The sequence below is a fragment of the Copadichromis virginalis genome, linkage group LG7, assembly GCF_057382275.1.
Source record: "Copadichromis virginalis isolate Kocher_CV1m ecotype Utaka linkage group LG7, C_Virginalis_male_GT1.1, whole genome shotgun sequence".
Lineage (NCBI taxonomy): Eukaryota > Metazoa > Chordata > Actinopteri > Cichliformes > Cichlidae > Copadichromis > Copadichromis virginalis.
In genome coordinates, this window is record NC_140624.1 from 19,895,478 (window position 1) to 20,033,405 (window position 137,928).

Here is a 137,928-nt window from a genome sequence, read left to right on the forward strand (position 1 = left end):
GTATAAAAGCAGGACTTGATCCATGACAGTTTTCAGAAAAAAAAAACAGAAAAAAAGCCACAGCTTTGGATTCATATGCTTAAATCATTATAGAGTAAGACCCCTTACCACTGCAAGCGTGCTCTAATGAGAAATCTCTCCATGCTGCTTGCTTGCTGAGTGGTGTTGTTGGGAGGTTTGATGACAGACCCTTGTGTGAACAACTGTAGCTTCATCACCGTTACATCCTTGAGATTAAGCTGTATAAGCAGCAATGACCTCTTAGTAGAACCCAAACAAATGCAATGGCTTTTTAAAATCTATAAGAAAGGGCCCTTCTCACTTTTTATCATGATTGCCACAAACTTACTTCATTTCAGAACAAAGCTGGCATCCATAAATTGTAGGGTTGGTCGATTGGGCATGAGCTCTTGGAGAGCAAAGAATCTAAAATCTACATACTTATACTTAAGTGATGAGAAACAGTCACAGACTAATGAGCTCATATGTTATTGCAAATCCTTGGAGATCACAATTTCAGGAAGGTGAATATAGAAAGCCTATCCTGCAAAAAAAGAAGAGCCAAGCAACTGGACAGATTAATTTTTCTTAGGTTTATCTGTCAACTAAAGATAGATTAGTCTTTGTCATAAAGACAAGGCATTTCAAAAGCAGAGAATAGGAATCGTGCCATTATTGAGACTTAGGAGGTAATGAGCCAAATCTTGGCAGCACCACCATTAATCAGTTTGAGGAGGCTTCCCACTATAAAAGATAAACTGGTATGTAGCCATCTTCGACCAGACTCACAACAAACATGAATTGGACTAGATTTGTTCAGTCAGTGCCATCATTGCATAAATGTAGTAAAGACCAAGAGATTTGTTGATTTTCACTTCTCAAATGGCGTTTACTATTAGTCAGTTAAAATCTTAAGACATTATTTTAACATCCTTTATTTGATCCAAGAAACATTCCTTCAAAAGAGCCTTAAACAATTCAATTCATTTTTGTTCATATAGCACCAAATGACAACAACAATCACGTGAAGGTGCTTAATATTGTAAGGTAAAGACGATAATGATGATAATAACAGTGTTCCTTCCTTTGGTAAAGGAACTTGTTCTTGTAAATTTAAAATGTTTCTTTTCGGCTTCACTCTCAGCAGGTGCACGGTTTCCTGTTGTCCAGCTGTTTGGCCATGGTGTTCAAAATGGTGAGTGGTAGAGATTGCCAGCTCTACCCTCTTCCCACACTTGGTTCCTGTGCAACTGGGCAGAATGTGCTCTAGTCAAAGGTCTGTGTGTGGTCCATGGAGCTCCCACAGCAGCTCAGTGTTGCCCAAAAGAAAGCCAAAGCCAAATCCACAATCTATGTAAAATTGCAATAATATTTCTTCAAATCTGGAAAATCATATTTAGAAAAGTATACAAAAGGACCTCTAGCTCCCTGGTCACCCTGGTCTGGTCAGCTATCGTTGCTGAAGTCACATTTTTTGCGACTTGAAAACTTTTGACATGATACAGAGTCTAATGGAACTGAGAAAGAAAATAATAATAACAATAAATAATCTTTTCTTTTCTCTATATTTTTGAAGTAATAATGAATGCTAGGACAGAACGATAGAACAAAATGTCATGGCATTTTCTAAGCTTAAATACTTTGCCCCTATTGTCATGTCTCAAAGGACAGTGCAAAGCCTGCTTCTTTATCTTGTGCGTTCTCCAGCACACAGCGTGTCTGCTCTTAATTGTGGTAGGCGGAACATCAACAAGACTCATTCTATTCCTCATTTAATCCCACAGACACACCAGAAAACAGCTACAGTAGTTTCTGCAAGCTACATTTTCCACGGGAAACGGCCACAAGCCCAAAAAAGCAAAGCGCAGTGTCATCACCCAGGAATCCAAGAAATACCAGAAAGTCTGAGTTTTATTACAAAAATCATCTATGAGCACAAACAAATGTGGAGCACAAACATGCCTATTAATTGAGAAGGCAGATGGTCCTGTTGCGGGTGGGACGCAGTGAGCAGGGACTGTGGAAAACAAAGCATCCGCGGTGACCACGACCTTCCATTTCTGTCGCTCCAACTGGGAGACAGGGTCTGAGGTTGAAACCCACAAGAGTTGAACAGAATTTGCCAGTGTTGCCTCAGCAAGACACACAGACAGACCAATTCACAGGAACAAGTTGTATTGGGTTTCCGGGGGGACTGTTGTTTATCCACTTCATCATCAGTGTTGTGTTTTCGATTCTGTTTTTTTCCTTGATAGCTTTGGGCTTGAATTCACTTCCACTCTGACCTAAAATCCCCAGTGCAAAAGGAAAATTCACAAAATCAAGTTTTTAGTAGTAATATTGAAACAAGTAGACTCTGGAAGTGACAAGCAAAGCAATTATCAAAAGCTCATTTGTCTGTAGCCTTCCATAATTTGGGGAATTCCACTGGGTGCTTGATTTAGACAACACATATAAAATAGTTTTCTTTAGGGTGGGATCATACTGACGCATCCCAAGAAACAAAATTCCCCCTAAAGATGTCTTTTCTCCCAGACATAGTAACTGGATCCTCTGTTTAATAGTTTGCCGTAGCAGGGGACTGACAGAGTGGTTTCCATTCCGCTGGGCTGTAACCGATTGTCCCAGTGACCACAACAAAGGATAAAAAAGGAAGGAGGGTGAGTGGATAGAGAATAACTCAGGGCTTAGTGTGGACTTGAGAATCCTGAGATCAATGACTCAATGGCTTCCAGAGTCTCCTCCAGCTTTTAATCCTCAGCACAGTATCTGTAAGTCAAGGCTGCGTGATACAAGTATAGCATAATCATATGCACAGGATGTGGTGTCCTACCAGTCAATCTGGCATTTCAAAATGTTACACAAAGATGCGGGAATCAATGAAGCTTGACCTATTTAATTCATCCAGATATGAGTTTAAACCAAGGAAGAGACATCACCACAGTGGGCTACCAACAGTGCACTCCATATGTCAAATAAGTGGCATTCAGCCCTGCTTTGTGGGGTTGGGTGCTCACACGGGTGACTTTGAAGGCAACAGACAATTTATTTCAGTGTGTGTTGATGGAGCAGTGTTACCTTCGCAGACTTCCTCTCCAGACGTCCATGGGTAACCATTAACCAAGCCTACTTTCTGTGACCTTCTACCACTACAAGACATATTATGATGGACTTCCTCATCACTCTGAATTTACAAAGGGTGATAAAAAAAAAAAAATTACGACAATATTAATTATTGTTGGCAATTGTGTGCTACATTAAGCCACACAGAAAAGCTCCATGCCAGGGTGCCAGAGTCAAAGACACTCATTAATATCACAGATGACCTTTTTTTCCTTGTGGTTTCTGGAACTCTAAATCACTTGCCTAGTCATGCACAAAGTAAAGCAGAGCACTAAGTAGGCAGAGATGCAGTAATGTTAAAAGGAAAGCAGGCAAACACATTTTGACTGTCATCAAATTAAAAATACGCCTTTTGATGCCCTAAGTCCTTTTACCCACGATGGTGTCTTTGAACAATTGGATAATTAATTCTCTAAATCTCTCTTCTTAAAATCTGAGTGTATACAGAGACAGTGGTTTAGGAACAATGACATACAGATGTGCTCTGGAAGACTGAGCTTTGCTATTATAAACCCATAAATAGTATTTCTATCAAAACTTATTTTTTTCCCTCGCTCAGCTCCAGCACAAACAATTGTGGATTTTAAACTGTATGACAGCAGCTAATATATTCTTCCCTTCTCTTTTTCAGATTAATATTGTTTCAGAATGAGTTTGGCAGGAGGCTCATTATATTTAAATCTGTTTTACACTTTAGCATTATGATTATGGCAATTTGAAGTCTAGAGGTTTTAATACATTTTGTAAATAAGCGGTGACCCAAGTCATATAGATCAGGGGTGTCAAACCTAAGGCCTGCGGGCCAGAATCGGACTGCCAAAGACTCGAATCTGGCCCATTGGTCAACTTTAATAAATATGGGCATAAAGTTTGGACTTTTAAATGTATTTTCATAAGTTTTAAGGTTTTTCCTGCTCATTAAGACCTCCCCCATGGCCATTTATACTGCACTAAAGTAAATAAGAAATAGATATGCAGAACAGTTAAATGACAGAAAGTTCATGTTTTTTCACCAATTACTATAGAAATCCGTGTATTTTACAGAGTAACAAAACAAAAAAAGAAAGTACACATTCTGTCAGTTAACAAAAATGTTGTGTTTTATAATCACAGGACAGTCTAAACAATGAGCAAACAGAATCTTTTCTGTAATTTTACACATTTATTCCTTGTGTTAGTTTGGTGTATTAAAAGTGTTTTAGTGATAAAATAATGGCTATGGTTCTGATCATGGCAAGTGCGTCATAGTCAGAAGTATAAAGTGAATTCCCAGCCATTGCATACATGACACCTAAATGCAAAACATACAGTACGTATTGGTCTCAGATGAAAATGCAAAATTCCGCTGATAATTTCATATGTTTACAGAGTAAACCCTTCGTGTTTTATGTTCACTATCTGCTCACTGCTTAGAGACCCAGAGGCATCTGAGAAAGTGAGAAGTGTCCACTGAGGGGTGACAGTTGGGTGTATGTGCTTAGTCACAGACAAAACAAGACCTTAGCAGACACTGAAAACTCACAGCTCATTTTCAGATACAATGAAAGCTCAAACATTTGAGGTCTGAAGGCTCTGAGATCATGCTCATTAGTATATAGATATAGCCCTCAAAGGTCAAGCACATAGCTGAGCGCTGGAAAGTGAAGACAGCTATAGTTAATGATGTAAGTTTAATATGGGACTGGAATTCTTTTAAAATCCTTGTTTTGCATTGTATTCAGCAGAGCAATTGGCATAACATGTCTATTATGGTGCATTTTCTGAAAATACACAAGTTTCTATTAACCCTCTGTGTAAAATGTAAATAACAACAGAAATATTAACAGAACACAGTTATTTGCAAATATTATAAACCAGTATTTTATTCAAATAGAACATATGTGATAACATTTCAAATGTTTAAACTGAAACATTTTCTTTTTTTTAGTGAAAAGCATAATAAACATTTCTTTTAATTTGATGGCATCAACACATCTCAAAAAAGCTGTGACGGGACCAATAAAAGGCTTGAAAAGTAAGTGGTACCAAAAAGAGACAGCTAGAGGAACACTTTGCAACTCATTAGATTAATTAGAGTGATTGGGTATTACAAATTTCCCACGTCTTATCTTATCTTATCTTAAAACCATCTTAGACAGGCAGAGTTTCTCAGACTTAAAGGTTGGCAGAGGTTCACCAATCTGCAAAACTGTCTACAACAGTTTCTCAATTTTAGAATAATATCTGATCAATGAGAAATTATATCATCAAAAGATTCAGTCTCTGGCGGAATCTCTGTGTGCCAGAGACAAGGCCAAAACTCAATATTAGATGCCCGTGAGCTTTGAAAATCATTCCATGGGCTCAAGAACAATTCCAAAAATCCTTCTCTATCACAGTTCAGTGTGTTATCCATAAATGCAGGTTAAAGCTTTATCGCATAAAGAAAAAGCAATATGTGGACATAATCCAGAAACACAGCTGTCTGCCCTGGGCCAAAGCACATTTACAGCAGCCTGAGGCAAAATGAAAATTTCTTCTATGGTCGGGTGAATTGAAATTAGAAATTTTCTTTCAAAACATGAACGCCACACCCGCAAAACTAAAGAGAAGAGGAGCCACCCGCTGTCATTTTCAATTAAATTCAATTGTATTTGTATACAATGTTTAAATAAGTAACAAACAATTTGAATAAGCGCTATAGAATTTATAGTATAGAATCAAAACAACAGTTACACTTTTCACATTCAAGGCACTTTACAGTGGTCTGAAAAAGTATTGGTCCCCTTCCTGATTTCCTGTTTTTTGGTATGTTTGACACACTTAAATACTTCAAATCATTAAACAAATTTAAATATTAGCCAAAAATCACACAAGTGAACACAAAATGCAGTTTCTAAATGAAGGTGTTTATTATTAAGGAGAAAAAACCTACATGCCCATGTGTGAAAGAGTGATTGCCTTCTAAACCTAATAACTGGTTGGGCCACCCTTAACAGCAATAACTGCAATCAAGCATTTGTGATCACTGGCAATGAGTCTTTTACAGCACTGTGGGGGAATTTTGTCACACTCTTCTTTGCAGAATTGTTGTAATTTAGCCACATTGGAGGGAACACATCAGAGCATGACCCATCTTTTTTTTAAGGTCATGTCACAGCATCTCAATCAGATTCAGGTCAGGACTTTAACTAGGCCACTCCAAAGTCTTCATTTAGTTTTTCTTAAGTCTTTCAGAGGTGGACTTGCTCGTGTGTTTTGGATCATTGACCTAAAGCTGAAGCCAAGTGCAGCTTTAGGTCATGAACAGATGGCTGGAAATTCTCCTTCAGGATGTTTTGGTAGACAGCAGAATTCATGGTTCCATTTACCAGAGGTGTGGACTCGAGTCACATGACTTGGACTCGAGTCAGACTCGAGTCATTAATTTTATGACTTTAGACTTGACTTGAAAAAATGTTCTAAGACTTGTGACTTGACTTGGACTTTTACACCAATGACTTGGGACTTGAATTGGACTTGAACCGGTTTACTTGAAAAGACTTGATATTTTACCCCAAATATAAAATTTAACATGCATATTATATAGAGATTGAAAATGTGACGTCATTCAGGGGTAAAACCGCAAAGGATTCTGGGAACTCGTGGCAAGCGGTACTAGCGCACGCAGGCTTTCAATTAAAATCAGTTATACAGCGATAAAAAGAAACACAAAAATGTCAAGAAGCTGTTGTATTATTAACTGCAATAGCCGGTCGCATGACAGCCACGGGAAGCCGACGGGTAAAGAGATCGGTTGTTATCGGATTACGTCGTTGAAGAGAAATTGTTCGAGCCATGTTTCCGAAGTAACAAAGACGCGACGGATGGCCTGGATTGCAGCCATTCAAAGATCAAATATAACGTTCCAGAACACTCCAGCTCACAGGTTAGTCTGCTCCAAGCATTTACACGAAGGTCAGTCTGCTGTTGTAGTTAATGCGTCATTTTTCTTAATTGGTGATATAGGTTACAAGCAAGTCTGGCGCTGAACAGAAATTGTCGCGCTATGCTCCTTTATTTATTGTGTTTATTGTGCATAAATAGTGAATTGTCCTGACACAATATTGCGTTTCGCTTCTGTTATTATGGTACATTGACAAAAACATATACTTTTATTCACAGGATAAAACAGGTTTTTTGTATCACTAATTGCCCAGTACGATTACAGCATACAGTATTATTGTCACTGCTACATTTCTGTGATGCTACCAGAAATTATTTCCACTACTAATTAATTACCGTTGAGCTCAAAGGTTATATTAATAAACGGTTAATGAATGTGTATTTATGACGACAGTTTGTGAGACTGGTAAACTTATGATACGTACGATGGTCTTTCGTTCTACACGGTGCATTTCAAGGTCCTACACCCATCCGTCGGTAAACTGTACCTGCTTGTTGCAGTGACCTGAAGTTACTAAACTTCATGAGTGTGTGCACTCACTCCAAGAACCGTATGATTATAAATATGCATATAAATATGCTACGATGAGATAGCTGACTTCATCTAACTAGCAAATGTTGTCCAGGCTACGTTGGTGATGCAGTTCTTTTTAATGTGTATGATATTTTTGTCATGCGATTTTAAAGCCGGTCCTACAACCGCATCCAAGAATAACATGCAGCTTATCTCAGAACTGTCGGTGAAAATTATTCTTGGAGCTAGGTTTAATTGAGCTGCATTTTAAAGAGGTGCAATTTCACAATTTGTGTATATTTTCTAAGTTCACTATTTTGTCATGTGTTGAGAAAAACACAGATTTTAAAATTACATGGTCTAATATTTACATTTAGCATAACTGCAACATTATTTTTTTCGTTTTTTTTTTTAAAGACTCGAAAGGACTTGAAATTCAAAATTTCAGACTTGTGACTTTACTTGGACTTTTACACCAGTGACTTGAGACTCGACTCTGACTTGCCTGACATTACTTAAGACTTGACTTGAGACTTGAGGATAAAGACTTGAGACTTACTTGAGACTTGAGGATAAAGACTTGAGACTTACTTGAGACTTGCAAAACAATGACTTGGTCCCACCTCTGCCATTTACCACAGCAAGTCTTCCAGGTCCTGAAGCAGCAAAACAGCAGTGGTAGTGTGATGTACAGACCGTCACACTACCACCACTGTTGGTATTTTCTGAAATGCTGTGTTAGTTTTATGCCAGACATAACGGGACTTAAACCTTCAAAAAAGTTCTATTTTTGTCTCATCAATCCACATAATATTTTCCTAGATGTCTTGGGGATTATCAAGCTGTTGCTTTGGCAAATATGAGAAATGGCCTGCATTTGTATAGTGCTTTTCTAGTCCCTAAGGACCCCAAAGTGCTTCACACTACATTCAGTCATTCACACACTGGCGATGGCAAGCTACATTGTAGCCACAGCTGCCCACTGACAGAAGCGAGGCTGCCGGACACTGGCGCCACCGGGCCCTCTGACCACCACCAGTAGGCAAACATGGGGTTAGTATCTTGCCCAAGATATTTGGCATGCAGCCAGGAGGCAGCCTGGGATCAAACCACCGACCTTCTGATTAGTGGCTGACCTGCTCTGCCACCTGAGCTACAGCCACCCGAGAAGAGTACTGTTCTCCTTGAACACTCCTATTGATATCATTTTGCCCAGTCTCTTTCTTACTGTTGAATCACGAACCTCAGAACCTTAACTGAGACGTGTGAAGCCTGTGGCTCTTTAATATTGTTCTGGGTTCTTTTGTGACCTCCTGGATGAGTTGTCGATGTGCTCTTGGAGCAATTTTGGTAGGCTGGTCACTCCTGGGAAGCTTCACCACTGTTCCAAGTTTTCTTCATTTGTGTATAATGGCTCTCACCATGAATTAATGGAGTCCCAAAGCCTTAGACTGATAGAGGTCAAAGACTTTGTTTCTATGTTTTTTCTTTAGATTGTGGCATGATGTGTTGATGTGTTTTTGAGATCTTTAGCCTGCTTCACTTTGGCCGCAGGTTGTATTTAAGTAACTTCTTGACTCAACAGGTCTGCGGGTAATCAGGCCTGAGCGTGTTTTGTGAAACTGAACTCAGCTTTCCAAAAATGAGGTTAATCCCAGTTAATTCATGATCTAACAAGAGGGCTATTACTTTTTCACACAGGTCCAGGTAGGTTTGAATTACTTTTCACCCTTAATCAGTGAAATCATCATTGATTAATCATCACTGCATTTTGTATTTACTCAGGTTATTTTTGTCTAATATTAAAATTTGTTTGATGCTTGGTCTGTAACATGTCATTTGACAAATATGCAAAAATGCAAAATGTATATTGTAAGGCAAATACCCTACAATAATACAAAGAAAACTGAGTAAACCCCAACAATCAAACAACCCGCTATGAGTAAGCACTTTGGCAACAGTGGGAAGGAAAAACTCCCTTTTAACAGGAAGCAGAGGCAGAAGCAGGCTCAGGGAGGGGCGGCCATCTGCTGCGACCAGTTCAAAAGCCTATATCGCTGATGTGGTATGGGGTTTCACCAGATGAAAACAATGGGTCCCTCATACCATGAAATATACAACAAAGAAGACCCGGGAATTTTAAGCAGCTAGAATCCTCTATCAGGCACAAAATGGGACATTCCTCTCCCCAAAAATGTTTCTCAGTTTAAACATTTTATGTTTTTCAGTGTTTTTATTTACATTTCTCAACTTCTGTTAAACTGGGGTTGTAATCTTTAAGTTGTCATTGGATATTTAAACCTTACAATTAGAGTGTCATTACACAAAAAGCATATTGTTCACAATAAACAATGTACTTTTTGTGCTTATAAAGAGCATTTTATTCAAATGTTAAATTTTGCAACCGGTAGTAAAAGTTGTCTCAATACGTAACAAATAAAGGCCACATCAAACAAAACCATGTCTATACAGTCTAAGGTCAAGACTATCACACCAAGACTGTATGCGGTTGGATTGATTTTCCCTCTTTCCCTACGATATGCATCCACTTAAGCACTACGGACGTCACAGTGTGTTCTGAGCTGCTTGTAACAACAGAGAGAGTGCACACTGAATTTTCATGAGTACAGCCTTGGTCTATAGTCCCAAATGTGATTGATCTACTGTATAATCTGGCAATAGTTTGAGTTCAGTAGCGGTTATAAATGGTTACATTTACAATCTGTAATTTATGTAAGGGCACACATCTGTGCTTTGTGTTTTTCTTTTGGGTCAAGGTGGGGCCCCATTTATAATTGGTCAAATGTCTATCACATTAAAACTCAAAAGATTGAACTGATTTAAAGAGAAGTAAGTATATCACAAAAACAGTATAAAGTAGGTAATTTGCTGTGGAACCAGTCATTTATGATCCTATAGCTTTGTTTGTTTTTTAGTCATGTAAGACTCTCACAGTGGGTTTGTATAATGCAACACTCACAATCAATTTCACGTGGTATATATTTAGGAAAGATGGACATAGGTTTAAGTACACTATTTTTGTTTGACTTTTAGCTGAAAGATAGAAAAAAGATGCAGTTAGTTGGTTGTTTCTGACATTTTAATGCAAGGTGACATTTACTCAAGGATCTTTGTAGGATTCCCTGACTGTGCAGTGTTGTGTTGTATGTGTCTGCCATCTATTGGACTCACAAGAAACACCACTTGGCAAATTCATGTGACATATTTAGAAATAAGTTCTTATCAATAGAGGTAGATAACTGTAATTCATTTTTGGCTTTTGCATATTTAAAACTGTTACAGATAAAACTTGAGCTAAGTTTGGATTAAAATATGCATCAATTAAATACAGTTAATTTACAATTACATTACAGTTGTTATTAACTCATTATCTCTGTGAATAGAAAATGTTCTAAAGAGATGAACATCTGAGGGACGGGGGGGAAGCATAGCAAGTTGGTAGTGCCCACCTAAAAGAAACATTTTTGTGTTTATGGCAAAGAGGAACGGTGGTTTGTAAAATAGAGGAAAAAAATAAATACCCACAAATGTATTAAAAGAGCTCACTTATATCCTATAACATGTGTTGCGGTCAGAGCTGTTGTAGGACGCCAGGAAAAAGAGGGAGTGGGTGAGTGCAGGAGTCGGCTGAGCACGTGCCTGCAGAGGTCCTCTGGTCTCTGTCTGGGATCAGCCTGCCACACCAGCCCCTGGGCTAGACTGCCATCAGCCCCATACCCTGTCTTCTCTGAGCCAGACACCACCATGACCACTTGTATTGAGAGCTCTGACCGCCATTGTGCCACAGTAGAGTACACAAACAAACAGTGCAGACACACACCGGTCTGCTCTCCTGCCATTACGTCTACTCAAGCCCACTTGGTTTAGTCATACCGTAGGTCTCCATTGCAAGCAGCTCCTTCTTGGCTTGGGATGAAGAATTTGGCAGAAGATATTTGCTCATTTGTCCCCACACATGTATGTGGTTTGGTAACTTTGCTAGGGACTGCTGCCCCAGTCTTTCTTACAGTGGAGCTTCAGAGCAAGCCAGGCCTTTTCTGGGTAATGTCCTCCCACACAGTCTGACTATACAGCTTTTTGCTGTTCGTTTCCAGCTGTTTACATCCTTACAATGTGTGTGTGTGGTTTTTTGTGGATTTTGGTATGCACTATAGAAAAGCCGAACATGTGGACATCTATTATCATCTGTCATCACAGCAGTTCACATTGTTTCATCATTTACTTCCAGCTATTCCCACCTCTTCTCCAAATAAGGCCATACAAAAAAAAGTCAGGCTACTCACTTATATGTCATCCAGAAATAAAACAGTTACAATGCATGCATTAACCATTTGCTCAGAGTATAGCTTAACGTTGTGCACATGCACATGCACTCACATCCACAGGCACACTGCATTTCTTCTTTCTTTTCATGTTGACCACAAGATTAACCTGCTGCCCTCTATTTCCTCTGAAGAGGATTCCCCCTCCTCCCCTTCAGTAGAGCCTTAAAATCTATCACAGACTTTAGATCCTGATGTGCCCCATCCTCTGTTTTCTTTGAAGTCTTTAACTGGCCCTGGCCACATTGCAGTCTGATAGCTGGACTGTCGCTTACACATATTCAGCTTTTTTCTGTCTGAGATGAGCCTCTCACCCATCCCAACATCCTTAGTATTGTCTGAAGAGGGAATATCTGGTTTAAACATAATTTGTCAGGCACAATTAAAAATACAGTTACATGGGTTCAAGTGACTCTGGCCTTTAAGTGTTGCTATCACCTTGTTTCCTATTGTTACTTTGCCATGTAGGAAAATCTTACATTTCCCAACTTCTAAACTGCAAAAAGATCACAAGTACTGATATGTCTGAATGCTCAAAATCAACTTTAGTACTTGTAATGACGATGGCACTCTAGGCAAAATTATAAAGGATCACTAATGTGATAAAAATACATTTCACATATGCTTACATTTAAAATATTTCTTCACTATTCTGAGCCATCAGGATACAAGGTTTGAATTTTTTTGTTTTGTTAATTCCAGTTTTAGCTTGTAAATCCTGACATCTTTATACTGTTGTCAATTTCATCTCCATGTGTGAATTCTGCCTTATAATATATTTTATTTCAGTCTTTACATCTGTTTCTGAGATCTTAACATTTATGGATTACTTGTATTAAAACAGCCAGTAGTGAGCCTTTGAATGACATGAGCCCAAATAATATTTATACTACAGTTGGTATACTATTTTAAGGTAGTAAAGCAATTTGAAATTACTTTGCATTGCATACCTTGTTTTACATTAAAACTGTGTTGGGTATGTCAATGCCAAACATGATGAAGGATAGGAAAAAGGACTGAACCAAAGCTGTTAAAATAACAAACAATTTTGGTCTTCAAATGTTATCAGGAAAAAACAACAGATATAACAAATACTGTAACAAAAAAAATAATGTTTATTCCTTTAAAAAAGTTTGTGCACAGTAGGAAAGGAAAGGTAGGTGTTTTAAAAACAGAGGCTTAAACATCATGAAAAGAGTATGGCTGAATGTAATCCCCATATCCTTTAAGGGCCTCTCCAAATGCATGCACGTTCAATTAAAAAAGTCTTTTTAAAATATAAAGTTTCTTCATATTTGTGCACATAATGCTGAGCTTGTCATCAAAACAAAGTGTATTGCTCTTTTCAGAAGCAGCTAGGAGCATTTCATCTCAGCAACAGTCAAAAGCAATTCCATAGTCAACACATAACATTAAAACCTCAACACTGATATGTCCATTGATATAACAAAACCAATGTGTACAGTGTTGACAATGGATGTCTTATATTGTGATTGTTGGTAAAATCTTGACATTTTCAGAACCAAAACTCTGAGACAAACACATGGACGTTGACGATGTTATGGCCAGAGTCGCCCTGAATTGTCAGGTTGCGCATAGATAGCTTGAGTACTGTCATCGCTGGACCAATCAGAGGCTTCACCTGGCGAACAATACCTGGAAAAGACAAAGATGAATGAGAAAAAGTAGTATGGCTAAATGTGTAGATCCGTGCTAAGCAAGACTACTTGTTGTATCATGACATGTCTCAATAATCTCAATAAACAAAAAAAGAATTATTTTGTTCAGAAGCTTGAGAGTTGGTTAGCTTAAGGAACTACAATCAGTCAGAATAATTTTCCTCAAAGAAACTGTTGTCATTGTGGAGTCTTTTTGTCATTATTAATGTAGTTCTGTGTGTTTTAAATATGGTTTCTTTGTTCACCCTAGTGATATCTAGCTCTGGATAGTTTGGGTTTATAGTGTTGAGGATCAAAGTGTTTGCTCTTACCTCACTACAATTAAGGACAGTTTGTGATTGTATTTGTAATTTACCAGCAAAAGTGAAAAGACAGTAACATGTAGTCACAAGCTAGTCACAGCTTGCTTTAACTAGCCATTCTTCAGTCGTTAATTTCACATGTCTGATAGCTCTGTCAGTCTTGCATATCCTTAAATTATCTGTCTAGACAGGTTGCATAATAGCTTAGAACATATTTTTGAGTTTCAAGCTTATTTTCTTCCAACTTCAATAACTGAATTTGCAGCATACTATGGTTATACACATCTAGAGTCTTAGGACATGAAGTTTAATCAAAATTGAATTTATAAACTACTAATTTACAAAAACAGTTGTCTCAAGGATGCTTTATATTGTAAGATAAAGACCCTATAATATTATTATAGAGAAAACCCAACAATCAGACAATCCCCTATGAGCAAATACTTGGCAAGTGTAGGAAGGAGGAACTCCCTTTTAACAGGAAGAGACATGTGGTGGAACCATGATCAAGGAGGGCCAGCCATCTGTCATGACTTGTTCAGGGGTGAGGGTAGAACCTGAAAGCTGAGGGAAGTCCCTTAGCAGACTAAACCTTTAAGTTTCTAACCCATAGGTTTTTATCAAAAATCAAAGTCTTAAACCTAATTTAAAAGTACAGTTAACTCTGCTCACAACTGTGCAGCAATGCACAATTCGAACCACATCATCAAGTTCGCCAATGACACGACTGTGGTGGGTCTCATCAGCAAGAACAAGTCAGAATACAGAGAGGAGGTGCAACAGCTAATGGACTGGTGAAGAGTTGTCAAGAGCACCAAATTCCTTGGTGTCCACCTGGGGGAGAACCTCCCCTGGCCCCTCCCCTGGCCCCTCCATAACTAAGAAGGCCCAACAGCATCTCTATTTCCCACAGAAGCTGAGAAAAGCCCATCTCCCACCATCCATTCTCACCACCTTCTACAGAGGGACTATAGAGAGCATCCTGAGCACGCACACCTTCATACATCAAGTTGCTTTTTGCATACTTCTCAGACTTTTGCACATTTCTATTGCACTGTTGTGTCTGCACTGTCTTGTGTCTGTATCATTCTGTTCTGTATGGTGTTGCACTGTCTTTGTTTTGTTTTGTTTGCAATTTTTGCACATTGCACCTTAAGTACTCCGGTGCTTATTGTCTGTTATATGTCATATGTGGCACCATGGTTTGGAGGAACGTTATCTCATTTCACTGTGTACTGTACCACTGCACGTGGTTGGAATGACAATAAAGCCACTTGACTTGACTTGTGTCTTTCCCAAATGCAAACTGGAAGCTGGTTCCATGGGACACAGGGCGAACAGTTGAAAACTGCCTCCCATTCTACTCTTGGAAAGTCTAGGAAACATTAGTAAGCCAGCAGCCTGAAATTGAAGTGGTCTATTGGGATAGTATAATACTATGAGGTCTTTAAGGTAGGATCATTCAGGACTTTATATGTAACAAAAAGGATTTAACAGTAAGTCAGTGAAGAGAAGCTAATACAGTATGTGAGATGTATAATCTTTCCTTCTAGTAGTGCTCTCACTGGGGTACTTTGGATCTTTAAAATATCCTGATGATAAGGAATTACAATAGTCCTGCCTAGAAAGAGTAGTATTACAGCAGGATTTTCCAAATTTTAGCAAAACTGTGTAGACGAAAGGAGGCAGACCTAGATATTTGATTAATGTGTCATATCCTATACAAAAATGACTCCAAGATTCCTCACAGTAGTATAAAACTTTGTTAATTTGTCTGGATTTATAACTTTAAAACAACACAGGTTTTTATGTTTTTTAAAGGGACATGTACACAGGAAGCAATTCTGTGGTTCCCTGGTTATATAACCCTCTAATGTATAAGTCAATCAACTGTCATGTGTTAATCAATGATATTATTTGCTCTCACAGGTAGTGGGTTCAACTCCTTCCCTTCAAATTGAGAAAGTTTTAATTCAGGACTCACTCAGTTTGCATTGCCAGTGGTTAATTTTTTGTTGGGACTCGCAGTCAGAGAATATCATTAAGTATCTACTATCTGGGGCTCACCCCATCACTGCAAATCACTTCCTGTGTGATTAAGACATGTCTGCAGTTTAAATAATTGATTTGTGCCGTTTGACTTCATTAACAAAGATGACTATCATTTGAACGACACAAACTTTGTAGTATTTTTTTTATATCTGCTAAAGGTTTTATTTATTAAATGAAAACTATTGGACCCAGCACAAAACCTTGTGGAACTCCATGACTAGATTTCATTTGTGAAGAAGACTTTTTTATACAAAAAAATGGGAATCTATCAGATACAGTGGGGCAAAAAAGTATTTAGTCAGCCACCGATTGTGCAAGTTCCCCCACCTAAAATGATGACAGAGGTCAGTAATTTGCACCAGAGGTACACTTCAACTGTGAGAGACAGAATGTGAAAAAAAAATCCATGAATCCACATGGTAGGATTTGTAAAGAATTTATTTGTAAATCAGGGTGGAAAATAAGTATTTGGTCAATAACAAAAATACAACTCAATACTTTGTAACATAACCTTTGTTGGCAATAACAGAGCTCAAACGTTTACTATAGGTCTTTACCAGGTTTGCACACACAGTAGCTGGTATTTTGGCCCATTCCTCCATGCAGATCTTCTCGAGAGCAGTGATGTTTTGCGGCTGTCGCCGAGCAACACGGACTTTCAACTCCCGCCACAGATTTTCTATGGGGTTGAGGTCTGGAGACTGGCTAGGCCACTCCAGGACTTTCAAATGCTTCTTACGGAGCCACTCCTTTGTTGCCCGGGCGGTGTGTTTTGGATCATTGTCATGTTGGAAGACCCAGCCTCGTTTCATCTTCAAAGTTCTCACTGATGGAAGGAGGTTTTGGCTCAAAATCTCACGATACATGGCCCCATTCATTCTGTCCTTAACACGGATCAGTCGTCCTGTCCCCTTGGCAGAAAAACAGCCCCATAGCATGATGTTTCCACCCCCATGCTTCACAGTAGGTATGGTGTTCTTGGGATGCAACTCAGTATTCTTCTTCCTCCAAACACGACGAGTTGAGTTTATACCAAAAAGTTCTACTTTGGTTTCATCTGACCACATGACATTCTCCCAACCCTCTGCTGTATCATCCATGTGCTCTCTGGCAAACTTCAGACGGGCCTGGACATGCACTGGCTTCAGCAGCGGAACACGTCTGGCGCTGCGGGATTTGATTCCCTGCCGTTGTAGTGTGTTACTGATGGTGACCTTTGTTACTTTGGTCCCAGCTCTCTGCAGGTCATTCACCAGGTCCCCCCGTGTGGTTCTGGGATCTTTGCTCACCGTTCTCATGATCATTTTGACCCCACGGGATGAGATCTTGCGTGGAGCCCCAGATGGAGGGAGATTATCAGTGGTCTTGTATGTCTTCCATTTTCTGATGATTGCTCCCACAGTTGATTTTTTCACACCAAGCTGCTTGCCTATTGTAGATTCACTCTTCCCAGTCTGGTTCAGGTCTACAATACTTTTCCTGGTGTCCTTCGAAAGCTCTTTGGTCTTGGCCATGGCGGAGTTTGGAGTCTGACTGTTTGAGGCTGTGGACAGGTGTCTTTTATACAGATGATGAGTTCAAACAGGTGCCATTCATACAGGTAACGAGTGGGGGACAGAAAAGCTTCTTACAGAAGGCGTTACAGGTCTGTGAGAGCCAGAGATTTTCCTTGTTTGAGGTGACCAAATACTTATTTTCCACCCTGATTTACGAATAAATTCTTTACAAATCCTACCATGTGGATTCATGGATTTTTTTTTCACATTCTGTCTCTCACAGTTGAAGTGTACCTCTGGTGCAAATTACTGACCTCTGTCATCATTTTAAGTGGGGGAACTTGCACAATCGGTGGCTGACTAAATACTTTTTTGCCCCACTGTAAATATATTTCAAACCAGCCAGTGCATTTTCTACTAATGGTGTACACTATTCCCTGTAGTAAAATGTAGTAAAAAATTTCTGCCCACAGTCCAGTGTGCTAGATTGTTAACTTCCACGTCTAGGGTATACCTTATGTTTTACCATCCACTGACTGAGATCTATTGATCCATCCACAAAAAAGGGATGAATCAATAGATGTTTCTTCAGTAGGAAATATTTAACTGTTCATTAATCAGGCTTTTGAGCAACAGATTTGGGAGTTTTTTAGCTCTATTCTTCACTGTCTGTGCAATCAGGCCTGTCAACTCAAAACAAAAAGTCAAACTGAATATGCAGAGATTCTATGTTCTCTCCCTCCTTTTCTCTCACAATGCAACGATTAATAAATTATAAAGTGTATATGTGACTTGTTTTCTGTCTTGAGATTTTGGCCTAGATATTGACCAGCAAACCTATTAAAAACAGAGCATGTTAACTACCAGACACCGTGATGGTAATAGATGCTACTGTAGAAACAAATATGTATAGTTAAAGATCACTATAGCAAATGAAAAGTTCTGAATAACAAAGTAAAATGAGGCACAGTTCAAACCACCGCACGCAAAGCTAACATATCACAACTCTATCAAAACTATGTCATTGAGAATAGAGTGGAGGCTGGAAGTTGGGTCGATCTTTAAAGAACAGTGAAGTAATCATCAATGAATACTGAATAGCATTTATTGCTTAAAATGCGTTTCCCTACTTTTTTGGCATCAGCTGATCAATTTAGATGAGTTTCAAATAACCTTTGCTGTTAATGAGCCAAAGATCTGCCAATGAACAACCCCATAAACAGAAGACACAGTGATATCATGGTAAAACAGATGGAAGAATAAACATACTGCAACAGAGCATTACTGAATCCCCATGGAATTCATTGGGTGCTCTTTTTAAGTGAACATGCGATTAGAGGGGGGAAAAATGCCAGTGTTTACACAAGCTGTCAACAGACTTTTCTCTGCAGAGGGCTGGGGACATTTCAGCTCTGGCCTGTTTGAACAGCTATCGGTGGTATAGTCAGGCAGCACAATCACCACACTGTCCTCCTATCACACCTTCAGCCGCCCTCTTTCTTTTTCCCCATTTACTTCTGCTTCTCATACTCATCTGAGTCAGTAACATGTTAAAGCCTTTAGTAGGATGACTCAAGAGTTTAACTCAGCATGGATCAAAATGACAGATCACTGCCTAGATCACTATGAATTATGAGGCTCTTTCCTGTGGTACTTGTAAAAAAAAAAAAGGCAGTAAAATCCATTTGGTTGTCATTCACTACAGGGCAAATGATGATCCATTATGAGCCATGCACTGGGTCCTGTGGGACACTGGCATTGTATGATGGCCCCCCACTCACATATTCGCCTTTTTTTCCCTCCCTTCTCTTCCCTTCCTGAGGGGGGCTGGCGTTTGTGGCACCATCACTGTGGCCCACAAGGCTAAATGAGTCCCATGTGTTTGATGGAGGGGAGCAGTTGCAGTCACGCGATACAGCCATGGAGGCATTTCTCCAGGAATCGATCTTTAACTCTGGGAGGGGCAAGCTATAGGAACTTAGACTGGCGTCTCTCCTTCTCTCTGTCACTTTATTTTGCTCTCTTGTCCTTCTCCGAGCCAGGAATGTGGGCACACAACAGATTCCAGCAGATTCTGGTGATAAGCACTTGGAGAAGTGTGGAATGGGGCCCACTTCTACCAGGGTTGCCCCTTGTTTTGGTGTTTTGGGATTCTGTTGCGTAGTGACACTAAAGGGGCCCGGGTCTGAGATTTTATTGTTTCCAAACCATTAGCGTTGTCAGAGAGAACTAACCTTTTCTTAAACCTAACAACAGCTGCAATATTAAGAAAATAACTGACATGGAAAAAGAGATTGGATTTTGAGTCGGAAAATTATTTTCAGACATAAGCCAGCTGAGATGGCATGCAACGCCAGTGGAGTTAATCAGTGCAAAGGTTCATTCTTTGCTCATTTGCTTAAATCAAACGAGATCTGATCAAAAGCTTCCGTCCTGGGATGAGCAATCATGCAATGAAGATGAGTAAGTTGTTATGAGCACAATATGGACCACCGCAAGGACAGATGGGTTTAAGTCCACATTAAGGGCATTTTTAAAAAATGTTATTATTGCATTAATTGTGGCCTATATCTAATTACGGCTAAACACTTATAATCAGGGCCAGCTGAGGTTAAGTTTTCCATTAAAACTCCAGAGGAGGGTTTCCGTGAAAAGTAAAACAAAAAAAATCTTACCACATAAATAAATAACAAAAACACAGAGACTAAACTAAACTAAAATTTATTTAGGGCATCTAAACAAGGCTATGTGGTATGTGTGTCGGCCCCATTAGAGTTTTGTAAATTTGTTTGTGGTCTAATTAGCACATGCAGAGTGCAAAAGTGTGCTGTCCGGAATTTTTGCAATGGCTCGTCCAAATCCTTCAGTTTTCTCAGAGCATTTGAAAAGAAACATGAACCATGGTTCAGGGTTCCTCACTTCAGATTTTGGAATTTCTTTTAATCCTATATATGTTCATCTATATAAGATGTGCCACAGTTATCTTGCACACCTCATGTGAACTATTTTTTGTGAACCTTGAGGACAAGAAAGGGTCATTATGTCATTATACTGTGGGCTTAAGCGCCCAACTCTGCACGAAGTAGCGTGATACCATAGTCGTTTTACATGACCTCTCGGAAGCCTCAGCGAAATCCCAACATGATGACTTTGTGTTTCCGTGAGCTTCCCATCAAAAGCACAGTGGTATCCTCAGTGAAGGCAAAGCATCAGCTAACAGCTGGGCCTCAACGCACTCACAGCGAACCTGAGGTGAAACCACAACCACATACGCATCTTTAACATTTCTTCCAAGCTATAAGGCAAAGGGCCAACATCCACATAACAGGTTGACTTTGATTTGCTGCAATGCCACCTGAGATTCATATAAATAAAGACGGGAAGGTTTTCAAACCTCTACAGCTGACAGCATGCCCTGTGACTGGGTTGCAAAGTTGCAAAGTAATGCCGGAAAAGTTTGTGGTGTCTTTCCAATTCTTTGAAGTATCTGCCGCAGGGTGCAAAGGTGACCCCACTGGTTTTTAACAGCCACCATCACACTAAACCCTAACAGCTGTACAGTTTGTCCACTCCCCAGAAGCATCCCACCACACAATAAAGTAGCCTCCCATGAAGAAAACAGTCCTAAATAAACACATAGTAGTAGCAGAGACGCTGCCCCCAAAACAAAGTGAAGCAAATGCCAGGAGGCATTTGTCATCCTTCATGGCCACGAGGTCTGCAATATTGAAGGGTTACATGTAAACAGTACAATTTCGGGGTTTTCTGGTTTCTACAACTCAGCAAGGAAGTGTATGACAAAATCCAAAATGAACGGGTTTAACACCAGAGACAAATGAAAAGTATGCATTGGCTTCACCGCAGTATTGTATAATGACATGCTGGTTGTGGCGCTATGCATGCTCACTGCAGTGAAACCCCTGGAGAGCATCCAGGTGCTGTACAAAGTTCCAGTATACAAAGAGGGTACTGGAGGACATTCTTGAGCACCCTCACTGTAGTAACTGTGAGATCATCCGGATCTCTCACTGATGTACCAAGTGCATCTCTTACTGATTCACAGCTGCTGGCATTTGTATAAACAGAGCAAAGAGTGGTTTCTTTTTCAATAACTCTTTTTTACTGCCTGAAAGGTTTTCTCCATAAAAACTCGAAGGCAAGCCAAAGAAATTGCTAACTAGCTCCCTTGTTACCCCATTAGTAAAACAAGCAATTTCAGTTTTGATAACCCTTCAGTTTGGCTGAAATATAATACATTCAAATGTCCCGGCGCGGCAGGATAATCAACTGTACGAAGACAGCGTACAGACCCCTCAGGGTCTGACTTTGTATTTATCTTCTGACTGGTGCACTGATGGCTACTCAGGTCAGGCTGTCCAAACACAACTCTGACCACTCCAAAGAGGGAGTGGGACCCATGTATACCCCATCCATGTCTGTGTGGCTTGGTATTTTAAGGCCAATTAACAGTGATTCACTGTTGGACAGTGGCACGCATGGGCTGTGACATCACTGAAGTGGCCTTAGGGAACTGGTTGGTTCTTTTCTTGGACTTTCTGTTTTAGCAGTTGTGGGCCAGAGCAGCTGAGATGACATAACATGCACCATTATCTTTACCACAACCTTTGCACTACATTACAACTGACCTTTCAAAGCGAAAAACCATAGCTCAGGGGCATAAAATAGACTTGAATGTAGACTAAATGGATAAAAGCGTATGTGAGGAAAAACTGCCCTGTTTGCATTTTAAATCATTGCACTTTATTATGCATTAGAACTGAAGTATACAGCGTGTTCATGAGCTTTTAGCGCACTTTGCTATCTATCTGGGCAAGTCACATCATGAGCGTGGATTAAAAACAGGCATTAATTTTGGGAATTGAGTGGTTAACTAAACACAGTTGGTTTTTCTTAAAAACACAGTGCTGGAAAGCAAAGAGTAATGATGAGTGTAAATTAAATGGATCACCAAAGCACGGGAGATAAGTGTATCATAATGAATTATTGCGACAGTTTTATTGCGAGCAATGTGTACAATATGTGTTCACACCAGTGTCTTGGTAACTTGACTTACTGACTGGGTACGCAGAATGTCTGTGCGAGCTTGACATTGCTGCATCGCTATCTCTTCATCAGTACATTTGAATGCGGTGGACCACCCGAGCGGAGCGCTGTGTGTTTGATTGTGGGATTACTGTGTGGAGGAGAACGTGTTTTGATTAGCCATACTGTAATCTCCCGACAGGGATTCTTCGTGGGCTTGGCGCACTCTGGTGGGCCGTGTAAAGATCCAGCCAAATAACAGCCTCGCTCGAAGCAGAGCGGCGTGTTGTCTGCTTATCTCCACAGCTGTCCTCAGCTTCTCACCAGCAACAGCCACAAGCTAGAGCTGCAGGCTTCACTGGCTCAGAGGCGGTCATGTCTCACACAGAAGGTTCACATTCCGCCAGTCACTGTGGCCGGCAGCATCGAAGACCACGACTACCTGCACAGAGGCGCTTTGTCCATGGCTACCTCGCTTGCTGCCAACATCGTGCCAATGGGAGTGCGAAAGATATTTATCTCTGGACATCGTATAAACCACTAAGGCATATTTCCACCTGCCTTTCAAACTGGAATGGAATTTAGCCCCAGCGTCTCAAACTCACAGATTCTCTACATCATGGCTGTGATTCATAAACAAAGTCATTACGTAATCTGTTGCCATCCAGCAAGATAAACATCAATACTACACAATAAAATCTGTTTTTCCAACTTAAAAGAAGAAGAAATGCAGACAGCAATGATTAATGGCACATTAAAATCCTTCCATGACAAATAATTACTCATGAAGAGGAGTCATTTGAACAAATCCAAGGCATGACTAAATGTGTGGTGACTGGTTCATTCAATGGTTGGCTACTGATTGTGTTGTACATTGGATTTACACACAAGGATCCTGGTCAGGGGTTTGGCTGTGTCAACTGAAAGTGGAGATTGCATAGCATAAGAGCTGTGGCTGAATGTATAGTTACTTATAGTTAAAGCGGTCACATGAAGAGAAGCCTTCTCAGTAACAGTTAAAGTCAAAAGAACGCTTCCATGCTCTCTGAGCTGGCCTTGATACGTGGTGATAGAAAAAGCATGACCATTCTTGGATGATAGTTCGCTGGTAGACAATCAAACAAGGGAACTACCAGCATTTTATTAACACCTCAAACCACGCTCGTGCTTCCAGCTGAAGCCACCGAGCCAGTGTTTTTAAAAGCAGGATTCATCTACCCTCCCGCTGACTGCCAGAGTCAATCACCCCGTCATCAACCCGACTCAAACAACCTGCCCCTAATCAAAATCAATGACTGCTTCCAACACTTTTTGACGGGTGACAAATAAAACACTTTGGAGAATCTGGTGTTTGTCTACCTGAAGAGATGTTTCTTTGTGTGGTCGCTGTTGCGCTACTGCTGTGGTCATCCTGGGAATTTGTCCACGTCTGATTGGTTGTGATTATGTTTTCCAAGTGCTGAGGGATGTCTTTGTTTGCACAGATGCATCAGGGTTGTTATCCAGATGTGACAGAGCTGTTGAAGCCAGTGATGGATGACCGGGAACTATGAAAGAGCGGTGTGGTTCTTACATTGTGGTGTGTTCTCAGCCAGTGCTGTACATGTGCGTGTGTGTGCTTGCGCGTGTATGCGTCCGTGCATATGTCTATGGCTACACCGCATGCATGTGCGCGCTTTTAAAGTTGATGGGTTTTAAAATAGGGAGTGAAAGGGAAAAGAGCAGCAGCCAATCAGACCTTTTTAAGAATCACTTTTTTTCGAGTTAGCAACAGATTCTGTGGACTGCTAATTGCCTCTTTTGTCCCGTTCAATAACACAAAAAGTGGCCAAAAATAATGACCGAAGTCAGTTTCAGTTCACACACTTGTTCATTAGTGGAGCCTCAATGTCTGCTACTCTTCACATCCCACCAAGCTGTAATACCACTGTTGGAGACACACTGGAGATACTGGAAACTAAGCTTCCTTAAGTGACACGTCAGCTAGCCTCACAATGGTTATGCAACAGCTGCATCTGCAAGCCAAAGCACCAGCAGCACAACCCACTAAATAAAACCAAGAGGGCCTTCATCACACCATGGACACCACACTTCACAGCAAGTAATCAGTGACCAAAGGCTCCAGTGCGCAGGGCCTCAATTTGGATACGTGATGGGCAACTGGTGCTAACATGCAAGAGCTGCATCCAATAAGCATCCAATGGGTTTGGGAGAGAAGTGGCTCCTCACAAACAGGCCTTTCATGTGGTCGTCAGTTTAAGTGCTCTAATGCTCGGCGAGACACTGAGGCCTAGTGCAGGGAAATGGAACAATACATTTAACCACATGAAGCACAGCGCCCAGGATTACTTCTGCACATATTTTCTCTCTCCCGGCCTCTTTGACTGAACTGCAGTCTCTCGCTTTGTCTTTCTCTCCATACGCTTTTGCTCTCTTTGCTCTCCCTCGCGCAAACACACGCTGCCCCTGCAAATGAGCACCGCTATAAACAGGGAATTTCTCCTAAACCCTCTTTATACACATGCACACAGACGTGCACAGTGGATGACACATTACAAAACAGAGCTTATCGTTCATGTAGAATTACACCGTTGTGCATTCCAAGAAAAATACACCACTCGCAAGACAGTGCAATATAATTATAATTGGTTTTACAGGAATTTATGTGAGTTATTGCTGGTGATAAACTGGTTTTTTTTCTCTCCCATGTCTTTGGGTGTATTTGATAAGTACACATCTGTTTCTGCAAGTGCATGAAAGAGGAACACTTGCGTGCTCGCACCAGTCTGGCCTTAACCAGTGACAGCCACACACTCTCTCCTCCTCCTTCCCTCCCTTTAATTCTTTAAAGACAGATGTGCATACTGACAAGCCATCCCTTCATCCATCACTCGGAGAAGAAGAACAAGGAGAAAAGGAAGAAACTATACTTCATCTACCAACCCTGCCTGCATCTCAACACACCAACTAAACAAAAACACCTAAGCAGGTCCAACAATGTGTCATCTCAGGGCTGAGAACGCCCTCATCCTCCCTCAGCCAAGGCTCAGTTCTGCTCCTCTACAGACACCACCAGTAGCCTTGGGTCACCACCACACTAAAGTATACCAATGGCTTCTACCCAAACATCTGTTGTTGTTACACACCGCTGGAGATGGTATCTGCTGCTCCTACTTGAAACAGTGCAAATCCTTTTTTTTTTTGTGCATAGTGGCAGCTACTGACCAGGTAGTTATGATGAATTGCCTGTCAACAGCAATTAATCATGCACACATGCATACGAACACACAAATGTAGATTTATGCCCTCTATTCTTGCACGTTCAGGCCACCATAACTTATTGTGGAAAATAATGATCTTTGGGATAAGCATAGCCATGGATAAGTGAATTAAATGGTACTTTGCTTAACCACAAGACTGTGAAAACCGATGCCAAATATTTGGTCAGGCAGAAACAGGCCTTTGTCTGTCTCAGAGAGCCACTCAGAGGACAGCTCGCCGAGCACAGAGACACGAGGAGCCCCCGTGAAGACGATGACAGCTACATGATGCCACCACGCTGCAACGACCATAACAAGCTGCGTCAGATGTACTTATGTCAATACATTCATCGTGAATATATTTTTGTGCTGTTTTGTTCTTGCACTTTTTAAATGCACACATGTGCGTTTGATTTGTTGTAAAATAGATATATATATTTCAAAATGAGATGAGGTCAGAAAAACCACCTCCTTTGTCAAAAAGAAATTGCAATTTCCAGTCACAGAGACCATCGGGTGGTATGTGTTACACGTTAAAGTCACTCTTGTCTGAATGTGCTATTGGTTCACCCAGACAAGCAAAAAATACCCTGTACTCACCCACATACAGCCCATTCTCCACTCGCTTGATGATGTCGAAGGCGTTGTCCACGTTGCCCTCCAGGATGTCAAACTTGACATCGTAACTCCCGAAGTTATAGGACCCGTAGGCTGGCACTGTTGTTCTCAGGAAGACGATCTCTGATGAATTATTCAGGGAGAAGAAGTTAAGACAGTGGGATTGCTGTGCAAAGCCGGTCCCAACTGTTGTTTTTTCTGAATTTAATTTTTTTTTAAAGAAATACAATAAAGTGTGTGATGACAGTGCTTGTGTTCGTGATAGTCAGAGAAACCTTAAGGATTTTTAGCACTAGTTCTTTACACTCCAATTCAGGACATATGAGGAATGACAAGAAGTGACACTGAGAACGGCTGTGTCTGAAACACACACTGCATGACAGCCAAAAGATGCTTATCAGCTGTCGCAACCTGCAAATGATTACAGTTGTTACATATGTGGCAGCAGTTCTCTGGGGAAAGCCAGCTAAAACTGTCTTCCACTGAGGACTTCATGGAAAAGCTCATTTGGGTGTCAGAGGCAGCCGTACGGATTCTGGCAACTGTACAGAAAGCAGTTGATGGGAGCTCAGAGATTAAAGCAGATAAAATTAAGATAATAATAATAATAATAATAATAATAATAATAATAATAATAATAATAATAATAATAATAAGAAGAAGAAGAAGAAGAAGAAGAAGAAGAAGAAGAAGAAGAAGAAGAATGACACTGAAAAAAAGATGAGATTTGGAAAGAAAGATAAACATTTTTTAAACTTGGTGATGCTAAAGGAATTCTTCCAGTCCAGAAAAAAATTTATAGTCATGGTAAAAAGAAAAAGCACCTCTGACAGTTTAGTGTATCAAGACATAATATTAATTTTTTTTTAAATCATCTGGTTTAGAATAGGTGTTAAAATCATTCAAGAACAACATGATATGAACAAAAACACTTGACATATTAATCATTATATTCCATAAAAATTTATCCAAAATGCAGAAGCAGTGAAAAACTAAGGAATTAAGAGGGTATACATGTAAGTAGCAGCCACATGCTGTTAAATCAAATGTACTGCATGTGTTGTTGTTCATCTGAGGTTGGATTGAAAGACCTGCTAAGGTCTTTTTTTATTATTATTATGACCGAGGCAACTGTCTATCTGTGTGACATATATGAAACAGGAGAGGAGGAGGAAATGAAAGTCAGTAGAAGTAGAGTACATGTGTGTGAATGAGAGGGAGACAGGTGTAAAAGGGAACAGGCAAGGAGTGGAGATTGTGAAGGTAGATTTTAGGTGGAGTTTAAATGCCAATGCACAGTCCAACCCAATGCACAGTGCAGATGAGAGATGAAGAGAAGAGGGGAGGCATGGTGGAGACAAGTGTCAGGGGTAATTTTGTGACAGAAGAATAGCAGCAAAGATGAAAAGAATGGTTTACCAAATGATGTATATTTTGGTGATGGCGACTTTAACAAAAAGACAGGAGGCCAAACTGGATGTGGCAGGGCTGTAAATGCTAATGCGTTGGTAGTGAGCAGGGAGGACAGAATTAGAAATGAGTACATTAGAGAGACAGCTCGGGTTGAGCAGTTTGGAGACAGTTAAGAGGTTTGGACACATGCTGAATGAAAATAATAAGAAGATATGTATATAAAACAGCAGCCAACCGCTTAGCTTCAGAGACCACAAGATATCGGCACATTGAAAACCTTTTTCTTTAAATAGAAAAAACCCCTCTTGTGTTTAGTGCTTTATTTACTTGATTATGTACCTTTTGTGTGACTATTCAAATAGTCGTGTACCTACCCTCAGGCCTTGGTAGTTCTCTGAAAGTAGGCAGGGAAATGAAGGTGTGTGACACTGAGTGCGTGGGGTCCAGAACGCAGGCGATGTTATTGGGCTGACAGGACTTTACACAGCGAACAACTTCAGACCGTTCAAGCCTCGCCGCTCTGAAGAAGTGAACAAACATACTTACCCACCAAAAACAAAACAAAAAATAATTGGAAAAGAAAACATGCACAGCCTCTGACCTTTTAGTTTCTGCTTGCTTAAAGCTAACCACCTTAGAACAAATCAGGGCAGCGCGATGCTGTTGCACAAACACTATTTGAATGAGGCAGAAGGGGCACTGAATGTAGCGCTCGGCACAAGAAAACAATCAAATTCTTCAAATTCTATGTGGTTTGGAAGAATAATAAACCAACAATGGCTAAGGCTCATGCCACAGTCAAACTTTGTAGCTTGTGGAGACTTGTGCTGTCATTGATGTCTTTCTGATCCACTATTTCAAGCTGTGTGGGAAATGAATTACTACATTTACAGAATGATCCACAACCTGCTCAGGAAAATATTTGGATTTGCAGAGCATCCCCGGCTTCACATCAGATAATCTCTTGAGGAGGATTTATGGGGAAAGGGAGTGTTCTAAAAGACTCCTAAATTGTAAGCCACATGACTAGACAACTCCCCAGCCTCTCCCCAGGGCAGCTCTCATCCTATTATTTAGGGCTTTGTTTATTCCACAGACTAATCAGTGACAGGTCGGAGGGATTGGAGTGCCTCTACTGGCTCCTAAAGCTAACGCCACCTGAAACATCACTATTAACTACCTGTCTGCTACATAAGACAGCTTTTTTTAGAGAGGTTTCTAAGGCATTAGCAACCCCATAAATCAAGAGTTTGAAAACTTGTGATCATTTGGGAACTTTTGGAACAAAATAAAAGCCTTGATTATGACATTCAAGATGTTAAACTCAAGCTGAGCCTTGCTTGAGTTTAACAAAGGAGGCAAGTCAGTACACGGTTACACTGGGTTATGAAAACATCCATGTTGTCATGTATAAGTCCAGTTAATGTGCATGGCAGCCATATAGCCACACTGTGAGTCATGCCCGTGGATCTCTGGCGCTCCTCGGGGGACCTATCTGCTGCAGCTCAAAGCTCAAGCCCAAGCTTGGGTTGCAGGGCTCCTTTCATGGAGAGCGAGGAGAGAAGCCCCTGACAAAAAGTCAAGCCACCACTGGGTAGGGGCTTGTAATTAGCAATTAGCGGCGGGTCCAGGTTTTGCTCTGCTCTGGGCCAAACCCACAAAATGTTCTCCTAGTTTATAATACCACGTCCTGAGCTGCAGAAAGACCCAAGTGGGGCTCTAGAGGATGAGGTGAAAGCTGTTGGGGTAGAGAGTAAATTTATGAGAAGACAATGACCTAGAGTGAACTGCCCCCCCCCCCAACCCTAACCCTTTTACACTCAGATGGGCTCTTCAAAGCAGAGGCATCAGCTCAATGTAATTACAGTTCAGTGTAAAAACAAAAAAAACTTCTACGTCTTCATTTGTGAATATGTGTGCATTTATTTCATGCACACACACTTGGACACACATGAACATATGCGCGCCTTCTCCATGTCCCCATGCCTCACGTGGCCCAGCCCAGGAGAAAAAAACCCCAATATTCTCAGACCAGAAAGAAAAACAGACTTTTTTGGATGAAAGTCTTCTGGTCAAGTGTAGGGCCTTTTATTTTTTTGGTAATTATTATTTATAGTCAGCACATTGATAACGCCCCAACACAAACACTGCAGGGCATCATTCATTTTGTGCGCGGTGATGTTGCTGTACCGCAAATTGTTCAGACCACCGGCCAGAGCCCAGAGCCCCATAACTCAATGTCAAAAGGGGAGGAAAAAACTCCTGTACGCCACTAGACTCTTATTTTAAGGCTATCCCCAACAGGGACCAAGTGCATCCTTACTAGCCCAAACGTTCGGGACAGGAGGAACCTGAGAAATCTGCATTTACAGTTATTAAAAGCCACAGCCGCTCAGGCAGCACCCTCACAGCATGTCAAGCTATTTATAATCTCCGCTGGTGCACATTTCCCCTCTCCTTTCCCACTGCATCTCTTCTCATGTCACTTACTCAGCCTTCATTTGGAATTGTCTGTCTGTGTTGGGGTTTGCACCCGCAGTATGCAGTGGAAATCTGTGCAACGGGAGCTAAAGAGATGTGCACGAAAAAAATCACTGGTAATGGTAAGTGACATTTGGGAAGCAGGAGTAACAATGCAAAGTCTGGTGTCAGTCTGGCTTACTGGAATTTGAAGGAGTGGAGTCACTCTAAGTACTTTATATATTACGTGTAGTTAGTGACTGAAGGTTTTGCTGTTTGCGATTTTTAACAGGTTTTTTTAAGCCAATGTTAAAGACGAAAATACAGCCTGGTTTGCACATATGTTTGCAGATATAATGCAGGAAACCCTTTAAAAAAAAAACAAGAAAATTAACTTTAATGGCATCTAATAACATTAATAAATGCTGTTTAGCACTAAAATGTTTAAAATACTAAAACACTTTCTTGTAATTGAAGAACTTTTTTTTTAATGACAAAACAGAATATACGCAATGTTCTGAAACTACTGGAATAATAGTAATATGAAACTTTGTGAGGGGAAATCTTCATGCCTCCATCTGTGACTTAGCCTCACATTCCAACTGCTCCCTTTGCTGTATTTGATTAAACCCCACAAAGCACCATTATCAAACACTGGTTTTAACTTGAACATGTGTTATTTCTATTGCAGTTTTAATAGAAAACTGTTCATCCAGCACATAAACCATAAAATACTGCAAAATGTCAGACTTTATCATGCAACCATCATCAAATTACACTCAGTTGTCGGCAGACTTGGGTTGTTACCATTTTGAGAGTTACACTGACCTAGAACGCCACCTACAGTGGCTTCTTTGACAATGCCTCACCTAAAAAGATGCATTCTGTTGGTCCTAATATAAACTCCTGAATAATAATCCATGTTTTTTTGTTTAAAACAAAAGCTTTATTGTGTGTAATGCTATACAACTACAAATTGTGATTGTTTTTCCTTCTGATTAATGTATTTTACAGTGTCATTAAAAAAATAATGTGCCATGTTTAATGTGCATTTATTAGGAGACAGAGTAGTATTTGAGTTCATTCATTTAAAAAACTGTAGTAGAAAAAAGCCTCAATAGCAGACAAGATAAAGGGGACAGCGGTACCATAGTTTTGGACCAGCAGTAGCCCTGAAAGGCCTGCACTTGCCAGAAACTCATGAAAATTTGAATTATATTTTTACCTGTACATGCTCTAACTATACTTAACTTGTGTAATCATTAATATATAGCAGGCTATATTGCATCACCACCCTTTACTCTTGCATGCATTTTGCAATTTTTCTGATTTCTTAGTGAGATTAAGTTAATATGCCACATCCATTTTAAGGGGGTAAAAACTTGTGCAAACCTATGAATCCCTTTTGTTTATTCTAGTAGGGGATTATAAGGTACTCTGGGCTCCTCCTGGGTAACAAACACCAGCACTTTAGCCAGGTATGTAGTGATTGTGCCATAGCGGCGCAGCCTCAGTTCCAGAGACAGCTCAAAGTCCTCTGGCTTGTTGATGAGCTTTGCCACTGACATCACACCACCAGTGGGCATCTGCTCAGTTCTGAAGAAGCCGCCCTCGTTGCCAGCTGTGATAGCAATGTGGATGTCATCGCCAGGCACGGTGTGGGAGGGGCCCATGCGGAAGATGGTGGTGAAGATGGGGATGTTGGTGGGGAAGGTGAGGTAGTAGTAGGTTATTCTCAGGGGCATGGTCAGGCACTGGACAGACTCATTGCAAAGCAAGCGTTCGCATCGACTGCAAAAGAAAAAAAAGAGATCGGAGGCAGGACGGGACAAGACGGAACAAAACGGGCAAAAAGAGAGAAAGAGAAAGGGAGATCAGGTGAAAATTTCATTTGCCGTGCATGGCATGCAGAGAAAGGAATTATCACTTTCAGTTATAGTGCCCTCTTTAGGATCATGCAAAACGTTCTGTCACTGGGTGCCTCCAAACAAGGGTGTGGGTGTACACATTGTCATCGTCATGTGCGCCAAAATTAAACTGAAAAACACCCATGTGCATGTCATCACTCGGAAACAGCAAAACATGCTACAGCCAGATTCATACTGAAATCATTCCAGCATTGAGCATACTGGACATGCAGGGGCTCTGATCCATATACAAACCAGGAGTGCTTTAAAAAGCCTGATATGTAAACTTAAAGCTCTTTAGATGGTGACTGTTTCAAATTTAACTATATGGAGCACAGACCGTGTTCTTTGAGTGTTGCATGAAACTATGTAACAAAACAGAAAATGTCCTGGCAATTGGTTATTTTATGCCTTTTTTTTTTTTTTTAAATGGTGATGGTCCATAAATAGTAATTGATAAATGCTAAAATTAAATATGTGGTTAAAAAAATACACGAAAAAAATGTGAAATTTACTATATTTTTACGAATTTGTTTTAATGTGTAATAGGGGTAAACTCATTCAATTTAATTCTGTCGTAACACAGACAACACAATCATAGTTATGCCTGTTCATAAACATGTCCCTGCTCAGCAAAGAATCTGCACCAGTTCAAATACTCACGTCTCTCCGACCCGTCTGTAATTGTTCGGACACTCGAAAGACAGGCATCTGAATCCTCCCTGTACATTGAAGCAGCTTTGATTCTCTGTGCACGTATGGCTTCCTGTCACACATTCATCAATATCTGAAAGACAAAAAAGGGTCTTAAAAGTCACTAACATGATTTTTTTCCCAAAGCTGGGGAAAAAGGGCCTCCAACAAACGCCACATGACTGCAACATGACATTACAGAGAGCTCACCCTGGCAGCTGCGCCCGTTTACCGCCAAGGTGTAGCCATTGACGGGGCAGGAACAGTGGAAACTGCCAGGCGTGTTGTGACAGCGGTAGGAGCAAATGTGACCTCCGGTGGGCAGGGCACATTCATCTATATCTGGAAACGTCAAAGAAAAAGGTGAATTTGTAACACATTCATTTTATTTATATACACATAATAAGGATGGCCAACCACCATTAATGTCTGATCCATATGTGCCACACATTAGCGTTCTCACATACGTCTCTGTCAGGTCATGTCTAGAAAAATTCAAGGCTGATCTGCATGTTTGAATGTTCCTATTTGTGGAAATTCGGCTAATACCCCCAACTCGTCACAGCAGATGGCCGCCCTGGGTTCTGGCAGATGTTTCTTCCTGTTAAAAGGGAGTTTTTCCTTCTCACCATCGCCAAGTGCTTGCTAATAGGAGGTCATCTGATTATAAGGCTTTTTTCTGTTTTTTTCTGCTATCCTTCTTTTATTGTAGGGTCTTTACCTTACAATGTGCCTCGAGGTTGTGATTTGGTGCTATACAATAAAATGTCAACTGAATTAAACTGAGTATCAGTTGCAGTTCACATGCTTCAACTTTACCTTCACAAGTAGTGCCATCTAGGTCACTGAGCTGGTAGCCACGGCGGCAGTAACACTGGTAGGAACCGTACACATTGGCGCACTCTTGACTACATGGGGTGCTCTCACACTCGTTCAAATCTGCACAGAGAAAGTATCAAAGTTAGCATCAAAATGTATGCGTGCATGTGTCTGTAATGCAATATTTACCTATTTATGGATAAAGAACAAGTAACTATGAAAGCTACCTAAAAAATATGACTCCTAGATTGATGACTGGTAAAATGCTACGTAGGCTGAAGATATACAGCAACATATTTCTTAAGTTAGACTTGAAAGTGTACCCCAGTGTACACAGGGGTATCTAGGTGTATCGGTTATCTCTTTGTTGGTCTTGTTCCAGCATTACCATAATAATGTTGGTCCAGGATCAACATTGCAACTGAATGCTTCCCTGATCCTGGACCAGTATTATTATGATACAGGAAAAACATTAACACTGGGATGTCAGATCATGCAGGATTTCTATTGTGTAAGTCAGAGGGGAGACATGTTATTGACTGTCCCTTATACTATATGGCACCTTTCTTCTTTAAAAAAAAAAAAAGAATCTGACATTCAGACCAACACTCCGTTAGATGCATCGGGGGCAAAAACGCATTTAGGAATGCATGGGGAGCAGGAGATTGATCCACAAAGATTCTGATTACCAGATCCACATCCGCCCACATAAACTCTGTCTAGTCAACAGTATCTAGGCTCTATAAAGTCTCCCAAATTACTTGATTGTCTTACCATCACAATTTCTGCCGTCAGCAGCTAACGCGAAGCCTGTAGTGCAGCTACATTTGTAGGATCCTAAAGTGTTCTCACACTTATGAGCACACAGACGACCAGGGTAATGCCTGCATTCATTGACATCTAAGACAAAAAGTCCAAAACTGACAAAGTAAGAAGCTGAAATTGTGACTTCAATGCTTATTTTAACTAGAAGTAGTACACACACATACATGCTGTGGGCATTTACATGCTCAGGATACACTTGGATTTAGCTACCAACGTAAGAACGCAAAGCAAAAGAAAAAGAAAAACAGTTTACCTTCACAAAGCCGAGTGATGCTATTGAACATGTAGCCAGCTTCACACTCACATCGGTAAGACCCCAACATGTTGAGGCACGCATGACCTCCACAGACGTTTTCAGTAGTCTTACACTCATCGATATCTGTAAGCAGGGGTGCAAGCGACAGAGAACACCATGATATCCACCGCAGGTAGGCTAGTAAGACACTTTGCATGTAGGTATGATGAGCTCTTCCGTACCAACGCAGCGTGTGCCCTCTTCATTGAGGTGGTATCCTCGACCGCAGTTAACCGAGTTCCTCTGGCAAGTGTACGAGCCCACTGTGTTGACACAGATCTGCCCCCTGTTGCATGGACCTGTCTGGCTAACACATTCATTTATATCTGAAAACAGGAGCACAGATGACACAGATGTTACTCTAAATTTTAAAAATGCCCTGATGTTCCACAGTTTCTGTTATATTTTTTTCTTATCATGTCTTATATTGTTACATGATCAATTCCTTCTTTTTGTGACCCATATATAGAATAGAATAGAATAGAATAGAATTCAACTTTATTGTCATTGCACATGCACAGGTACAGGGCAACGAAATGCAGTTTGCATCCATCCAGAAGTGCTTTAGTGATATAGATATATTACAATATATATTAGCAATAGTATAGATATGTAAGTCGTATCTGTCTTAGTTTCCTTGACTTGTCTTCTTTTTCAGTTCCTATTTTAATTGGATCATTTCTATTCCTTGTGTGTGTCATTCCTTTCAGCTGTTTGTCTTCTCGTGTAATGAGGCCCTGATTGCCTTGATTTAACCTGGTCTTGTTTCCTAATTAGTCCTCTGTCTATAATTTGGCTCCTCTCAATCAATGTAATGATGGCAGTGATTAACCTTACACCAGGTAATTTATTGCATGATGAGCTAAAAACATTTTTTTTTTAAATTTAAGTCAATAAAATAAATAATTGATAAATCAAATTTGACCACAATGATGAGGACAGGTTTGAGTTTAATAGCGAGCCCCAAAAAGACCTAAGTCTAACTACATAGCTGGAAATTTAACTGACTTAAGGCTTCAAGAACAGAAGTCTTAATGATGTTAATTTATTAAAGAGCATATGCCAGTCATCATATTGTTAAATATTTTGAAATTTACATTAATATGAGGACATTTTGAGGGAAGCAATTTAAGAATCTCAATATCCTTACAAGTGCTCAAGTAAAGATCATAAATGGCAGCGGAGCTCTGTATGGGATGCTTGGCCACAATAAATCTTTTGGTGCTAATGCTTACCAATACAGTTTCCAAGAGCATCCTGGATAAAGCCAGATCCACACTGAACTTTGGGCAGACAACGGAACGACCCCTGGGTGTTTTGGCATTGAAACTGCGGTCCACAGTTATGGATACCGGTCTCACACTCATCAATATCTGGATGAAGACATCACAGAAGAATTGCCTGTCAACACGCTATGAATAGCAGCCAAAAAAAATACAGCAGATCAATGTCTCCCTACAAACAGCAGAGACCTTTGCAGTTGTTGCTGTCAGTGAGCTCATATCCTGTTCCACAGCTGACTTCTCTCTGGCAACGGAACGAGCCCTCTGTGTTGATGCAACGCTCTCCTCCCCGACAGTTGCTGGCTCCCACCAAACACTCGTTGATGTCTGCGAAAAAACAGGACAGACAGTAAAGGAATACATCACATGTCTCCTGCTGAGGCTCTGTTGTGTTAGTCTTTTCTAGTAGAAAAGTATTTTCTTTATCACCAAAAACAGTCCTGATATTAAAATATAAGACTGAAATCATTACATATATATAACAATACAAAAGGAGCTTACCCTCACAGCTCTTTCCATCTGGTTTGAGTTTATAGCCTTTGAAACAGGCACAAGTGTCATTCCCCACACAGCGATGAGCACACTTCCCTGAGAGGCACCACAGAAACATTAATATCTGATCCGCGCTTTTTAACGCAAGTGCAGAAATCACAATTGTTAGCTTTTATTGTGCTTTACCATTGCACTGATTATTTAATGCTGAATCTCCATTTTCAGTTGTCTCGTCCTTGTTAGGCACTGCAAGAGAGAGAAAAAAGCATGCTTATTCATGCTTTCATACCTTATGCATGAAATCATTTGGCACAACATTGTGTTACTAGTGAACTTCTGACTTTGATGGTCATTAAATTCTTATTTTATCCAGTCCAAAAGCTCATAATCAGCATGCTGAATCTTACCCATTTCCACATTAATGCTCAGTAGCTGAACCTAAGCTGCTTTATATTATGAGCTAAGAAAATGAGCATGCGATGACCATAAGCGTCCACTAGGGGGCGGTGTAGTCTTATGTTTGACACCAGTAGTCCTCCTATTTCTACTTCTAATTATTTTGTTGACTTGCATAGGTTTTCACTTACTTTAATCCACTTTTTTATGCCCACTCTACTTTAAATTACATATTTTGTTTGTTTTATTTAAAAAAAAAAAACAATAAAAGAAACTGCCTCCTGCAGGATCACATTTTTTACCCACGTTCTCTCTGATGCGCTGTGGCTCCTTCCACACAGCAGGCCCGGGACACCAGATTGCACTGATGGCCAACAGATAGGTTGTGGTCACAGGGTAGGCCAAGCTCATGGGCTGTTTTACCCAGAGTACAACAGTCACAGCACATCTATCGAAAACAGCATACAACACAGTATTAGAGAACTTAGAAGGATAGACATGAAAAATGTGCAAATAATTGAAAGAAAACAAAATACAGATCTTTTCAGGATATTGTGTACCAGCAGAGGTAAAACAAAAACAAAGAATAGCTGACAGAGGGTTGGTATGCTGGTTGGTTAAAGAAGTGAGACAGCCTTTTAAAGTGACAGCTGAGAATAAGTTGCTTTAGACAGACAGCCAAGCTCTCAATCAACCAGACAGACAGAAAAAGAGCTTTTTTGAGACGATACGCCAACTGGCAGGCTTCAGACGGGACCAGAAAGGCAGTCAGTCAGTTAGAAAAAGAGAACACAGAGGGAGACAGTGATGAGATGACATCAACCCCCCTCTCCTTAATGCATGCTCAGTCAATCATTATGACAGCCCGGTAATGTCAGTTATGGACAAGAAAGGTGGGGAGTGTGACAGATGGGCATGTTTTGGCAATTTGGTTATGCAGCTGGAATCTGACTGTGTGTGCGGTGGTGCACACGTGCAGCGTTTGTAGCGACTGCAAGACTGAACACATGCTAAGGAGAGCAACTGTAAGAGTTGTGTACCAGTAGTGGCTGACTGCTACTCTCTGTGTTTGTTTGTGTGTGCTTGTTTATGTGTGGGTATATGCCTGTGTGGCCTTGACTGCTAGAAAACGTTTTGTTCTTAGGACTCTTTTAGTGTAAACCACTCACAACAAGCACACAAACACACTCCTGAACAGTTCGCACACACAACTGCTTTATATCTTGTTTTTGTGCAGCTTTTTCTTGCTTCTCCCATGCTTGCTTAGAGTAAGTGGCCTTTTTATTAGTTTCATATGTGAAACATCAATACAGCATTCTGCTATCATCACTGCAAATCTTACAAAACACAATAATGCAGTTTCTAAATTGAAAACATAAACCTTATCCAGACAGCACATTGAAGCAAATCCCCTTTTCTTCTCTCTGACTGCTTAGAGAAAGTACAACATTATTTTCACAGATATTGTCATTATTTATCATTTAAACGTACATTTTGTTCTGTCCATCTCGCATCGTCGTGCTTTTTCCTTGAGAACACACAGATTATTTGAAGAAGTTCGGAGTTATTGAATAAGCCACCCACAGTCCTGATTTCTTTCTTGTCAATCTGACGTCCTCCATATCAAGTAAATGATTTTTGTGGAGTGTTTGTGGAGTTTTGCACATTTGAGACATATTTTCACACTATGTAAGCACCTAGAGATTTTAAGCATATTTGAAAATGTGCATATTTTTCTCAAGCTTCTCGTGTTCCTTCTTCCTGATGTTGGGAAGGTCCACAGCTGTCTTTCTCTTCGTGTCCACGGCTACTATGTCCGGTTGGTTAGTCATCACCAGTTTGTCAATGCATTTCTCAATCATCCTTGGGGACGTGACCTATTTTGACCTCGGGACTTCCAGGCCATAATCGGCAGAGATATTCCTGTATACTATGCCAGCCACTTGGTTCATTTGTGCTGCCAGATGCTCATAGAGTTACAGTCACTTTCTTTAGCCCGTAAGTGTGACTCATGTCAGGGCCAGGTACTGTCTAACGCTTCATGCTTGAGACTCTTTCTTGGATGTCTGCCGCTGTGATGGTTACTGGATCCTGTTCAGGGAAGTTGCTGTGGTCTTCTCTTAGCTCCACTAGCCACTGAGCATTGTTGTTATGTGTTGCAACCCCGTGGTGGTGTTATTCTCATATTGTTTTCGCGCTACTAAAGATGCTCCAGATTTTAAGCATTTTAATTTCACAAAAAGGGTGTGACAGGAGAAACTTTGTAAAACAACTTGAAAGCACTGTAGAGAAAATTATTTTTGTAAGTGCATCATCATAGCATGCTGGCAGCCATGCCAGCAGCAGCAGCAGAGAGAGGAACACAGAGCAGCTGATGTTTGCCAGCATAGAAGAGGTTCTGGTAAATATGGAAAGTAATCAGCTTTGGTTATGTGTTAAGGTTGGCTCATTTTCCCTCATCAGAGCTACGCTGCTAATTTTATTTTAAAGCATATTTGTAGCATGCGGTGGCTGTGTGGGGCTACAACACCTTTAAAAGCTTCTATGCAGTATATAGTAGATCACAACTAAACTGTTAAAGGATAGAAATTCTAGAACAATTTCTTTATTAAGTAATTTATCAAAATACTTCTGAAAGACATAAAACCAGTTAAAGGGAACTAATGAAGGTGAGAAAAAGAACACATTTAAATCTGTAATCAAAGATGGAAGCAGAACTTACACAAGCCTAGTTTTGTGTAAAAGTACAAATTTTCATGCTAGTTATAAAGCTCACTAATAATGAGGTTATATTGGATTGTAACCCCATTAAATGACTATTTATTTCAATTTAAAACAAATGGGAACATTTCTCTATAATGTTGATGTTTGGTGCAATAGCTATGCCTAATCATCTTCACTGTTTTGGTCCTTTTGTTTCTAAAGGTTGACTTTAGTGGTGGTTTTGATTTTCCTGAAGGAGACACCCTCATTACTCATCGAGTCACACCACTGACCAGCCAGTCGGTGGCATGCAGTCTGTTGATGACACATTTTTGGATTGCTCAGATCGCTTGGATCCCCAGAGGAATCGCTACTAAAAAAGTCCTGGTACCAGGTACTTCCATCTAATGGAAAACCCTGCAAACCGTGGCGTGCCAACCTGAGTAGCTACTAATGGAAAAGGGACTTAAAATTACAAGAAAGTCTGGCTTCTTGGAAGCAAAACATAAGGAAACCAAGGGTGATTCAAGATTTTTTGCCAAAAACACTGTATATACTGTGTATATAGTACATATAGAATGAAAATAAAGGCAAGAATTTGCCTGAGTTTGGTTAAGAAGCATTCACTTGCCATAATCATCGTCCAACAAAGTGGTGAAAGAAGTTTTTTGGTGATTTACTTTTCTGTTTTGTCATTTCTATTAGCAAAACACTCATATACACTCATACAAACACACCTTTGTAGTCTTGGTGTCGCAGGTGTTGGTGAATAAAGAATCGCAGGCCCCCTGGTCTTTGGCAATGTTGATACCATTGGTGCACATTTTATCCTCGAGCACTGTTACACAGCACTGCTCCTGCACTATCCTGTCAGCAAGAAAAAACACAAAACACAGGTGGTGCATTTACTCTCCGCTCTATCAATAATTGGCTTACGGCAAAGAAAATCTGTCTTAGAAGTGCAGCTCATTAAAATTGGCCCGAGGCGAGCCTAAAGGGGATCTCATGTCACACTGAAAACTGACGAATGACTGGGCTGAGTATGTCTAGAATGAGCTCAACGATGGACATTGTGTTTGCAATGCTGACAGCTCTCTGAGGTCTGTTCAGATTGTTTAACACCCAAGAAGTTAAACCAAAGATTTTAGTCCCGAGCTGCACATTTGTCCAAAAATATCTCCATATTCTTTTGCAGAGCAAAATCACTAAAACAAACCTCATCCTACATACACACCCTATAAAAACAACAAACAAAAAAAGCAGAACAGCAGGGGCCCTAATCGGCTGACTAACATTTGCCAGTATCTGTAGTTTACTTGCAGCCACAATGACATCACCGGGACAGAATCAGTCTGCATTTCTTAAGAATTTGGTGACACAGTTAGGATTTGAGAAATAGCCATAACCATAAAATGAGTAACATCTTGATACAGGATGTATCGTAATTGACCTTCACCTCTGAGATCCCCTTAGGGATTAGCATAACACAAATTTTCTGCAAGAATCATTTAAAAAATGACAATAGCTGTTTAATTGGGAAAAGCAGTACTGGGAAGCAGCCAGCCCAATCTGACAAAAGAGTGTTATCATAAAAATATGTTTTACTTAATGTTTCTGTTCAGATCAGATTTCGTTGTATTGTCTAACTGTCTGCCCAATCAGTTAAGGGAGCGGAGGGGAGGTTGACTGTTCCTCCCTGGTCTGGATCTCTGTCTCCCTGCAGTTTTACAAGACAAAAAAACATAACAAACCAAGTTTTTTTTATCATCTCTTACCAGAAACCTCTTTCCACATAAACCACTCGAGATCCGAAAGTCACAACAAAGTACACACCTCCTCTGCAGAACCTTTTAAGGGCACAGTAGCGTGCTCCTGTTTTCCTTTTACCATTTTTCTCCTGTTTTTTTTTCTTTCTTCTTACGTTGGTGTCTGAAGTAATCTCTCAGATTTCCTGTTATTCCCTCCCTCTATGTCGGATTTCACCTCTAAGGTATTTCCTGGGTTTTGAAACAGCCCCTCTTCTGACCCCCCTCACCTTTTTCCACCCCTAAATATTACCCTGCTACCCCCACAAATCCCTGCCCCTTTTCCTCTCCACTCCTCACACTATAATTTAGACAAATTTGGAATCACTTACAGTGGCTATGGCAAATGTGTTTGCCATCAGTTTGGCTTATAGGCCCTGAACCTGTGGTAGCACACCTTCTATGGTTACCAGCAGACGTGTTATTATCCCATCACTATTAGCGCTTCCTGCTCTCACGTGAAGTGAATAATGTGCCTAGAGATTTATGGGAGTAAGGTAAAGTGATCTCATATTAAGGGCATTTAGACATTTCCTTAATATCCAGCACATGCCAAATCACTTGGGCCCAGTACCATGGATAGAAAATATGATTTTAAGAAATGCAGCATTTAACAGCTTGGAAGTCTATAAACTACCACACTTAAACATAACAGAGGAAGGTAGCAGTCAGCAGCGGCTTACCTGCATGTGGTTGACTCAGAGATAAGGGGCAGGGATGCACAGTCTTCATGATCGGTGCCATGCTTTTGCCCATTTTTACAGCAATCCTCCATTGAGATTTGTTCTGCTCCTATTAAAAACAACATTGTTTTTACCTTTGCATGTACAGGTGAATCACAACAGGCCCCACATTATAGTGCTGGCCACCTGCCTGCCTACACACACACACACACACACACACACACACACACACACACACACACACACACATCAAGTGCCTAAACACACTGTGCCTCAAATATATATCAGATGGCAAACTTCTGAGCATCATTTGAGGGGAATGAGCAACATTTATCCGATGAGCATTTGTCTTTCAGCAAGACCAAACAGTTTTTATTAGTTGAGCAATGATGATCTGTTTTTTTGTCTCTCTTTCCTAAACAAAAGACAATCCTGCTATTGTGACCCAAGACAAATTGTATAGCAAATAAACAAAATTCAGAGTCTGTTTAACGATATGAAAAAAAGCCTTGAGAGATTTTTTTGTTTGTTTTTTGCCAAAGACAATGAATGATGGATATGTTTTTGCAGAACCACATGAGGCCTTTTGACTGGAGCGCGACCAACTCTGTGGTAATCTGGCTGTTTATTCATGTGGATTAGAGAGTTTGGAATGCTTCGACTCTCTAAACAATCAGCCGTAACAATCACATCAAGCACATTCGTTTGCCTGTGGTTAGTGTGTTATATGCCAAACGTGAAATAGCTTTGGCAGATCCACGTCTTGGGCTTTTTTTCCAGTTTTTTTGTTGCCTGTCTCAAACCAAGATCGGTCTACAAAATTGACATTAATCATCGTTATTTCCCCCCTGAGAGGAAAAAGAGAAAACAAATATTGAATTATCCAGAATAGTGATTGTGAAATACCTCAAACAGAACCATCTGCGTCTAGCAGGAGTAAGCAAGATCAGATAATAAGTTAGATTAGGCAGGTAGGGAGGGAGGACAAGTGTCCGGAATTGCAGTCCACAGTTTTATAGATTTGCTGCCCTCTCCCAGAGGTGCAGGAGGAATGTTTTATTATGACCATTAAATCAAACTAGTCAAGCTGAGGCGAAAGCGGGAATAGTTGTTATCACAAACAGTCTGCACACTGGTAAACCTCGTGGAAACACAACGCAAGAGCTGCTGTAAAACTTCATTTCTCAGGTTCATCACAAGTTTCTATAAGTCCCGCTTAAAATCTAGAACTAATATGAGGAGAAGCATAACAATGACACAAGAAAGAGTTCTTTAAAAAATGACACGTTTTGATTGTTGTCTGTTTCTTTAAGAAAGTAAGCGAGGTTACAGGAAAAAACAACTGTGCCCATTCCTACTACAGAAAGGAGGTTTAACCTGGCAGAAAGGAGCGAATATGGATATAGGATTTATTGGTAGACAGGCACATTAGCTGACTCACTACTGACTTCTGGAAGTCTGGCACATCACAGTATTCTCTGGCCAATAAACCTTGTAGCAGCTGGATGAAATGAGATGACATTTTAAAAGCTTTTCACATGGACCTACCAAGCAGGCTCCCCCAGCCTCTCTCTCTCTCTGTCTCTGTCTCTCGCTCACTGACTTAATTTGTTTTCTGAATGTGTAAGTAACAACGGGGTTTTCCAAAAAAGCTAGGAAAGCAAAACTGTGCTCACAAGAGGCTGAAAATATGGATGTTTATTAACAATAAAGAATCCTATTTAAATGTGTGTACCCCTGTGCATATGTGTAATGTTTTGGGTTTTTTTTTACCACTTCCAGTAACTGACACCATCTTGTCAAAACACATGATTTGTATTAGAACTGGAAAGGCATCCAAGAGGTGTCCAGAGTCCATAAAAATGAACTAATCCTAAGCTCTTTCTTAGCTTAGTCAGTGCATTTTAAATGCCAGGAACAGTTGGTCACTTATTCTAAACTTCCCCCAGCGATCTGTTCTGGACTTTTCCCCTCACAGTAGCGTTCTGCTGATAACTAACTCTAACCCACTAGGCATCACTGACTCATTCCTTTGCTACCGCTGTCTGCTGACTTGAAAACCTAAGATTGAAAGACCAGAAGTGCTTTAAAACTGCATGGCTTCTTGTCTTTTATCAAAAAAGAAGAAGAAGAAGAAGAAGCAAACCAGGCACAGCTGTGCTCTGGTTTAGATACAGCCTGCCATAATTCTCAGTCTCCTCGGTGCATTGTCTGTCTGGAGAGGGCTAATTTCCATTTTGGATGATGTTGTAGCTGTGAGGGCCATTCTGTCTTGGCAGAGCAGCACATGTCTTGTCTGCGTCTAGACGCCTCATGTAAACAAGGCATAATGAGCATAATGAGCCTACTCGTGGAGCCCCGCCTACACAGAGGAGCTGGCCTCAGACAGACATCACAACATAGAAGTGTGCATCTCTTTCATAGGCACCACTCAAAGCTGACATGTGGAAGCTTCTTCCAATCTTACTGATATATACAAAAGGCTGAAACCAAAGTCGAGCTTATCTATCTGGAATGCATTTGGTTATGCAGTTGGTTGACCTGATACCCAGCAGATCTGCAGAAAGACCTGCAACACAACCTCCTACAGAGAAGGCAGCTGAGAGAAAGGTCCCCCTGCTGACTGTGAAATTGCCCCGTGTGTGACCACAGCACACTGGGCTTTTTAAGACACGGCTAGTCTTATGATTTGGTGACCCTGCTGTGAGGCTCAATCTCACCCTTCTGTCTAGGACCACCCTGCCCTGGTGAGATACTGGTTGCTCTTACATAGCATCACAGCATACCAGCACTCGGCCTTTGACTTGCAGGGCAGAGAGTGAAGAAACCTCAGGCAGGGATGACTTTTGCTTCACAACTGGTGTGAAACTACATTTTAACACTCTCCATGTGGGGTAACATATCATCACTTCATGGAATGGAGTGATTCCACTCCACAGTGTAACTAAATAAAACACAGTAGTGAGAGAGTTAAAGGTAGAAAAGGTTAACTGTAAAGTTCTATAGTTGTGGGTTTTGTTGATGCAGTGCACAAAAGTTGGAAAATGGTTTAGATGGCACTTTATATGGTCACACTGCTACTTATTGTACATTGTAAGTGGTAATAAAAAAAGAAAGAGGTGTGGGATTATAATATTATTTTATGCCATGTTAGACCTCTAATTAAAGTTTGTGAATTATTATGTAGTTTTAGTTTGCATTATTCTCCTGAATTAGAAGAAGGTGGTAACTATTGCATTTGTTAAACTGATTTGCATTACATTAGACTGCTGATTTATTGTGAATGAATGACATTGTTTTATGATGCATTATACTGCTGAGTTATAAGAAATACTGTTGGCAGAAAGTCATCGCCTTATTTGTCTGATTAGAAGAGAACAGAACATACTGGAGTTTTCTGCCCCATCTCAGCAGGAGCAGATAAACAGGGAGCCAAGGTCGTAGCTTAGGCGCTGTGTGAGAGAAAGCATGTGAATGTTTAGGCTTTTATGAATAGGTGGGGGCCACTAGAGGCTATAAGAGGTTGATCAATGCTCCACCATTTTGAGATCGGATGCTGTCTGCGTACGGTGTCCATCTCCCACGCGTGTGATCATTAAAATCATTGTTTGACTCAACCTGGCCGGACCAGTGTTGTTATTGTGGTTTTTCCTCTTGTATCCATCCCCAATATCAATATTTGAATCCGTAACAGAGGAAAAACAATGATTCTAAACAATAGTTTCAATCTTTTAATTTGAGATGTTCGAGCCTTAGCAATTTTAATAAAGACCTGCAACACTTTGAAGCACCCACCTTTGCAAACTTTGCTTTCATCACATGCCCCAACTAGCCCCCAGACAAATGCATCACTTCCCCAAGTATCACCCTTTAGCCTGTTATCTGTCTGCTTCTTACTTTGAGTACTTTAAAGTGAAGCTGTCATGCAATATGCGCTATTCATCCAAATCACTGTCACATGCACAGTCCCACTGCTTGGCTCACCTAGCAGCAGTGATACCCAGCTTCTCACGCTTACCTTGGCCAAGAAGAACTCCGAACAGAGAGAAGAGCAGCGCTACGCGCAAAGCCATTGAAAGAGGTGAGACTCAAAGTATCAAAAACTGGAGAGAAACAGACGTGGACGAGGTGGACTTTCCGATGCTGGTTGTTCCGCGGGGATGTGTGAAAAAGCTGCAGTGCTCCTTAAAAAAAGATGAAGAAGAAGAAACTAGACTGGGAAAAGAAGTGGATTTGATGGAGCTGAGAGTCGCAGTTGCAGCTTGACTGAAGGAATGAGCGTCTAATTACGGCACCGCGAGGGGCGGGCTGAGGGCCACAGGCGCACACTTACTGCTTATCTCGTTTGTGTGGCTTATTTCAAACCACATCGCAGTTAGAGTTTATGATTACAATATATAATTTACAGATAGTATATTGTAGCGAGTGTACAAAAGAGCTGTCGTTTTAAAATACCTCCTATTGCAGATCCTTTGTTGTTGTTGTTGTTGTTAAGTGTCCTGAAGCAACATCTGAAAAACTGCCTCTGGAGATGGGACTCGCAGTCATCTCCGGGCTACTGTACCGTGAAGTGTGCGCTCACACATGGAAACTGCACTTCCATCAATGGCAGAGCAGAGTATTTCTGCCTGTGACTAATGACTGTAGTGATTACCCAACATCTGGAGCTGGTTTGGGGGTATTTTAAAAATGTGTTGTGGCTATGTCCAGACTGTAAGCCTTGAAACCTTTTGGATTCCTCTGAGGAAATAAGGGGAATAAAAAATAAATAAATATTTTCACTACCACTAACTGCTGTTATTCGCTGTTATTTCTGAGTTTGGTGCACTTACAGAGACCTAAGACCTGGCTCTGTGACACCCCCGCCTCCCAACCCATCCCACCCTTAATATTGTATCTTCACAGCAGTGTCACAGGTCCCTGCAGTCCTACTATAAAGCTTAATTTTCTATAGTAATGTGAATGAATTCAATCTTCCCTAAGTGTGCCACATGTGTGCAATCAACATCAGTCAAAGTGATCACGAGCTGTGAAAAGTGGCTACATATAAACAAGCCACAGACGCATGCACTCACACACGTCTACCAGAACTGGCAAGAAGTGGAGAAATAATTGATATAGTGCTTTATAAACATTTTGTACCAACTAAGACCCTCTGCAAATTCAATCAGTCTACTGGCTCTGGGCATTGTGACAGAGAGAGATTAAATGATCTTCTAATCAAAGCCATATGGCTCCACCACCACCAGTCTAACCAACAAGAAACACCACCAAGGGCTTGATATAAGGACACCACAGGCGTATAAAAAAGGCCACAGGTATATGACTGTCATAAAAGGATAACTGCCCTTTTAAATGTGTAGTGCTTGATGATCCGTGTCTTGATCTCTTTGTGCTTCCGTCCACTACAGTGTGTATTTTCTGCTAGTACTCTGACAATCTCTCTGTAAAAGTACATTTTAATACAGCACACTGGTGTTTTGAATGTTGTAGCTCATTTAATAGAATAAACAAATTGCACATTCTTGGCAGTTCTCTTTCATTTCACTATACCACACCAGTTTTACAGAGGTGGGTAACTGGGGTAAGTTGTTAGGATGAAAATCCACAGCTTCCTTTCTCAGTATATGTATCAAATTGCAATATTTCTAATATAATATTTTTGAAAATGGGCTTTATATTATAAACAAGCTTCGGGGGAAATTGTTTGAGCAGGTAATCCATCACAGAAAGGTTTTGTCTCTTTTTTATTTCCTCCTTTTTCACTTCACCTGCATGGAAAATGGGAAATATTTTTGAATCAACCTGCACTTGGACACTACAGTACAGCAATTAGACCTTGCCACAAGTAAAAGCAGACACGGTGGGGTGGCTTTTGTAATGGATTGCCAAATCATTTGGCAAAATAAGCAAAGTCTAGTATCAGCAAGACAGGAAAAAAAGTTGCTATAAATCCTAAACGGTGTTATCAAAAAGTATTTGGCCCCTTCCTGATTTCTTTGTGTTACTTTCTCACAGAAACGTCCACGACGCAGGACTTTGTTGTGTTCTCAACCTGTGGGTTAAGCCTCTACTAGCAGTGCATATGTAGTTCTTGGAGACCTCTATGAGCCAAGGATCTAGGGGGGTTATCACAATAACAAAGGCAATTACTTTTTCACACAGTCAGGTATGTTTGGATAGATTTTTTTTTTATCTTAATAAAGTTACTTATTATTTCAAAATTGCATTTTTTTTTCTTTCTCATAGTTACCACTGTTGCTTCACTCAAGGACATGAGTTTAACTCCACCATCTGGCCTTTCAGTGTGGAGTTTGCATGTTCTCCCCATGTTTGCATGGGTTGTCTCTGGGTACTCCGCCTTCCTCCTCCTCGCCAAAGACATGCAGTTAGTGAGTTTGGGTTAATTGGTGATTCCAAATTGCCCATAGGTGTGAATGTGAGTATGAATGGTTTTCTGTCTCTGTCAGACTGTTGACCTGTTCAGGGTGTACCCCCACCTCTTGCCCTATGGCAATTAGGAAAGGCTCCAGCGCCCCCCAGCAGCAACCCCCCCTCCCCCCCCCCCTCCCACAACCCTGATAAGGATTTGGTTTTTACTCTGGTTATTTTCATCTATTGTTAAAATGTGTTTGATGATCTGAAACATGTAACAAATATGCAAAACAAAAAAAAGGAAAGGGGGGGGGGGGGGGGGTGCTCTGTGTGCTGTACCTTTGGGTTAAGACTGTAGTACTACTATAGTAAAGCATATGTAGTTCCTGGAGTCCTCTATCAGCTGAAGACGTAGCAACCCCTTCTTAGAATTATCACAACAAAGGGCAAGTCTTTAGTGCTGACCAATCCTAATCTTATCTAATAAGAGATAATATGCCATAAAAGGAATGAAGAATGTCCAACATGAAAGCCAGGACCCTGCCATGCTTCCAGTCCAGCTGGCTGGAGAACAGTCAGAGGGCAACTTCCCATGCCTTTCAGTCCACCAAAAACAACTAAGCCTCATTCCTTCACTCCACCTCAAATCTACATTTGGGTTTTAACAAGTAAACGCAGCATGAGCTGACTTGCAAGCTAATAGGTGAAGGAAATTGGAGTGGCCAAGGTCGCATTCAAACAGTGTTAATCTTGTTGTTGGGGGTGTAGCGCAGCTCCTTTGAAGCTCCTTAAAGCTGGTCTTGCCACGTCTATGTCAATCTGCAGAGGGTCACAAACACATCAAAGGCAGACTGAAATCTGCCCCGTGGGACACAAAGGAGTTTGTAGAACAACATTAAACTCTATTAACATGGAGCTACCGAGCAAAAAAGGCGTAGAACATTAAACCTTAGCTGGAGCTGCTACTCAGTATATAAGGAATAACAGTTACTATACTTGTTCAGTTATGCAAGTTGACCTGAATGCAGGAAGGTGTATGCGTAAATGTTTTGACCTCTGGTGATGAGAAAACCATTCTCCATGCCTTATGTTTATAAGAAAGCTTTTTACGTCAACATTATGCCCCTGACGGATATAATCACACATATTGTTACATGGGCAGCGTCACCAGAATATATAATATAAAGAAGCCAGAATATACATTAAAAGATGGTAAATAAAACTGCATTTTCCTTCACGATGTTCTTGGTGTGAGGGGCCTTGAAACACATTTTAACAATAGAAACCTGAGAGTTTGTGATTACTGTCATTTGATTACAGGAGTAGTAACAAAAGAACAACTAAAATGTCAGGTTTCAGTCAGAAGTAGAAATACTGCAAAACCTACTAGCTTTAATTCTGATTTGAACACAAAAAAGTACCATTTGATGTCTGAATTGATAATTCTTGTCATGCAATACCATTTAATCATTAAAACTAAAATGTATTTGGTAACTTGAAGGCAATATTTTTTAATAAAACAGTACACACCACACATTCTTTGTGCCATCTGGCACATATCCAATTGTTTAGGAAAATTGGAGCTTTAATCCAATACCCTCTTCTCCACTGTGACAGCTTGGTGCATCCTGGGAATCTGAATATGTGCGTTGGCGTTTTGCAAGTGGGAATATATTGTCAAGAGACTGGAGTTGAGAATCTTGACAATCGGGTGAAGCAGTCTGAAACATCTCTGGTTTGATTTCTGGAAAGGTCTGATCAGGGTAGATGAGCTTCAGATAATCTTCAAAGAGTTCTTTAAATCTCCTACATGTCACGGCAAGTTCAGTGTTACTCTGGCACTGAAGGAAGATAAAACGAAAAGGATGAAACAGTTTTAATAACAGGTGTCAAGAACTGAATAATAGTTATTGTTGCAGAATATTTGTCTATGGTACCTCACAGCAGGCCACACAGTTTCCAAAGATGAGCCTGATGTCTAATACAAACTCTGCGGGGTTTTGATAGCACATACTCTGCTCAGCCTCTAGACGGTTTTTCACTGTGGAAAAACTCACTGGTCCCTTTATAGTCAGACTGTCATCAGCATGTACCTGTAGTATTTAGAAAGGAAATGATAACAGAACAATAACACATTATTGTCATTTTAGTTTTTTCAAATCTGTGGTGTCCATCGACATGTAAACAGCATGCACATGGGACTATGGAGTTTTACCCTGTTTTGCCATGTAAAAGTTCAAATAAACAGCTATTTCAAGCCAAACCACCAGAATCACACTGACCCCTCAAGTCCAATTATCAAACACTGCAAGTTCTGGGCCTGCAATGAACTTACGGTTTATTTACAGTAAAGCTGCTCTGCCTCTGATTTCTAATTTCTGTCATCACTGATAAATATGGTGCATTACATACAATTAAAATTACAGTTACAGTAACTCCATCTGACAGTAATCCTGTTAATTTTTCCACTATAGTCAGTCTTACGTTCAGACTCACCAAGAGAGATGCAGACTTTTGAAAGACTGAGTTGAGCTCACTGCAAAACAAGTACAGCAACAGCCTCTCACACTTCTGCAACACAAAAAATAAGCCTGAATTAATACATGTCAGAACAACCAAACACATTTCTCCCATCTGTGGTGTGTCAAGCAGAATATTAAACTGGTAAGAGTCGTCTCTCAGGATCTCTCAACACCGTTCTGCTTTGTGTCAGCCCTTGCACTCTTACCAGTTGTTATCAGTTATTAAATGCATGATGCAATGTCAGGCATCTAGCCCTTCAGATACTAAGTTTAACAATGTAAATGTTTTACCATAAAAATAACAGCCTTGAAATCCTTTTGATGGTAAACTGATTTGTAACAGGGTGAATGACGTCTTTATTTCTACTCCCTGCCTCCAACGCCTGTTCTGGCAGTGTTGTACTTGGAAGTGCAGGTGAAATCTCCTGGGAAAATGAACTGCGTAGCTGAAGACTGAGCCAGCAGACAAGACCCTAGTGTGACAGCACAAGTCTTGGTTGCACGTAGGAGAAGGCAGTGCACTGCAGAAGCAGATGAGAATATTAGCTAACCTAACAGCTATCACGTACAGGATGACTACACATTTACTTTTTCCATCAAACATTTGCTTTATGCATGTTTTTTTTTTTTAAAAACAGAACTTTTCTTGTTAAGATAACAAACACAAAATTAGACAAGGAACTCCCTTCTAACCCAAGCTATTTCAATTTCAATTTTATTTATACAGCACAAATCATAACACGCTTCAAGATGCTTTATATTGTAAGGTAGACCCTACAATAATAGAAAATCCCAACAATCATATGACCCACTGTGAGCAAGCACTTTGGTGACAGTGGGAAGGAAAAACTCCCTTTTAACAGGAAGAAACCCCAGCTGAACCAGGCTCAGGGAGGGGTGACCATCCGCTACAACTGGCTGGGCAAGAGAAGAAAGACATGAAAAAACTTGATGGTTCATTTCCCAATTGACTGACACTCCTGTTCAGGGAAAAGCAGATGAGCTGCACTATTTTACTACTTACAATTACTATTTTTTATTGGTGTTTGTACCCATGATTTAAAATCGTACATTTAGGAACATAAGCGCTGGTTACAAATTAAAGTAATGTCGTATAAACTAACAAGTTTTCTGCCTCCTACACACTATAATCAAGTAACATCCCCACATAAACCGAGACGAGTATTTCTATAAATGTAAAGTTATCTGAAATGTGCTGAATGTGAGAATGAAAAGACCAAATTTGAACATTCAGACATTCGGCCTATATTAAGACAACATAACTGGTGGATCAAACTGAGGTAAGATGGGATGATCTATCTTATTGCAGAGAACGCAGCTGTATTTACGGTTTATATCTTATATAATGTAGTCATAATGATAACTGGTGATTCTCTGTTAATGAATGAGTGGATTTGTTTTTTAAAAAAGATGCTGCTTACTGGTGTTTTACAAAACGGCTGTAAATTTGGAAAATACATGACTTATCAGATTATGCTGAATTCTGAACTTAATTTGAATTACTTGGCATTCAAGTCATTTGGCTATTGTAGTATTATCATTATTATAATTACATAAATGGTAGTAAATCATTTTTTTTTTTAAAAAGCACTGACTCGTTTGTCCACAGGGGAAAATGCTCCTTCAAAATCCGTCTCCTTCTTTATCGTTTTGGCTTCAGGTTTGCAGACATACTCCATCTCAGGCATTAACAGGTCACAACAGAAAGTGCAAAACCATTCCCTGCTGAAAAAGAGACCATTTACAGACTGAAAACAACAGCCAGTAAGCAGTAACTCACATCAACAAGTGCATAATGCTGCAGTCAGATGTAAATCTCACACCTCCAAGATGTAAAAATCAACTTGCCAAAAGTGGATTTGTTCTGACGTGCTTTTAATTCCACAAAGAAAACAAGCGATTGAATTGCTATTAAAATGAAAACATATGAGCTGTGACATTTTCATCCAAGACCAGTAATAAATAAAGTTTGATGGAGCTGACCTTGGAGATTTGAGGAGAGCTGGAATGTGGCACGTCAGATGAAAAGCTTTATGACATTTTTGGCAGCACAACAGCTGTCCTGTAGTCTGACACACAGCACACGAGGCCTCATTAGAGTCTTCCAGTTGGGTTTTATTTTGCTCTACCTGCTGCTGTTCCCCCACTGAACTGATATGAGTTGGAGGTCCAGTCTTACTCTGGCCCAGTGGCTCACTTGGAGCGTGTGAAGAGCAACAGGGTTTGTTGTCTGTGCTATGTATACAAGTCTGGACATCTTCACCTTGGGAATTTATTTGGGATTGGTCATCTGTGCTGTCGGGGAGGCTGGCTCTTTGTTTGGGATGTACCTAAAAACAAGAAAACAAGAACTGAAAATAACATAACCAACATTTTACAGATTTATCATGGTGCTGAAAGTTTTCATGATTGGTTATTACTGCATTATTATTATTATTATTGTTGTTATTATTATTATTGATAGTAGTAGCTTTAGTTTACATAGCATTTCCCTGTCTATTCCTTCCACCGTCTTGTATTTGTCAAAGTCAAAGACCATATGTACAGTTATACACAGGAATTTGAAACTGCAATGCTCCCATGGCCCTCAGTGTACACAAAAAATCTAAAGGGAGAAAAGGGGAAAAAATAATAAAATAAAAGTCTTATGTACAAGACAATACAATACTATACAATTATTTATGTATGTATTATTAAATACGATTTATGCATCACTGCCTTTTCCAGTCTTTGATATCATGTCTAGTTTGTGTCTAGTTTGAGTCTTCTTGTCTATGAGACAAGAAGACTCTTTGTCTTCTGGTTATTTCCTGTTTTAATTTGAAGGTGAGCTATCTGTTGTGCTTCCTCCTACTTTCTGTTCTTCCTCCCTCTGTGATTGCCATCCTTGCCCAAATTGTTTTCACATATTGCTCATTACTTTTACCTGTGTTCTTCTACTTCCTGCTGCTTGCTGAGTTAACTAGTCCCCTGTGTATATATATAATCCTGTGTTCCTCTTTGAGAAACACTGACTAAGCCCATTTTATAGGTGGACACCTGATTTGTTGATGTACTGATCAAATATGGACGTTTAAAGGGAAACGTTGGTTTTCATTTGCCAGTCATTCATAATATTTAATTCATTTATGCAGCTCCAAATCATAACAACATCCACCTTAAGATGCTAAACAATCACAATCATCTTTTTAATCACTTTTAGCCAGATTGTTTAACACAATCTTGGAAAGTGGCAGGATGCCTGAGGAATGGAGAAGTGTACTGATATTGCTGTTCAAGAATAAGCATGATGTGTAGATCTGTAGTAACTATAGAGGGATAAAGGTGATGAGACATACCATGAAGTTATGGGAAAGAGAGGTGACGATCAGTAAGCACCAGTACAGTACAAGTGCACTGAAGTCTGCTTCAATCACTACTCTCTCCCTCCTGGGGACACAGTCTAAACACTTCATCCACCTCATTCCAGAATTCCCCTTTCTGTTCTGACATCCAACCTGTGAGACATATGCACTGACAACATTCAAGGTGACCCCTTTTCCAGCTTCATACTCATAATTCTGTGTAATACCACCTTCACCTCAACAATACTAATCTTTTCCTTCAAGATTACTCAATTTCTCTTCGATACCATGGTAGAATCCACCTCCAGTGGTCTTGGCCTTGCTTGCCTTCTACCAGGTTTCCTGCCCCAAAAAATAAATCTACCCTACTTCTCTCCATCATGGCATCCAATCTGCTCCCTTTATCAGTCATAGTACCTACATTTAAAGTCCCTACTCTCACCTCTCAAACTCCTGTCTTTCCTTCTTTCTCACTGCCTCCTAACACGCCTTTCCCCGTTCTTCTCTCTCTCTTGGCTCTCGGCGAAGGCGGTCGCACTTTTTTCCTCTCCTCCTTCCCCTTATCTTCCCTGCTTAGCCTCTTGTCCTTGTCTTGTCTCGTGTGTATTACTTTCCCTCGAACAGTCTCTCACTGTCGTTCTCTAAAACCTAAAAGAGAATTATGGATGGGAGATTGAGAGACCAGTGTCTGAGCTGCTCGCATAAAAAGAAAATTGACAACATCAACATGCGGACACCATGGCGCCAGCTGGGGCTGGAGCCGAACAAAAACTCCCTGATAACGACTGTGTGATGACTTCCCATCCCATGCACACATTTCCCTTCCCCTTCCAATGCCTTCGATGCTTGTTGCCTCCTGGGAACACGAGGCGGGTCTGGGCCCGCGCTGGAGAGTCGGTGCGGTGGCAGGATGACTGCTGTGTTGCCTAGGATTACTCCTTATCCCCTACCCAACCCTCTTGCTGGTCACGTGCTCTATAATGTTGTACTGTGGACATTTACTGTATGTGCTTTTCTGTGCAGAGGAGTTTTTTTTGTTTCCTGTTCTCATGCTGTCCTCCTGTAGCCCAGCATGAGTAGAGGTCTCTTTTTTTCCTCTTGTACCTTTCCCATTGTAGTGTACATTTCAGTGTTTTTTCTGTAATGCAACCATTCTCTGACTTGTATCCCCATGTGATGTCCGTGTTGTATGTGTAAGGTCGGGGGGCGGGTTCATTCCACTGCAGGGCAACCTGCCACTGCATGTGGCAAATAAACTTTGAACTTGAACTTTCTTTCATTGTCTTCAGCTTACAGTAGCACAGTTTTCAAAGGGACCCTATTGGCCAACAAGACCAAAGGCAGTTGTTGTTAATGCCGATCTAATATGGAAATCTCATTCTTTAAGATATGCATGGTTGAACTGGCCAAGATTTACCCTTCTTTATACAACCCTCACTGCTTATCCGGGCTTGGGAACAGCAGTAGGAATACACTGACTTGTGACTTGTGAAGTTACAGATAAAAGCAACTAGCAACAATACAAAATCTATACAGTATTTGAAATAAATCATTCCCTTCTTACATAACTACTTTCATCATCTGGCTCATCTTTGATGACAATTATAGGCCTTGGAGATGATTGTTGTCTCTTCTTTGCAGCAGATCCCACTGCTCCACTAGCCTGGTGTATTTCTGGGGCTTTCCAAAAAATGCTGCTTGGGAACAAAGCAAAAATCAATCAAAGATAAATTCACTTAAGAGACCCATAGCACAGAGTTAATAGTGCCATAACAGAACAAAGAGATAATCTGTGCTTGTATACTTGCAAAAGTGCGCATACTGCTCCCCCCTACCTTGTTTTTTTCTGGGATACTGGAGTGTAAACCACTGAACTTTGATGTCTTGGTGCTTCAGAAAAGTTTACAATGCATTTGTCCATTATAAAAAATACAACATTACACATATTCTCTATGCTAAAAAAAACTGCAAAAAAAACAATATGCAAAAATAATTGCAAACATACCATTTCTGCTTGACAAGGAAGTTTCTGCTCCCTGAGGATAGTTTGGTTTCACTGTATACATTGGACCAGTTGAATCATTTCTCCTGGTCATATATGTGGGCTCAGTCTAAACACACCATTGCAAATCAATTACTTAAAAGCAGATATTATACCATGACAATGCCTTCAGTCAATACAGGAAGTTGCTTACCCTCTGTTGTGAATGAGGTAAACTGACACTACCACTGAGGGGTGGCGGAGTTATTTGTGCATAGAAAGGTGTGGAGAAAAATCCATCCATGGGCTTGGTTTGGTAGGTGGAGCCACTTCCTGTCCTTCTCTGCTGATACTATGATGAATGGAGACAATACAGAAAAAGGGAGAGCATGCCACAATCATTTTACTGCAAGTGATAAAAAAGGCCCCACCATTATGCCGCAATCTAAAAACCCAATGCAATGTGACCACAGTATGCTTTGAAAAGTCTCAATCAGCTTTCCAGATTTGTCTGCAGAAGACTGCTGCTCCTTTACTACTAGTTTCCTGTGCAGCTTTAACAACTTGTTCACATCAGTAGAAAACAAATGTCTGCACTTTACATGCCAGTATTGTCCTGCTGCAGAATTGAAACCCAAACATCCAGTGAAGCAGACTAAACAACTTGAATAAGAAGATATTATCAAGCCTTACTCAAGAAGTTTCCCCTTTGTCCTCTGTTACATGCTGGCTTGCTGTTTGTCATGCAGATTTATTTGATTTACTTTATTTTTGAGCTATAAGTTCATCCAAAACTAAAATCCTTCCTGACAAGGAAAGACATAAATTGCTCAGGATGTGAAAGCTGTCAGCTCTATTTAGGACAATGCCATCTGCTGTCTGTGCTTGTTAAGAAGGCTTGTCAGTCAAACTTAGGCAAGCACACATCCACACTCACACAAAGAAACGCACAGTAACCTGGGGAGAAAGTATGCTCCTAGTTGAGCTAACATGGTTGGGCAGAGGCCTCGTAAACCTGTGGTCTGGTTGGGGAGGCAAACTGTGGGAGGGAGAGCCTCTCTGTAGGGGCCCTGGGACAGTTTGCTGTAGTTGGATGCTTTGGTGCCATGTGCAGGGGGGAGGAGGTGGTTGGGGCTGCCAATGAGCTTGGGGGTTTAGCTTGTCCACCTGCATCTGGAGCTGAGCCAGAGTGCTATGGGGAGCTCCCAGGGCAATGCTGTGGGGTGAGCCTGAGGAACTCTGCCCACTGTGGGTGTGCTCATGATGAAAACCACCCAGCTGGTGGCCTGGTACACTCTCCACCATTAAAGTGCCTGAGAGGACATACACACAGAGACAGGATGAGCATAACAGGGAGTGATGAAATATATACAGTACAGAAAGAAAATTCCAGAGAACTGTAGGGAGATATATGTAAAACTCGAGGCAGTTAGTAAGTAAAATTATGCTAACTTGGGTTACAATTGGATATAAGCAACAAAAGATAACAATTTCAATTAATTTGTTCCATTTAATCAGTTACTGTATAAACTGTGAAAAATCCACATGTGATGGTATTAGTTTTCTTGTTTTTATATTTCAAAATGCTATGTATCCAGTTTACAGTTATGGAAATTCTGCTTTCCTCAGACACTTCTGTTGACTAAATTAGACAAATGTTGCATTTCATTATGATTGTCAGCCTCAGATGAATATAAACAGTAGGGGTGCAACGATACACAAAATTCACGGTTCGGTTCGGTTCGATACTTTGGTGTCACGGTTCGATATTTTTTTCGATACAAAAAAATGTTCATGCCTTTTTAATTTGTCATTTATTAAAATTATAAATATATATTTTAACTCAAAAGTACAGTTTTTAAATTTAATGTTGCTGAAACAAAAGTAATTTAAAAAAATAAATAATCTGATTGAGGAATCACTCATCTTTGGAAAAGAGAGTTTATTACAGAGAAATTGCTCTTTCCAAAATAAAAGCTATACTATACGCTTCTTCTGGGCTATATTCTCAGCAGCATATTATAGCGGGTCAGGGCTGTTCGGGGTTCTGTTTGTACAGTTATGTTTTGTTTATGTTGCCATAGTGACGGGTGACGCCCTCTCGCTGCGACGGTGTGTCCTTCCGGGGTCAGAGGGCGCCCTGTGTGTTGGTGTTGTTGTTGCTGTGCGGTTGCCGCGCTGAGCAGTTAGCTAGCGGCAGTGTTCTTCTGCAGATGTCAATAAACGGCTGTGCTCCCTGGCTAGCTCACGGGAAGCAAGACCAAACGATACCTCCGTCTCCTCATTGTCTGAGCTCGCCACAATATTAAACATATCAGGTCCCCAAAAGGAGAATCATGTGCTAACGGCTGTCTAAATGACTCGGGTAAAGTTTGTAGCATGCATGCTTGTTGTTTTTGTCTGCTTCCACTTGTCTTTGCACTAGGATGATGTCGGCGTAAATGTGCAGTCATATTTGTTGTGTTCCCACTAGTGCTGTCAGCGTTAATCTCGTTGAAATGACGTTAACGCCACAACACGGCAAATCTCCGTTAACGAGCTATCCTGCGTGGGGCTAGATGGCCAACACGTTAACGAGCTAACTGCGCTAACACACTAGCTCCCACCCATGTAATTGAGCATTGCGTGGCACATCCAGCATACTGTTTTACTTTAGTCCATGACGCGCTTACCTTCAGGGTCATACGTCACATGAAAACCAAAATAATTCCAAACGCCAGATCTGAATGAGGGTGGGAGAGGTTCAATTTGCCATGTTGCAAGGAGAGCTTAACTTCTGTCTCGCTAGCTTGCCCTGCTCCTCTTCCTTCTGACTATGCTGTCTGTGTGGAGCGCTCAGTGGATCTGCGCTCGACAGTGCAGCCTAGGCGGAGTAGTCGAACGCAGATTCACTGAGCGCTCCACACAGACAGCATCGTCAGAAGGAAAGTTGATAAAATAAATTACAAATGTTGTATTGTTCGATACATATGCGTACCGAACCGAAAGCACTGTATCGAACGGTTCAATATCAATACGAATATCGTTGCACCCCTAATAAACAGCTAGACAAGGATTTTCATTTAATGCTGAGCTCTGCTCTCAATGAATCCTTCATTTAGATAGATAGATACGTTATTGATCCCACAAGGGAAATTTGTGTGTTACAGCAGCATGATGAAGAGTAAAAACAGTACAGTACATACCATGTAAACAACACAATTAAATAAAATGCCACAGGTGCCTAGTAAGGAGGCTTATAGTGTGAGATAGTCCAGGAATTTATATATTTACAACAGTGATAAAAAAACAAACAATTAACAGTAAAAATGAAGGTAGTTCAAAACAGTCAGAGTAAAACTGACATTGTGTGAGAGAGAAGTGCAAATGCATTAATAAATAATAGGATTTGTCATCCAAGTTTTACTGGCCTCCAGCTAACTCCCCGTGACCATCTGACTCTCCTCATGCCTGTTTATTAATACTGTGCAAGTCTCACTTAGATCACCACCACAGATACAATCTTATGGAAGAATGCCTCTAAAATTATTAAGTAAAATTGAAATAAAATTTCAAGGTATACAAGTTTACTGGAGCAGAAAACAAATAATCCATTCATTCTCAGGGCTGTGGATCACATCATTTGTTAATCTCTTACCCAAATCAACATTTGAGGCCCAGTAAGAGGCTCGGCACTGGAAGCGTATGGTGCTCTGCGGTACGAATGAAGCACTGCATTTTGCCTGAAGGAGGTTTTCGATCTGAAACAGAATCTGCAAACAGAAGGAATGTTATCAGTCATTTTCAGAGGAGGAACATGCATGCTGCAAAAGCCATATGCTTGCGCTTCATCACATCCGAGACATACTAGGCTTAAAGACAACCTGAGATCAGGAAAACAAGACTGTGACAAGATACTGCTTTATGGTTAATTGATTAAAGAGGCCTCACCAAACGTTTACAGTACAAGAGGGCCGTGCCCCCATTCTTGGCTGTGGCCCATTTGATGAAGTCGATGACATGATCCAGGTGTTGGGAGAGATAGCCAATGTCTTCCTGTTGTTTACGCAAGAGACTCTCATGATCTTTTGTAACAGCCTGCAAAAAAAGAAAACGAAAAAGAGGAGTGCAGTGTTAAAGCAGCTTGAGTGGCGGAACTCTGAGCCTCGAGGCCACACGAAACTCACCATACAAATAACATTCTTCTGGAAACAACTCCACAGCAAGCTACAGGACTACAGAGTAAAACTAGTCCATGATAGTTTTACTACACAGTATTGTTTTGCTGCATGTAATCGTCTTTGTCATACCTCAAGTTGATCAAGTAGAATTTTGCCCTTTTTGTTTATCGCGAGGATTAAACTGCTGACAGATTTCTTTATTTCATCACATACAGAAGTACGGTTCTGTTCCACCAGAAGAAGTCTGAAAAACATACATTTAAAGTGTGACTAAGAACAAAATATACATTTATTAATATGGAAGAAGTGACTTTTTTTTAACTAGACATCTTTAAGGAAAAATGAAATACATACCCACTATTTATGGAGTCTGATACCTCTTCTATCAGTTTCTTTTTCTCCTGTAACTGATGAGTCATATGCTCCATGTGCTCTTTGTGGTTTTTATAAGCATCTTCAAGGAACTGATAACTAATTCAAAAACATTAGTGAGTTAATACAGACAGGTTAATATGCATAATATGCATAATGAACTGGGGGGTGGGGGTGTAACTTAATCTCTCAGTGAATTTTTTTCTCCGCCTCAAATGCATCACATGGAGAGATCACAGTATCAATCAAATCAATCCATGAACAGTGGTGAAAAAAAATTGCAATAATAATGTATTGTGATATCATTTCGAGGGGTGCCTGGTGATTCCCACTTCTGTCAATCAATATTACTGAAACAATGCGGTACCTGTGGTCTTTATGCTTGGTGAGTTGGCAGTCCCGACAGGTAAGCAGGTCACATGTCTCACAAAAGAGTTTCAGTGGCTCTTGTTTGTGGATATGACAGAACATCGGCCTCTGATTCGACACAACACAAACGTCTGGAAAACAGCAAAAGGCTCACCATAGTTATTTTTAAACTAATTCTTACAGTATAAAAAGCATGCAGTGCATACTGATGTATACTTATCATTTTGCCCATTAAAATATTGCGGTAGCAAGAATCACATGATACGTCAGCACAGGCATTTAATTTTTTTAAAACAGCTAAATGAGCAGGTAGGTTTGAGTACCTTGTGATACTTCTGACTTCTGTCTGATCATATGGTCTTTGGTGAATTTGACTCTTTGGTGGGCCTCCACACAGGTGGTACACAAGTACTCCACACACTCAACACAAAACCCAGCAGCTTCTGTGTTGTCATTGCAGGTCATACAGAGCTATAGAAAGAGGAGTCAAGCATCAAAAGTTAATAAATATTTGGAAACATGACGTGGAGATGATGGCTCGGCACATGTTTTACCATTTCTTGTTCAATCAAGGGAATGCAATGATGACCCTTATCTGCTAAGTTGATATCAGTGAAGTTTCTACTGACAAGCATTGCTTCTGCTGCCCAGATTTCAGAGCTACAAACCAACAGAAGACAAGGTAGCTTTGTTTTTACAGATATCTCCTTTAATATAGTGTGCACCTGCCCATTAAATCACTGCAAATGGAAATCATCTAGTGCCTTATTCTGGTTCTTACAAGAGCAATGTTTTTTTCTGCATGGCCAATGACAAATAAAAAATACAAGTAAAACTTACGTAGTTATATTTTGATAATTACCCTCAAAAACCCAGCCTGTCCCCAAATTGATATTAATTCATTTGTTACCAACCTGGACTGCTCTCTCCACCGTGCTGCTGGGAGCCTCGAATGACTCCTTCACGAACATATTATCCACCACATCTGCCGCCATACATTCCTGCCTGCACACCGGACAGCGGATCACGTTTACTGGAATCAAGCAGGAGCATAGGTGTTGGTGTAAATCAGTAAAACTGTACATTTCTGGTATTATTTACCATCAGATTATATTTTTTATGACATTTAGACATTTAGGTGATTATGGTTAGAGGTAGCTACAAGCATTTGTAAAATGTATGCAGTTGTGCGTGCAGCTGCTCTGGTTGTAGAAAAGGTTGACAGCCATTAATCGGTCCTTGATCTGTGTTTGTAAACAAAGTGACTCACGTGGTTTGGTCGCGCCGTCGTCGCTCTGGGAGACGGACGGTTCCGTCACGTCCAGATTCCTCGACGGTAAAGGCAAGCACCTCTCGCAGAAAGTGTGCAGGCACGGCAGAAGTTTGGGCTCCTTGCTATGGAAGCTTAGATGACAAACGGGGCACGTGTCCAGGTCATGTTGGTCGAGTGCACCGGACCGCTCCTCTCGCGTGCTCTCTGCTTCGTTCTCGACTGACAGGACAGCAGTATGTCCCGACTCCTGTTTTTCCATCGCATCCATCGGAAACAGTTTCTGTTCTCCAAGTCTAGTTTACTCTGATTCAACGGCACGTACAGGGAGGGTAGTCTGAAGCGTAGGCTATATGTCATTGCTCTCTAGAGAGCGCCTACTTCGTACCTGCGTTGTCCTCCGCGCGCTCTCTATCAGTTCAGCATTTGTAAGCGTCGAGGGTATTATTGTCTACGTGTGATATTTTGGGGAAAATAATTTTTTGGACTGTTGCAGCAAACAGGAAGCACTAAAGAAAAAAAAGGGTACCTGTGTCGCATGCTCGTGTGCCCCAGATGTTGTTGGTCAAATTAGAGCGCACGCGCTCGTTGAGGTAAGAGTGGGGCGGGGTCAAAATCTTGATATGAGAGCCACTGGCTGCGTGTGCTGTGCTATCAGGAGGACAAAGTCCACTGAGCAGCAAGAGTTTGCCTGATTCTTGTTATTCTGAAACTTTACACAGGGTTCAGTTCAGTACAGTAATACTGTGTTATGCTTCTGGTGACGTTATTTATTTATGGCACTTCATGATAGGCTGTGTGAAATTCAAATGTATTAGGTTTTGTTGGCTTCAGGCTTCAGCCAGGCCTATGGACATTTTTTTGTAACGTTGTAACACTGTTTGCTGAAAAGATACTCACAAAGTGCTGGTGTCATATTCACATTTGATTATGATTATAAGAGTGTTTTGTTCTCAAGTTAAATGGCATTCTGAAAAGCTGGTGAAGAACTGTTTTAAAAATGGACACACTGCTCTGGTTCAGATCAAAGTCACTTGTGCAATTGAGTGGAAGATAATGTCTTCATGGTTCAAGGTTCATGGCCAATCTGTGGGTTAGCCTTGAAAGAAGTGCGCTGCAGTTCAATTGTCCACATTTTGGACACAAACATGAATCTAACAGCGGAAAGCCACAGAATCCCTTTGAGTAATGGTAACAGTATTCCACTCCTGGGACTGGGCACCTATGGGGACCCTCAAACGGTGAGGAAAATATCACTTAGTCTCTCTATTTCTAGATTTAGAGTGCTGTGTTTGATTCCCCGTTTATGCGAGGCTTGTTTACCTTTAGTGATTTGAGTTTCACTGAGAAGTACACACTGTGGCTGTAGCTTAAAAAAAATCAAATAAAATGTATATTTTCTGTGATTTTTTTTAAAGACACCCAGAGGCACTGCATTGGACTGTGTCAAGCTGGCCATAGATGTGGGCTACAGGCACTTTGATGGGGCGTTGGTATATTTCAACGAGCATGAAGTGGGTCAAGCCATTAGGGAGAAGATAGCTGATGGAACCGTTAGAAGAGAGGACATCTTTTACTGCGGAAAGGTAATATTTGTTAGCTTTTGTTTAATCAACTTTCATTCCTATAAACCTATAAGAATTAATCATGTTATTGCAATGGTCTGTTGCCTGGATGTTCAGGTTGTTTAAATTGTTTTTTAAATTTAGCAATGTTATTTTTCTCAGCTCTGGAATACCTTCCATCCACCAGAGTTGGTGAGACCAGCCTTAGAGAAGACATTGAAAGCCTTAAAACTGGACTATGTGGATCTCTACATCATTGAGCTTCCAATGGCCTTCAAGGTTTCTAAAAAATAATTTTACTAATTTTTACAGCAAAGTATTTTTAATTATTTATGCAAAATTAGATAATAGGGGTTCAAACACAAGAGCTGCATAGCAAATACTTCAAATCTGGCCGTTGCCACATTACACACATTAGAATCAGATAAGATTATGTAGACAGGTGTTTGGTTAAGATTGGGTACCTGGAATCAGTATGTTTCTTTGTTTAAGCGTTTTGACCATGAACACATTGTGTCACCTTAGGTCACTATAAATTATATGCTTAAATAACCACTTTTAATGCAAAGTATTTAATTATGCATATATTTTAGCCTGGAAAGGCCTTTTATCCAAAGGACCAAGATGGAAACTACATCTACCACCACACAGATCTCTGTGCAACATGGGAGGTGAGCTCTATTAAAACAATGGTCATACTATGTAAAGTCTTTGCATGTCTACTGCTCATCTCTAATATAATATCACTATGAAATTAAAAATCTGTTGTTTTGTTATGTAAATTGAAATACTTTTTTACATTTGTATTAGCAGCTTGCATGAGAATATGCTTTTCCTCCACATGTCAAGCTAAGCATGACTTCATTGCAGGGCTTGAATGAATGAATCCCGATCAGCACATCAAGGATTTCATTCTTCATGTAGTTATGTTATCATAGGCAGAAAATATTAAAATCAACGAGCAGAACTTAACACAACCTTTGTAGCGACATCATAAAGCCGTCACTACAAATGAAATCTAACGATTGAGCTCTTGAGCCACCTCTAAGTTCTTTATACTTTGATTTTAGGAGCCAGACTTCCATGTGATGTTTAAGAGGTCTTGAGAACCAGTTCTCCAAGCTATTATTCTTAAGTCATTGGGTGGTTTTCATTTCTGCATTTCGGCCAGTGGTGTCGGTGATTCTGTCAAAAAGTGGAATGTAGAACCGAATGGTTATCACTCATTGATTGGCCTTCCGTGACCCCAGATCACAATGTTATTGAAGCAGTGTTGGATCATCTTGACAGAATGGAACAAAATGCAGTCAACACTGAAAGAAGAGCTTTGAATATCCTTCTAGCAGCCTGGAGAACTATTCTTGAAGACTACTTAAAGGAGTTGCAGACTGTGTTAAAGAATAAAATTGGGCATGTCTAATAAACTTTCAAGCTTGTTAGAATTCTAAAAACTCTATTTTGTTATATGTATAATTTTATATTTTGGTTAGTCTGCACCTATTTTCCATTTTGCAAAATATTTCTTTAAAAGGGAGATGGCTCACGACTTTTGTACTTGCATTTGTACTGCATGCATCTAATAAAATATTAGGTAGGCATTGTTTTATCTTATTCAAGTGTTCTTACATGTTAATACTGGTCAGAGTGTTTTTTTCTGCAGCACATTACTCTCAAGGACAGTGTCATAAACAGTTTTTTTTCCTTGTGTCTTGTATTTTTCTTGGCTATCTCAGTTAGCCTGTAAAGATTACTACTATCAATCTTTGATAAGATATTAATATTTTCTTCTGTCAGGCTTTAGAGGCTTGCAAAGATGCTGGACTGGTTAAGTCCCTGGGAGTCTCCAACTTCAATCGCAGGCAGCTGGAGCTGCTTCTGAATAAACCTGGTCTCAAACACAAACCCGTATCCAACCAGGTGATCCCAGTTTGTTTCCTGACCCCTAATGACATCTCAATGAGGGTAGTTTACAAAGTAAAAAAGTACTGTACGGCATACATTAGTATTCTGGGTTTTTAATATGAAGGCATTTCTAAAATAGACTCTCTGCCAAAAAATAGTCAAACATTATGCTGAAATACATTTTCTTTCATTAATCTAGATTAAATGGAATAGATTTTACTTTTGATTCCCATCCAGTTTCCTTCCTACTTGTAAGACTGAGCCCTGTCATCTTTTTCCCCTTCTTCTTATTTACCTTTAGGTCGAATGCCACCCATATTTCACACAACCAAAACTTCTGGAGTACTGTCGTCACAATGACATCGTGATTGTTGGCTATTGCCCAATTGGCTCCTCCAGAGATGCATCTTGGTAGGTTTGAAAATGTATACACTTATGTAGGCTGGTGTGAGGTCATTGTGATTTTATCCCCCCTGTTACTGCATTAATGTGAGACTGCAAAAATAAAAACAAATTATTGTTGTTACCAAACCCTCAACGTGACCCTAAACAGAATTCATTTGGTAAATGACATGGTGCGTATTTAACTGTGTCTCTTTTATAGGGTGAATTTGAAATGTCCTCCTCTGCTGGACGATGAGGTGCTTGTATCCATTGGGAAAAAATACAACAAAAGTAGTGCCCAGGTGGCCCTGCGCTTCAACATACAGAGAGGAGTTGTAGTGATCCCAAAGAGCTTCAACCCTGAGCGGATCAAACATAACTTCCAGGTACTGTACCAACATTTTTAACTCTATGTGCACGTAAAGTCAAAGTTATGGTACCATTGCTTTAACTCTTACATGCATTTTTGGTTATATTTGACCATTTTGACATTGGAGAACAGTAAATATACCCAAAATGCCACCTTTCTGGCCTGAAATTTGATGATGTTCCCTAAAATGACCCAAAATTAAAACTATTTTAAAATGTTATACTTTTGAGCAGGTGCTACAAGTTTTTGTAGGCTGATGCGCAGCCCACATCCTCAACTCTGCTGTTTAAGCCCCAAATGCATTTTCCTTACACATGTGGCACATTCAAGGGGAAATAAACAGGCCTTGCAACAGTGTGAGATTTATTGCCAAGAAGCATTGTTACAACAAACAAATAATCCACCAAACACAAATATCCGTAGGTTTTGCAACAAGTTTAGTTATAAGTGTAATTATATTATTAGCCTACACTGACTGGTGCTTGTGCTTTGCACCTGTAAACAAAAGTAAGCATTATGTAAGAAAATAATCGAACAATAAACTAATTAGGACCCATTTTGTCTGAGCTAAGTGAAATTAAAAAGAGATCGAAACAGGGATCAAAAGAGGAATTAGAGGTCATAAGATTATAAAGTCACCTGATCTGCCATTTCAGTAAATGTAAGAAACGTGCAAATGCTGCACAGGCAATGCTTTGAATGCTCAGACTATTTTGCAATAAGCAAGTTTTTTACTCTAAGTTTAAAATAATATTGAATTCACAAAGACATGAGGACAGCCTTTAATGTTTGTAGTGATTATACATGGTTATGCAATAAATCCAACCAGTTCCAGAATGGTTTTGCCATTTTCACCTTTAATAAAATCTCATGAAATCGTTATCGCTATTATTTTCATGTCTAAAGTAAATCAGAGCACGAGATTGTGCATAATATTTATTTTTCTCCCTGCTCTTTGAAACATTAATTAAAAATTAATCCTCCATTAATGTCAGCTAGACTATTTATACACTCTAAATAGATCTGTAGTTCAGACTTTGTTGTAGACACTTAGGAATCCTGGCATATCATAATGCAAAGACATGAAATATATACAGTACGTAAGGGTTAAACAGTTGAATGAATGAAATAATGAATGGATGAATTTAAACAGAAGCAAATTATTTTTTTCAGATATTTGATTTTTCACTGACTGAGGAAGAAATGAAAGCCATTGAAGCACTGAACAAAAATATTCGGTTTGTTGAGTTGCTGATGTAAGTACAAGCTTTGACGGACAAATATCTAAACATTTTTTTGTTGTATAATGCATGAACCAAATCCTCGATATTAATGGTAGTAAACACTTTTTTTTAAAACTCAGGTGGAGTGATCATCCGGAGTACCCCTTTCATGATGAATACTGACCTTTGTAACTTTTACGTGATGTACTTGATTTTTAAGAAAGATGGAATAAATAACAGAGAAATAAAAGTTCACACATTTGTTGAACCAGCTTAGTTTAGTTTGCTACCAGTTTGGTACATTTTCCACTCTAAACACTAGAGGTCTCTAGCTCACAGTGGATTAAAAGAAGTCTAACAGGCCCATAATTCATTGTTAATTTCACCAGCATAAACAGCAGCTGCATTTAAGACTAAGATCTTGAGCCACCCTTCATTTCTTTAGATTTGCATCCAAGGAGCCAGACATTTTTTTCAAATTTTTTAAAGTGGTCTTGAGCAATAGTTCTCCAAACTTTCTGCAGGTCTTTCAAAGTTTTTCTTTGGATATTGAATAATTTAAAATCATTTTAGTCCAGTACCATTTTCACAGGAATGTACCTTTGGGCACTTTGTTACTAGTAGCCTGTCACAAAAATTCACGATTTGTTCGTGTATTTGAAAAATGCCAGTGATAGCACAATACAATAGTACTAACGACAAAAAATGAAATACTATTTTTGCACCAATACAATGATAGCCAAAGAGCTATTGGCAAAACATTTGGCATGTCTCACCATGCCGTGCGCTGTGTCCTTAGAAAATCTGAGGAAACTGGGTGAGGAGAGGACAAAAGAAAAACCAGGCCTAAAAAAACTATTGGCAGCAAAAATCTGTCTAAAAGTCATGTCTTCATGAATAGGAAAATATCAAGCAAATGCCTGACATAAGACCTGAGAGATGCATCTGGCCCTTCAGTTTTTATCAAGTCTCATCAAAAATGTTCTCAGCGGAAGAGCGGCTGTCAAGAAGCCATTCTTATCAATCAGAATCAGAATTAGCATACTTTATTAATCCCTAAGGAAATTATGTGGGTGCAGTTGCTCCAGTACAGTAACAGAAACAATACAATATGTTACAGATTTAAGAAATAGCACAATATATACAAATCACTTAATATTAAATTATCAAGGACTGACAAAGGTGAATAATAAATATCAAGGATTGACAGAGGTGATTATAAATTAAACTCAACCAACTATATGATTGTGGTGGTTGTGTGAGTGAGCCGTGGTGTGTAAAATGCTTTGAGTGCTCAAGAGGAAAAGCACTATAAGAACCAATCCAATGACCAGTAACTGAAAATCAGTGGCAACATTTATTATAGAGTGAAGAATACACTTTATATTGTAGGGTAGAACCTACAATAATACATAGAGAGAAAAACCCAGCAATCATATGACCCCCCCTTTAAACAAGTACTTTGGCCCAGTGAGGGGCGGGGCCATCTGCCGTGACCAGTTGGGGTGAGAGAAGGAAAACAGGATAAAAGACATGCTGTGGGAGAGAGACAGAGGTTAATAACAAGTATGATTCAATGCAGAGAGGTCTGTTAATACATAGCGAGTGAGAAAGGTGACTGAAGAAGAAATACATGCATCATGGGAATCCCCCAGCAGCCTACACTTATTGTAGCATAACTAAGGGAGGATTCACGGTCACCTGATCCAGCTCTAACTATACTTTAGCAAAAAGGAAAGTTTTAAGCCTAAGCTTAAAAGTAGAAATAGTGTCTGTCTCCCGAATCCAAACTGGAAGCTGGTTCCACAGAAGAAAACTGAAGGCTCTGCCTCCCATTCTACTTTAAAATACTCTAGGAACAACAAGTAGGCCTGCAGTGCGAGAGCGAAGTGCTCTAATAGGGTGAAATGGTACTACAAGGTCATTAAGATAAGATGGGGCCTGATTATTTAAGACCTTGTATGTAAGTAGCAGGATTTTGAATTCAATTCTGGATTTGACAGGAAGCCAATGAAGGGAAGCCAATATAGGAGAAATGTACTCTCTCTTTCTAGTCCCTGTCAGTAGTCATTGTAAACATGTACACAGGAGGTCATTAGAGAGATACAGCAGTGAGCGTGTACAGTCATCTGTATTACATCGTGGAAGTTCTGTCGTGGTTTTGAGGTGCATTTCAGAAATGGTGTTAGGAAGCTTGTCAAAATGACTGTCAGGGCACTAAAAGTATATCTGGATAGAAAAACACACACTATGACACCTTAAGAAATAGTACATACATATTTGTTTTGTCGTCTTCTTCCCAAATCTGATTTCTATGTTCTATTAGCCTCCCCAAAGCCCTCAATTATTGAAGCAGCATGAGATCATGAGATATTGACAGAGAACAGAATAAGCCCACAACCAAAGAAGATCTTTTAATGCCCCTCAAGATGCCTATAGAACTATTCCTGCGGACTACTTTTGCAGGAAAGTGTGCCTAAGGTGATCATTCCCAATATTGACTTTCATGCTTGTCAGAACTGTACAAAGTCTGTTAAGCTCTATGACCTTATGTACTGTTTTGATTGATTGATTGATTGATTGAATCTTTATTTTGAACATGTTGAAAAAGTATAAAAAAAAAAAAAAATAGAATTCTAAAAAAAAAAAAAAATAGAATTTTTGCATGTATCTTTGCAATTTTCAACAAGTCTCTGCAACAGTTTCGCAGGAAAGTATTTTAAGAGGAGGGGTGGCTCAAGACATTTTTAAAGTACACTAGTACACTTTATACAACAGATTGGAGATGGATAGGCTGAGGAGTAGCTCAATTCTTCTTAGGCAGGCCTTCTTGTAGGGTGTATGCGACTCAAGGAGGCCTGATTAAAAAAAAATTACATCAGAAATTAAGCTTGGGCGGGGCTTTTCCCACTTGTGGGTATTTTCCATTCAACGGTTATTTAGAATTAAAGAATATGTAAAAGAACCGGAGGCATATTTCAGGGCATGTCTGCACAGGTTTTTCTCTCCCCGTCACGTTTTTATTCAGTAAAGTCCTTTGTGTTATAACGGAATAGGATGTCAGGCCACTATGGCAACATGTTTTCTTAAGTTTGAGGTTTTCAGTTGTTGTGTTACTTATGTCCTTATCATACTCCAGAAAATATAGCAGTATTTTAATTTAACTAAAAAGGTATCAAGTGTGATACAAAGACCAAGATCATTTTTATCCATGAATGGAGGGAACTGTACAGCTCCTGAGGAAAGAACACTGTTGTCTATAAGATTATAATTTTCTCGTTGCAGTTCCTCCTCTGCAAGTTAACAAACTAACACATTTTCATGTTGAAGGTTCCAGTGTAGTGTTTTGGACAATGATCGGTGGGTTATCCAAAAAACTTAAAACCATTTTAAACCTAGCCACTCATTTCGAGAGGCTTAAAACTAGTGAGACAAAATGATATAATTTCAATATATGATGGGGTATTTTGTTGTTTTTTTATACTTTGATGAAAATCATTATTTTAAAACATATGGAAGTCACCAACTGCTATGTTTGCTCCCTTGCTCTGCAGCCACTTTGATCTTTGCATTCACCTTTATTCACCATTAAAATCATGGATGAGGCAAGAGTTGTCTGTCAAACATTGATGTGAATTGCCTAATAATGTCTGTCTTGTTGCTTTAGAGAGGGTAAATGAGTTCATTTGGATCAATTGGAATTACAGTTGTGGGTATTTTATGACTGGCCCAATGCTTCTTGGAAAAAAACGTTTTTTGTAAATAGCTATATAACATCTTTTTTTAACCTTAACCGACACATTTTAAGGTCGCCCAATCCAGTCAAACTGCTGTGGATTAGATTTTAACCTATAGTCTCAGCAAGCATTAAACAAGATGTGTTTACACATATGGTTTAACCAGCACACTTCTGTTTGATCTGTGGAGACCAGATGGACCCTGGAGAATGCACAGAGCAAGCTTGTTACAGGTAACAAAAACTAAACTAAAAACTAAAACGTTGTATAAAAAAACATTTTGAATTAATGAAAATATATATTAAAGTTACACTTCTGAAAAAAAGAAAACTAACTGAATTGATTTTGTGAGATTGAAAAATGAACAAAACTGACATTAGATTTAAAATATACCGAGGATATATCATTTGTTGATTATTTGTTTTGCTTTATTTTATTTTTTAAATGAAATAAAAAAATAAAGCCTATATATAGAATTCCAACCTGTAAGAACTCTGGCACAGGGGATAATCAGAGTTGTGATTTGTGGCTGCACACTTACAGTTTTTTCTGAATGCTTAAACCCTAACTGTGATTCCTGTAGCACAATCTCTAAAACTATTCAGACTTATAGCAAAACCACTCACTGAGTTTGCAAAACTAAAAGCACAAAAACTGCTTTGCACTCAGTTTGCAATTTTGTAACACACACTTTGCAAGACTGTAGGCACAATTCACTGCACAACACTCAATTTCCAAATTTCCAACACACTCCTAGCAAAAGTATACACATGTATGGCTATCATTAACACTAATTTGCCAACTGTCTGGCACACTTTCACATGTGAAAACTTTTTTAGATAATTCGTTCACTTTGCAATCAGCCTAAGCACTATAATACAGGTAAGCTGTGTGTGCGGAGTACAATGGTGGGAGCAGAAAGAGTGAGAAGTAGAGGAGGCCGAGGAAGAGGACGTGGAGGTGAAGAAGTAGGATGAAGAGGACGACAAGGACAAGGAGGAGCAAGAGGAAGACGAGGAGGGGGCAGAGGAAGCATGTTCACTGCAGACCACGTAACCCATATAGTCATTATGGCGATTGCAAATAATCCTATACTTGGAAATAAACACTTGTGTTTGTTTTGATGTGTTTGACTAAACACCAGTACTTGAAGTTTGGATCCCTCCATGCTTATGGATCTATGACAGAAGTATGAGCTCAAACTGACATAGCCTACCTTGTGCACAGGGAAGGCAAACGCCAGATGTGTTTTGTATTCATACCATCGGTGTGCAGTTGGCGCATTGTGTGCTTAGTAGATGATGGCTTGTGTGTACTGTTTGATACGGAAACACCATTTTTACGAAGGTGTGAAGAGTTAATCTAGCTGTGTTTGCTTTTGCAAGAGAACTACAATGTTTTGATGATTGGGTGACAGGTTTTCTTATTTGTGTGAAGAGTTTTGCAAAATTAGCCAATAGTTACAAAAAATGTGCTTAAGCAATCAGAAAAAACTGTAAGGGAGCAGCAAAAAAAGACGAGGAAACGCAGCCCATTGCTGAGCTCTCCAGTGTCTTTTACCTGGTTTTGCTTGTCTACACATGTTGCTACAGAAGCGTATGAAGTAGTTGTAATAATTTAAAGCAGTGGTTCCACCTTGGTGAAGGTCAGAGTTGCATTTTTATCTATGGAAAGGGGCCCTATGGGCGGCGAAAAAAGCTTAGAAACCACTGATACCTGTCTGTACGTGTTAACAGCAGTTAAACTATTTTTTTAGACGAGTTTTTGAACTTCTAAGTTTCTCTTCTGTGTTTTCCTCTGTTTGTCTGACTACTTTACATACTCTGTATTTTTCTTTTTTGATGTAACTTTGAAAAAACTTTACTTACAATGCAATGCTCATATTTGCAACTTTTCAGATGCCCTGTGTGTTCAGTTTGTCACAGTAGAGGAAACTAAAGGGAATCACCGATGGCTTCATTTGTATGGATAATGCATACGTTTTAAAACGATGGAACAGTGGGGGAACAAAGGAGATGGAGTTTAGTGGGTTGGTGGGGGTGGGGGTGGAGTTAAGAACATCTTAACTCTGTCCTTAAATCTGTCTCCACCTCCACACAGATCCTCTGCATTGTGACCTTATAACAAATGCCTTGAACTAGACCGATCTGGACCCCTGTGGTGGGAAAAAAAAATCTGAATGGGCTTCTGGGACTGTGAAGAAGGATTGAGGGAATAAAGCCTCCTTTTTCGTGGTCTGAATTAATGGTGTTTTTGGAGCCGGGACTTCATGAAGCAGGATGGATATTTTAATTCCCAGGAGTAGAAAAATACTGAAGAGAGACAGCAGAAACAACTAGAACGATTCGTTTGAGCAGATGATTCAAAGTTGCACATTCTAAGCATGATGCATTTCTGCATACCAGCCCCAGTAACAAACATGACTGAACATGTGTGCTGATGGTCCACATAGTCCAACCAGTGTCTCCACCGTACTAGTTGCTCTCAGAACAGACCCTGGGAGAATGTGCGCGTCAAAAGGTTACGTAATTATCCCACCACGGTAAGACAGCACAGACCTCTAGTGTGCAGTGTGTGTGCATTTCAGTCTGGGGGTGTCTGAATAGAAATGGATGGCAGAGAATGTGTGTGTGTGTGTGTGTGTGTGTGTGTGTGTGTGTGTGTGTGTGTGTGTGTGTGTGTGTGTGTGCGTGCGTGCGTGCGTGCGTGCGTGTGTGTGTGTGGTGTGTGCGCGCGCGCTTATGGGGCAAAGCAGAGGGAAAATCACTCAGCTTCACCAAAGTTTCCAATTTCTCAGTTCTCCGCCCCCTTCACTATATAACAAGCGTGTTATATAGTGAAACCTGAAGCGGCAGCAGAGCTCCATATGATCTGCTCTCTCCTGGAAACTGTCACACTTTAACACTATGAAAGGTGAGTAGCTTTGATTATTAAACACTTTATATTGTTCTGGGTTCACAGATGAAAAAAATAAGTGAAGTCATTGCTCCAGAAAGCTTCAAACTTATTTGGTACAGAAGCTTAGTGAAAGCTCTTGGGACACTTAGTTTATTAACCTGATCTCTGCACTAGTTCCCGATTTGTCCATGAAGTACTGCTGTGTAAAAAGACAAAAACAAAAAAACATACTAACATTTTTTCAGCAAGCCGTTTCCTTCATTGTCTGCAGTTATTAGTTCTGTTCATTAAAAAGAAAGCCTGCAAAACCTGATTAAATGCACTTCTCATCTAAAGCAAGAGCTTTTGATTAAAACGCAATTCTTATTAACTAGCTGTGCTTTTCATTGCATTGTGTCTATCAAGCATTAATTTTTTTTCTTAGATGTAACATCAAAAATTACAAAATGTCAGAAAAACTGATTGATTAGCTCAAAGGCTAAGCTTACTCATTTATCTCTGAGACGACTTCTCGTGCAGTATTTAACTGATGGCCGATAAATCCAGTGTCCACATACAAGCAATGCAACTTACAACGTGTAATTTTAGAGTAGATGGCGTGAGAGGATTTGATATAGTGACGACAGGAAATATACACAGCTGACCGACAGTGTGGTGTTCAGTATTAAAACGTGATTATGAAAACAAAGTGTGAGGAAAATAGCCTTGAGAAATCTCCGTGCTGTTGGTTCTTGGCATCTCACAGTCAAATAATGACCGGGGCTCCTCTTCCTAACACGTGCACTCAGAGCAAGTTGCACATAATGAGGCTCCGACCGTTAGCTAACAGCAGTGTGCGGTTATTTCGTAATGGATCTCTTCCGAGAACAGGTTATGGCAGGTGTCGTGCCAAGGTAGTTATCCCCGACAGAATTTGTTTCCAATGCGTCGGGAGCGCGCACTGGACAGGGAGCGCGGATCCAGTTGACTCCTCTACCATTCCAACCAAGCAGGCGTGGAAACTGAAATGCTTTAGTGAAAAAGTGAAAGATGAGTGTCGTTACATAACCGTTCAGTTTGTAGCTTGCAGCAGAAAACGTTACATTCAGTGTTCTTACGTGGTGTCGGAATTGATTATTCATCAACTCGAGAACTTGTTGCCTAATTACAGGATAATCGCAACTGTGTAAACTTAGTCTGATTGTTGGACATCGATGGAAGTTATGTCTGCTGGAACCAAAACTACACCTTTCTGAGTACATCACTGAACACAACCGTTTTAGTCTTGTAAAACACAACCTAACTAAGCTTTAGAGGGAGGAAAAATAACCCGTTGATTGTGAAATAACTTTGCCATAGATCAAGTTGTTGAGTTTTCTTCCAGCCTATCTGAGTGATAACAGATTTTTTTAATACATTACTGTTTACAGTCCCACTGAACTTAGAGCAGGGGATGTCAAACATAGTCAGAATCGATCGGCAAAGACTGCAATCCGGCCTGCTGAATGGGTTTACAAAATATTAAAGAAGGTACCGTATAAATATTGGAAACTTAACTTTAAAAAAAAAACTTTACAGTTTTCACTGCTGATAAAGACCTACCCTACAGCCATTCATTATGCACCAATGTTCAGTTCAGTAATAGATAAACAATTAAATGACAGAAAAATTGCTATATTTCACTGTCTACTATAGAAACGTCCGTTTTATGAATATGGGACAGTCAGTGAGCTACTGGAACCTTTTCTGTAATTTTACACATGTATCATGTAGAGAAACTGAGATGTGCTGCCAAAATTGTAATTGTAAATTGTAAAAATTTTATTATTTCATAATCTCAGGGATTAAATGTGGAAAGTGTAGTTTCACTCTTTGGGCCCACTTAAGATCAAATATCCAAAAGGCTGATTCTGTTCATCTGAACGTAGTGTTTTCAGTGGGAGGAACGCTTCGGCACTCATCCAAGTGACTTCTTCAGTCTCAGCTGACTGCAGGTTTTCACAACCTTATAAACAGTACAGTTGCACAATGACTTAAACTAGGCCACTGATCAATGGTCTTTGATCAATGGTCTTTGATCAATGGTTGTTGATCAGTGGTCATGACAATTTGCACGTCAATGATCAAGTTGTGCACAACCATTACAAGTAAACTTTTTAACTTCTTTCCACAGGCTAATTTCCTTATAGATTTACAGTATTTATGTTCACAGTGTTACCCACTCAAAATTAAGTCAGTCAGATTTTGGATTTGAAAATAATAGCCCTGTGAATTCACCTATATGTGAATATTTTTTGACTCAGTTCAGAATCCTATTATAAGGACACAAAACCCAGATCTTATAATATAGCCCTACTTATCAGGCAACATTTTGAATACTAAAAATTTAGTTTACAATAATTATTTACCGACTTTGATGTATTTACAATACAGTACTGGACCACAAAGTCAGCCTAACCTTCAGTCAGTCGGCCAGTCATTCAGTAGCTCAGTCTGTCGGTCACTCAGTGGTTCAGTCAGCCCATTATGTTTCAGAAAGAGGAAATGTTGGCTCCGTTTCCTAGGAAGAAGGTCCTTTTTGCCTCCATGAGCTTGTTCCCAGTTTTGGCACATTTTCTCACAGTGTGCCTCTTCTCTGATGTCCTGTATTGAACGTGTGTGAATACCTACTATTTCAGCAAGGAAAGGCTATTGTAAGTTCGATCTTTTAGAGCCTATTAAAATTATGCTTTTTGAAGTGAGGCACTTGGCCCACAGAGAAACTGTGAAAAGGGGAGGTAAACTGTGATCTGGCTGCAAGGCCACTCCACTTTTGTTGAACTGAGCCTTCATTCCCACCAAGTAGCTTCCGAAAACAAGAGCTCTATTTTTTACCTCGGCCACAATTTGGCTCTGCCGCTGAGATTTTGGCTCCTAAAGTGGTTCTAACCTCCATCCCTATGTACACATCACATACAAAGTCACTTTTGTGCTCCACCTCTGCCCTTTATCAGCAGGAGCGAATTCCTGAAGATGGCTTCACACAAGGCTTTGTGATAAATGAACCTTCTATCCCCCGTGCTGTTTTCAGAAGTAAACATAGAAAACATGGAGAAACTACTCCTGTTAAACTAGGTCACACTACATGTAACTTGTGTTTGTGTGGATGTTTGGGGTGAAAAAAGAATTGGTGCATTTTTGTAATCGGATTAGTGTGAGCGTGTTTCCTGCAGAAGGATGCAGGACTGCAGCAGTGACCATAATGTGTTCCAGAGAGAGGAAAAAGGGGTAACAGATGGACTGTGAGAAGCCTGTTAATGCAACCTGACAGGAGTGAGCACAGTCAGTGAGCTGTCTGTTTCCTCCATAGAGAGAAATTCTTTCAGTAGTGCTGGCCCCAAAACAGGGTTTGGCAGAGGTCCTGACCAACTTCTAATGTGGTCACATAACCTCAAGTAATTGCTGACCTCATTCAACGCACAAAAAAGATGGCATACATTTTGGCTTTTGTAAATACAATAATAGATGGCACATCATATAAATGTTCACCAAGAACTACCCAAGGTCCTGAAATTGCTTAATCTCCTGTTGAGGTTGTTGGTGCATTATCCTGAATGCAAACATTTTCACGGATAAAAATGCAGAAACAAATCTCAGTCAGAATTGTTGCAGCTGCGTATCATCACAAATGTATAGAAACACTTTTTATGAAGCAATCAAACGTGTTAATTTTATAGACAAAAAAGTTCAGTCTGTACGAACTGCTGTCATGGTTGAATTGAAATGAGAGTGACTGGGACAAATAATGCATGACGTTTTTCAGCAATCTACCTTTAAGCTCTACTGAAATTGGACAAGCCATAAATGCCTTCTGAATAAAGCTTTATTCTCTGCCTTTAAAACAAATCCTGACACTATGTTATGTTCAATTTCTTAGGTCAATCAAACGATATGGAAAACACGTCCAAGGTGGAAGCTTCTAATGGGCACAGCAGGCCGCTGGACATTGTACCCAGTACAGAGGAGAAGATGACAGAAAGGGGACAATGGGGCAACAAGGTTGAGTTTATTCTGTCCGTGGCAGGAGAAATTATTGGCCTTGGGAATGTCTGGCGTTTTCCTTACCTTTGTTATAAGAATGGAGGAGGTGAGTGTCGCCAATGAACGTTTTTTGCTCGTTACCTCGTTATCTTGAGATATCTTTAGTTTATTTTTGCATTTACATAGTCATACACTGCATCAGGGTCTGGTGGCAAGATTACAGCCACAAGACACTTCAGATTAGTAGATGTAGTAGACTTTATGCATCATTTCCTTTCCTTTGGAAAGAGTAGTCCACCTAGCATGCAAATTAAACTGATAAACTGCAAGTGCTTTGCTTGAAAGTTGGATTAATTATCATTTTTTATAATTACTATCGTATGCATTAGCGTTGAAAGAAAAAAAATACATGAGCTAACGTGTGAAATTCCAAGACAATCAATAAAATAGTGAATAAGTAGGCCAGGCTTGTTAAATCCTTTAAAAATATGAAGAATGAGCCAATTCATGCTTAACTTCTAGCAAAATAACTTTGGAGCAGGATGTTTTACTAGAAACTTTTTTGCAACCTTACCTTGCAGTATGTGTACAATAACTTCAAGATGCAGCAGTCCTAACTGCACCACATTGCTCGAGGACATGTTGAAAACAACTTAGTCAACTTTTCCTTCAATCTGTGTGTGTACAGGTGCCTTTTTTATACCATACCTCATCTTCTTGTTTGCTTGTGGGATCCCTGTCTTCTTCCTGGAGACAGCGTTGGGTCAGTACACCAGTGAGGGAGGCATTACCTGCTGGAGGAAAATCTGCCCTTTGTTTGAAGGTAATCAACTTGTGTTCCCAAGAAATCATTTTATGGATATTTTATGGTGTTAACAGTACCATACATGGATACATTTGTCTAATTCACGTGTTAAATGTAAATGTGTCTGCAGCAGCTGCTTGTGAACTACAGAGTATTCCTAACAAAAATGTAGAACAACACTGAAAAAAGATACAGTACAAAGTAAATGGATATAGGGGATTGCAAATTGTGCAGGGTCGAGTGAAGGAAACAGTCATGTAACTGAAACTTTTTCCTTACTTGAACTGACAACTTTGGGTGGATCACATCAGACACAGCACAATTAGCTTCAGTGGAGCTTTAGTGTTTACAGGCTGCTGTTAACAAGTGATAAAAACAGATTCAGTACATCTCCAGCTGTGCTTCGACTAGTACATGTCACAAGAATGTGACAATATTAAAGTACGCCTCTGTGGAACTACACTAAACAATACATTTGCACAGTTACCTGACTGTATGTTGGTTCAGCGACAGGTACTGCGGAAAAATAATGACCTAACTGGCCTGACCAATCAAGTCAAAGGATTGGTAATAGTGGTATTTTATTGCTTATCACCAAAAGCGTGTTTTCTGTTTCAGGCCTGGGTTATGGCAGCCAGGTAATTGTTGCTCTGCTGAACATCTACTACATTATTGTGTTAGCCTGGGCCATCTTCTTTCTGTTCCACTCCTTCACCTGGGATCTGCCCTGGGCATCCTGCAACAATAGCTGGAACACAAGTAAGACAAAGATTTTGTATCTCTGCTTATCATATAAACTTAAGAAAATTCTTATTGGTGTTTATGACTTTGCTGTCCACATAGGGTAAATTTCTTTAATGGCCATATTCTAACACAATACATAAATACAATATTCAAGTATCTTACACTGTCACTATGAACAATAATGGAAGAGCATCTTTTTATTCTCAATAGACAAAAGCAGCAAATGTGACCTACACACAGTGTCATCCATGTCGGGCAGTTTGGATTGGTTGAAAAGCCCTCTCTGTAGGCTGTCTATAGATAAATACATATATAAATGAACACAATTGTGATACAATAAACTGAGAAAAAGGGATGCTGATCATTTTTATGTTGGTTAAGATCATAGAAACCAGCCAATTATAATACCTCGTGGAATTTCTGTGATTGGTCCTTTCTGTCATACAATTTTTTGTATTCAAGTGTAGACAACCTGTCATACACAATATGCAACATTTCAGAACAGTTAATATCCATGTAAACCACAGGAGGAGTGGAAGGGGCAGACTCTTTGTTCTTCTTGTCACTGACAGTTCTTTGGCATCTGTATCTGTATGTTTGGAGTCACTGCCAACTGAATTACGATGTTTAAGAATTTTAGCATGTGAAGTGCCGAAAATTTTTGCCGGTGCTGCACATACTATTGGTGTAATCTTTAATCAAGGATACCTAGGTCAGCATCTCTAAAGGTCTCTAAAGACTACTTTTAGGGATGCAGATAAAACGTCCTTTTGTGATTTTTTTCCCATATTTTTGAATAAAGGGAGTGAATGCTGCAGGAAAACTGTTTCTGTCTGTCTCAGTGTCGGCACTTGTTCGTCTTGCCTGTGTGTAACTTGGAAACCTTGGAGAACGCTTGGATTTCTTCACAGGATTGAATGTCTTTTTGTCTGTCCTTCATTCAAGATTCCTGTATGCCATTGCAGAAGGGGAATACCTCCATCAATCACCATGAGAACACCACCTCTCCTGTCATTGAGTTCTGGGAGTAAGTGTCCTTTTGTTTGACCATGTCCTCAAATGACCTTACATACCAACAGATTTACTAAACAAAAAATTTCTTCTAGAGGTTTGGATTAAATTAGGTCAAACTACTTGTTCAAAGTTGTCTTATTTTTGTTTCTCTCCGCTTTTTAACTCTTAGCTTCTGGTTCCTAAGGGTTTGTATCAGTACATTAGGTATGATAATTAGTTTTTCTCCTGTGCGTATGTTTTCGATTTAGGCGCAGAGTACTGAGAATATCTTCAGGTATTGACCACATTGGTTCTCTGAACTGGGATCTGGCTCTGTGTCTTGCCTTTGCATGGGTAATCTGTTACTTCTGTGTATGGAAGGGAGTGAAATCCACAGGCAAGGTAAAAAAAGAAAAATAATAATAATAAACCCTCCCGTGCTAAACATTCACAGTTAGAACAGCATCTGTGTTATTGATGTGCACCATTAAATACCAATCTTCTGCCAGTCTTTTGTTGTTTGTAATAAATGAAAAACAAAGATTTGCGTTTAACCAAACTCATATAATGAAAATCTGCACTGCTTAATGCTACGAAAGATATTCTACTTTTTTTTCATATTTGAAATTTTTGCAGACTAAAGAAGTCACATTTTGGAAAAAAAGAGAGAAAATAACACGTTTAATTGAAATCAAAAAAATAGAATGGTAGGAATTGTTATAAAAGATGTTAGAATCACAAGAAAATGTTGTTTCCTTCCAGGTAGTTTACTTCACAGCTACTTTTCCGTATGTAATGCTCCTGGTTCTCCTGATCAGAGGAGTAACACTGCCAGGCGCCTCCATTGGAATCCACTTCTACCTTTACCCCGACATCAATCGACTGTCTGACCCCCAAGTAAGTTAAAAAAAAACAATACACTTGTGCTGAGGTGGTGAACAGTGGTCCACCTTGTCAGAAAAACATATGTCCAGGCATGCAGATCAAATCTGGGAAACACAGCCTTTCATCTGTTCCACTAGACAAGTACTGACTGATCCATCTGCTAATTTGGCAAGACTGTGGCATCTGAGAGACAAGCTAATAAAATTTGGGTTAAGGAGAGAAACTTGATATAAACTGACTTAAAACCTGCTCACAATGCAGAGGTCCCCAGTCAAAGTCCAGCATCCTAAGAATCTATGAAAAATAATAAGAAGTAGGGTGAGGGTTAGTGAGTGTCAGAGCCACAATGCAGGATTAAACAACAGAGTATCTGTGAATATATTAAGATGACGACTTTGAGTTCCAGCTGCTGGCAACCAAGCATATATAGAGATGGTTAACAAGAAGCATAAAATGTAGTTGTGATAGAGTCAAAGGAGCTTGCAAAGAAAAGCGTCTGGACTTCTTTAAGTTGCTTGAAGACGTTTCACCTCTCATCCGAGAAGCTTCTTCAGTTCTAAGGTCAAATGGTGGAGAGTCCCAGATATAAACCTAGTGGGAGTGACCCCCCACAGAGGGACAAAAGGATCCCCTGATGACCCTCTAATCGCCTGAGCCAAGGTGGGAAACTGGGCGTGGGTCCCAATCAGCCAGAGTTTCGGGTGTGTTCATTGTGAAACCTGGCACCACCTTATCATGTGAATTCCTGAGGTCAGATGGCCCAGGATGTGAGTGGGCGTTAAGGCGTCTGGGAAGGGATCTCAAAACTGGATTATAGATGGCAGAGAGTTGGTGTCGTAAACCCCCGCCTCTGTTCAAAGATGGTCGCTCACAGTGGACATAGATGGCTTCTTTCACTCCTCTTTCAAACCATCTGTCCTCTCTGTCCAAAATGTGAACATTGGCATCCTCGAAAGAGCGTCCTTTATCCTTAAGATGCAGATGGACTGCTGAGTCTTGTCCTGTGGAGGTGGCTCTTCTGTGTTGTGCCATGCGCTTGTGAAGTGGCTGTTTGGTCTCTCCAATGTAGAGGTCTGAGCATTCCTCGCTGCACTGTACAGCATACACCACATTGTTAAGTTTGTGTTTTGGCGTTTTGTCTTTCGGGTGAACCAGTTTCTGTCTGAGCGTGTTGCTGGGTCTGAAATACAGGAGAAACTCAGGAGAGTTTTCTCCAAGCATGACATCCCAGTGTATTTCAGACCCAGCAACACGCTCACTGTGAGCGACCATCTTTGAACAGAGGCGGGGGTTTACGACACCAACTCTCTGCCATCTATAATCCAGTTTTGAGATCCCTTCCCAGACGCCTTAACGCCCACTCACATCCTGGGCCATCTGACCTCAGGAATTCACATGATAAGGTGGGGCCAGGTTTCACAATGAACACACCCGAAACTCTGGCTGATTGGGACCCACGCCCAGTTTCCCACCTTGGCTCAGGCGATTAGAGGATCATCAGGGGGTCCTTTTGTCCCTCTGTGGGGGGTCACTCCCACTAGGTTTATATCTGGGACTCTCCACCATTTGACCTTAGAACTGAAGAAGCTTCTCGGATGAGAGGTGAAACGTCTTCAAGCAACTTAAAGAAGTCCAGACGCTTTTCTTTGCAAGCTCCTTTGACTACGATGACCTGGATGACTGAGAACCTTCACAGACATAGTTGTGATAGACGTGACAATTACAGCATACAGCAACATCAGGAAGAAGAAACACGAGAAAATAGAGAAGTACCAGAGCCTGAAGGAACAACTGGAACAGATATGGAAAATAAGGCCAAAGCATTTCCAGTAGTTACAGGAACATTAAGAGTTGTAACCCCAAAACTGGAAGAACAGCTTCAACAGATTCCAGGCTCAACATCAGAGAGTCCTAGGAAGAGCTAAGATATTGTGCAGAACCTTCAACTCCCAGACCTTTCGTAGACGGTTGGCCTGATCATGTACTTAATGGTTCACTGTGAGACTGGCAGCTTTTAACACCAAAAATTTCTAAACATATGTACTGAATCATCTTTAACGTTTTTGTTGTATTGTACATTTGTAATTTCTTGGAAAGTCACCACTGTTTACGAGAAATTGTCAGCATGACTGTTTGATCCATCCCATAGGCAAAGATGTGATTTCAGGTTCAGATAGATTTTCACTGCTTTGCCTTTTTGCTCTTAAGAAAGGCTTTTCAGATTTGTCAAAAGCAAACACCGGATACAGCACTTAAGATTTTGAATTGAGTGCACTGTTACTTTGTGTTGTTCACTTTTATGGCCTCATAAAGTCACTAGCCACATTGGGGTGGTTGCTCAAAAAAAGCAAAAAGGAACATCCCAGCAAGCTCAGTATCGAGGCTGTTACTGAATGGCCAAATTTGCATTCTATGTTTAGAATTTGACTTTATGTACTCATCCATCCACCTAAAGCTAACACAGTTACTCCACCCATCATCCTGTCTGTCTGAAAAAAAGAGATAGAAAATATGTTTTTCTTGGCATTGAGACATTACCAAATTGAGAAAAGTTTCCCTTTTTAGCTTCACGCAGAAGACTGACACACTTAAGGACTAGCTGGAGGATCATTGAACAGCTAAAAGATAAAGCCAGTTATTGTAGGTTTATGACAGGGGTGGGCAATTCCAGGCCTCGAGGGCCGGTGTCCTGCAGGTTTCTATATCTCACCTTGGGTCAACACACCTGAATCACATGATTAGTTCATTACCAGGCCTCTGGAGAACTTCAGGACAAGTTGAGGAGCTAATTTAGCCATTTAAATCAGCTGTGTTGGTCCAAGGACACATCTAAAACCTGCAGGGACACCAGCCCTCGAGGCCTGGAGTTGCCCACCCCTGGTTTATGATGAGGGACTGAATCCTGTCTCATTTTTGTGCCTTTAAACTAACTAAACAACTGGTTGCTTTAAACCGTTTTAACAATCACATGAGAGTGGGTTGGGAATATGGGTGGTAACAAGGACACTTGCAGTTTCCTTTGTGCTTGCTTTTGTTTGAATTCCAAACACTCGCCCCACCCCTCCTTCATTGTCCTTTAGAGAATGAACACAAGCCACGTGTATGCAGTCCTAGACAAGGCTGAGTGTAAAGCGTTTAAGAGTTCAAAATATCTGCCTTTGGTTGTAATGATGTGTCCAGAGTTACTGTCAGTCAGATCTTCAGTCCCGGCTGCCAGCTACCTTGAAAAATGCCTCAGTGCAGTGGGAGCATTTTACCAGAAAAGCAATTAGAAAGAGAAATCTCATTTACATGTTGAAGTGTGAGTGAGTGTTCCAAGAGTGCTCTGCTTTGTGCCTTAGATGTGGAAATGGCTTTACTAGGAAGCTCATGTCAGGGTTGTGGGGTGAGAAGAGATTTCAGAGATAGTAGCAGTACTTTTCTAGACTTTTTTCAAAAATTAAAAGGGACATGGGAGGTTTCGAAGACTGAGTTCACTATTTGCATTTTTGGGTGTGGTGCTGCCGTTGTGCAAAACAATCTTATCTTACCCTGATCACACAGTGATCTGGTGGGGCTGTATCTGGCCTTTTGTCCAGTGTCAACTGCTCCTGCAAACTGGATAAGAGGGCAAAGAGAATTTTATGGGTGGATGTTAAAGGTTTCTTTTAATTCGAAGCAGAAGAAAGAAACAAAATAACAGCGAATGTAGTTCTTGCTTAATGTTATGGATTGAAGTCTGTTTCCAAACATTCAAACTGGACTGAGCCTTTCAGGAACACAGAAATATGCAAACCAAAATAATGTGTAAACTTGTCTGTATTTTCTTTGGTTGTCAAGGACATCTGATTATTCTGTTGGAAATATATTCTCTTAAGGTCATCCCATTTTTTTCATACAGGGTAGGTTTGGTTAGATTGGGTTTTTTCGTTAATAAATTAAATCATCATTTGAAAACTGCGCTTTGTAATATTAAACTGTATTTGATTGTCTGAAACATGAAAATATGACAAATATTAAAATCAAAAACAAGAAAGAAATGATGAAGGGGAAAATATTTTTCACAACACCGTAGAAAGCTGATAAACATTCGTTTTTTCTTTTTCTGTCTGAGTTTATCCTTTTTTTTTTTTAAGGAGTCTTTAAAAATGTATTTCTTTCCTCATCTGGTTTCATTTCTGTTCAAAGGTATGGATGGATGCTGGAACTCAGATCTTTTTCTCATTCGCCATCTGTCTTGGCTGCCTCACTGCCCTAGGAAGCTACAACAAATATAACAACAACTGCTACAGGTAATGACTCTCTCTCTCTCTCTCTCCGTCTTTTGTCCAGTGACAAAAGACGCTTTACACTCATATATATATATGTGAGCATATCAAGTAATTCTGTTCCATGTAATGTCAGTAATATTTTCAACAATTTATTTTCAGTGACTATATTCTTGTTGTGCTGTTTGCAGGGATTGTGTGGCCCTCTGTTTCCTTAACAGTGGTACCAGTTTTGTTGCGGGCTTTGCCATCTTCTCCATCCTGGGCTTCATGTCCAACGAGCAAAATGTGCCCATCTCAGAAGTGGCTGAATCTGGTTTGTAGTTCTTATATTAGGTAGGTAGGTAGGTAGGTAGATAGATAGATAGATAGATAGATAGATAGATAGATAGATAGATAGATAGATAGATAGATAGATAGATAGATAGATAGATAGATAGATAGATAGATAGATAGATAGATAGGTTTGTACATCAAGGTCCATGCCAGGGGTTGAGAAACCAGTAAATACTGATGTGGGTAGTGGAACAAAGCTAATATGGACAAGGACTTACAATGTGGAATTGATGTAAAGCTACTAATCCAACTGAGAGGTCATATGCAATACATGGGAGTGCAATAGCGTTTGTAGCAGTTGAAGACAGCTACTATTGAAGGTGAAGATCCAGAGCCTATAGCACAGTGGGAGGTGTATTGAGCACTATTGACATAATTCATTTCAATTCTGGAATAATAAGCTAGCCACATAAGGAGATAAATGCCTCTGATGTCAAGACACAAAAACTGCTCACAATACACTGAGGTCTCCAAAATCCTGAGGCACTATGAACAATGAATAGAGGAAGGGGTGAGGATTAGTGAGTGTCAGAGTCACAGTGCAGGATGAAGATAAGTGCCCCACCCCCAGCCCCTGTTGAGATCTGAGGCAGCTGAAGACAGACAGTGATTGGAACAAGAAGAGGAACCGTCATGGACCACCAAGCCCCAACTTGGCCTGTACCTCTGACAGATACCATCAGATCCATAGAGGCAGGAGTCCACCATAGACAACAGGACCCAAGTTGCAGACCGTACAAAGGTGTCGTGAAGACTATCCAACATATAATAGCAGGATGTAAGATGCAAGTTGATGCAGTATATCCCAGCTGGGATAGTGTACAGGGACATCTGTGCACAATATAGACTAGATGTCCCCAAGTCCCGATAGGAGACACTACCAAGGAGAAAAGGTCCTGTGTTGCAGCCTTTGAGTTCCAGCTGCTGGCAACCAACCAGATGTAGTGGTAATCAACAGGCACAACATCAAAGGGTCTCTGTCCAGAAGAGCAAAGTCCTAGGAAAAGCTTAGATACTGTGCAGAACCTCCAACTCCCAGGCGGTTTGTAGAGGGCCCGAGTTTGAGGAACACACAGAGCTTTCATGTATCCATATAGATGTATATATAAAGATACGGTGTATTGATCAGTACTGCAGGATGTTTATTGGGTGTGAATCAATGCATGGCAGAATACAATTTTCTAAAGCGCAGACAGTTGAACTGAACATGTCAGTATTATATCAAAATATGTGCTTGATTGAAAAGAAAAACACAAATTCTAACTTCAGTGGGATTTCTGTGTACGACAGGTCCAGGTTTAGCCTTCATTGCCTATCCTCGAGCTGTGACCATGATGCCTTTTTCCCCTCTGTGGGCCTGCTTCTTCTTCATTATGATTGTATTTCTAGGACTGGACAGCCAGGTGAGGCCAGCATGTAGCAAAATAACCCACACAAGAACACATACAAAAAGAAAATTCAAATAATAGTCATATGAACACAATCCCAACTAGTAGCCTTTGTACAGCTCTGCTATTTTTCCTCAGTTGCTCAGTACCTTTTTATTAACAGCTGGTCTGTGCACATGCATACACAAATGCAGTACACAACATCAAAAAGTACGCACATCTCATAACTTTGGCTTTTTTCCTGATTAGTTTGTATGTGTGGAGAGCCTGGTCACAGCCGTGGTGGATATGTATCCTTCCGTCTTCCGCCGTAAAAACCGCAGGGAACTCTTCATCCTGGCAGTAGCAATAGTATCCTTCTTCCTGGGCCTCATCATGCTGACAGAGGTTAGTTTGTGCAATTCTTTCAGTTTTAATACATACATAATTTCAAAGTGATACTGAGCATAAATGCTACCAATCCATGGTCTTGTGAATTTAAGTGAAGTACTTACTGGGGCATTTTGTTTGGGTTTTTTTTTTTATGATTTTTTCCTAAGTCAGACTGTCGCCAAGCAGTCTGCCAAACTCATTTAAAGTGCCTGAGTTCACCTACTGTAGCTTCTCTTTAGCAACCTATTAAAATTCCTTCATATCCAGTCACTTGGCACAAATCATGCTGTGACACAGCCAACTGTGAATAACTTTTGTTGTTGGCAAATTGTTTCCACTTTAGTAAAATCCAAGCACATAATGGATAAATGACCTGGAAGCAATATTTTGCGTCATGCAGGTTGTGTTTCATTTGTTTTATCTTACACTTGTGAACTCATGTCTGTCTGTCTGTCTGTCTGTACCCACAGGGAGGCATGTATGTCTTCCAACTCTTTGACTACTATGCAGCCAGTGGGATGTGCCTGCTCTTCGTAGCCATTTTTCAGACAGTTTGCATCGGTTGGGTTTATGGTGAGTTTGTTATTTAAGACTGTCGGAACTTAAAAATGCTCAGTGCTTAATTTGCTAATAGAGACCATCCATAAAATGAAAGGTGTAGATTGATGGTTTGAGTTCAAAGGAATTAAAGAAATGATCATTACTAGTTGAAAATAACTGCAACTTGTTTTATTAAAATAATAGTGTGCTGGGGTTTTTAAGCTCTCTACTGGTCAGGGTGAATCTTGACACTGATCCAACTTTCCTCTGACCACAGGGGCAGATCGCTTCTATGATAACATTGAGGATATGATTGGCTATCGCCCCGGCCCTGCCATTAAATACTGCTGGCTTTTCTTCACTCCTGCAACATGCTTTGTGAGTTTTGCTTTATTAACAGTTCTCTTCTGAAAGTAGAGCAACCTCTGCTGGTCAAAATTAGAAATACATGTCAATAAAACTGGGCTAATATCTTAAGATGATACCAAAATTATACAGTCAAAGTATTCACTGGTGTATTAAATGTCAGTTATTTATCAGTGTTATCATACTTCACACAGGGAACCTTTGCCTTTGCCTTAATCAAGTACTCACCTTTGAAGTACAACAATGATTATGTGTACCCGTTGTGGGCGGATGGGATCGGCTGGATCCTGGCTCTGTCCTCCATGCTTTGCATACCCCTTTGTATGGCATTCAAACTGTACAATACCCCAGGAACACTGAGAGAAGTAAGTCCGAAACTGTTTGGATTTTTCTGTGCATATGAAAAAACTGGCACCTTAAAGATTGAACCACAGAAACAAAACCAGTCAGATTCGTCATAATTCAGTATTTTTGAATGAACAATAGTTCAATTTGTTTGCTTCTTTGTTACAGAAGTATGTATACATATCTCAAGAGCATTTCCTTTTTGCTTTACTTTGAAAAAGTTCTGGATCATCCGTTCACTATTTCTATTGTCTGAAATTGGCAGCTGCCATAGAATTCATCACAATATTTGAATATATTTATTTATATACACCGTTATCTTAAGTGAATAAAGGGAACTTCTATCTTCTGTTGGTTAAGGTATTCACCAAATAAGAATATTGTTCCAGGTTTTCAGCAGGAAAACATCGTAACTTACCATGCCCCCACCTTCCCAAAACCATGTCCCAAATGCAGACACAAGCAAGCAGGTAAATGAGCAAGAGTACCTTTTAATGAGTTTACAGATAAATGACAACTAGTCCTGCAAGGCAGAGATGAAATGAATCCATTGCAAATCCCACTGAGATCATTCCAGCAGGCAACAAGATGAATCCAAAGAGGTGGTAATACGGAAAATCCAAATAACTGGGTGAAATGAAATGATGGCACAGAGAGAGAGGGAGAGAAACAAGACACACAGAGTTCAAGTTTCAAAATCATAATGAATGTCTTTAAGTTAAAAAAAGGTTTATTAGAAATTGAAGAACAATCAATCAGTTTGTCAGACATCATATCACTGACATGCTTTGTTTTTTAATCAATTTTCTGTTCACAGCGTTTTGTTCTTCTAAGCACTCCTTCCACTGAGTTACCAAAGACAAAGCAGGAGCAGGAGGCACTCCATGCCATCTTTGCAGCAGACGGTGAAAGCCTCCATCAGAAAGCACCTCCCTCTCGAGATGGCTACGTCCCTGTTGGTGAAAAGGAGTCTCATTGCTAGAAGTTTGAGGATTGGAATCGGAGTCTATTTAGAGGTCAGTTGTCACTGTGAGGCTCTCAGTGACTGGCCCCATCACTGTTCTCTCTGTATTACCTCACAAGATAAGCTGGTGAAAACAGACATGTATGCAGACTTTTACAGTCTGCTCACCTGCTATTGGCTGCTGGAACTTTCTTCTTTGCATGTTGTCTTCAGTACACAGTGTTGTGCAAATATCCTGAGCTGCCCTTCATTTCTTTATATTTTGCTAGCAAAATGTGAAATGGGTGCAGTGATCTACTGAAACATGCAACCATACATGGTAATAGAGCATGTGAGGCAAAAAGTAACCTTTGGGAATAGTTCTCCAGGCTTCCAGAAGGACATTTAGATGTTCTTTGGCTGTTGGCTGTCTTTTGTTCCATTCTCTGTTAAGATGATCCCACACCGCCTCAGTAATGTTGCCTATGTGGAGGCCAATCCTTGACTATTAGTGTTCCACTGTGTGTTTTTCTGTCCAGGTACATTTTTACTGTATTGACAGTGTGTTTGGGATTACTACTAATCAGACATGTTCAAGATTGTATTACATGGTGGGTGAAAATTTGATAGTACTTTTTTGCTTTCATAATTCCATCATTTTTGACAAGATTCCCAGTACCGATGGTTGAAATGCAGACCCATACCATGCTCCTTCTTTTTTGGCCACTTGTTCTGTTTCCTCAAATTTTTTAAGTACAAATTGCACACCATTCTAAGCTATGCTAGGTTTCCACGTAATAGGTTTTTAGGAATCACCTTGTTGGTGCAAAAATACTCTTTCTATGACAATACTGTTTTTGCAACAGGCAGCTAGTAAAGTGCCTAAAGATACAATTCAAAGTGAATTTTTCGCTAAGTTGTCTGTTGTGTGTAGACACAACACCGGTTAATACCTGGAGTTGGGCAACTTAGGTTTTTGCAAATAATTCACAGGTCAGTGTTAAACAGGTCATATATAAAAAAAAAACATTCCTTCAAAAATAGTCAGGTCTAAGAATTGGGATGAATGAATGAAAAAGCAAACCATCTTCAGAAAGCCTGGAGATCAACCGCTAAAAAAATCAACAGTATAAAGAAACGATGGGGTGACTCAAGACTTTTGCACAGTACTGTACCATATGATGGCAACAGCAACATTACGCAAAGATTTACTTCCGTTATTTGAAAGTGGGTTGACATCTCATTTGCCTGTGGCAGAGTAACGTGACAATGTAAACACTGTTGTTACACAGTGGCAAAGAATTTACATTTGACTGTCTGCTTTCTAAGGAAGCATTTTCTTCTGTTGTGGACATCTCTAATGTTCAGTGAATCTCATTCTGGCTGCTTCATTAAATTTAACAGCCGTCTGCTGCAGACTGAGTGCAGGAAAGTGTCACATGATCGCACAGCTCACAAACCCCTCTGGGCTTAAATTAATCTGCTTAATGTATACAGAGGAGAACCACATTGTTTATCCACCAACAGTTGAGGTGTTCTCTCAGGATTGGTAAAAAAAAAAGTCACAAAAAACATTACTACACAAGGTGTTTTAGTAACCAATGCTTCAGGATACAAAGACTGGTTACATTTCTACAGATCAACCCACTTAAACTCTGTTTGTTTATTTTTATCTTAACACTGTTTGTACCATTTTAAAGGCTTCTCTGTATAATTTTGGTCTGCTTTGGGCACTGCAGATTTGTATTGATGTTTTATATTAAATGTTTATGTTAAATGTTCAGATTCTTGACATGGATTTAATTTAGTCTTGTTTTAATGTGCCTTATGTCTAATTCTGGGAATGTATGAAATAAAGTTAAAAGGTACCCAAAGCAAAGGGACAGTTGATCCACTTAGATTATATCAGAAGTGAGTTCCAATGCAGGAGATTCATTCCAAAAAAGAAGAAGAAGAAGCTTGTTATCTCTTTCTGCTGTATCGCAATGAACTTCAGCCTGTGTTTCTTTTTCTTTACATGTTGAAATGAATATATGATCACTGATTTTGGAGCATGAACACTTTTTGTTATAAGATTTTATACACTAAAACACTTTTTTTTAAATGAATGAATACAAATACCTTCATTTGGAACATATATTTCTACTACATGTGTATATTTTGTGGGACATCTTCAGTGAATTTGTGTTGGCCTTGATTACAAATAAATGTTTTACATTTTAGCAATTGTGTATGTGATGCCTCATTTCCAGTTATGAACATTTATGTAGAATTTTACATTCAAATCACACAACCCAACCAGGACGTCTACGCTATAGGTAAAAAATAAATGCTGAATTTTATGTTTTGACAATTTAAAGTGTACTTAATCGTACTTAAAAAACATCATGAAGGTCAGTAAACACCCACAACATCACCTGTTCATACCTCTGCCCTTGGGCAAGCGCTACAGGAGTCTGACATCGAGGCCTAAAAGACTCAAACAGCTTCCGCCCACAGGCCATTAGACTCCTGAATAAAACAATTTACACAGTCCCTCTCTTACCTCATCACAGCTATAGAATGCAACTGTATTATTATGTTGTATTTATTATTGTCTGCTATCACACTAATCAGTACAGATCTCTTTGCAAACTTGCACAAGAATAAACAAAAAGCCTCAGGTCTCTGACTCATTTCACTGTTTGCAGATTTATTACTTGTACTTTCTCTGTGAATTTCTTGGACATTTTTATAATAATAATAATAATAATGTATACTTTATTGATCCCTGTGGGGAAATTCCTCTCTGCATTTAGCCCATTCACTCAGTGGGCAGCCATTGGGCGCCTGAGGAGCAGAGTGTGGGGACGGTACCTTGCTCAGGTGTGCCTCAGGGTAGCCGTTCAGTGGATTCGAAACCCCGACATTCCAGTCATGGGGCCACCACTCTACCTACTGAGCTATCCCTGCCCTTATTTACTCATTTTATTTATTTTTGCCTTATTACATTTTTATAACTTTATGCTATTTGTCATATTAGAATGTCTCTGACTGCTGTGTGAAGTGAGTCTCAGTATAAACTGTATTTCTGTATTATTATTATTTACATATGACACATATGACACTACTTCTGTTTCTAAACATCACCCCTGACACCTGTCTATGCCCGCTCCACCTTGCCTGCACTCTCTTCTTCACCTCTCTTGTGCACTGTGTGTTGCTTTGGAAGTCATTTAGCTCGCCTTCCTTCACTAAACCATGAACCCATCTATCACTCCTACCACACACCTCACCAATGTCTCACTCCTCTCATGCAGTGCCACCCTCATATACTTATGCTCCTAACTGATCGTTGCCCCTCTTCTAAACCCAGATTTAACAATTCTTTCCCATATCATAATGGTGTGACTCATCAGCTTTATCTCAGCACTGCACATCACCCTTCTTTTTGAAAATTGCTTATCCTTTCCCCAGACATCTGCTCACTCTTCATCACTGTGTTAAACTATCTAGTCAAAACTCCACTGCCCTCTCTTCAGGACATATTCATACTTCTACAAGTTTGTCATCTGGACGCACTACCTTTGCACTCTTTTCCCACCTCATAGTTGCCCTCTCCTACCTTACTGAGCCTCTTCACTTCCTGATTCACAAACAGTCCTCTATCCTCCCCCTCATTTTCTTCATTAATCATCCCCTCAGTGTACTCCTTCCACCTTCTCAGCACACCCTCTTCATTTGTTTGTTCAGTATTTTTTTGTAGATTGTATTGTCATGATCCTTTTATTGTTTTATATTTACTACTTGTGAATAATCTTTCTCACTATAGAATGATGGACTATTTGGAAGTGGCCTCATAACCCTTCTCAGACTGGTGGGCACCGACAGTTGGTTGCCTGGGATAATTTTTGATGTTTTCCCTCTGTGGAATTATGGTAGCACACACCTGAATGCTCCGATGATCACATAATCAAATGCCTTTGATTGACATGACCTCTTAATTCCTCTGAAAGCCATTAAGGTGTGCTTAAATTTTCATGTAGACTGTGTTTCTGCATTTTTGGCTTAGTTTTTCATCAATAAATATTAATGACACCATGTGATATATCATGTTTTGTTCATGTCAGGTGGTATTTAGCTAATTTTAAGGCTGGAGAGGTCGGACGATATTTTATTTTTAAATCTCCTGGTATGTGAACCTAGAAGTGAAAAAGGGCGCACTTTCTCTTTACCATGACTGTAGATGTCATATGCCGCTACACATCATCAGCATGAGAAATCGATGCATATATGTACAACGCCGGAGTGTTAGTCAGTATCAGCCATCATACCAGGTATTCCAGGCAGATGCATATGCACTCCCGGTTGTAGTTTCTTATCATTTTCTGTCTTATAGTACACATATAAAAATGTAGAGGTTTATGAATTTAGTTTTAGCCCTTGGCTCTTCAAAGTAGAAGACATTGTCTTACATCAGTATAAAGAATGACAGGCATTTAACAAACTCAAAAACAAAACATCAGAATCTCTTATACAAGAAAGTATTTATAGGCAGTGACCCTGAGGAGATGGTATGACTAACACAAAAACTTCCTCTGTCGTTTCTTCAAAGTGGTGAAAATCCTCAGAAATATTAGTGAATTGCTTGGGGTATTCTCTTCTAGTGTTTTGACAGGATTTGGCATGTGGTCCTGAAGTAAAATGTCACAATTTGACATTTAGTGTCAGAAGTGTGAGTTACTGGAAAAGGTGAGGTACAGGCTGGAGTGCAGCACCAAGCTATTTGGTGTCAATTACTTGGTGTAACACCAGGTAAATGTGTTCTAAAGCTGTTTTGATACAGAAAACACTGAATTAATCTGGTTAATGATTGGTTTAACAGAACCAATATGTTCGAAAGTAATAATTCCACTCCAATTGTAAAAGGATTGTTACTGTGCTTCTGATAATATTGGGGTTGTTTTTCCACTCTTTTCTTGGCAGTTAAATGAGTCTAAGGTGTGAAACTTTGCACTCCACCTCCCCAAAGACAAAATTGCATTCCTTAGCAAGGCAGCACTGAAAGCAGCCGGTGAAGGGATCCATGTGAGATGCAGAACAAAGACCAAAATTTACATATTTATTTTGGAAATAAAAAAATCTGAACCTGGATGAAAAGAAAATCAGAAACTTGGTGCAGCTTTAAGTGGAAACTTACAAGCAGTTCTGGGTGACTGTAGACTGTAGATATATTTTTCTTTATTTTTCTTTTTATTTATCTTACAAACAATAGACACGGTGAATAATGCTCACGATTCATTTTCATGCATTATATCTTGTGATAACAATTAACTGGGAGGCACATTTATGTTTAAAAAGTGCCATTCATGAACCGATAGCTTCTTTATTTAAGTAAATGCAGTGACTACATTGATGTCAAGACAAACTACTCACAAATGCTTGTCTATTTAATTGCTGAATTAATGCACAATCAAGTTAAACATTTTAGGTTATATTCAGTTAAATTGAACCTTAATTAGTCAGTTAAACGTATTTCTTAAAATAATAAAATTTTTGATATTGTCAATAATCGTTTTTTTTCTTGTTTTTGTAAGCACTGCAAAGACATTTCTAGACAGCCTCCTGCAGCCTCTTTCCGGGCCAATAGGTGGTGTGTGTGGACAGGTAACCGAGCAGAAGCGCTGATACCGTGGTCCAGATCAGACTACTGTGTGCTTCGTGGCTATCTGTCTGTGCCGATCTCTTCCTGCAGGGGTCGCTGCAGTCACCTGCATACGCCACTGTTTACGGAAGTCCAAGTGACGTGTCAGTGTCCAGCGAAGCATTGTGGGAAAGAAAGTGGAGCTGACACGGCCGCTGATGGCAGACTGCTCAATTTAGCAGATATCTTCGACTAGTAAGCAGCCGTAAGAAGCAGAAATTTAGGGTAACGATGCGACTCCTTGAAGCTAATGTCAGCTGGCTGTGAGGAGGTCGGACTTATGCCGGTGTCATCGCTGCTCACCTGCGCACGGGCGCTCGAAGCACAGAAGTGGGATCCCGTATCAATGGACCGCAGCGTTTTTATTTCCTTTTCCGAGGGAGGCGAATAAAGTAGTGACGGATTATATCCCCCCACGGTGGATGGGTGGTGGGGGGGCGACCGCGCTCCCACATTCCTTTCAACGTTTAAAGTATTTCTGAGGTTTTCTATCGAAAGGCGCCGTCAAAGATGTCGACCAGCAGTCCCGAGGCGGTGAAGAAATTACTAGAGAACATGCAGACGGATCTGCGGTCTCTCTCCATGGAGTGCAAGAAGAAATTCCCCCCTGTCAAAGAGGTTAGCCTGCTAGTTAGCTTCACCGAGCCCCGATTTTTAGCAGTTTGCATCCGTTTGTGAAGCTCGTTTTATGTTTTTATTAGGTTTTACATTAAAAAATGTATGCGCTCGTTCTGTCACAGCAACCGTGGGGCCTTTGAGTTGTTCCCATACTGTACTTCTCATAAGTTGTATCAGCTGCTGGGCCTCCCTACGCTTAATATGTTTGGTGTAATGCGTTTAAACAGAAGCAGATTCACAAAAACACCGAGCTAAACTTTTTTACGTAGCTACACTTTAAGTATCTTTGTTAGATGTAACTTATGTCAAAGGCGTAAACACTGAAGTTAAATTTTCAGTGGCTATAAAAAGGCAAGTAAAAGTGAGAAAACGTGTATTTTGGGGATGGGGTGAACTAACTATTCAAGTCAAGCAATGTAAATGTACTTTATTTTGTATTTTATTTGATGCTAGCATCTTTGGGCAAGAGTGGTTGGGCCACTGTCACCCACCTTGCATAGGGTTCACATCAAAGTTATTATAGTTAAGTAAAACTAAATGTGAGAAAACATTTTAGTTAGCTAAAATAAAAACTAGACCTTCTAGAACTAGAAGCGATTTGAATGGGAAAAACAAACTAAAATAAAATGTATAATAGATGAAATATACTTAGTTTTGTTATCTGTTAATTTGTTAAAATTTGCTATCACAAACTGCCTGATGAGGCTTTTATGATCATGTTTTTTGAGGCTTTTGATGTCTACAAGACTGAGTCAGCATTCAAAAGGTTCTGTTTATATTTTAATATCTCTACAGATTTTTTTTAAAGATCTACAACTAACACTGAAATTAATAAAAACTAAAGTGAAACCAGTCAACCTGCTATGGAAACTCACTGAAACTTAAAAAGGAAAACTAACAATATAATAAAAAGTAATCAGAAAATACAAAACTGTATTAACTCAGACTCAGAGTCCATGCAGGTGTCTGGCTGCAGAAATCAAAGATACATGGGAAACGCAGTCATTTTTAAAACCAGATGTGATATGAGCATGGATGCCACAGATATCATTTGACAGGGAGTGATTCTCATGATATAAGCGAACAGGCCCTTAAAACCTTTATTCCAATTTATCTTTATTTTTTAAAGTAAAAAGTCTTTGTTTTTAAGGGCTTTGGTGATACTCGGCCTCTGTTGACCTGTCCTGTCTGCAGTCTGACACTGAGAGTTGGTTTCAACAGGCTTGCTAGTTACTGACACAGCCAAGTGATTTCACACACACATTGTTGTTTGAATGACTTACTGTATTATTAAGGCCTTCACACTGGCTTTGTTGCGTGGCACTGTTTTGTTGGTGACATTTCTGATTACTCAATGACTGGAGCACAAACAATACAAGGCCGTGTACAAAAGAAGTACACTTGAACATTTCACTTAGAAATGTAAGCAGTAGTAGCATGATAAAATGTCAAGTTTAACTGTACAGCAGGCATATGCGGGGGCATAGACAACAATGTCGGCAACACTTGTAACTCATCAGTATTCATATTGGAACAACCGCTGGTAGTCGAGGCTGACGTCTTTATGTGAGGCTTTTGTGACCACAGCAGCACTCGTCAGCCAGCTCAGCAGAGCAATTCATATCATGCCATGGCAGCTTAGTTTGTTTCCCCTCAGGGTTCACCTTGGATAGAAGCAACATTCCCATGGAGAAAAAAAGGGGAAATAGCTCAGCAAGTGCTTCCATTTCCTTTGTGTTTTGCTCACTACAGATTTAGTCCATTGACTTCAGTGGTTGATGTTTCAAAATGAGTGGTATGGCCATCAAAAGACATGGCACGCGACTGATCTTACGTGTTGAACTGATTTCTGGCCCTTGCCTAAGGGGTCTTATGAAGTTGCTTCAAATATTGATTTATCATCAGTGAGGTTTTCCCATCCTTATCAGGCTTTTTTCCCCCAAGGGATCAGAGTATTGAAGAGATCCCTTTTGATGTTCCTCCCAACCTGAGTTACCGCCCGCTCTGATCAATGGTGTTGTGATTGAAACAACGTTTTCCAATCGAAACTGTCATGGTTAAATTTGCGGCGATGTTGTCATGCGAGAAACAATCAGGGTACTGTGGTTGCTCTTTGAATTGATTTGTGCAGCTTTTTCATCGTGCTAATGTGGCCATTTTTTTCCCTCATCCTTAGCGTCTACGTTTTAGAGAACTGTTCTAGGGACTTCTAAGGGACTTATGTCTGTAGTTTAATTGTAAAACTAAAATCTCAAATCCTTGCAGCTTTACTACTGAAGAACAAAATGTGCTTTTTCCCAGACTGTCTTCATTCCATTTCCTCTCCTGTTTCTCAGTCCATCTCCCACAGTGACACTACATGCAAGAGAACGAATCACATTGTTTGTTTGTTTTTCTTTTTTCTTCTCCCTCAATCACTCATAGCCTGTCTTACAAAAACAGCACATGTAATGTAATAGAATAGAATAGCCTTTTATTCTACAACCAAATTATTATATACATTTTCAATTAAATAATGAATGAAATGGAAATAAGTATTTGATCACTTGAATTTTTGTGGTCACTTCCAAACAAATGAACAGTCTGTATTTTTTATGGTATATAATTTTAATGGAGAGAAACATTATATCAGCCAAAGATTCTGACAAAACTCATTGTATAAAAGTTACAAATTAATTTGCATGTCATTGGGTGGGAAACAAAATTGATCTGCTACAATTCAGAAAGAATCTGGCCTAAGCCTACCCCTAACCCATTGATTGATTCATTAGATTACAGATACTTCTGACCTCAACTCATTATGTGTCTAAAGCATACCTGTCCACAAAATCAGTTTCTTCCAATCCAACCTTTCCACCACCATGTGTGACACCAAACAGGTGCCAAAAAATGCTGCACACAGCCACCAGCAAGAAGCTTGGTGAGAAGGTGAAAACTGTCAATGTGGTTATTTGGAAATGACCATCAGTCACCCTCTGTCTGAGGCAAGAGCTTGCTGCATGGTACAGGACTTCACCAAACTAAAGGGCTAATGGTTTGGGCCATATATCAACAGCTTCCTTTCCCTTAACTAGAAAACTGAAGATGGGTCTTGGATGAGTCTTTCTGCATGACAGTTACCCGAAACATATTACCAAGGCAACAAAGAAGAAGCAAATTACCATACCATACCATACCACCTTTATTTATAAAGCACTTTAACATAAAACCAGAGTTCACAAAGTGCTGTACATGCTAATAGCATAAGTAAAGAAAATTAAAATGAGATAAGATAAAATAAATAACTAAAAAACTAAAATAAATTGAAACATGTTAAATTAAGGTCATGAAGTGACCATAGCAAGTCTCCAGACCTCATTCCTATGGAAAATCTGTGGAGTGAGCTGAAGCTTCAGTCGCCAAGTGACAGCCAAGAAACCTAAAGGATTTAGAGTTTCTGTAAAGAGGAGTGGGCTAAATTCCCTCCTGAGATGTTTCAAACCTGGTGACCAACTACAAGAAATGTCTTCCCACTGTGCTTGCCAATTAGAGTTTCTCCAAATACTAAGTCATGTTTTGTAGGTTTTTGGTTGATATTCTCTCTCTCTCTCTATTAAAATAAAATTACTATTAAAAATTAGAGAATGTTCATTATTTTGTAAGAGAGCAATCCTACAAGAGTGTCAACTAATTATTTCCAGCCAGCCTTGAAAATTTTCAAATGTATATCGTGATAGATATTTTTGGACATATCGCCCTGCTCTATATACTATACAGACTATACTCTCACTGTTACATTGAAAAAGGCCTTTCAGAAAGTTACTCAGTTTAGAGTCTCACAGTACAACATGTTTAAGGAAGTAAATCTGTGAGTTTCGCTAATGTTGTTTTTAGACGACACAAGCTGGTTTGTAGATCAGGGTCAGTTTGACTTCGGCCACTCCTCAAGTTTATTTATATAGCACAATTCAACAATAAGGTGATTCAAAGTGCTTTACAGAGACATTAAAAAACAAAAGCATGATTTAAAATTGATTAAAAAAACAGTACATAAAATCAGAACGGTAGATAAGACCAGTAGTTAAAATGTAAGTTTTGAAATTTAAGCTTAAAAGTGTGGATTTGGTGTTTTACTCAAATGCAGCTGAGAATAGGTGAGTCTTCAACCTGGATTTAAATAAACTGAGTGTTTCAGCTGATCTGAGGCTTTCTGGGAGTTTGTTCCAGATATAAGGAGCATAAAAGCTGAATGCAGCTTCTCCGTTTCTGGTTCTGACTCTGGGAACTGATAAAAAACCGGATCCAGATGACCTGAGGGATCTGGAAGGTTCATACTGGGTCAGGAGGTCACTGATGTATTTTGGTCCTAAACCATTCAGAGCTTTATAGACCCTCATCAGAACTTTAAAGTCTATCCTCTGATGGACAGGCAGCCAGTGTAAAGACCTCAGAGCTGGACTGATGTGATCCACTTTTTTGGTCTTAGTGAGGACTCGAGCAGCAGAGATCTGAATGAGCTGTAGTTGTCTGACTTTTTAGGTAGACCTGTATAGATGCTGTTACAGTAGTCAAGCCTGCTAAAGATGAATGCATGGACTAGTTGTAAGAAGAGTAAGAAGTACTAAATGACTTTTTTAGTTTTTCTGTTTGTGTACTCCCAGTCAAGTCCTGAGATTTCAAACTTAGCATCTCATTCTTTATGTAATGTCCTCGAATCCCACATGTGGTCATGTTTACACAGTGTTTTGCACATGATACTGATAATGGTCAAATAATAAAATACTGGTGGTTGGTATCAGATTAGCAGATAAATGATGTCTATTCTGAAAAGCAGTAACCTTTTGACTTTTTCCTTGTGTTGAGCACATTCAGAATTTTGTTTAGTGATGGCCTAAATAATCTGCTTTGAAAGCTGTTAAAGTGAACACATACCAAGTGTCTTTGAAGGTGGATACAAACTCAAAGAATTAATTCTCAGCCAGGGATTCTCTGCAGCGTGCTGCTTAATGTGACTGATAATGTATCTGTTCAGTGATACCAGAATAGTTGACTTTATGACATAGATAAGAGGGCAAGGTTTTTAACTGATAAATTTTACTAGAGTAACACTGCAGTTACCTTTGAATAGACTTTCAGATACACCAATAAAAGAACTCATGTATTAACATAGACAGTTTCTGGTGTCTCTCTCTGTTGCAATGGCATCATCAGGCCAGTGGTATTATCCTCAACAGTGTGGAGGCTTTTTAATGCTGACAGTTTTCCAGAGACAAGTGGAGGGGATACTTTTTACGCTAGAAAGCTTAAACAGCACTTTCTATGAGGAAGCAGAGAGAAAGATCAGTTTGTCTGCTGGGGAGAAATGTTGCAACTTCCTGTCAACCACAGACTCTAACAATTAGTAGGCTAATGTGAAAATATTTTTATTGTGAAAAGTTTTAATGGTTTTGTGGAAACTCACTGGCATTTTTTTCATATGGGAGGGTTCAGTTGGAGGCGGAATAAAGGACACACAATCTGTTTCTAATTAGAGAACTTGCTTGTCTCTGTTCAACTGACACACAGATTGTCAGTTCATATATGCCTTTAGTTCTCCTTTCATTTTTATAGAGTAGTCACTGTGGTTATTAACAGATATGGCTACTTCGGCAAAGGCAGGCCTTTTAAAAAGTACAATCCACTCTCTCATCACAACGTCAAAAACTTTGACTTAACAAAGTGCGCACATATTTCCCACGACTTTGTCTGCATGCTGCAATATTTCTAGTGCTCTCTTTTGAGTTGAATAGATAGTTGTTGTTGCACAGGTTGCAAATACACTCACTGGCCACTTCATTTATTACATCTTGCTAGTAACAGGTTGGACCCACGTTTCCCCTCAGAACTGCTTTAATCTTCATGATGCAAATTCAACGAGGTGCTGGAAACATTCATCAGAGATTTTTTGGTCCATATTGACATGACAGCATCACACAGTTCCTGCAAATTGTTCAGCTGGATTTCCATTATACCAGTGTCCCGTTCCACCACATCTCAAAGGTGCCCTATTGGATTGAGATCTGGTGACTGGAGGTCATCTAGATGCGCTGAACTTGCTGTCAGGAAACCAGTTTGAGATAATTTGAGATTTGTGACATGGTGCGTTATCCTGTTGGAAGGAGTCATCAGAAAATGGTTCAACTGAGGCCATAAAGGGATGGAAACGTTCATGAATACTCAATAGGTTGCAGTGTATTAAACCTGGTGGAACCTGATGCGGTCTTCTGCTGCTGAAGCCCATCTGCTTTAAAGTTCAATGTGTTTGCATTTAGAGATGCTCTCCTGAAAAACACCTTGGTTGTAACAAGTGGTTATCTTCCAGTTAGCTCAAAGCAGTGTAGCCATGCTCCTCTGACCTCTGACATCACTGAGGCGTTTTCACCCAAAGAACTGACGCTATTCTCTGTAAACTCTAGAGATGGTTGTGCAGAAAATGCCTGTAGATCGTCGTTTTTTTGCAAATCCTCAAACATGCCTGTCTCGCACCGACATCTATGTTCACAGTTACTTAAATCACATTTCTTTTCCATTCCGATACTCACTTTGAACTTCAGCAGGTCTTGATCATGTCTACATGCTTAAATGCATCATGTTGCAGCCATGTGATTGGTTGATTACGTATTTATGTTAACGAGCAGTTAAACAGTGTTTATTGTATAGTTATAAGGGGTTCACAGTTGTGAAGATGGGACAACACATCCTGGCCTGCAGTTAACAGCAAAGGCTCATGTTTGATATGCTGTATAATTGTGTCGTAACTAATTGTTGCAGTCTGAAACTCTTTCTGTCACAGCTTATGCAAAGCCAGAATTTGCTGTTCTGATGCTGGATTTTTCACTCGTCTGTGCTGATGGAAATATCAAAAGTAGCAACAGGAAGGTTGCAATTATTTCAGACTAAAAAAAGCTCTCTGCGCTCCCCTCATTTTCCTGCAAGCCGCTATGGTTCGGTTTCTGGAACAAAAGGAGAAGAGGGAGAGAAGCTTTTTTTTTTTTTTTTTTTTTTTTTTTAAGAGATTAACTTTTAGGGAGCTGTATGGTAAAAGATTTTCTGAAAAAGCTTAGCCATTAAGCAGGGGTTGTTACCAGCCGTTTAGTAATTTATGAATTGCGATCCTCCAAAGTGGCTCAACTTTTGTGACATGTTGGTGTATTGTAATCATGTTGTTACAGTATTTATCCCGTCAGTGGTGCCTAATCCAAAGAGGTGTGCCTTTTTTAAAAATGTCTTTCTTTAGCCAAAATTATACCAGCCTTTTAAAAAGGCAGTGTGTGTACTTCTGTAGCCACAAAGGTTAAAGCATTATGTTGTTTTCGTGAGGAGAAATACAAGACAGATGGCAGTACTGGCCCTGCAGACGGCCTTTGAGAAGAACTGCTCATAATAAGTTTTAAACAGTTTTTTAAAACATGTCTAAACAGGTGTTTTTTGTATGTGGAACAACTGGGGCAAGAAGTGAAATTACAGTTAAAATTGAAACCATGTAGGAATGAGGAGTGGAGTATTGATGGGAAGCAAAGATGGGAAAGAAAACATCTTGAGAGGCTTGCCGTGGCATGCAGTTGTTGAAGAAAGATAAGAGCGGCCTCTCCGTCCCCACTTGCCATCCTCCTCCTTTTACCCTTCCCCATTCTTGACAGTGCTCCTCACAGCTGTTCTGAACATCTCAAGCTTAGAGGAATACCTCACTGGGTGTTCCTCATAAGATGAAGATGTTTTTCTACAACTGGGCCTTCCTATTTTCCGCTACACCCACCATTACAAGTAGCCATGTCTACCACCAGCGGTGCATGTATGCTGCACTGTCAGCACCTTTCAATTTGATGTCACATCAAACAGTTACCTAAATGTCTGTCCTCTTTCCTCTCTAGGCTGCAGAGTCTGGTATAGTGAAGATTAAGACGATAGCAGCCAGGAACACAGACATATTAGCAGGTGAGTGATAATAGAAGTACTTAGTTGTTCTTCAATTGGCTATGTGTGCAGAGCTAGTGCTTTAAACTGCAACAAGCTTATATTCAAATGTTCAGGGAGACGGCAGTATTCATGATTTTCTGTTCACACAACTGCATCCTGCATACAAGTGACAGACTGAAATAGTCACTGGGCTTTCATGTATTTTCCTTTCATAATGCATGCATTCAGCCAAATGTACAAACGGCCTTTGACTCCACCCCAAAAAAAACAAACAAAAAAAGTCATTGTGTTTATTAAGTTATATGATAAATGAGTCTTTTATTTCCCTCCTCTCTGAGCTTTGTTTGCAGTCTTTTTCTGGCTCTTTCTAGCTTGTTGCTCTGAATTATTGAAGTATTTTCAAACGGGGCTGGTCTCTCAGCACTCGTATGGAAAATTGGTTCTAGCGCCGTCTCTGTAAACAAGTCTAGCTTTTTGGTAGCATTTGCAGAGTTGACACATAGTTGACATTTCCTGAGTTCCACTGATGACTGTCCACAACCTGCTGCCCCTCTGTAGCTGTGAACTGTACAGCAGCTCACTGTTCACTGTTTCAACTTTAAGTCTACTTGACGCATCAACTTTATGGTGATTAACTGGGAAACCTGTTGTGCAGGTGTAAATAACTGGTGAACCTAAATTCAGTTTACTGGAAAAGGAAATAATGCACTTTTCACTTTTAAGTGCTGTTTAAAATGAGATGATAAAAACCTCAGTGCAAAATGGGTACCTTTTTTTTATTATTATAATTGTTGAGCTAGAATAGTGTTGCATGATTCACACTTGAGAATAATTGTTATTGTAAGTTGATACCTCCATGTATTCTTTTCATTTACTCTCCAAAGTTTTCGTTCTGCAGTACCAGACTTCATGAAATCAGAAGCAAAACAAAAGCAAACACATGTATTTATTTTTTTTTACTTTAAGGCATTTTATTAGAAGTAAATTGCATGATGACATCTTTAAAAAAAGATTATTTGTGTCCTTTATTTGTGTCCCTTTTTCCTGCAGCCCTAAAGGAGAACAGCTCAGAGGTTGTGCAGCCTTTCCTGATGGGCTGTGGCACCAAAGAGCCAAAGATCACACAGCTGTGTTTGGCTGCCATCCAGAGACTCATGTCCCATGAGGTCGTATCTGAGGTGAGGGCTATAAGCTAGCCTTTTATTTGAAAATAGGATATTTATATTTTCATATGTATGATCTGCAGATGTGTACACAAGAAGGGAATCTAGTGTGTAGAAGGCCAAATAAAACCACAGTGTGGTAACAAGCAGTGCCGAATTGAGGACAGTTTGATTGATACATGTTAATTTACACACATCACAATAAATGCAATAATAATCATCAGGCTGTTAGACTAATGCACTCATTGGTGAGTTGCTTTTGGCAGGTGCACTCAGTAAGAGGCCTTTGCTGATCCGCTGTGTGACATTGAGCTTCACAAATACAGTGTGATTGTTATTTCAAAGAGTGGCGAGTCGGTGCGTGCGTCCTTGTTGGAAGGTTGTTCCCAAGCGAAGAAAACTCTTTTATAGAGAACACAGCCATGAAAAACACATTTTTCGAGTTTGTGATCGAACGACTCATTAAAAACAACGGAAAGTAGATGTGCTGTTTTTCTTTTTTAGCATTATTTGAATCTTTCGGGTTGTGGCCTTCTGTTGTTTTTTGTTTGATTACCTGGAAGTAAATAAAGACTGTTTTAAACCTCAATGTTTCATGCTCACCTTCAGTGTGTAAGCATGGACAAATTAAGGCTTGATTGATATCCAATTGGGTCAATACTGCAAGCACTGCAACACATCAATACCCAATCAAGCAGTGTAAATTTAATTTGACCTCGTTCCTGGCGCAAAGGCGCAGACCACCTTTACCACTTCCACTGCTCATTTTCGTGAAACCCGTTGACCTAGAAAATCTATTACTTGAACAGTTTAACATCATCTTTATGCGCAGTGGCAGTTAAACAACTCAGAAAAACGGAGTGGAATAAGGTACCGATCTCAGGAAAGGGGAGGCTACAATAACTTCCAAATTGAAATCGTCGTTTAATGGTAGCCTGTGAAATGGGTGTAGGGGTTTTCGACCTTTTAAACAACGCAGCTTTTGGCAGACCTGAGATGTGAGCGGTTTCCAAGATGTTACCCCAGAGGTGTTAGCACACTGCAAAGCAGGCTTTCTTCATTTTAATCATCATTTGTTGGATTACACTAAAATAGATTTCAAAGCTCTCTTTTTTTTTTCCTTTGGTGGGAGAAAAGATGCGCTCGGCATTCCCTGAGAAAATTCTTTGTCAGAACTGGTCACGCTGGGTTACTTAGCGCTAATTCTTATCAACTATTTTTGTCACACAGATCTCGCTCTCACGCTCTGTCTCTCTCTTTCCACGCAGTAGTTTACCTCAAACACTGAAATGTTCTGAATCCCAGGACATCCAAGAAGAAACTTAACTAAATTTAAACCCTTGTTGCTGACCAGAGGAAAAATGGCTGTTTCTTAAAGCTGTATCCTTGAAAATAGCTGTGAATTTTAACTGTGAATTAAAAGGAATAATACATTTTTAATCATTCAGATTCATTGTTATTTCCCCCACTCACCAGTAGTAGATGGGTAGTAATGTTAGTTAAACAGACTGAGAGTTTAAGCGTTTAGTATTTTATTTTACAAATACAAAAAAGTTTGCACACAAAAACAGCACAGCGTGGGGAGCGGGTTGATGCAGGTCAATCCAGTAAAACAGAAAGCAGCTTCTAACCTGTGCTGTTTCGTTTCATAAAAAGAAAGAAAAAGAAATCCTAAACTTCTTGAACCTCCATGGCCAAAACAACAAAACGATGCAGGAGTAGCTCCCCTAAAACGGTGGTCTCTAACAAAAGCAGCCAGGAGCAGAGGACAGGTGAACCACACCAAGTAGGCGGGACATAGGAGAAAGACAGGATGGTGAAGAAGTACAGGCCTCTCCAAACCAACTGAGATTTAGTTCCCATCTATCTCCCCAAGCATGTCTTGTCTATTCACGGAGATCTCAGCAATAAATACACATCATTTCATTCTTGAATCCACCTGGACATTTGTGCCAAATTTGCAGAAGTTCCTTAAGGCATTGCTGAGATATTGCATTGAGGAGAGTAGACGACTAAAGCAGTGCCTTCAGGCAGGGCTGTGGCAGAGCATAAGACGCGTTCATATTTGAAAATTGAGTTTGTTTGTTATCTTGTGAATTGAGCCAGTTACACATAAAAGCAGCTGTTAGGGGGATGCATGTAGATTTATTTTGGATAGCTTGACCCTGAGAAAGGACGTGCGGTGTCACTTACTATCAGCAGAAACTGACAGTGAGATCTGGTGTTATTGAACTGGGTGATGTTGTAACCCCAAGCAGGCACAACCATCTGCTCCCACAAGAGTGTGTTTTTGTGCATGTCTATTATTTATGGCTGTTACCTTGGGCAAGCCAAAGGCCTGATATCAGCTAGGAACTCTGATAATGCCTCCTAAATTCAGAGTGTGGCTATGTACTTTAGTTGTGTGTGTGTATTTGTGAAACAGGCAGCAGCAGGGAACATCATCAACATGTTGTGGCAGCTGATGGAAAATGGTTTGGAAGAGCTGAAACTTTTACAGACAGTCCTCGTCCTGTTGACCACCAACACAGTTGTACATGATGAAGTGCTATCCAAGGTAAAAGCATAGACACACACACTGTTTGCATGTATTATATGGATGAACAGTATAGTAGCAGTAGTTTGTTTTTTCCCCTGTGCCCAGGCTATTGTGCTGTGTTTTCGTCTGCACTTCACCAAGGACAACATCACCAACAACACAGCAGCTGCCACCGTTAGACAAGTTGTCACCGTGGTGTTTGAGAGGATGGTGGCTGAGGACGAGCGCTTTAAAGGTTAGAGTTCATTGGTTCTGAAAGTAGGAAGATGATACAGTAAAATTCTGAGATGCTTAATATTACAGATGGTGTGAAAAACTGAAAAGTACATCTTTACACCTTAAGCTATTTAAATAGAACATAGATAAAAATGCTTTTTAATTGCAAGCTAATTTACTGTGTAATGTATTTTGTATTTAACCTCAAGGCATTGTGGAGCAGCCCCCTCCTGTCCAGGGAAACACCAACCGCCGGTCTGTTAGCACTTTGAGACCCAGTGCAAAGGATGCATACATGCTGTTTCAGGTATGTCCACCAGGGGGCGGTAGCCTTCTATAAGCCGTCCTGCCCTCTTGTCAGAGTTGGTTAGATGCTGATTTTGAGATCTTTCTTATAATCTCAAATTGAGGTCCAGTAAAACTAATTCAGAAATATTTCTTTTCATCTCTGAAATGAAGTAATTTTTTTAAAGAGGGATTCGGTTGTCTTGAAGTCTTTCACCCACATTACACTTTCATGTGATGATGATTGTTCTTCACGCAGAGCTCGGTCAAAGCCCTGTTTCAGCCACTGTGATGTGGGTAGGACAACACTGCATTGTTTTGAAGGCTGTTGTTCACCTTCCTGCAGGACTTGTGCCAGCTGGTGAATGCTGACGCCCCCTACTGGCTGGTGGGGATGACAGAGATGACACGGACGTTTGGCCTTGAGCTGCTGGAGTCTGTTCTTAATGATTTCCCCGGTGTATTCCTGCAGGTAAAGAGAGAAAAAAGAGCGAGTTTGTGAACATCTAGACCAGGGGTGGGCAATCTCAGTCCACGAGGGCTGGTGTCCCTGCAGGTTTTAGATGTGTCCTCAAACCAACACAGCTGATTTAAATGGCTAAATTAGCTCCTCAACATGTCCTGAAGTTCTCCAGAGGCCTGGTAACGAACTAATCATGTGCTTCAGGTGTGTTGACCGAAGGTGAGATCTAAAACCTGCAGGGACACCGCCCCTCGTGGACTGAGATTGCCCACCCCTGATCTAGACCAAAAACAAGGTGTCAGACCAGAAGTGGCAAAAAAGAGAAAAGTCTGCTCATTGTTAGGTTCCAACTTTTTTTATTTTAAAAGGTTTAGATCCATCTGATCCATCTTGTCCTTTCAATAAAATTCTTAATGAAACATTCTACAATAAAATAAATTAATTCACAGGATGTTTTGGTCTCCCTTTGTTTCCTACCCAGCATCAGGAGTTCAGTTTCCTGCTAAAAGAAAGAGTTTGTCCCCTCGTCATCAAGCTCTTCTCCCCTAACATCAAGTTCCGGCAGGGCAGCAGCAGCGCTGCTTCACCAGCTCCTGTGGAGAAACCTTACTTCCCCATCTGCATGAGGTTGCTGCGTGTGGTCTCCGTCCTCATCAAGCACTTCTACAGCTTACTGGTAAGTAACTGATCCGTTGCGATGGTTGGGTGGTCAAAACAGTTGTCTGATGGTTGTTTTTTTATGTCTATGGGATTTTCTTAAGCACAGAGCTGATGCACTTAATTGATCCAGTCAGATTAGCATTGGCTTACCCAAGCAGTAGTTTTGTCTTAGTTCTCCTCCAAGCACTTTAATGAGCTTAACTACAATCGAGTAACTCAGCATTCCAGCTGTTTTTATTTAGTGGCATTTATTCAATTTTTGAGATGGAATTTTTTTTTCTTCTTTTTGCTCAAATTGATCAAAAAGCCGTTCCACTTCCACAAAGCCAGAAGGTATTCAGAGATTTTGCATCACTTTCAGTCTGATATGTGTGTGCTTGGCTTGCAGGTGACTGAGTGTGAGATCTTCTTGTCTCTGTTGGTGAAATTTCTGGATGGGGAGAAGCCTCAGTGGCTCAGAGCAGTGGCTGTGGAATCAGTCCACAGACTGTGTGTGCAGCCTCATTTGTTACGGTAAGCAGCTTTAAAAAAACAACACAGATTTTTAGTTACAGGGTCTGGAAACTTACGTTTTTTTTTTCCTACTTTAGTTTAAAAAAATATAGCTGATTCTGCACAATTACATTCATTAAACCCTTTTGTGACTAAGGTTGTTTAACTGTTTCTCAGAGTGCAGTTTGGCCTAATGAAACTTGGCAAAGTCTGAAGTGTCCTTTTTTTTTTCTTTCTAATACAACCCCACACTGCTGTGATCTCACTCTGCTCTTCTCTGTTTCAGTTCGTTCTGCCAGTCTTATGACATGAAGCAGCACTCCACTAAAGTGTTCAGAGACATTGTCAATGCCCTGGGATCCTTCATCCAGTCCCTCTTCATCGTTCCCAATGCGGGAAACGTGGCTGCTGTTGGCGCGCCAGCTGGTAAGTTGACTGAGTTGTCCTTATTTAGAATTTCTATTGATGTCAAGGAGATGTGTTCAAATGGGCCTGAAATTCAGATTTACTGCACTTATACCCCCTTACCTCATTCCTCTCCGGCTTTTGTTGTAGGTGGGTCGGGTTCAGGTGCTCAAGGCACAGCACAAGGCGGTCCAGGCACAGGAGGGGTCAGCGGCACCCTGACTACCCAGGCTGCATTTGAATACCGTGGTACCTGGATCCCCCTTATGACTGTTAGTGTCCAGGGAAGCGCCAAGGCCACCTAGTAAGAATTTCTTTTGTACATACTGAATAATCTCCCCTTATTTATTGTGTGTTTATAAGGATGTAATTCCAGTCACAGATGCAGAAAGTAAACAGTTCCAGGACCGACTAGCTTTGTGCTGCAAAGTGGCATAAATATAGACAAGCTTGTCATTTTTTAAATTAATTTTTTCCCCCAAGATGTTGTTTCTGACGTTAATGATACAGCAGATCAAAAGTTATTTGCTGAAAAGAAATGGCTGCCTAATATGTTAATGGTCTTGGAAAAGGAGGCAGCTCTTATATGTCAATTTTCCAGACAGAAACTTCAGTTCATGTACTTCACCTCATTTCTCTTTCTCCATCTCTCTCCCAGCTTAGAGATGCTGGACAAGGTTGAGCCCCCATCCATCCCAGAGGGCTACGCCATGTCAGTGGCCTTCAGTGCTCTGCTTGACCTGGTGAGGGGCATCACCACCATGATTGAAAGAGAACTGGCCGCGGAGGAGGAGGCAGCTGCTGAATTTAGAGAAGCTCACCCTGACCAGGAGTGGAAGCCGCAACCTGGTGAGAATGTACAGAAGGAAAAAATGTTCTTTGGAGCGTTTTATTCTCATGATACACCCTGACAAGAAGGATATTAATCAGTTGAAAATATATGAAAGCAGACATATGGAGATGGGGAAGCAGGAGTGGTGTGTATAATGGTCTAGCCTGTCATGATTCTGGGTGGTAGCACTTGTACAAACTCTAGTGACCACAATTATAACCGAACCTCTTTATAATTTCAAATAAGAAGTGGAAAAAAATTAGAGATGATCAATTTCTTTTCTTTTTCCCCAACATGAGACTGTCCAGACTGATGTGATAGTATTTAGGAATAAACCCCGTAATGTTTTGTTTGTCTCAGGGGCTCACCTGGTGTGGGAGGAGATGGTCAACGCCTGCTGGTGCGGTCTCCTGGCTGCACTGTCTCTGCTGCTGGATGCCAGGTACGGATTCTGGAGTCAGCAGACATGTTATATATTTACAGCAGTGATTCAGACAGGAACGTTTTAAAGCTTTAGTCATTTGTAAATTGCACCACATTAAAGATTACTTTAAACGCACGATGTATGCTTAACAGATAAATACACATTTAATTTCCCGTTCAAGTGTTTGTTCAATAGAACTAGGAGGTGAGTTTTTGTGCTGCTGAAACAGACATTATCATGTTGTAGTTATTAATGAATATTAATAATAGCTCTGTGTCCAACATAACAACCCTCAGGTCAGTGGCTTAGAGTTTAATGGCCTATTTATTTTTTTTATTGGCTTGTGTTTTTATATTTTTAAATAGTCATGCAATTTAATTAAAACAATATTTCAGATGATTTCACTTACAAAATGGAAAACGATACAGAAGCCTTGAAATTAATATGGCGTGACCATGGTCTCTAATGCGGTCACTTCTCCGTTAGCTGCAGGTGTCGCTCCCATGTTAAATAGGACGGCGCCCTCAGCCTTCATCGAGCTGTATAATTTAACCAGTCTGGTATCTGGTGTCAGACTAAGTTAACTGTTCATATTTTAATACAACCTGTGCACATCTTTCACGGTGTAAAACTAACAGCGGTGGATGGAGCAGCTACAGAGTTTGCTTTTCTTCAGTTTGTTGATCAGGTGGTTCGATGCAGGACTCCCGCTCACTTTTTTCCCAGTTAAGGTTTTAATGGTGATCAGATGTTTTGGTGCTGCTGTTTTGGATGCTAGAAACATGTTTTCTTTTACTCTGAGTTCACTGTCTCAGTAATGGCTCTGCCTATTTACTGTTCACAGCGTGTAACGCTGTAGACTCTGGCTCTGACATTAAACTTTGCCAGCATCACCATCACTGCTTCTGTTGTGTTATCAGCATTTTTGCTGAAAAACTGGAGGCTGCCTGGACTTAGGGTTGTCATACGCTGCTCCTAAATATGTTTGTAGTGCAGGGTCTGTTTTAAGTCGCAAATGTGGGTTTGCATCTTTTAACACAACAGCCCGCTACACAGCCGTGCATTAAACCATTAGTCCCCCTGATGCAAACATCATTTTTTGCTGGTCCCCACAACATAATATTCCTAGCAATGTGTTTCACTGTGGGGATGGAGTTCTTGTGGTTGTAGGTTTCTCCCTTCTTTCTCCAAACATAAGCAGCGTCTCTGTGGCCAAAGAGCTCAAGTTTTATCTCACCTGATCAAAGGACGCACTTCCAGTCCAGGTTGTCCTCAGCATACTTCAGTGTCTGTTCTTCCTGTGTTTTTCTTGGTCTGCAACCTCTCAGCCCATTCCTGTGCAGTATTCTAGTGATTCACTAAGTCCCTAGCAGTTGTGACTTTAGACACATTTGTCACTAGTTTTCTTTCCAGCCTTTGAAATATTTAGCTTCCTGCCTCTGTCAGGCTCTGTGGCTCTCTTTGAATTTCTTAATGATACTTCTCACTACAGTTCTTGACACTTGGAGATGCTGTGATAGCTTTCTATATCCACCTCCTGCTTTGTGAGCATTAGCAATTCTTTTTGTGGAGTCAAAAGAGATTTCTTGTTTTTGACATGATGCTTTCTCATGTGACAGCTCAAACAGTGAGTCAGTTGGAAGAAAACCCTCAGTTTTAACTTGCGTTTACAAGTTTTGAGCATTACAAAGTTAAAACACATCATTGCAAAGGTCAGCTTTTCAGCTGCTAATAACACAAACTCTGCTCATTTTTATTATTGTGTGCAAACAGAAATAATTGATGGTTTCTAAAGAAGACTCATTTGTTTAGATGTGCTATGTTGAAAATTCTTCACTTGGTCATAAAAGTACTTCGAAAGAAATTCAAATTTCATTGCTGGGTTTATCTATACATATCCTATCATGTTCTAATAATGAAAAAAGGTCTAATATAGCCTTGGCAGCATTTCTTAGGATATAAATATTAAATTAGACAATAAGGAATACAGTCTGCAGTGTGTTATGTTTCACTTTTCTGTCCTCTTTCTTCCTTTTCTCACGTCTTGCGTGTTCAGCACTGATGAGACAGCGACTGAGAACATCTTGAAAGCAGAGCTGACCATGGCCTCGCTGTGTGGCCGTCTCGGCCTGGTGACACCTCGTGATGCCTTTATAACGGCCATCTGCAAGGCCTCTCTGCCCCCACACTACGCCCTAACTGTCCTCAGCAGCAACGCGGCCACCCTCTCCAGCAAAGGTGGGTGACTGAGAATGCATCTAAAGATAAATACAAAACACATTTTCAAGGGGACTCAAGTTTCATATAACCTCTATTTTTGTTGTACAAGTATGTCAGGCATGTAGTTATTCACTTGTACACACCAAGAATTGCAAGAGCAAATACATGTTTTATACTGCAAACCATTAAAAGTCCCCATGTAAAGCCCTGAGGGATGGCCTCTGGTCACATGTGTTTAATGAGCAGGTCTAATCTCCCACATGGGTAAGATGTGCCCAACATGTAAACTGTTGGCACTCTGCCTGTCCCTGTTCTCCTGCTCTTGTTGCATTAATCCATAAGTTTTCACTGTGGCTTCTAATTAGACACACCAAGGAGAATGTGCCTGGGGAACGTAGGCGTCCACACACAGCTGCTCTCAAGCCGGCCGCTCAGACTCTCACTATTTGCATATCAGCTTGTAGAGATAAAGCCGGCAAATTGGGTCTTGACTCACCGATGGGATGTTTGTCTTGGAGTTAATTAAGAGAGCTTTTCTTGCATGTTGTAAGCTTGCTACAAAATCCCCTCAAAAACCTTGACTCCTCTACGTGTGCGCGTGTGTAACAATATGTTTGCGTGGGTGCGTGTGTGTGTTTTCTCCACAGCTTATTCAATCCAGGGCCAGAACGTGCAGATTATCAGCCCCTCCAGTGAATCTCATCAGCAGGTGGTGGCTGTGGGGCAGCCACTAACTGCCCAGCCCCAGGGCACTGTTGTGGTAAGGACGCACACATTTGGAAGACTTGGTGGTTACATACTCGATAAGTGTAACAGATTTTCACATTTTAATTTGTGTAGTAGTTTTCCCAAAACAAAGCTCACAAGTGTTTTTTATCAAAACAAGTTAGATTAACAATAATCTTCCATAATGGAGACAATGTCAGCGGAGCTCTTGCTGTTGGGCAGGTTAAATCCAGATAAAGCAGGAAAACCACTTTTCCACAATAAATAAACAAATAGCAGCAGTTTGGTGAGTCCAAACGGCTCCAAACAATCAAGTTTAAAAAAATAAAGTTTCGTGCACTTTATGTTCAATATATGTATTTTATTGTGCCTGAAATGAATGAATAAATGAAATAAAATGAAATGAATACATCCAACACTGAACTATGAGTTAAGTAAAAGTAAATGGTTTTAATTTGTTGGTACTTGAAGGTTTCGGTAAATAAATATGTTCAGAATCTCTGTAAACAAAACAAAACAAAAAACCCCAGCTTCAAAACAGGTAATACTGCTTAACCATATTAAGCAGTATCGCCAGTATCAATGTGCATAGTAGAGTATATTCCGACAATATTGACTATGTGAAATAAGATGCTTTTCTTTGTCAGGGCCTCGTTCAGGTCGATAGTTCTTAATAGATGCTGGACATGGATGCTTGTGCGCTGAAATGTTTCTTGAGGGCAAAAAGATTTAAAAGTACCTGCACAGTGACCTCGATCCTGACCTGGAATAATCATGCAGAGTTTAAAGTTTTCCCTATAGTAATGTTAGCATATTGTTTTCATTTCCTTTGCTTTTACACTACGTTTCCACCACCTTCTTTTTGTTAACACACTTTTCATTGCCTGTGGTGAGACGGAATACTGTCATAAGTCATAATAACTTGTTCTATAGATGCGACTCACTTGGTAATATACAGTGTGCCTTAGAATTGACTGTAACGTTACTCTCTCCCTCTTTTAGCTGACTGCCAAAAACATCCAGTGTATGCGAACCCTGCTCAACCTGGCTCACTGCCACGGAGCCGTGCTGGGCACCTCCTGGCAGCTGGTACTGGCTACCCTCCAGGTACTACAACCACCTACAGCCACACGCTTACTTACTTGCAACCACGCACATATGTACACACTCTCATGTAATTAGACGTCACATACAAATCCATTCCATGTATAAATGCACAAAACTGTTCTTGCACTGTCTGCATTGTGCTTTATGCACCTCTCAGAGAGAAAGTGGAATCATTCTTAGCACATTTACATAAAAATACATGTCTTTCAGCATGTTGGTGTACTTTTTCAAGACCTGATATGAACTTTTCTTCAACTCTCCTTCACCTTCTGTTTTTCTCCCAGCACTTAGTGTGGATCCTCGGGCTTAAGCCAGGCGTGGGTGGTGCCTTGAAGCCTGGTCGAGCAGTGGAGGGCCCCAGTACGGTCAGTGTTTTTTATAACCTTTGTATTGAACTTGTATTGCACATTATGTTTCCCAGCTCATTGTTGAAGGTGATGGGCTTACATGCTAATCGTGTGTCTCCAACCTAAACAGGTGCTGACCACAGCAGTGATGACAGACCTGCCTGTTATCTCCAACATCCTGTCCAGACTGTTCGAGAGCTCTCAGTAAGGATCAGTGTGCCTGAGCATATGTAGATACTTTACTTACTTACCTGATGATCTTAAAATGGATATGTACAATAACCATTTGTTAATAAATATGACTGGGAAGGAGCACAGTATTTTCTTAGAGAGATAGGCTAGTGTTGCCTGTTGTAAAATCAGAATTTTAAGTTATTAATGCTAAGCAGAATAGGCACATGTTATCTGAAATAAGTATTTTTCTGTCATCTAGGTACCTGGATGATGTGTCCCTGCATCACCTGATCAATGCTCTCTGTTCCCTCTCCCTGGAAGCGATGGAAATGGCTTATGGAAACAACAAGGTAAACGGTTTCTCTAGTTGACTGATGTTTAGGAAGAGATTTGAGTTTGATTCAAATCTTATAAGGAACTTGTGCTTCTGTGAAACATATCCAGTGTTTTATTTTGGGTTTTCTACACCTTCTGTTTTGTGTTATGTTTTTTTTCAGGAGCCGTCTCTGTTTGCAGTCGCCAAGCTGCTTGAAACCGGTTTGGTCAACATGGATCGCATAGAGATCCTGTGGAGACCACTGACAGGCCACTTATTGGAGGTAATGACTACTTAGAACAGAAGCCTACACGTACATTTCATGTTAAATGAGGTACAGTCTATTTTTCCTGTACCTCTTTGATCAAATATCGCATCATTTTAGCTTAATAAATAAATGTACCTGTTAAATTGGTACTCAAGGTAAAGTCTTTGTCTTTGGAAATGTAGATTAATTATGTAGACATGAGTTCATGTAGTAGCTAAGACCAAAAAATGTCTTCATTTTTTTTTTGTTAAATAAACTATACAGAATTTAATCGCAGTGATTGGTGGTATTAGGTTTGTTTTTCCAGTACATATTTGTCTTAATACCACCAAATTTCCACTATACTGCTTACTGTTCTTTAGTGTTATATACCCAGAGTAAAACCTGTATGTTGTGGTAAATAATGCAGAACATAGGTCATATCAACCAGCAAGCTGACCTATCATTTCACAAGCAGTAATACAATATATGGACTGATATGAGCGATAAACTGCGTTTTTTTTATTATTTTTTTTTGTCATTTCTTCAGCTGTCATCAGAAAATCCCTGCTATGTATCTGTAAACATCTGTGTTTTGAGGTTTTCGTCACATTTTCTCTATCTCCTTTTTCTTTTGCACACCCGTTTGTTTTGCAGAAGGTAAGCTCAGATCCTCTCCTCAGTAAACACTGACTTTCCCATCTCTCCTTCCCTCTCTGCCTCTTGGTTCCAATCTGGTTGTTTTTTTTTTTTTTGGTTTTTTTGGTTGTTGCTTTTTTTTGCTCCCTCTCGATCAGACATAAACATGCTGGAGCTGAGAGGTCGCTATGCCACAGTGTGTCCACAATGTGTTTGTGCTGTTATCAGTGTTTGATCCTACATTATTTTGCAAAGCTTTTTCAGTGTGAATTCCTGATTTGTCTCAAAGTAGAATCCAAAGCTGCAAACTGGCAAAAACGTGCTTAGATAAAATGCTGAATATCTTTCTTTGCGACTTTGTCTACTATTCATACAGATAACGATAATAATGAAAAATGTGCGGCGTTAAGTAGATACTTAAAGCCACACAGTATACAAAAGGGTGCACATGGATCATCTGGGTTTTGAAGCAGTAAATCTCGAGAATCGAGAAGTCTGATGCCATAAAAGTAGAAGATTTGTTTGACAAAGATAAACAAGGATGACTGATTTGGAACACAGAAAACACGGAAATGTTTTCTCTCAGATTCTGCAGGTTTTGTACCACATAGTGTACTTTTCTTTGCTCAGCCTGGTCTCTCCATGTGTATCTATGCTTTCATGATTACACTGTCTAGCACAGCATAATCTGTTGCCACAGGGGGATCCCAGTCTCTATCACACAGTCTGTGGTTTATTTCACCGACTTGTTTCACACCCACCCACTGTGAAAACTGCTGGGAAACGCTGTTCTGAACCGCCTGTGCATCAGATCTGTCATTGCGCCTGTTTGTGTCTGCATTTGTCCGTAAATGCTGTGTCCTGCAGGTCTGCCAGCATCCAAACTCCAGAATGAGAGAATGGGGAGCCGAGGCACTGACAGCACTTATTAAAGCTGGACTTGCCTACAAACACGATCCTCCACTGGCCCAAAATCAGGTAGGCAACGACACGATGGGTTATTTAGAAGAAGAAAAAACAAAGACGAAAGCAAACATGCACTTATCAGACATAAGATTACAACCATTGATAGGAAGTGAATAATGCTGATTATCTTTTCAGCGTGGCACCTGTTAGTGGGTGGGATGTATCAAGGAGCAAATGAACATTTTGTCCTGAAAGTTGACGCATTAGAAGAAGGAAAAATGGGCAAGCGTGAGAATGTGAGTGAGTTTCAAAAGGGTCAACCTCTGGTGGCTAGATGACTGGGTCAGACCATCTGCAAAAATGGAGCTCCTGTGGGCTGTTCCTAGTCTGTTGTGGTCAGTATCTATCAAAAGTGTTCCAATGAAGGAAATGTTGTGAACCAGCACCAGGGTCTCAGGCGGCCAAGACTCACTGAGTGAAGGCTGGCCCGTTAGGTCAGAGTTAATGCTGGTTCTGGTAGAAAGGTGCCAGAATACACAGAGCATCACAGTTTGTTGTTTCTGGGGTTGCATAGCTGCAGACCAGTCTGGGTGCCCATGCTGACCCCATCCACCACTGAAAGCACCAACAATGGACACATGAGCATCGGCACTGGCCCATGGAGCAGTGGAAGAAGGTGGCCCGGTCTGATGAATCCTGTTTTCTTTTACACCACGTGGATGGCTGGGCGTGTGAGCGTCGCCTACCTGGGGAACTCCTGGCACCATGGAAGAAGGCAAGCCTGCGGAGGCAGTGCGATGCTTTGGGCAATGTTCTGTTGAGAAACCTTTGGTCCTGCCATCCATGTGGATGTTACTTTGACACCTACCAAAGAATCTTGCAGACCACACACATCCTTTCATAGGAAACAGTATTCCCTGATAGCTGTAGCCTCTTTCAGGAGGATAATGTGCCCTGCCACAAAGTAAAAAAGGTTCAGGAATGGTTTGAAAAGAACATGTTTCAGGTGTTTACTTGACCTCCAAATTCTGTCGATCTCAGTCAAATCGAGCATTTGTTGGATGTCCTAGACAAACAAGTCCAATCAGGACTTAAAGGATATGTTGCTGACATCTTGGTGCCAGATACCAAAGCACACCTTTGAGACCAACACAATATTTGGGCAGATGGTCATAATGTTATGGCTGATCGGCATACTGCACAATGTGTATGAATAACACAATACTTGCTTGTATATGATGCTGATGTTCATCCTGTAAGCCACGACAGAAAGATAGAAAAGTCACTTTATCTTGTCATTAATAAACACAAACTGTGACCTTAACCTTGGTGAGACTGATAACAAGCCTTATCTAAAACAGGGTGTGTGGAGGTTATATGAATAATAAAAATGACAGCCAATGAAACAATATTTTTAAAGCATTTCCTTGCATGTGGACAAGCTTTTACTACTTCATGTTGTCATTGCCAAACAAATTACTAAGCATAGTGACTCATCATCAAACCACTGCGTTTGAAAATTCAGTAAGCCTTAATCCTTTCATTTTCAAACATGCAGAGTTAAAAAGTTTAATGCCAATTAGGAAAAAATGTCCAAACACATTTTTCTTTAAACAGTTTGTACTTCACCTGTTTACCCTTCCAATATGAATGTTATACGTAGCTTTAATAAAGGTGCCACATTCTACTCTTTTAAAATTTAAAATACAAATTTATGAATAGAAAACTTGACAGGTAAGTTGATCACCGTCTCCCTTTTCTTGATCCCTAAGCGGCTGCAGCTTCTATTGCTGAACCCCCTGAAGGAGTTGTCCAACGTGCTGCACGCAGACATCCGGCAGAAACAGCTCGAGTGTGTCCTGCAGATCCTGCAGAGTCAGGGCGACAGCCTGGGGCCTGGTTGGCCCCTCGTTTTGGGTGTTATAGGAGCCATTCGCAATGATCAAGGGTAAGAGTGTAATAGAGGGGGCGATTTTTGTCTCCACCAAAGAGGTGGGTGGGTGTCTGTCTGTATGTATATTTAAAAAAAAATCTATGCAAAGAAATAATACTATTACTATTATGCAATGCTATTCCCTTAAAAGTAAATGATGCCCAGAGAGTGAGCTGCCTGTGTGAAAAGAAATCATTAAAAAAGAATTTTAAAGTGATTTTATGTCCACAGTTACACTGCACATAGTTAATGAAACTAATGCATGCCGCATGTCTTGTTCCTTCATCAGTGAGTCATTGATCCGAACCGCCTTCCAGTGCCTGCAGTTGGTGGTGACAGACTTCCTTCCCACCATGCCTTGCACGTGCCTCCAGATTGTAGTGGATGTAGCTGGCAGCTTTGGCCTTCAGAACCAGGAGCTCAACATCAGCCTCACGTCCATCGGCTTACTGGTACGATGACAGATGTGTACAGCTGTGGTAGTTATTATAAAGGATTATCAGTCAGACTTTTTTTTCCATGCTTTGCTGTCAGATGGTACCTGTAATTAAACAATCAAGTAAGTTTTTTGAGAGTCAACTAGCAGAGTAATGTGATGTAACTGGTGAATTAGCAAGTGCGATTGTAACTGTGAAGGAGAAGCAGGACGACTCTTGCTTGCGAAGGAGTGACAGGTGGCCCACGGCTTTACTTTTCAAACACTAGTTTTCAAATAGAAACCCGGTGTTTTTAATATATGATCAAACAATTGCAGTTCCCCACCTTTTTATTTATTTATTTTTTTGTCGTATTATTTTCTTCTAACTCAACAGTCTTCTAATAACATTAGATAGACACTTTATGCAGGATTCAGGACATACAAAACCTGTTATTGATCTGTGGTTTGCCAGATTATTTCTCTTGGAGTGTGCCAGTTCCTGTGAGGTTACTTTATGGTAATATGGATAGCAAAACTATCAGAAGCATCTTACTGCTTTCTCTCCCTAATTTATACCCCCACTTCGTTTTTGGTTTTTTTCTTCTTCTTCTTACCCACAGTGGAACATTTCAGACTACTTCTTCCAAAGGGGAGAAGCCATCACGCAGGAGCTAGAGAGGGAGGAGGAAGCGCTGCAGAAACAGGCCCAGGAGAAAGGAGAGACCCTCAACAGGCCGTTCCACCCCGCCCCTCCCTTTGACTGCCTGTGGCTGTGTCTGTATGCCAAGCTTGGGGAGCTGTGCGTGGACCCGCGGCCTGCTGTGCGTAAGAGCGCCGGCCAGACGTTGTTCTCCACTATTGCTGCCCACGGAACCCTGCTCCAGCAGCCAACGTGGCACATTGTGGTGTGGAAGGTACAATCCCTGAAACGTCTCCATATAAGATGGAAAAAGAAAAACACGAAAAAATGTAAAATTTGACAGTACGTGATTGTTTTGTCACTCGTCGCCTCCAGGTCCTGTTCCAGCTGCTCGACTGTGTAAGAACGTCCTCCACCACAGCAGACAAGGAGAAGATCGAGTCAGGCGGTGGGAACATCCTTATCCATCACTCGCGCGACACAGCCGAGAAACAGTGGGCGGAGACGTGGGTGCTGACGCTAGCGGGCGTGGCGCGCATTTTCAACACAAGGCGGTATCTCCTTCAGCAGCTAGGTGAGCCCGCACGTGATGCTCTGTGACATTCAGCAGATTGCAGTTGGTGCATTTCTGCTTCAACACCTGTCAATATGTTCTGAGCCATTAATGCAGGACATCTTTGAAAATGGTGTCAAATATCAGAGCGCTAATGTTTCCACGCCGCCATCTTCTGCTGTGTATCTGCAGGTGATTTTTTTGAGGCCTGGGAGGTGCTGTTGAACCATATTCAGTCAGCTGCCCTCAGCAAAAACAATGAGGTCTCCCTGGCTGCCCTGAAGAGCTTTCAGGAAATCCTTCAGATCGTTACACCTGTTAAAGACTCGGACAAAGCAGGCGACGCACTTGCTGCAATGGGCGTCCCTCCAGTGCTCATTGACCCGCTGTCAGCATCCGGTCCTGGAAGACCCCTGGTGCGTTCAGATTCACTACTGGAACGGTTGACACGGTACAACGGAGCTGAGCTGCAGGCGCCCCCGCCAGGGGAGGAGTCGGCCTTGGAGGACTCGGCACTGTGGTGGTCTGCATGGAACACGTGGTATCGAATGGGAACGGACAGCACGAGACCACCTACTGGCCCAACAGAGAAGCTCTCTTTTATCCCCAGTCAGCCCTTCCTCACAGCATTAATCCAGATTTTTCCAGCACTCTACCAGCACATCAAAGCCAACTTCAGTATGGAGGATCTAAAAAAGCTAGGGGTCATCCTTCATGGGGCTGTTTCCGTGCCTATCAGCAGCGATGCCTCACCCTTCATCCTCCCCTCATACACTGAGGCAGTGCTCACCAACCTGCAGGAAGCCGTGCTCACCGCTCTGGATGTTTTGCAGAAGGTGGGAGAAGGATTATTGCCACCGGTGAAGCTTTTAGCAGTTTGATGTGAGGTGGTTTGTGCTACAGTGTAGCATCAAGATAAGAGCGGGGTCATGTGTGTAATCATCATCTGTTCAAATCCAGCAGGAGGTCCCATGTTGCATCTCGTTCTTTCCTTATTAATTACTCTAGCTTTTTCAGCATGCTTACCAAACATAGGCCCTTTCAGTTTAAAGTTAATTCCTCCCAGTTCGTTTCTATTCAGCCCAGGAAAGAAAAGAAAGTGTCAGTCTGCTAAATTGTGCAATATGCAGTCCTGTGGTGGAAGTCAGCAGTGTTTGTTCCTCCCTTCCCTCCCTGCTGCAGGCCATCTGTGTGGGCACGGAGAACCTGCAGGTCATGTACCCGGCCATCTTCGAGCAGCTGCTCCTTTTTGTGGAGTTCTCCTGCAAGCCGCCTCAGTACGGCAGGATGGAAACCAAACACGTGGCCAATGCCAAATACAACCAGGTAGGAAATGAAAAACGGACACCTAAATATTTGGTTTTCATTGCAGTTTATTTGCTTTTACAGTTTGTTTCATTAAGACTGTTGGATGACGCACATTGTTATTCACCCACCTCTCTTCAGCCATTCTCAATAAGATCATATCTGTTCTTTGATGCTCGTGAAGTCCCCCTTCCACTCCCTCTGCCGTCTTGTCCTTATGAAGCTTCTGTCACGGCTCTTCGTGAGATTGACAGATTGTTCTCGACCCCCATTAGAAGCCCCAAACCATTCCTTCCTCAAATTCCTTCCCTCATGATTCATCTTGCTGGGCGGTTGCCAGAGAAATGCTTCAGTCCAGCACAGTTCATAGTCATTTAAAAAAGGAAAAAACTAAGTGTTTCCAAGGCACCCAGTAATTTTGAGCAAGACTATTGAAGTCACAAAAACGGAGTATTTTTAAACGAGTCTGACGTCAGAGTCGTCTTAATCCTTGCTGTTCTGGAAACCTGGAAGTTCTGGAAACGCGTAGCTCAAGCAGATGTTATTCCTGCACAGAAATCCTGAAAGGTGTCTCGATCAAATACTGAACGACTGATGGAGTCGGTCTAAATCCTGACCCTGCCTGTTTTAAATCTTGGCCGTGTGTCCGTCCTGCATTGGAGGTACAGTAAACTGGACATTTGTGTTGATCTGAGTCTGTTTAAATTGTTTAAGTTAGATGGTCAAACAAAATTCTCACCCAGCCAAACACCATTATGGGTGGTCTTTTTATTGCCTTCTTGGCTTTTATTCAGTCCTGATGTCAGATTGCGTCAAATGTCCTCAGTGCTGCTGGGAGGTTGTTTTGTTTTCCCCTCTTTTCCCTCGGCCCAGATTTTGGGATCTCGTTTAGCTGAGAGACGCACTTTAGATTTGATACAACTATAAAACATCGGTTTAATTTCAATCTTGTCTCATTCTGTTTCTTCGAACTACTCACTGGATAACCATTTTAGATCCAGCTGTTTGCGCCGGTGAGTGTCATCATCTCCCTCACCCCCACTCCCCCTCTCTGTAATTGTACTAAGCTGTGCTGAATGGTGATGATCTACCCTCTGCGGTAGATGAGATATCACTCCGCATGGTAGGCTCTCGCGTCTCATCTGCGTCTCTCACTCACTCCATGCTCCCCTCTTTCTCTGCCTGTCACTAACTGGTGGTTTTGCCTCTGTGTGCACAGCCCCACCTCCCTCTGTGGAGTTCATTTTCAGTTGATTTTGTGACTTTTGATGGTTTTATTTTGTTTTTGTTTTTTTTGTTCATATGCATACTTGTGGCTCTGTTTTCTATTTCCTAAAGACACACTTTGTAGAATAAAATCTTTAGTTTGGCTGTAACGTTTCAGTTGTGGTACTGTAAACCTAACAAAGCTTGAAGCCGACTAATAGCGACTGCAGTTTAAAAATAAAATGGCGTGTTACTTGCGTACTTATGCAAAGTGTGTCTTTTTTTTTTTTTTTTAAACAAATGCTTTCACTGTCGCCAAAAGGTGAGCATAATGCCCATTCCTGTTTTGTTTGGTTTTCTTTTGTTAAATCTTCTTTACCCCTACAGGCAGAATGGGTTGCCTTAAACTATGTGCCCTTTGCTGAGCGCTCCTTGGAGGTGGTGGTGGACCTGTACCATAAAACAGCCTGCCACAAAGCTGTCATCAATGAAAAAGTTCTGCAGAATATCATTAAGGTATTTATCCCTGGGTGGTGTACTCGCTGTTGGTGATGGTGAGAAAGAGAAAATGTTTGATGTGTTTTATCACTGTTCCTGTTTAGTGCAGCGAAATTTACTGTTGAGCTGCTTTCTGCTGACCACCCAGTTATGTTTGAACCCTGCATATTCATCCAGTGTGGAAGATCACGAGAATGCTTCTTTCATTTTAACCTCCTAAGACCCGAACTCTTTCATGGCATGCATTTTAAATTTCTCTTTGCTATTTGGGCTGATTGGGACCCGATGAATGTAAAAACAAAGAACTACCAGATTTTTTTTTTTTTTTTTTAAATTTTTTAACCTGATTTTTGTTTCTGAGAAGAATTAGATCCACACATGAGGACATTCACTTTAAATTTCAATAGAACAGTTGCAGTATAATGATTTGTTTAGCTACGTAAAGCACTGCTGTGTGAATATTCCTTAAGGCTGCTGCAATTGTTGCTTTTAAAAGAATAATGAATAAACTGGCTGTTTGCATCTGAAACAACTTTCTTTATTAGACCTACAGACCTGCTCAACCTTTTTAGGATTTTAAACTGGCAAACATTTAAAAAAAAGTTTGGTGTGAAAATTTGGAAAATTCAGTTTACAAAAATGGGTGGAGGAACATAACTTTAGTAGTATGCGATACGCCGCTTCAGTTTTGAAATCGTTTAATTCTGAGAGACCTCCAGCCTCTGGGCAGATTTTACTTGATTGCCCTTTGACCTCACTGTATTGATCGTAATATTGGGTTCATACTGTACATCAGCGGGCAGATGCAAAGTGTTCCCAGTATTTTCAAAACTTTTTTCCAAATTCAGTCCATCAAACACTAAAGGATACTGTCAGTGTAAGCGATCCAAAATCTGCCACTCTTCCTTTTCCCCCTACTTCTGACACCTGTGTTTAACTGCTCTTTTCTTCTCAGTGAATTTTTAGAAACCCAAAACTGAAATGAGTCAGTTTATCAGAGAGATGCTCAAGAAGCAAGGCACTGGTATTTGTGAAATGTCATTGTAGGGAGCGCCAAGCTGCTCTTGGAAATAAGATGACTTTGTTAAAATGTCGGTGGCTGACTTTCTCACGAGGTTGATGAGGCGTCTTTACATTCTCCACTTATATTAACTCTGTCTTTTGTCTAAAAGGAAGAGGGGTGAAAGTTTTTCGTGCACCGCTGTCGAGATTAATTTTAAGTGTTCCTTTGTGTTTCAATCTCATGAGCTTTTTTGTTTTGTTTTTTGCCTTCAAGACTTTAAGAATGCCCTTGAGTCTGAAGTACGCCTGTCCGTCAGAGAGCACCTGGAAGCTCGCTGTGTCGTCTCTGCTCAAGGTGCTGTCCATTGGACTACCAGTGGCACGGCAGCATGCCTCATCCGGGAAGTTTGACACTATGTGGCCAGAGTTGGCCAATGCCTTTGAAGACTTTCTTTTCACCAAAAGGTAGAGATTCCCCCCACCCCCATGCTTATTGTGCAGCTTTCAGAGGTTCTAAGCAGAAAACTGTTGTTCTGTTACAGTACTCCTCCAGATAACCTGTCTATCCAGGAATTTCAGAAGAATGAAGCCATCGATGTAGAGGTACGTGCTTGTTTCTAGACTCTGATAATATATCCCCAAATAGTTTGCAAGTTTTTCCCAAGTTTGCATCATCGTTTCCCTCTTCATTTTAGGTGGTCCAGCTGATCAGCACAGAAATCTTACCATTTGCCAATTTCATCCCCAAAGACTTTGTTGGCCAGATTATGGCCATGCTGAATAAAGGATCCATTCACTCACAGTCTCCCTCATTCACAGGTAATATGGGACTCTGGCAGCTAAGTTGCTTTGGCTTTAGCAGTTGTGTATTCCTGAAACTAGCGCAACAGCATGCTGGCCAAGTGTTGGAATCTTAATTTAGGTGCTTGGTTTGTTGCCGGAGTCTTTCTTGCGGCTTATCAGTAACAACTGTGCATGTGTTGAGCCGTACAGCCAAACCCTGTCAGTCCCTCTCACTGTCAATCGAAAATAATTCTTCCAACAGAGGCAGAGATAGATGTGCGGATGAGAGAGGAGTTTTCCAAAGTGTGTTTTGAGACACTGCTGCAGTTTTCCTTCAGCAACAAGGTTTCCACCCCGCAGGAGGGTTACATCTCTCGTATGGCGCTCTCCGTGCTCCTCAAGAGGTCCCAGGATGTTCTCCGACGATACGTAGAGGACGAGAGGTTGAGTGGACGCTGCCCATTACCAAGGTACCCAGCCACCATGGGTATCTATTTGTGTGTGCTTTTTTTTTAGCGCGTGTTGTTTTACACATTTTCCAAGAGGCCATTAATTCTGATGACTGTAATGCTACACTTTAACCACTGGGAGATTTAGCAAATGCAAAATCAAGACCAGCTCTGGCTTCATTTATCTCTTATTTCTCTTTTTAAACAATGTAAAACCGCCATACTTCTACCACATTTCTCCAAGACTCAGTGGAAGTTAAAGATGCCCATGGATAAACTGCACCACAAGCAGAGAAAATAAAGGGAGAGGGGGGAGAAGTAAAATATATTCTTATGTCTTCTGTATAAATACAAAGTTGGTTAAATAAAAGGGCCTGAAATAAAACAGTACATGCAGAGCTTAACAAATCTATTAGAGCATCTATCAAAACAGCAAAACAAATATCTCAGAAATCTGTCCTGAATTCATTTTTTTCAATTTTGAGCCGGCACACTGGACAACTTTGAAAAGTCAGAAATTAATCAAGCGTAACATTCAGCCACTAAGTAAATAACTGTAATATGACATCTTAATCAAAAATAATGATGTACTTTACCATTTTTTTCTGCTTTTGCTGTAAAACTGAAGTTTGAAGATTCATGGAGAACAACAATAATTATATTTTAACATTAAAAATATTTTTGTTTTAAGAGTTCCTGGTTCTTTCTTACCAGGTTTAAGCAGTGTAGCCATTCTCCTCTCACCCTTTGCATTTTCACCCAGAGAACTGTCGCTCATTGGATGTTTTCTCTTTTCAGACTGTTCTCTGTAAACTCTACAAGTGGTTTCATGAGAAAGTCCCAGCAGATCAGCACCTTCTGTAATACTCAGACCAGCCCGTTTAGCACCAACAATCACAGTTCTGCAGCTCTATATACGTGTGAACAGTATTAACAGAGAAAAAATATATAAAATGTACAAATATACAAACCAGTGTAAAAAGTAGATATGTAATAAATAGTGTTATGTATATACATGATTGTTATTGGCTCTCCCCCTCGCTGTTTGCCTCTTCCACTTTTCTCCTACTGCCGTGCCTTTGTAGCTAAGCAAGGCCTTTGTTGTTTTTCATTTTAGGCAACAAGTGACAGAGATTATCTTTGTCTTGAAAGCTATCAGCACTTTGATGGACTCCCTGAAAAAAACACAGCCAGAGAATGGTGAGTATCAAACTATAAAAATGGATAAATAAGTCTTGGAAAGATAATAAAGGAGACATTTTCTGCCCATTCTTTGTATCATTGCTTGTGTTTCTGGCAAGGTCAGTTAGAAAAAAAACTAAACAATTTCCTATAACTGCAGAAGATTGAAGGTAAGACATGGTGAAATAGTGTTTTTGAAGTGCCCTTCCGCATATTTGCATTGCATCGCCCTTTGCTCGATAAAATTCCTACAGGCACAGGGAAACAGTTTTGTTCTGAATAAATTGCTTTGATTGTTTTCTATTCACAACTCATATTCCCTTCCTTCTTCCCTCCTTTTCTGATATTCTCTCATTTACTTCCTGCAGTGGATGGCAACACGTGGGCTCAGGTGATCGCCCTGTACCCCACACTGGTCGAGTGCATTACGTGCTCATCGTCTGAGGTGAGCTCAGCCCTGAAGGAGGCCCTGGGGCCCTTTAAAGACTTTATGCAGCCACCCGTCTCCAAAGTCCAGAACGGAGAGTCCTGACCAGGCTCGCTCGCAACCCGGCATTTTTTTTAGTTTTTTTTGGTCTTCTTTCTAAATGAAGAAATCCCGAAGGTGTCTTCTCGACTTGACTCATGCACTTCACAAGTGCACGGATGTGAACTCTGCGGTGACATGAAGCAACCCACGGTGAATAGCGATATCGAGGCTGCCTCAGACTATACCATTGACCCCGACCTTCATGCACATTTTCATATGCTTTTCGTGTGAGCTGATAACGGGCCAACCCCCCCGCTTTCACACTCATATAGACTGGCTGCACTTGCCTGTTAACTACAGAGAATTAAAAAAACAACGGCAGTGTTGCCTCTGGGTTTAGTTTTTGTTCTCCTGAAGAGACTGCATCAGTGTACAGTGTGTGGTGAAAGTGTTGATGATGTTATAAAGAGAAAAATGCAAAAAAACAACAAAAAACTGGGGCTTTACTGATCTTAAAAAGAAATGAACATTTAATCTTTTGCAACATTTTCAACAGTGAGGATTTTATGCAAGAAAACAAATCTTACTGTAACATTCCATGTCATCTTTAACCAGCCATCGGAGAAGGGATGTATGTGTCTGTGTAAAATAAACGGGACAATTCTACAAACAGCTCTTGAGTGTGCTCGATTAAAGTGCATGTAATGAAAATGCAGCTTCCTAGAAGCCCAGATATACCACTTTGTACACAATTATATTTCTGAGTCATCCTGGTTTGAGACCTTTGGCCTGTAGGTGGATGGTGTTGATGTCTAAAGGCCTTCTGTGTTGTCTTGTAGCCTTCTATCAAAGACTGTATATAAAACAAGACAGCCACTGTAATTTGGAAAGTCAGATTTGGAACTTTTTTGAAATGAGACACCGCAGGTGAGACGTGGATCTGACTGAAACCAGTGATGCTGCGCGCTTATGAGGTGGTGACCTGCCAGTTACATCGACACCTCTTTGACCTGCATCGGTGCAATGAATATCATAGAATAACAAGATAATTTTTTACTCATAACTCATAAATCAAGTTGAGAAAATATAAGAGAAGCATTTGGGTTTCTTTTAAATGTAGAGTTGCCTCCTGCTGGCTATTAGAATCCATAAGCCACAGTTTTCAGACCTGTGACTATATCGATCTTTTATATACAGTCTGTGGCGACCTTATGCGTATATAGAACTCATCTGATAATAGCCAAATAACAGCCTGGCATGTAGGGAACAAGCTTGTTTAACTAAGTAAATTACTGGTTTCAGGAGAAAAGCTCACATTTGAAAATGAGACCCTGCGGTATTTTTCTCTATCGCCTGACATATTAGAGACAGAATTAGGAGAAAAATAATGAGCAGTTTGACTTTCACATTGCAGTATGGTCAAAACATTATTTGATTTTTGTATACATAGGTATACAAAATACGTAGGTGTCTAAGTATCTATTATTAACCTTTTTTTTAACACTGATAATTCTTTACACCATCCCATTATAGCATCTTTTACAGCAGGGGTGGCCAACCCGCGGCTCGCGATCCGCATGCGGCTCTTTGCCTGGTTTCATGCGGCTCTCACGTTCATATCAAAGTTTGTGTTTTGGGGTTTTTTTGTGTTGTTTTAAAATGTGCGCGTTCGCTTCGCTTTAGTTCAATACATTATTTTCATCAAATGCGCATGTGTGTGAGATGAAAATACCGCAAAGTTTCCCAGTAGGAGCAAGTTCGCCCTTAAAATGGCAGGAAAAAATGCACAGCAAAAAGAAAATATGAAGATGAACACGGGACGTTTTTAACAGAGTGGGAGAGTTTATATTTTTTTGTTGAACGCAATGGCAAGCCATTCTGCCTTATATGTCAGACGTCATTAGCGCATTTCAATGCTTCAAATCTTCAGCACCACTTCAGCTCACTCCATGCTAACATCGACCAGGAATTTCCAAAAGGGACTGAACTTCGCAAGCACGAGCTGGCCACTTTGAAAAGTCAGGCAGAAAAGCAGACACAGTTTTTCCAAAAATTTACGAAGCGGTCAGAGACGCTCGCATCCTATCAGCTGGCTTGGAACACTGCACGGGCTAAAAAGCCACACAATGCCTCAGTGATGTTGTTGAAATCTTGTCTCCTGAAAACGACAAATGAAAACGCATGGTATCAGACGTCCAACTGTCCCGCCACACTATTGAACACAGAATATCGGACATTAACAGGGCTATTGAATCACAGTTGCACTCTGACCTTCAAGCATGTGAGTATTTTAGTGTCGCATTGGATGAGAGTTGTGATATACAAGACAAGCCTCAGTTGGCAATATTTGCACGGTCTGTGTCAAACGATTGTGTGATCAAAGAAGAACTCCTGGATATTGTACCATTAAAAGACGGAACCCGTGGCATAGATGTGAAAGAAACCATGATGGCTGCATTAGAAAAAGCAAATCTGCCCATAACGAAATTAACTGCAATAGCCACGGATGGAGCACCAGCCATGATGGGATCTGTGAACGGGCTTGTGGGGCTGTGCAAAGCTGACCAAACTATTCCTGACTTTTGGATCATCCACATGGAGCAACTGGTGTCTAAATCATTGAATTTAGATAACGTCATGAAGCCTGTGATGGAAATCGTCAACTATATCCGCACACATGCGCTTAACCACAGGCAATTCAAGAATCTCATCGCTGAGCTGGACCAAGGGCTTCCAGGTGACCTGCCGCTGCACTGCACTGTGAGGTGGCTGTCAAAAGGCCAGGTACTCTCTCGCTTCTTTGAGCTTTTGGATGCCGTGAAACTGTTTACGGAAGAGAAGGACAAGGACTATCCCGAGCTCTCGGACCTCAAGTGGATTATGGATCTGGCCTTTTTGGTCGACATGCTGTGTCACTTGGACAGACTGAACCTGACCCTGCAGGGTAAGGTAAAAATGCTGCCTGACCTGGTGCAAAGTGTGTTTGCGTTTGTCAACAAACTGAAGCTGTTCAAGACACATATTCAAAAGGGAGATATAACGCATTTTCCCACTGCTAAAAGCCAGCGGGCAAGTCTCCAGCGCTGCCCTGAGTAAGCAAAGAGCCAGATATGCAATGCTGATTGAAAACTTGCACGAAAGCTTTGTGACCCGGTTCCGTGATCTACAACTGAAAAGGCCACAGATTACGTTCCTCATCGACCCATTTAATGCAGAGACCGGCTGTTTGAAAGTCCCGCTAGTCACAGATGAAGCTGCGGCTGAGTTGGAGATGATCGATCTTTGAGAGGAGGACCAATTGAAACCTGCTTTAAGGGAAGGGACCATTGAGTTCTGGAAAAGTGCGCCAATGGAAAAATACCCCAATGTCAAACAGGCTGCGCTTAAGATACTGTCAATGTTTGGGTCAACATATGTCTGCGAGTCTGTGTTCTCATGTGAAATCAAAGCATCGATCTGTTGTGACTGACACTTGTGAAAGAATTGCTCCGAGTGGCAACAACGGAATACAAGCCAGATTTGAAGAGGATTGTTCAAGGCAAGGGATGCCAGAAGTCCCACTAAACAACATGCATTGTAAAAGTAAATGCTATTGTAGATTATTATATTTTTGTTTCTGGACTTGGTTGAACTGAGAGTTTGTGTGTGTGAGACAGTGCACACAATGTTCATTGTTGAAAATGACTGGCCTGTGGTGTTAGTACTGTAGGAGTCCATTTCTGTCATTATCACGTTGGTGTGTGACATTTACAATAAATCTGGCTGAGCAGAGATGTGTGTGTGTGTGTGTGTGTGTGTGTGTGTGTGTGTGTGTGTGTGTGTGTGTGTGTGTGTGTGTGTGTGTGTGATAGAGAGGGAGGAAAGGATGGGTGATGTTCATGTGTGCCCATGCGTATGATGTGGCTCTTTGCGGTAACACAGTAAAAACAAAAGTGGCTCTTGGTCTCTGACTGGTTGGCCACCCCTGTTTTACTTATTTAACATATCAATACAAATGCTTTAAATATATTTTTTTCTTTTCTTTTTGAGCATTGAGAGTCGTGATGTGTGTATTCTGTACAGCAGGTGGGGTTATAGTTTCTTGCAGAGGCATCTTAGACACAAAAATACTAAAACTGTTTCAGTCACCCACGAATTTACAAACCAAACCACCATTACATTAAAGGTGGACTCCACTGCTGTCTCTCAACGTGCTCCTGGGGGACCTCGAGCCCTAGCTTGGGATTATGCAGTGGGTCATATGAGGGGAAAGGACCTTTTTGTGGTTTGCACTGAACACGCGGAGGGAAAAGGAGGAGGAGAGAAAGGGGGAGTAAGTCTGCTTGGGCGGGGTTTCCCTCAAGTCTGCACAGAAGAAGAGCGAAGCGGGAGAGAGGACGGAGTGTCTTCGGCTGCGTGGGGAATGTTGCTTTCGTCGGCGAAGCGGGGCATTTCTGTCCCTTTACGGCATTTTTGTACTGTTTCTTTCTTCGTTTTCGTCTTATTACCACGTACTGGCTGAGGTAGTAGTTTGTGCTGTTGGTTGGGTTGAGACACTGCCCGCTATGGAGATGACTGCGCAAGCTACTGCCTTGCTAGTGCTGGTGCCTCCACTCCAGCCGAAGGAGAGAGGGAGAGGAAAAAAGCCCAGCTCCCAGCGCTGTTAGACGGTTTTTCCAGGTAATGCACACCTAGCTATGTAGGCTAGCCTCTCGTGGTGTATTTGAAGCTGTAATTTAAACAAGGACATCTGCTTACTGTTGATTTCTAAGCTGAAGCAGTTTAATTGCTGTATCATGTTTTTTCTTCTTCTTCTTCTTCTAATAAAATAGTCAATGACTGTGGGGAGGGGGGGCACTTTTGTCAATGTATTTTTAATTTTTATTGTGTGAGATTTGAATTATTTTTGGAGAATGGGTGAGAAAGCTGGCATGTGTAGTAATATAATTAGCGAGTTTAAAAAAGAAAAAAAGCAATTTTTTTCCTTTCTTTTTTAAAGATGCACGAGGAAGTGTGTATGCTATAGATTTGCAGTTTTCCGCCACCTCGGGCGGAGAGGGCTATGTAGGAAGCAGTGACGTGGCTGCTGCTGCCCACAGAGGTGTCCTACAGTACATCTGCTCTGATGCACACAAGCTGGCTGTATGGCTCTCCCCGGACTTCTTTGTTAATAAGAATGCATACCATCATGCTGTGTGTGCTTCTCCTGCACATGAACATCTCTCATATATAAAAGCAGGGCATAAACGTGCACTGTGTTCTCCCTGTATTCTGCCTATCATGCTAACTCTGAATGGTGAACCTCTGTGGTGTCCACATACAGTCACACCACATGATCCGGACCCCCCCCCCACACACACACAGTCTGTTGAGCAGCGGTGTCCTCGCGGGTGTCGGTCATGCCTTGCGAGTTAACCTTTGAAATCCTCCCTCAGCTGCCCAGCAGCATCTGGCTCTGCTCTGTAACACATCACCATGAGCCGTCAGGGGTCTCGTGATTGGGGTGTGACCCAGAATGGGTAATGAGCTTTGATTGGCTTGCAGCCTGGGTCGATTAACCCCCACCCCACCCCACCACCCTCTCCACACATCCTGAGATGAGAGCGAGCCACTCATTCAGTCGGCTGTCTGACTTGAAGATTGAATTCTGCTTTGACCTTCCAAGAAGACTCCCCATGAAATATTTATGAGTTCACGCTGGATCGTGTGCTATGATAGAGTTATGTTCTTCCTGGGCCACAGTTCTGCCCACTAGCATCTGTGCTGACATTACACAATAAATTCTACGCCGGCTACTTGCTGTAGACACATGTAGGTAGGTTGTAAAGTAGGAGCGCCTTGTGTTTGCAAAAGCCTCTGACTGGTAAATGTAGCACAGTGGAGAGGTGTAGTTATCAGGCCCATGGAGCGGAGGTCCTACAGGCGTTGCATATATTCAAATAACTCCCCCATGTAAGAAATGCAAGTAATCCAGCCTGGAGGGCAAAACCAAACATCATTTATCATATCCTGACTGTAAAGGGAGCCGGTCTATGGATCACTGAGCAACACAGAGGCGGCCTATAGTGTGTCCTTCTCATCCATCTTATGCTGAAGCTCTCATTTGCTGCAGATAAATCATACTTCAGGCAGCCGAAACCCTAAAGCAGTAAATTACAGTCCCCTTTGTGGAAAGTCTGCCAGCTCAGATGGGTATCACAGCTGCACAGATGAAGCGGTGCACCGACAGGACGGTCAACCCTCGCGTGTCCTTTGTGTTATCAGATCCCTCTGCATGATTGTAAAAGAGAGGGGGGCAAGACTGAGAAAACCAGCAGTTTGGCACGTTTAAGAAGGTGACGGAAGTGTTTGGCACCTTTGTAGACGTGTTCAAAAATAACTGAAATCAACACTTTCTGAAAGCTTATGTGTTGGTGTGTAGAGGGCTCGCATGATTATTAGATGGATTGTGAACAATGTTTTAAAAAAATTTTTTAACTAATAAATATATAGTTTAATGTATAATGTTGAAGTAATAAACACGGATATTTAGCAAAAACTCTCTCTCCTTTTGCCTTTCATTGACACAAACTGGTTACATTCAGGCCTCTTTGGAAGGCAGCACTTTTATTTTTTTTCCTAAGGGCTGGGTTAATAAATAAAACTGTTATTTACTACCTTTATCCTCCTCCAAAAGGAGTGTTTCAAGGCCGTGCCCTCGACTGTCCCATGCGGCACTGCAGCGAGGTAACGCATCACCTTCTATTACAGCAAATGAGTATCGCACTCCGAGCCCACTCAGCATCTCCCTCAGATCTGTCCATGGGTGGGGTGGGAGTGCTGTGACCTTGGAAAAAACAAGCCACCCACAGGAATGACTGTGTCATCATTGTCGTCATCCAATCTGGACCACACACGCACACACGTGTGGAGAGTAGGAGTGGAGTGCCAGATCCGAGCTGGCCTGACTGGAGGAGGATGCGGTGCTGGCCTGTGGGGACCAGATGGCCCTCCAGCTCCTGCAGAGGACCCAAGAGTGTGAGATTCCCACGACAGCGCTTAAAAAAATCTTCTGAGCGCGTTCCACATGCTTTCATAAAGGTGATCAAGTATGCAATATCTTAATATTGACATGTTGGAAGGATAACATTGGTTATAACAGCAATTACAGCTCCATAAACATAATCCTAGGTATTTATTTACTGTCGAATTACTGAGAAACTATAAAGTACAAATTTTACCAATAAAAATTGAACATGGAAAAAGAACAAGTTTAAATAACAGCAAAGACCTGGCTGCAGGACCTTGCTCAACATTCCACACCCGTGTTAAACAGCATTATGCAGCAGTGCCTGTGAAAGGATGTCAGGAACAAATGGTCTTACTGATCACTGTCAGTGATGCAACTCTGATGTCTGAGAACTAAACGAAATCCAATCTCTCCAACTTCCTGTGCACAAGAACACAGTTATTACTAATGCTTCATTTGACACGATCCTCCTTTCATATTCCTGAATGTATATTTAAAGGCAGTTGTTTTCTTTTGTTTGTTCGGAGGTTATTTTAGCTACACATTGGGGACTTTTGAGTGTCACAGATGGGGAGTGGGGGAAGAGTGGGGTGGGGGCACTATTAACCAATCCAAAAACTAACACTTTCACTTTAAACATTTAATTAGTTTAGCCAGGTTTACTTTCCCTCCTGACTCATATTGGATGTTTTATTCTCCTGACATGTTAATTTAATTTACATCCATGGTCTCTCAGGTATTTCAAGTATTCAGTATGACATCACCGGAGAAGGACTCAGCAGAAATGTTGCAGATATTCCTTTTAGCTCCACAGATGTTTGACTTGCATTGACAGAATTTTTGGGTGAAAGAAAATGGCCCACATTCGTACCTTTTTTTGGTCAAGCAATCAAGTACGTGTACGTACGTGTTTTTCAAAAAGTCAAGATTACTTTCCTTGCAGCAGCCTCCACCAGGAAATCTTCATTGAGTTTGGCTATCGTGTGAACTAATACCCTTCATCCACATTTTTGCTTCTGGACTGTCTTGACACAGTTTGTCAGAGCGGTGATGGTCTTATGTGGTGCAGATGCTGTCTCCATTAAAGTCTAAGTTCCAAGAAAATTTCTTGTTTGATGCAGAATCAGTTATATCCAGTATTCGATCGTATTTGATGAGTCATTTACATCAGCGCTATATCAGTTCACGTTTTTAAAAAAATCTTTTCTTTCATAAAGTTCATTTGATACAGTTACCAAAGAGGCCAGGCCGCTACTTTTCCCAATACTCTGAGCTGTCTGCCAAGTGCATTCCAGAGCCAGGATCAATCAACACCATTTATTTATTTTTTAAATCACTGAGGCAACAGAGAATTGTCACAACTGTTGATCAACTACTTTAATAGAGCAGAAAAATGAACTTCTTCACATTTATTTTTTTTATTGTTCCTATGGGATTCTAAAACAGTACAAATCATGTGTGTTTTGGTTTCGGTAAGATATGCGTGACTTACAGTAAAAGGAAGGGAGAGTTTGTCTGCTG

At 40.6% G+C, this 137,928-nt stretch overlaps 6 protein-coding genes across 14 annotated transcripts; 4 read left to right on the plus strand and 2 right to left on the minus strand.

Annotated features, from left to right (window-relative positions):
• Nucleotides 1-12,996: 12,996 nt before the first annotated feature.
• Nucleotides 12,997-46,434, minus strand: fbln1 (fibulin 1). Of its 2 annotated transcripts, XM_085462393.1 has the most exons (17): nt 46,147-46,434; nt 42,129-42,237; nt 40,378-40,507; nt 37,244-37,385; nt 36,728-36,787; nt 36,551-36,637; nt 36,239-36,376; nt 36,002-36,139; nt 34,949-35,092; nt 34,725-34,850; nt 34,421-34,546; nt 33,647-33,766; nt 33,038-33,169; nt 32,798-32,921; nt 28,142-28,287; nt 26,337-26,477; nt 12,997-13,560 (listed from the first exon to the last, which is right to left on the minus strand). In XM_085462393.1, exons 1-17 carry the CDS (start codon nt 46,199-46,201, stop codon nt 13,421-13,423), a joined length of 2,058 nt encoding a protein of 685 aa, XP_085318519.1. In that variant the 5' UTR covers nt 46,202-46,434; the 3' UTR covers nt 12,997-13,420. The 2 variants fall into 2 exon arrangements, with proteins under 2 accessions (XP_085318519.1, XP_085318520.1); XM_085462394.1 differs by lacking the exons at nt 12,997-13,560; nt 26,337-26,477; nt 28,142-28,287 and adding an exon at nt 30,870-32,018 and having other exon boundaries at nt 46,147-46,424.
• Nucleotides 46,435-48,814: 2,380 nt separating this feature from the next.
• Nucleotides 48,815-62,902, minus strand: LOC146704922 (transcription intermediary factor 1-alpha-like). Of its 7 annotated transcripts, XM_085462397.1 has the most exons (19): nt 62,543-62,902; nt 62,187-62,305; nt 61,596-61,743; nt 61,271-61,403; nt 60,886-61,002; nt 60,661-60,775; nt 60,302-60,448; nt 60,009-60,123; nt 57,329-57,684; nt 56,586-56,723; nt 56,396-56,501; nt 56,226-56,280; nt 55,955-56,087; nt 53,030-53,376; nt 52,642-52,771; nt 51,000-51,074; nt 50,441-50,596; nt 50,034-50,344; nt 48,815-49,322 (listed from the first exon to the last, which is right to left on the minus strand). In XM_085462397.1, the coding sequence occupies exons 1-18, from the start codon at nt 62,811-62,813 to the stop codon at nt 50,072-50,074; spliced, it is 2,934 nt and encodes a 977-aa protein (XP_085318523.1). In that variant the 5' UTR covers nt 62,814-62,902; the 3' UTR covers nt 48,815-49,322; nt 50,034-50,071. The 7 variants fall into 7 exon arrangements, with proteins under 7 accessions (XP_085318523.1, XP_085318524.1, XP_085318525.1 ...); XM_085462398.1 differs by lacking the exon at nt 48,815-49,322 and having other exon boundaries at nt 49,870-50,344; nt 55,955-56,084; XM_085462399.1 differs by lacking the exon at nt 48,815-49,322 and having other exon boundaries at nt 49,870-50,344; nt 52,642-52,768.
• A 27-nt stretch (nt 62,903-62,929) lies between these two features.
• Nucleotides 62,930-71,595, plus strand: LOC146704923 (aldo-keto reductase family 1 member D1-like). The gene is made up of 9 exons (XM_085462404.1): nt 62,930-63,783; nt 63,961-64,128; nt 64,270-64,386; nt 64,701-64,778; nt 65,902-66,024; nt 66,311-66,420; nt 66,614-66,779; nt 67,937-68,019; nt 68,127-71,595. Exons 1-9 carry the CDS (start codon nt 63,607-63,609, stop codon nt 68,167-68,169), a joined length of 1,065 nt encoding a protein of 354 aa, XP_085318530.1. The 5' UTR covers nt 62,930-63,606; the 3' UTR covers nt 68,170-71,595.
• An 80-nt stretch (nt 71,596-71,675) lies between these two features.
• Nucleotides 71,676-92,806, plus strand: slc6a13 (solute carrier family 6 member 13). Its single transcript, XM_085462403.1, has 16 exons — nt 71,676-71,956; nt 73,622-74,636; nt 78,517-78,726; nt 79,309-79,443; nt 80,044-80,184; nt 81,115-81,196; nt 81,432-81,564; nt 81,925-82,059; nt 86,215-86,318; nt 86,486-86,610; nt 87,921-88,033; nt 88,268-88,405; nt 88,861-88,963; nt 89,208-89,308; nt 89,491-89,661; nt 90,459-92,806. The coding sequence occupies exons 2-16, from the start codon at nt 74,630-74,632 to the stop codon at nt 90,621-90,623; spliced, it is 1,863 nt and encodes a 620-aa protein (XP_085318529.1). The 5' UTR covers nt 71,676-71,956; nt 73,622-74,629; the 3' UTR covers nt 90,624-92,806.
• Nucleotides 92,807-96,355: 3,549 nt separating this feature from the next.
• On the plus strand, nt 96,356-130,070 carry mon2 (MON2 homolog, regulator of endosome-to-Golgi trafficking). Of its 2 annotated transcripts, XM_085462406.1 has the most exons (35): nt 96,356-96,885; nt 104,775-104,838; nt 105,871-105,998; nt 108,409-108,540; nt 108,628-108,757; nt 108,948-109,045; nt 109,370-109,495; nt 109,968-110,162; nt 110,535-110,659; nt 110,925-111,064; nt 111,194-111,347; nt 111,702-111,892; nt 112,236-112,317; nt 114,356-114,537; nt 115,167-115,279; nt 116,248-116,352; nt 116,637-116,717; nt 116,830-116,903; nt 117,133-117,223; nt 117,371-117,472; nt 118,943-119,053; nt 120,754-120,929; nt 121,204-121,366; nt 121,953-122,246; nt 122,348-122,546; nt 122,718-123,361; nt 123,708-123,851; nt 124,826-124,843; nt 125,424-125,552; nt 126,811-127,001; nt 127,079-127,139; nt 127,232-127,355; nt 127,582-127,789; nt 128,886-128,968; nt 129,319-130,070. In XM_085462406.1, exons 1-35 carry the CDS (start codon nt 96,778-96,780, stop codon nt 129,480-129,482), a joined length of 5,130 nt encoding a protein of 1,709 aa, XP_085318532.1. In that variant the 5' UTR covers nt 96,356-96,777; the 3' UTR covers nt 129,483-130,070. The 2 variants fall into 2 exon arrangements, with proteins under 2 accessions (XP_085318532.1, XP_085318533.1); XM_085462407.1 differs by lacking the exon at nt 124,826-124,843.
• A 1,530-nt stretch (nt 130,071-131,600) lies between these two features.
• LOC146704926 (general transcription factor II-I repeat domain-containing protein 2-like) lies at nt 131,601-132,515 on the plus strand. Its single transcript, XM_085465307.1, has one exon. The coding sequence runs from the start codon at nt 131,601-131,603 to the stop codon at nt 132,513-132,515; it is 915 nt and encodes a 304-aa protein (XP_085321433.1).
• The last annotated feature ends 5,413 nt before the right edge of the window (nt 132,516-137,928 follow it).

Coding starts and splice junctions, on each gene's coding strand:
- fbln1 (XM_085462393.1), bottom strand. CDS start 46,201: ATGGCTTTGCGCGTAGCGCTGCTCTTCTCTCTGTTCGGAGTTCTTCTT. Junction 36,788..37,243: donor CACAGCGCATCAGAGAGAAC/GTGGGTAAAAAA, acceptor TCTCTCTTGCAG/TGCCTAACAAGGACGAGACA. Junction 35,093..36,001: donor TGCTCTTGGAAACTGTATTG/GTAAGCATTAGC, acceptor TCCTGTTTTCAG/ATATAAATGAATGTGTTAGC.
- slc6a13 (XM_085462403.1), top strand. Junction 81,197..81,431: donor CCTGTCATTGAGTTCTGGGA/GTAAGTGTCCTT, acceptor TTTTCGATTTAG/GCGCAGAGTACTGAGAATAT. Junction 88,034..88,267: donor TTCTAGGACTGGACAGCCAG/GTGAGGCCAGCA, acceptor TTTCCTGATTAG/TTTGTATGTGTGGAGAGCCT.
- mon2 (XM_085462406.1), top strand. CDS start 96,778: ATGTCGACCAGCAGTCCCGAGGCGGTGAAGAAATTACTAGAGAACATG. Junction 111,065..111,193: donor TGCTGTTGGCGCGCCAGCTG/GTAAGTTGACTG, acceptor CTTTTGTTGTAG/GTGGGTCGGGTTCAGGTGCT. Junction 128,969..129,318: donor AAAAACACAGCCAGAGAATG/GTGAGTATCAAA, acceptor TACTTCCTGCAG/TGGATGGCAACACGTGGGCT.
- LOC146704923 (XM_085462404.1), top strand. CDS start 63,607: ATGGTTCAAGGTTCATGGCCAATCTGTGGGTTAGCCTTGAAAGAAGTG. Junction 64,387..64,700: donor AGCTTCCAATGGCCTTCAAG/GTTTCTAAAAAA, acceptor CATATATTTTAG/CCTGGAAAGGCCTTTTATCC. Junction 64,779..65,901: donor ATCTCTGTGCAACATGGGAG/GTGAGCTCTATT, acceptor TTCTTCTGTCAG/GCTTTAGAGGCTTGCAAAGA.
- LOC146704922 (XM_085462397.1), bottom strand. CDS start 62,813: ATGGATGCGATGGAAAAACAGGAGTCGGGACATACTGCTGTCCTGTCA. Junction 56,502..56,585: donor TACCTCATTCACAACAGAGG/GTAAGCAACTTC, acceptor TGGTGTGTTTAG/ACTGAGCCCACATATATGAC. Junction 51,075..52,641: donor TTTCCCCTGTGGACAAACGA/GTCAGTGCTTTT, acceptor TTTGTGTTGCAG/AAGTGTGAGAGGCTGTTGCT.
- LOC146704926 (XM_085465307.1), top strand. CDS start 131,601: ATGGTATCAGACGTCCAACTGTCCCGCCACACTATTGAACACAGAATA.